General features: G+C 52.8%; 1 protein-coding gene and 1 long non-coding RNA gene across 2 annotated transcripts; one reads left to right on the top strand and one right to left on the bottom strand.

The window, feature by feature from the left end:
- The first annotated feature begins 54,241 nt into the window (after positions 1-54,241).
- On the top strand, positions 54,242-138,136 carry BACE2 (beta-secretase 2). Its single transcript, XM_079155847.1, has 9 exons — positions 54,242-54,951; positions 91,958-92,046; positions 100,371-100,587; positions 103,957-104,085; positions 105,358-105,492; positions 107,103-107,204; positions 110,591-110,740; positions 113,775-113,943; positions 134,748-138,136. Exons 1-9 carry the CDS (start codon positions 54,652-54,654, stop codon positions 134,999-135,001), a joined length of 1,545 nt encoding a protein of 514 aa, XP_079011973.1. The 5' UTR covers positions 54,242-54,651; the 3' UTR covers positions 135,002-138,136.
- A 978-nt stretch (positions 138,137-139,114) lies between these two features.
- Positions 139,115-140,260, bottom strand: LOC306670348. The gene is made up of 2 exons (XR_013766387.1): positions 139,621-140,260; positions 139,115-139,589 (listed from the first exon to the last, which is right to left on the bottom strand). It is a non-coding gene; the product is annotated as an uncharacterized lncRNA (long non-coding RNA).
- Positions 140,261-142,065: the final 1,805 nt, after the last annotated feature.

Here is a 142,065-nt window from a genome sequence, read left to right as displayed (position 1 = left end):
GTCAGATGATGTGAGTTCGAGTCTTGCTTCATTCACTAACATTTCGGAATACTTTTGATTTCTCTTTTATTATTACTATTTTAAATCAACAAAAACGGTGTAGATTTCTGGGGTGGAGGGCCATGTTTTGAGCTGCGGTACCTTGTAGCACGACGCATTCAGGCAGTCAGCACCGCCATCTTTTAATCAGCTGTGCACATTTGGCCGTTGCATTTCTTCTGCTTCTAGAGGAGCGGCTGGGGGGAAGCACACGCTGTGCACCAAGGGTGGCCACAGAAGGGGACACGGAGATGCTGCATGGTCTGGATGTCTGTGTCTCCCCAAAATCCTAAGGTGGAAATCCCAGCTCCCCAGGTGGAGGCTGAGGAGGGAGGCCTGAGGGAGGCACAGGCTAGGAACCAGGAAGGGGTCCTCAGCAGACTAGGGACCTGCTTGCTCGTTGACCCCGGACTTCCAGACACCGGAACGGTGAGGAATAGATTTCTGTTGTTTACCAGCCACCCAGCGACTCACCTTGCTGAAGACAGACGCCTGTCACCCCCGCCATCTCACGGGGCACTTGGTGCCTAGCAGGTCACGTGCTTCTCTGCAGATTCCATGCCAGCAGGAGCATAGTGAGACCAGGCACGTCCAGCACACTCCGCCTGAGGAAATACAGCCTGGCTCCAGAGACCTTCAAACCCACCAGCCCGCTTACTGCCCATCGGGACTCCTGTGAAGGGCGTGGGCCACAGGTGGCTACACGAGATGCAGCGGTCACCATAATGCCAGACACCTGGTGTCTGTCCTAGGGAGGCTTAGCAGGCCTTTAGACTCCTCACTTCTGGGTCAGGATCAGGCAGATGAGATAACCAACTCATGGGCAAGGTACGGGAATGCCAGGTGTGGTGCAAGCGTAGCTAGGAGCTATTTAAACACGCAAGGCGATAGTCATCTCTTCCTCCCTGTATGTCACAGAAGGTGGAAGGGAGCTGTGGCCTGGCCAGGAAAGCCCAGCTGTGCTGGGAGGGAGCCGCCCGCCGGCCTCCTGTGCGTGGGTGCAGGGCAGGGAGGAGAGGCTCAACGCGAGCATATGGCGGAAGATTAAACGGCATCCCCTCATCCCAGGTGGGATGGCTGTCCCTGCTCTAATTACATGCCATCAGATTTGAAGGCCACCAGATGTTCAAGGCCTAAGCCAGGAATTACCCACTTGGTCACTATTTTTGTGAATGAGCGCTTCGATTGGAGGGCAGAACTGCATGGAAATGGAAGGAGAGCATTTTGAGCCATGTTCGCAGTGAGCGAGAGAGCAGGGGTCAGCCAGAGCAGTAACCATCTTCTCCCTGGCAGGACCAGAGCGTCGAGGCTGGCACGCGTGACTTTAATTACAGCGAAGACATCTGCTGGAACATTTCCCCGGCAGGTGCTCCGTGGTCTTCTGAGCTCAGAGAATTCCCACTTCAGCTGCTATCTTGGGAGACAGAGTCTGTCTCATAGGCTGTTTTTCTTCTTGATGCGTCAGTAAAGAAGACTCTTCTTCCATTTAAAAGAAAAAAACAAAAAAGCCAATGCCACTCCTCTCTTCCTTTAAATAGAAGAACGGAGCGGAAGGCATCAGGGAGAGGTTTGTGCTGCGCTGGTTTTGTGGTTGTTTCCAGGAGGCCAGCTAATCCTGTTGCGTGGGAGGGGACACCAGGCGTCACCTCGGACACCAGGCGTCAGCTGCGGTGGCCCTTTCTGGGGTCCTCGTGATTTTTAAGGTTTATTGATTATGAAGCTAAGTTGTATACACATTGTTAAAGGTCTGATTCCGATTCATTTGGTGCGAAATTCCAGTGTCTGAATGGCCCATCCAGCTGGGACAGGCTCTGTCCTCAACAGTGGCTGCTCCTGGCTCAAGCTTTTCTCTGAAAACACCGAAAAAAAAAAAAAAAAAAAATACCAGTGAGAGGGGGCGGACAACCAGCCTGCGAAGTACTGAACGCATGATCAGAACTGTTGGGCACTGCCAGCATTTATTCTGGCGGTATTAGCTAATTAGCACAAACTGGGTGGCTTAAAATAGCGTAGTGTGAGGCCCCACCAGCTCTCAGGGCTGCCCTGCAGAACCCAGGTGTGGCAGGCCTGCTCCTGCTGCAGCCTGTAGGGGGCGCCCCCCGGCCCCACCCAACCTCTGTGGTTGTCGCAGTCCTGGCTGAGGGTGGTGGCTCTCCTAAGTCCACCTCATCTCCAGGTCCCCTTCTTCCTGTGCCTATCTGGGTCTCCTGTCTCTGATAAAGACACCTGTCATTGGGGCTTACGGCTTACCCTGATTGAAATGATCTCATCTGTAGATTCTTCTTAACCGTATCTGCAAAGAACTTTATTCCAAATAAAGCCATGTTCTGAGGTTCTGAAAGGGCAAAACTTTGGGGAGCTACTACTTAACCCTCTGCACTGGAAAAGAAAGGTATAAATGAAACAGCATAAAGAATCTATAAATAAAAACAATTTCCTATTGAAATTTAGTTCATAATTAAAGTGGCATTTCAAACTCATGGGAGAAAAAGAAATTATTAACGAAGGCTAATGGAAAAAGTTGGCCGTTTGGCAAAAATAACTCCGGGTTTGTACCTCATTTATTATCCCCAAACTAAATGGTAGCTGGCAAAAAGGTTTAAACAGGAAAAAATAAATCCTAAAAGTTCTAGTAGAAAGGATGGACAAATTAATTGGCAGTGTAGGCAGAATCCAAATTCCAGAAGTCATGAAACAAAGATGAACATACAAAAATGCACAGTTCTATGTGGGAAAGTGTCAAAAAAATGCTGAAAGGTAAATGTTTCAAAAGAGACTGATCTCCTTTATTTACAGAGCTTCTAAAAAGGTATAAGAAAAATCTAACAAATTTGAAAAATAATCAAATAATGGGAATAAGAATTTACAAAGAAAATAGATACAAATGCCCTATGTACTCATAAAATAAGGAAATGAAATAATGAATCGTCATTATTCTCCCATTAGGTAGGAATAATAAAGGACACTCAGTTCTTGCAAGAATTTGGGGAAGTTGGTATGGAACATTCTACCAGTGAGACCAGAAACTGGTGCAAATGTTGATGGTAACTTGAAATTCTTCTTAAAATGTGCAAATAACTTGAAATTCATACCAGTGTCTTAATGTGTTGCTCAAACTCTTATTTGCAAGAGTATTTATTGCAACAGGGCTTATGATAACTATGAAAATAAAAACAATCAACAAACAACATGTTCTGCAATGAGGGATTGATTGAATAAAGTATTTCACCTCCATGGAATGGAATATGCAAGATTAGACTGTGTCCCCAAAGAGCGTGTGTTGGAAACCTCACCCTCACGCAGCCGTGGTGGGAGGGGGCCTAATGGAGGCGCCTGAGGCCCTGGACTCCCTCCGCCCCAGGAATGGCTGCCATCATTTTCTCAGGAGTAGGCTGCTGTCACAGGAGGGGTTTGCTGTACGGAGTCCCGCAGCCCTCACTCTTGCTCTCCTCCTCTCTTGCTCTTTGCCTTCCACCACGTGAAGACCCAACACGAAGTCCTGTGACAGAAGTTGGCACGATGCTCTCAGACCTCCCAACCTCCAGAACCAAAAAATCTCTGTTCTTTGTCAGTCACCCAGTTGCGGTATTGTGACGTAGCCCAAAAATGGAATGGAATGGAATATAAAGAAGATATTTCAAAAGAATAAAGTAAACCTGTATTTGTGGCAATGGAAGAATCTACAAAATACTTTACTAAGTGACAGTTTAGGCATCAAATCCTGGCTCTGCACTGCCAGGATCCCCTTCTCTCCAGGCCCCGTTCAGATCTGCTGGTGTCCACTGGGCTCTGGAAACAACCAACCCTTCTCCCCTGGCGGGACGCTTGCTGCCCCATCCCAAACCAACACTGTTCTACTGATTAACCAAAAGGAAGGGGAAGATATTCAGTCCCCTCTGCCCTCGAATTTTAATCCAAAAAAAAAAAAAAAAAAACCACTCCAGGAACAACTGCAGTGGTCTTGGCTTCCGTAAAGAGCTCCTGCCTAGCAGGCATTGGGTGCTGGAGAAGCATGAGCTGGCCTTGGCGCTGTGAGCGACAGCTATCCATCGGAGCCCGCTGGAGTAGCAGAGGGGGCGGCTGCTGCACCGCCACGACAGCGTTCGGCCTGCCCTTGAACTCCCACCTCCCGACCCCCAGCCCTGTACCCCGGGCTGCCTTAGGGGGACCTGCACTTGACTTCAGGTGCCAGTCAGCGCCATGGGCCACACGACTCTCACAAGGGTAACATTCTAGAAAGAACGGCGCTCACGCTGCCTTCTGAGGAAGCTCCATTGAGGGGAGACAGACCTTCAGGTTGCCCCCAAATCCAGAGATTATTGAAGTTCACAGCCAAGACCCAGGGTCGGGTATTCTCCCCCAGCAGGGAGGGAAGCCATCACTTCTGGGCTGCTGGGTCCCTTGGTGTTCCGGGCACACTGTCTGCCCCCATGATCGGAGAGCCCCTTGGATGGTGCCATTCAGCACAAGCAGCCTGACGCGTGTCCCACTATCCTGCCCCGTAAGCATGTGTCTGATGACCTCAGTGTGGAGTTCCTAGGACCCACCCTTCCCTGTGGAGCTTGTCCCCAGAAGGGGCACGGCGCTCCACACTCCAAAGCCAGGACGGCAGGGAAGGGAACTTCTATTTCAGGGGACCACCTACTCCTTACCAGGAGACAGGTTCCATGCATTCAGTATTCCATGTATTTCTCCAGGCATATTGGGTTATGCTGAATCTAACCTTTGGGCTCAGCCCGGGCCGTCAGCTGCCACAGACCTTGGCAGCACAGCATCCACTTTCCAGGTCAGAGCAGACTTCCTACTAATCGAGGCTCTGGGGGCTGTTCATCCATCCATTTCTGAGACACCTGGTGGAGTGCGGTTGGGCTCTGAGAGTGTGCGGACACCCACAGAGACGTCACCACCGCCGGGTGGAGAAAGTCGAGCAGCAGAGAGCAGAGGCGCTGTGATAGGGACCAACAGAGAAACGGCGGGGGACAGTGAGGGAGACCTGACCCGCAGGGGCTAGAGAGGTGGCCCAGGTGACCAAGAACGATCCCCCAGAACCTCCACGTGAGCTGAAATCCAGGTCGGCAGCAGCCGCCCAGGGTCCTAGGTGGGGAGGGTGCTCCTAGGAGGAGGGGCACAGTCCACGGGAGACAGAAGGAAGGAGGGTGCTCCTGTCTGAGGAGCAGCGGCTGCCCCAGGATCCTGCAGCACACAGCATGCCCATGTCCCTGCAGGAGCCCAGTCAGCTCAGCCGGGCCTCCGCAGGCCAGTGTGCCCCCAGGCAAGGGCTCATCAGGGGAAGAGGTCTGTGCCACTCAAGAGCTCCCAGCCATCACCTCAGCCGTGGCCTTCCGCCGCCAGCCTCGGCCCCAGAAGGAGCCTGACATTTCTGGTCCATCCTCCACCCAGCTCTGCAAGTGGAACTTTCCCACAGCTGTGCCCTGGATGGCCCCAGGTGCTCAGGAAGCACATGGCCGTGTGAGTGGCACTTACCAACTCTTCTGTCACAACAGGGGAGCGCCCTGGGAAGGTGTTGGAAACCCTCTTAGAGCTGACTGAGAGCCAGATCGGCGCCCTGTGTCATTCTCCGGGGTCTCCTGGTTACTTTGCTTCGTGTGTAACTTTCAGAAGTTCTGTGTGATAATATACCCAGTTTTAGTCAGGTGTTTTTTACTGCTATGACTAAATGATCTGACCAGCACGATTACAGAGGAGGACAGGCTTATTTGAGGGCACATGGTTTTAGAGGTCTTAGTCCACAGAAGAGCGGGAGAGCGTGGCAGAGGGAAGCAACTCACATCACCATGATCAGGAAGTGGAGAGAGACGCCACTCTTCAGATTCAAAATATATTCCCCAAAGCCACCCCCAATTCCCACCTCCTCCAGCCACACCTACCACTTCACTTTATCCCATCAGGGATTAATTCACTGATTGGGTTAAGACTCTTACAACCCATTCATTTCTCCTCTGAACCTTCCTGCATGGTCTTACATGTGAGCTTCTGGGGGACACCTCACTTCCAATCATAACATACCCTTAAAGACGCAAATATTCAAGGGACTATTTAGTGAGCGTCTTTATCTTAAGCATTCCTTGGTGTTCATCCAAGAGAACAAAAGCAGCATACTCCAGTGGCAGAGGCACACCACTGTTCACAGCAGCACAACCCACAAGAGCCGAGTCACAGAGCCAGCCCAGCTGTCTCTGAAGGAAGAAGATGAATGGAGAAGATGTGGTGTCTACACAGGGGAGTTTTACCGAGCCGTAGTGTAAGGACATCATGGCATTTGCTAGTAAATGGACGGAACTGGAGAACATCAGGCTGAAAAAATAAGTCAGACTCAGAAGTCAAGAGTCAAAGTCCTCTCCATATGTGGAAGCTAGTGCAAAATTAAAAAGAGGGTCCCCTGAAAAAGGGAGACCAGCGGAGCGGGGAAGTGGGGCTTGAGGGGAAGGGAGGAAGGACAGAGAAAGAGAGGAGGGATGCAAGGGAATCGACCAGGTGAAGCCCCGCGCGTGTGTGACTACACGAGAGTGGATCTCCCCCTTGGGTGTATATAAAGCACTATGTTAAAAATGAAGAAATAGAAGGGAGATCAACAGAGTAGCAGGGACGGGGCGGAGGAGAGGGCAGGGGAAGCGCCCGGCCGACGAGGAGCTACCCGCACTCCGCGCCCGTGAGCATGGCGGGTGAGCCCCGCCGCATCGCTAACCATCGGCGCTAATGAAAACAGCACGTTTTAAAAACTCGAATACATGCTCTTCCACACAGCGGGCTGTCGGCCTCAGCCAGACCTGTCCCTGGACACTGGCTGAACTAGTGTCACCACTGAGCTGTGAAGCTCCTGTGGCGACCCTAGCAAGCGTCCCCAACGGGCCACGTTTTGCCAGACGGTATAAAAGCCAACGGACAGCCTGATCTCATGATTTAAAAACTAAACAAGCCTGGTGGAAGCCAGGTGGCGGTTAAACACAGGCCCACCTGAGGCCGGGGAACCGAGTGGAAAAACCACAGGGCACGTCTGGCTTTTCTGCTGCTCACCGGGAAGAACCGGCAACCAGCCTCGGCTGGTCTCTGTTCCCAGGGCTGCGCTGCGCGGTCACAGTCCTCAGCGTCTCCCCAGGTCCTTCTGCTCGGAAGCCACACTGCTCCTGGCACTCAGGGGGAAGGGCAGGGCCCTCTCATGGAAGGGCCTGAGGGAGCTGAGGGAGAGTGCTCGCAGACCTGAGCGCGCCCCTCTGCACAGGGACGGCAGCACTGCCAGCATCCAGGTGCCCAGTCTGGCTGGCCTGCTGGGGAGCAGTGGCACGTAGTCAGTCCTGCCCTCCTGCAGGTAGAAGAGATGGTTCCAGGCCAGGAGGAAAGAGTAGCTTTGAACGCTCATGGTGGCCACTACACGGTTACACAAACTGGCCTTGACTTACAGGACTGGACCCTGTGTCCCGTGAAGTCACGTGTTTACAGCAAGGCCTCCCATGCAGGTTGGCAACCAGTGGGAGGGCCTCAGCTCTGTGCCCGAGGCTGCGGTAGTGTGCTGTGCACCGAAACGGCATCCGCGCAGCCTGTACAGCCCACGGCCCACAGGGTCTCACGGGCCTCTGGTATCACACTGCCACCCTTCCCAAAAGGGACGCCTGTCAGTGGGGAGCAGATGCACCCCAACAGTCCCGAGCTTCCTCAGAGCAGGGAAATGCGCAAACTCAAAACTCTGAGACCAACATAAAAGACGATAGTTTTCAGGAAATAAGTGAAAATAGAATGGTCAGACATTTCTTTCAAAAAAAGGGGGGGGGCAGTTTTTTGAATAAAATGTTTTCCCACAAGCATTGAAAGAGTTATTTGTTGTCTATCAACTCAGGCTTGGTGGATAGAACAGTGGCTATATTGTTACTAAAGTTCTCTGTATAAAGTCATTCTAGCAGGTTTTGACAATGAACTTCAGTTAAGGAAGGAGCAGCAGCCGATTCCTCAACTCAGCCAGCCCGTACTTTTAGAATATTCAAGGTGCTCTTCCCTTCGCACGAATGTCCCCTCCCTCCCCCTCTCTCTCCTCCCTCATTCCCCCCTCTCCTCCCTCCTTCCTTCCCTCTCCTTCTCTCTTTCTTCATACATACATACACATGGACACAGTGTACAGTGCCCCCTTATCCATGATTTCACTTTCTACAATTTCAGCTATCCACAGTCCACCATGGTTCAAAAACAATCATTCACAAGTTTTAAATTGTGCAGTTTTGATTACCATGCTAAAATCTTTCACTGACCTGCTCTACCTTGTCCAGGTTGTGAACCATCCTTTTGTCCACCATGTCCATGCTGTATATGCTACCCTCCCATTAGTCACTTAGTAGTCATCTTGGTTATGAGAGAGAGCTCACATTTATGTAACTTTTATTACAGTACATTGTTGTAGTTGTTCTGTTTTATTATTAGTTAATGCTGTTAATCTCTTACTGTGCCTCATAAGTAAATTTAACTTTATCCCAGGTGTGTATGTATAGGAAAATCATATTATGCAGAAGATTCAGTATTCTTTGTGGTTTCATGTATATACTGAGTGTCTTGAAATATACATGGCAGCCCAGGAAGAGAGTAACATCAGTAAAATAAATTGAAAAGACTTTTTATTATATTTACAAATTCTTAGAAATAAGCTCCACAGAAGGGCATACGTGTAACAGAGCAGAGGGGACAGAGACCTTCCTCACTGCAAAGTCTTCCATATTCCCCCCATGGCATCAGCCCTCCAGCTGTGGTCCCCAATTTGTAATCCTTGACTCTTCCCTTCATCACCGATACACTCCATCTCTTAGAGAGTTACTCCACCCCAGCCTGCTACAAAGAAGCAAGATTTTAGCACATGGTTTGGGTCAGATTATGACATTGTATGGCTTTAGGTATAGAAAATATGATAACTGTTAAAAAGATCTATTGTGGGCAAAGCAGCTTGATATACCTGTCATGTTTTCAAGTACAGCTAAGTTATATACATAAGTAACTACAATTAACTACAAAGTGGCCCATCTTACAAGACAATGGCTGAAAAAACTTTACCTACCCGGGAATTTGAGAAGGAAAGATGAAGACGTTTGGGGCAGTGACTCTCAGTTGTGGAGAGAAACCCCACTGTGGCAGAGAGGGGCTAAAGAATTCCCCCACAGCGTGCCTCCATACCCCTAAATGCCTAGGCATCTCTGCTCCCCAGCCTTTGCTGGAGGAGGTGTGCCGCATGGCTCAGGCACATCAAAGTTGAGGCATATGGAGAACCATTGAGATGGGCATCAGGAAGCTTCATGGAGACATTTGCACTCAGGCTGATTTCTAAAGAATAGGTAGTATATAAATATGGAAAACAGGAATCATGAAAGCTCTTGGCAGAGAAACCTCGTGGATAAAGACACAGAGTTAAAGAGGACTGGGGCAAGGCCAATAGCCCCCTTTGATTGGCACAGTGGTTCTCAAACTTCATTGCTATGGAACACTGCAGACCTTGGAATAGACTAAACAGAAATCTTTAAATTAAAAAGTGATGACCCTTCACCTAATTAAAAAAAAAAAAAAAACTATGCAGTGTGTTGGCTTTCAACCACCGTGACAAAACACCTGGAATGACCCACTTAGAGGAGGAAGGTTCATTCTGGCTCTTGGTGTCAGAGGTTTCAGTCCATTATTGGCTGACTCCATTTTTTCTGGCACTATGGCCAGGCAGAACATCATGGCAGAAGCATGTGACAGAGAAATGCCACTCCCCTCATGGCATCCTGGAAGAAGAGAGAGAGAGAGCATAGTGCCAGGCATCGGGACAAGATACCCTTCAAAGACAGGATCCCAGCTGGATCCAAGATGACGGACTAGAGGGAGGCTGCATTCCTTGTTGCTCAAACAGAGGAAATGCTGTTTCCCACGAGGCAGTTGTCGCTGCCCACTGATCCCTGCTGTTTACCCCATTCGTCCATCGTGATCACCCTCCATCTGCCAGCATATCACCTGCTAAGTGCAGATCACTCACTGACTGCCAACTATCATCCACCATTTGCCTGTTTGCCTGCCTCTTGCCTGCCTGTCACCTGCCTTTCACCTACCCATTACCCACTGCCAAATGTCCTCCCACTGATCATCCGCTGTTAGCCTACAGGCCACCCACAGATCACCAGTAGATCGCCTGCTGCCCGCTGTTGCCTGGAAGTCTATTGTCACAGGACCCTCAGGTTTGGTTACACATGGCTGCTGCCATTTTGGAACAACAGCCAAGGCATGCAGGTTTGCCACCTCAGTCACCACCATCTTGGGACATGGCTGCCTCGGTCTGGGGACTCGGGCCAAGTCCTGGAGATATACTGGAGTACTTGCAGGTCTAGATGACCTGAGGTCTCTTTGCTTGGTGTGGTAGTGGCTGCCATCTGGCTGCCTCTTTGCAGGGTCGCTTCTCCGTATGAGCATATCCATGGTAGTCTCTCTGCAAGTTGAAAGGGCATTGAGATCTTAGGGCTGCAGCAAGACAGGGTCTGGGGAAGCCGGAGCCCAGGCCCATCATATTGCAGCTGGGTTTGTGTGGGCCATACTACTGAAAGTGTTACACAGAATCAATGCAATTCCTACTACAATCCCAGTGACATTCTTCATACAAATAGAAAAAGCAATCATGAACTTCAGTTGGAAAAATAAGAGACCCCAAAATAGCCAAGGTAATTCTTAGGAAGAAGAGTGAAGAAGAAGGCATCACAATAACAGACCTTAAACTATACTACAGAGCTATAGTAACAAAAACAGCATGATATTGGCACCAAAATGGACATGTAGACCAATGATACAGAATAGAAGACACAGAGACAAACCCACATAAATAAGGTTATCTCATGCCAGACAAAGACAAAAATACACAGTGGAGAAAAGAGCCTATTCAATAAATGGTGCTGGGATAGCTGGAAATTCATATGTAGCAAAATGAAATTAAACCTGTATCTCTCACCCTGTACAACAATCAATTCAAAGTGGATCAAAGACTTAAACAGAGACCCTGTGCCCAAATCTTCATTGTGTTGGCTTAGGACCAGACTTCCTTAACAAGAATCCTGAAGCGCAAAAGTAATTAAGAATCAATAAATGGGATGGATTCAAACTAAAAAGCTTCTTCTCAGCAAACAATCAATAATTTGAAGAGAGAGCCTATAGAATGGGAAAATATCTTTACCACCTCAGAGCACTAATCTCTAGGATATATACAGAACTCAAAACACTTAACACCAAAAAAACAGATAACCCAATCAATAAATGGGCTAAGGAACTGAACAGACCCTTCACAGAAGAAGAAATTCAATCGATCAACAAATATACCAAAAAAATGTTCGACACTGTAGAATTAGAGAATGCAAAGCAAAACTCCTCTAAGATTTCATCTCTCTCCAATCAGAATGGCAATTATCAAGAATACAAGCAACAATAAGTGTTGGCAAGGATGTGGGGAAAAACGTACCTCATACATTGCTGGTGAGACTGCAGATTGGTGCAGTCACTTTGGAAAGCAGTATGAAGATTCCTTAGAAAACTTGGAATGGAACCACCATTTGAACCAGCTGTCCCATTCCTTGGTTTATACCCAAAAGGACTTAAAATCTGCATACTACAGCGATAGCCACATCAACGTTTATAGCAGCTCAATTCACAATAGCAAAACTATAAACCAACCTAGGTCTGCTTCAACAGATGAATGGATAAAGAAAATGTGGTACAGATACACCTGGAATAAAATTATGAAAGAAGAATGAAATTATGGCATCTGCAGGTAAATGGATGGAACTAGAGAATATCTTGCTAAGTGAAATATACCAATCCCAAAAAACCAACGGCCAAATGTTTTCTCTGATAAGCAGATGTTGATCCTCAGTGGGGGTGGGGAGGGAAGACTGAAGGAGCTTTGGATTATGCAGAAGGGAGTGCGGGGAGGGGTGGGGTGGTAGGGATGAAGGACAGTAGAATGAGACAGACATTATTACCCTGTATACATGTATGAGAAAAGTATTTTTAAAAAATATTTATCACTGTGAAAAAAAGGTAACAAAAAAATAAATAAACAAATACAATAAAAAAACAAAGACAGGCTCCAGTGACCTGCTCTTCCAACCTCCTAAAGGTCCCACCACAGGACGGGGCCACCCGCCGAGGACCACGCCTTCAACACGTGAACCTGTGGGGACACTCCACGTCTAGCCTGCAGGAGCTAGTCAATAATTCTTAAAGTTTTGCTCCCAGTTTTTTCTTTCGTGCCTTCTTTCATGTACTGATGAGAAGCCTTCTAGCGAACACTTGCTTTGTGCTGGGCTCTGCAGGTCCTGCTGTGACACTTGCTGATGTGATCCTTGCCCTTAAGGTGCACAAAGTCTGGTGGAGGGGACAGAAGATGGCACGTGGGTCCTCCTGAAGCCTGTCCTTGACTATAGACAGCATCTTCTCCGAGTCCTCAGGGGTTTTTGTTGTGTGTGTGTGCATCCCCCGTGTTGCTCAGTGTGTCCAAATCAACCCTTCTCACAAGGACACAGATTGGACTGGCCTCACCCATCCGCCTGAAATGCCTCCTTAACGCCCGTCTCCACCTTCAGTCCCGTTCGCGGCTGCTACAGGTCTGGGCCTCAGTACATGAATTGGTAGGACAGAGGCCAGGGGATGCTGCAGCCCGGCACAGCTGCCTTTGGGGACCTGGGTGCTCCTGGGCAGAAGATTGTCAGAAGAAGACCAGGCAACAGGCCCAGGTTTTGTCATCTTCCTGAAAGCCGCAGATCAGTGGAGCTGACTCTGATCCCTAGAAACGTTCTGGGAGTGTCACTAGACATGGGCCTCCAGAGGACGGAGGAAAAGCAGTCCACATCGCCGGGGCCGCGCTGTCCGCAGGCAGGTGCCGGACCCCAGCTCCTCCCTGTCCAGCTAATTTCTCAAGGGATGTGGGTTGCAAAGCGAGGCCAGGCCAAGCCTGTGCGCAGGTGCAGACCTGGCTTCTCGTTCCGTCAGGGAGTCAGGCAGCTGAGAACTGAGGTAGCCTGTGACGTGAGAAGGACTGAGCTGCCACAGAGACTAGAGCATGAAGGACTGGTTTATCGCAGAGCTGGGCAAAGGGACTGGCCAAAGGGAGAGCTTATGAAGATGTTTGGGCTGGAATTTGAAATTTATTCAGCAGAGAAAAGGGCCTGGAGCCCCCCAGCAGAGGGTGGGGCTGCATGGGCAGGAAGGGCTTGCAGGTGTTCGGAAGGCCAGCGCACGCCGTGTCCTCTTCCTGGAATGTAAAACACAGAGGACGAGGGGGAAGGTGACCAGGCCTGAGCACCAGTCAGAACAGGAAAGGGCACTGTTATGGTTTGGATGTGAGCTGTCCCCCAGAAGCACGTGTTACCACCTCTGTAAGACAGCGCAGGTCGGTAATGCAGGAAACCCGTGTGGCTGGCTGGAAACCTCCAAAGTCTGAAAACAGGGCAACGGCTTCAGTCTAGGAAGCCCACCGAGCCGACCACCAATGCACACTGAAGAAAGTAAAAGGAAAGAATCCATGAAGCTAATTCTTTGCAAACCAGTAAAACAGATAAATGTCTAGCAAGTCTGACTGACTTACACACATCAGACTGTAACGATAAAGGGGAGATGATTTCTGGCACTGGGGAGGATAGTTCTACTGTCTGCCCTAAAACCCACAGAGAATCACTGGATAAAATATAACTAAAGGGTATTTTTGTTTTAAATTATCTCAAAACAAAAAAGAAGAAATCAGCAGGTGAAAGAAATAAAGAGGGAATCCTGAACCAGACACAGAACATGAATGGCCCCACAGTGGCGACGAGCTTCCCGGACACAGGTTCGGACCTGGGCTTGGGAGCCTGGAGACTAACCAGAGACGGGGGTGAGAGATGTCGCCTTAGGACCACCTGGGTCCAGGACTGGCAGTGAGGGCCCTGCACAAGGCTGCAACCTCGAGGGCCACTCTGCCTGCTCCGTTAAACACCGCCGGTGCCCCAGAGGAGAAGCAAGGTGACCCTAGTCCAGTGCTCACGGTGGTCCTCAGCACAGAGCTCAGCCTGTGCTCCAGGCAATGGTGGACCCCATGCATGCATCTTCCCTGCACAGAAACACACAGAAAAAAGTAGTCAAACAAGAGGGACAGTCAGCTCCATGAATCTTAACTTTACTTAAAATTAAGTAGCACTGGCCACATCTCAAGGGCTCAGTGGCCACCCATAGTCACTGTCTGCCAAGGTGGGCAACGCAGATACCAAACAGTTCCTTGATGGCAGAAATGTCTTGTGGACAACACTGCTCTTGAGTCTTGATCAATGCCCTTGGACAGGGAGATCAGTAGAAGAGGTAAAACTTGAAGCAAAGGGAATAAAATACAATTGTTTCCACATAATACCAACCTAGTAAATCCACTTAATGACTGTGAGAAGCCAATAGCATAGTTGATCAAGGGGATATGTTGCCAAAAGATAAATAAAAATATAGACATATTCAAGGAATAACCACTTGCAAAATGTAGCTGAAGGAAGAGCCTGTTGCTCTAGCAACCAAGTGTATAGACCACCTAAAGGACAAGAGGGCGTGCTCCACTCTTCTTGTGCTGCAGCACAGTGGCCCAGCCCTGTCCACATAGCGGGGGACTCACAGGTGTGGGGTGCAGGCCGAGTCTGCTGGGGACGCTCGGGAGCCCTGAGTCGGGGGAGATGCCTGCGCCTCCCCCAGGCTTCGCTGCGTAACAAGCAGAGCCCCCTCCATCGAGAGCTGCCGTGAGCTCCAAATAACTTCTTGTCCTTGTTCTTGTCAGGTCTTTTGGTGACAGCAGTGAGAAAGCTGACGAAACAGCACCCAAGGTCTCCCAACTGCTGGATGTCCCCAGGAGAACCCTGCAGCATGAAGAGACCGCGTTGAGGGACTCCCAGGAAGAGTCGGAGCTGGACTCTGAACGGAGAAAGAGGGGATGCCCCACGATGGCCTTGGGACAGCCGGCTCCCACACAGCTCAGGGGCCCTGAGACCTCTACCTCACATCATGGACGGTGCTCAAGCTGGACTGAAGGTCTTCGGGTTGTCCCAAAGCATTGCCCAATTATCGAGTGCTGCAAAGGCCGTCTTGGCGCTGTCTTCTGGCCGCTGCTCAGACGTGAAGAACAGGCCTCGGCTTGGTGCATGTCTTTGTGGGGAGGTCAGACGCCTCCCTGTCTGCACTGGCTCTTCACCTTGGGTGAGAACATCTTCCTTGCTTTGACCTGGGGGGCTCCTTCGCTGAACTTCAGCATGTGTGTCACCCCACACCTGTGAGTCCCCCGCTATGTGGACAGGGTTGGGCCACTGTGCTGTAGCACAAGAAGAGTCCATGCAGCTCACTGCCTGGGGACCGCTTGCCAGGACGCTGCTATTCCCCCTGTGGCTGCACTTGCCCTGTCCCTGCTCTGTGTGAGTGACACCTTGATCCAGGGATTGATCCCATCCTCCTCCTCGGCCACTTGGATCCCAAGGCGTGATGAGCAGAGATGCTCAGACTTCTCTCTCGATAGCAGGCAGTGGGTGCCACTCATCAGCAATGAAATACTGGCAAAATGAGGATGATCCTGATTTACAAATCAGACTTGGCGTGTAGAAAACTGTCCGGAAACCAGTAAGGAAAGGGCAAGACTGAGCACTTAAAAATGCTAATTCCTCCGGGCCAAAGAGCCCACAAAATTGAAGAGCGTGTTAATCGGGCAGGCAGCGGTAGCTCATGTGTACTGGGGGTCCGGGGCCTGTCCCAGGATTTCGTGGCTGGAGAGAAGCTGGAGGGCAGCTGGAGAGCCTGAGGTCACCTGCACCAGGGAAGCAGCGAGGCACTGTAGCACCCTGATGGGACCACGATCAGGACCTTGGCTGGGCTGCGTCCTCCAAGCTGACAGAGGAGGGGACAAGGACAAGGAGCAGAGGAGAGTAAGGACCACTGCAGCCCTAGACACTCTGCTCCCTCTGCCAGGCCTAACAGAATCTGCCCTCGGGGACCGCAGTGACGCCTCCCCAGGTCTCCTCCCGAGCCTCAGGCCGTGGCTCCTTCTAACTGTTGTCACATCAGGTGGACCTGGGAAACGCAGGTCCAGCATGACCAAGCTGACAGACCCAACTGGAGGGAAGCAGAGATGCACATCTTTACGTGGAAAGCAAAGAAGCGCGTGATGAAAACAGTAATCAAGATGTGACTTTTGCCTGTGAGACTGACACCAAATGGACAGACAGCTTGGGACACTTGTGTGGCTGACACTGTGGGCACCTTGGCGCTCACGCACTCTTGGTGGAAGGGTGAGCGGGAGCGTGTCTGGTGGAGGGGACATGTTCCACAAAGCTGAGCACACACTCTTCAGAGCAGTGTCCTTTATACCTGAGAAGGAGCCATGGAAGTGAGCCCAGGGGACCCTCGGGGCTCCCTGGCACCGTCTTACACACAGTAACCAGGAAGGACCTGCCCTGCCACCTGCACTAAGATGCGGTCGTTTTCAACACAGTGTACACCCAGGAATGCAGAAAGACATTCACCATCAGGGACGGACGACAAAAGGAAGCTGTCAAGCTAGAGGAGCCGGGGCCCTTGGTGGGGGAGACAGTCAGAAGCCAGAAGGGCCACGGAGAGAGAGGTGGAGCCCAAGAGAAGCTGGAGACCAGAGCTTAGGCCGGGGACCCTCACATCTTACTGAAACACAAATTGGTTGGAATTCATTATAAATTATGTATTTAATGTGTGTATCTGAATGTAATTTTTAAAAAATTATGCATCTAATTTTAAAAGTAATCGAAAATATGTGTGTTATTATAGCAAAAGAAAGAAGGGCCTTGAAAGCAAAGAAGGAATGGGGATGGCAAGGAGTTCCCTCCAAGGTGGGGAAGGTGGGGTGCCTGTCTTAAACAGTCCACCTCCTGGGCAACCTGCCTAGAACACTAAGATGGCTCAACCCACCCAGGAAGCAGACCCTGCCGCCAACGCCCCAGGCTGCCCTGCCCAGGCACAGCGCTGCTCTTCCCAAGCAGCCGAGTCCTGACTCCTGGGCTCCATGCCTCTCCTTGGGGTCTTCCCCGCTTACTGCTGGACTCAGGCTGTGGATACGCTCGCACACAGCCTGGGACAGCGGGTCTGCAGTTCACCCTCCTCTGCAGCCAAACCCCAAGCTCAGACGCCCTCCACATTGAAGAGGCGCAAGATGGACGCTGTCCTGTGTCTCTGGGCTCCATGTGACCTGGCCCCACTGGCAGGGGCAGTGGGGATCGGAGCACAGCATCGCGGGTCGGCCCGCGTCAGGGAAGAGCGCGGACCCCAGCCTCCATCAGCCAGGGTAGGCACCTTTCACTCTTCCGAGCACCTCTGAGAGGAGCATCCCCACCTGGTGGGTGAGGAAGCCAAGGGAGGGAAAGCAGGTGAGCTGGGTCTGCATCCAGAGAAGGAGGCCTGCCATCCCACCACACAGAAACTGGCCATCTAAGCAGCGTCCTAAAGACGCCCAAGTGTGCCTTTAGCTCCCCATTCCATGGGCCACCCCTCCGCTGCCTCCCTCAGACCACAGTGTCATCTGAAGGTGACAAGGCCAGCCCTTCCCTGGGCCCAGGACGCGTGGACCCTGAGGATCAGAGCCCCGGCACATGCCAGGGAGACACCGCATCTCCCTGAGCATGGCTGGTGCAGGCTTTGATGTAACAGAGGGTCGAGTTTCCCACGAGGGACAGAACCCGCCTTAGTCCACAGTGAACCATTTCTTCAGGGCAGCTGAGCTGCGGACAGCCTGCCAACTGCACACAGCAGTGGCTCTGGCGGGCACTAGGGAGCCGTCCAGCTAGCGACCTTCACATACAGGAGGCAGTAGCCTGGGAGGAGCTGACCCCACGCGGTCAGGCTGACATCACCCCGTCAGTAGCCATCGCCCTCTACCTGTCGTTAAATGAGCATTGACCATTCAACCCAGGCTGCAAGCGCCCAGCAGACTGCTCACCAACCCCGAAGGGGGACCGCAGAGGACCCTGGTGCAGCTGTGGACGTTACATTCCTCACGGGCTCCTCGGTGGTGGCGTGGGTCAGGAAGAACGCAGCCCCCAGGCCTACGCACGGGGAGCCGGTGGCTCGCCCCTGTGCAGGGGGACGTCCGGGGGCTCCTCAGCAACCTAGGTCGCCCTGAAGGCCTTCCCGCCCCTCCAAGTCACATCCTCCGGTGCCCTCCTCCTCTCCCCAGGGAGATGGTGACAAGACGTGGCAGGGTCAGCAAAGGAAGGGAGTAGAGGGACAGCCAGGCCGCCCAGGAGGGGAGACTCTGAGGACGAGGGCTGTGAGACACTTGGCCTCGGAGTGGAAGAGGGTCTGGAGTCAGGGGAGGTTGTGGAGAGAGCTTCACCTGGGTAGCTGCTCCCAGGACCGTGGCTCCTGACAGTGCAGCGGACAGAAGCCCGGGACAGGGGCCCTTCGCATCCCCCAGATGAGGGCCCAGGATGGGGTGAGGACGCGGGTTCCATACGTCCACAGAGACATCTCCAGAGCTGGAGAAGGATGGGTTTCTCAGTCATCCAAGCGAGGGCCGGAAGCACAGAGCTGCCGTGAGGAGCTGGGGTTGCTCATAAAATCCCGTGAGAACCTCGCGTCCTGCTCGCTGTGGTTTCCTGTGGCTGCCACAAGAGAGCCCACATCCGGGGGTCGAAACCACAGGAAGGTCTCCTCCCGCGGCGCTGGAGGTGCGGCCGGGCGGGCTCCTCCTGAGCTTGGCCAGGCCTTCCTCACCCGGCTCCATCTCCTGTGACTGCAGCGCTCCCCAGAGTGACCCTCAGGCCCAGATAGAATCCAAATTCTCTAAGAAAGGAGCTGGTCGCTGTGTGGGCACTGCGGCAGCTGAGAGGGTGTCAATCAGAAAGCTGAGTGACAGGAGCGGCCGGGGAGGGGCCGTCACCAGGAAAGAGCCGCCCTGGCACCCAGTCGCGGGGTGGCTCTGGTCTTTCTCTGGGACAGGAAGTGCACACTTCTCTGCCAGTGGCCTGACGGCTTCCGCAGGTGCCCTCTCCAGAGCTGTCCTTTCTGGATTCCATTTCCTGGTCCATGAAATGGGAAAGTAGAGTCTCACGTTGGCCTCGCTGCCCAGGACCTTCCTGCCTCCATCACCCAGTCGAGTCTCTACCGGGATCCTTCGGAGCAAGGGATTGGTGTCCAGGCTCACCCGAGGGATAGCAGCCGAGCTGGTGTTCAGGAAGGAGCCCCGTTCTCCGCATTCTGAGCAGACATGCATTCAGCAAGCGACTCTCCAGAAGCAGCTGCCAGATCTGCAGGTGAGGCTGGCTTCAGAGAGAACGGGGTAGGCTCCGGGCAGGCACGCCTTGCCAACACCAGCGTCCCCGCTGTCAACGAGGCAGCCTCGTGTTACCAGCCATGGCTGAGCAGTCCCAGGCTCTCCCTCCAGTGCCCTAAATAGCTCCACAGTTTCCGCCTCCACCTGCAAGTCACCCGTGCCGGAGGCCTGAGTGTCCCCCCAAGGAAACTTCAGACCAGGTCCCTCCTCCATCCGGAACATCGAGCCTCCTCACCTGGCCTTCGCTCACCGCCCCACGGCCCAGGGACAAACCACGGCTTCAATTTTATCTTTCACGACGTGAGCGTGGCATCCTCTGCTGCCACGGGCTACCTCCTCAGGGCAGCCCCTGGGTCCTGCAGGTTGTGCAGCTCCACAGGGGCGCCCTGTGCTGGGCGAAGCTGACAAGCCCTCCCGTTCACCAGCCTCCACCAGCAGCACAACCTTCTGCCTTTCTTGTTCCTTGCTTTGATCTTTATTGAAGTTTTTATTGTTTTGTGGTTTTGTGGATATTTTAAATTTACAGAAAGACTGTGTAATAGAGCAAACACCTCCCAATCCGATGCCCAGCTGCCTACCACTAAACCATACGTGTCATGCTCAATAGCTCTCGTGCTTCCTTTGGGTGTGGTCAGATGAGCAGCGTGCTGCAGGTGGAGCAGAAGTCCATTTCCTGCCCATCTTCAGGCCCATTCCCTCCTCCCACCCCCAAAGCAACCACCGTTATAAACGGGGCCTGCGTTATTTTCAGCTGCCATTTTAACCCCTTCAAATACTTGTACCCACATTAGATCATCAGCTGCAGAAGCCCAGTGGCTATTTTAAGCAGGAAGTGCATGCTGAGGGGCCTCGCTGGCGAGGGAAGCAGGACTGGAGGGTCCAGGTCCAGATCACGCCGGGGCTGCTCTGGTAAGAGACGCCGCCCCTCTGCTGCTGGAACCTGCCCCTAAAGCCGGCCCTGCCACCTGCTAGACATTCCGAGAGCGCTGTCCCAGAACCCGGCCTACAGGCCACCGCCCACACCACCAAGGATGCCACAATGCCGGACATTGTCCCTCGTCACCAGCATCTGCAGCGGGTGGGCTGGCCACATGCCTGAGGGGGACGTGTTGGAAGGAGGAACAGTGGTCTGAGGGTCCGGAACCCCAGGAAAGCAGGCAGGAAGGTTGGGCAGCAAGGCAGTTGCTCCAAGCACAGCTGGTGTGGAATCGCGGCCAGTGGGCACTGAAGGGGCACACAGAGCACCCGATCTTCTAAGGCATGTGCTCCTGGGCTGGGGGGCCTCTGACAACTACTCCTAACTGCTGGCAGAGCTGTTGGTAAGTAGAGTTTGGTTCCCGCTGGAGAGCGAGGCCCTGGCAGGGGATAGCCCTCCTTTATTGGCATGTGGGAGGCTGCAGGAACCCAGTGGGCTTGGGCTAATGCTTATTGCAATGTGCTCGGCCCGCACAACAGCCTTCAGGTGCTCAGATAATGAAGGAAGTCCCCAGGCGCGCTTCTTAAAGGCGGCAAGTGTGCCCGTCACGAGGCACGAGGCCGCCCCTGCGTTCCCCTGCCTGCCATGCAAACACCCAGTCTCTCAGCTCTGCAAAGACCTCCCGGGGACCTTGCAGAGGAGGCCTCTTCCCAGCAGAGGAGGTGCCCTGTGCTCACAGCACAGGAAGGCATGAAACAGTGCTGGCCACATCGCCAACAATGGTGCTTGTCTTAGTTGTTTTTGCTGCCAAAACAGAATACCCCAGACTGGGTGACTTATAGCTAACTAAAGTTCACTCGGCTTGTGGCATGCGGCTGAAGCCCACGGGGGAGAGGCAGGATCTGGTGAGGGCCTCTGTGCCGCATCAGACGCTGCAGAAGGGCAGAGAGAGGGGAGCGAGATCAGAGGCTGGACCGGCAGCCTCGCCGCTTCCTCCACTCCTGCGGAGCAGCACTGAGGGCCCAGCAGCCACCACGCTGCTGTGCCGGGGGATCAAGGTGGACCACAGCAGAACCTGTCCATGCGCGTGGGGACGGGCTGCCCGAGCTGGCCAGGGCCACCAAAGGGTCAGCGAGGGGAGTGGCTGTGGGTGTGTCGCCTCTTCTCCTTGCCCAGTGAAGCCTGCAGAGAGGCCCTGCCACCTCAGGACGTGGCCTTCCCCGCCATGATAAAACGCACCAAGTGTAAAGCTCAGCACTGTGACCACCGCCAAGCCCTCCAGACAACCGGGCCCAAAACACCCCCAGAACTCAGTCTTCCCCGCTGAGGCTGTCGCTGGCCGCCCACCCCCGCCCCCAGCCCTGGCACCCGCCTCCTACTGCCTGTCCCGTGAACGTGCGGGGACCTCACACGGGGGTGGGTACCGCCCGCGGGACTGGCTTCTCTCCTCGCAGGGCGTCCTCCCGGCTCATCCACGTTCCCGTGGTCCCAGAGCGCCTCCCTCGTGGCTAAACAGCACCTGTGTCTGCCTGCCCTGCTTTTGGTGCCACAGGTACGTCCACGAGGGACAGTGCAGGAGTACAACGTGGGATCGGGTCTCACACACACGCACCCCGCTGGCTTCAGACTGACCTCGGGCTCTCAGAGAAGCCAGGGCCTCCCCACTCACCCCTGCCGCTCCCGTGGCTGGGTTGGAGCCCAGGGAATCTCCGTGGGGAGCTGCCCGTTGCTCCCTGACACAGCGGGTGGACCCACATGCTGGGGCGCACCTGCTTCCAATCGGGACACTGACCAGGCCACTGGCTCCACCTTCCTCCGTCATTTATTAGTAAGAGATTGGCCGGGAGAGTGGGAAGGAAGAGGGAGAGCTTTGAAACCAGGGGCTTTCTCAGGAGGAAAGCGCTTTTCCTTGCCGTGCTGGGAGGGGGCCCAGGGCCTGGCTAGGCGAGCGCTGACCGCCAGGCTGCGTCCCCACACCTTTATGATCATTAGTGCTTTATTTTGGGACAGGGTGTCATCAAGTTGCAGAGACTGGCCTCAGACTTACAACCCGAGTGGCCGAGGCCAAGGGCACGGGCCACCAGGCCTGGAAGGCAGCAGGACACTGGTCACCTTCAAGATGAGGGTCCCCGCAGGAAGGCAGAAGATGAAGGTGAGAAAGGAAAAAGGAACACCGGTCTGTCTCAGGCGGGCCTGGGGAGGTGAGCGCACCGGAAGGGCACCCTTCCCTCACCGCAGAGCTCTCCTTGGGGAGGTGAGCAGCCCCGCAGCTGAGGAGCTCATGAATCTCATCCGGAAAAACCTAGGAATCCCCAGGAAAATTCAGAAACACCATTTATGTGTTTTTTGAAATATGTGTGTCATAAGGAAATATAAATATATAAATACATATAAATAGGAAGAATAAAGGATTCATTGTCCACCCACCACACGTTTCCTTACCTGTGAATGAGAAGGATAGAGGTCGGAAGTGCTTGGAGTTTTCCGGAAGCTCTTGGGATCTCAGGACGAGCTCCTGCCCTGGGTGTCTTTCCTTTGCGTCTTCCAGACATTCGGCCTCAGGCTCAAAGCCACCGGCCAGCCAACCCAGGGCGCTGCAGTCTCCTCCGCTGCCCTGTCCCTTAGCACCCCGTGAGAGTCCTCTGGTGCGCCTTGTACATGCCTCTATCCATCTAGTTTCTCCCTCCAGGACAGGAGCTTCGTGAACTCAAGACCAATGTCCAGCTTTGTCACTGTGTACCCTCGGCACCTGGAATGCTGAACACAAGAGGTGCTCAGTACATGCAGGACAGTCTAGCAGTTCCCGGAAGGGCTGAGTGCCGGATGCAGACGGATGGTTCCTGAGGACCTGCCTGGCAACGCCTGCTGTATGCAGGTGGAGAGCCGTGGCCCCGGGCCTCCCCACAGACCCGGTGACCACTCAGGGTGAGCGCTCCACTGGAGCACCCTGTGATCCCTGAGCAGTGGCTTAACTCCTCTGTCAAAGGAGGCTGGGTGTGAGACTTCCTCAGCAGAGGGCGCTGGAGGGACACGCAGAAGGACAGGCTCCTGCGGCCAGCATGAGTGGTCCTCTTAGGTGGGAGAGCGTCCTGGGGAGCTGCCCACACCAGACCCCGCCATCCTGCAGCCTCAGCCTGGAAGCAACCTTCCTCACTGCTCCGCCCCAAAGGCCCAGCCTGGCCTGGCTGCTCCGGGCCCCAGACGGGCCACACCAGCACACCCTCTGAGCCCTGGCCGACCATCCTCCTCCATGTGTGCAGAAGCCCTCGCCGTGCCTGCGTCCTGCCCTGGCCCCTCCCTGAGCCCTGGCCACTCTGTCGAGCTTCCTCGGGACTCAGAGTCCCCCTTCCCTGGTGGTTAAAGGGACTGTGAGTCACCCTCCGTCCCTCCCACCCCACCCTCGTTGACTCCCATGCCCTCACTGGACTCAGGTCAACACAGCTGACCACACTCTCTGACACAATGCCCCAGGGCCTGCTTGGGAACCAATGTTCCTTACTCACTGCCTGAGGAAGCCACAGACTGGTCCCCCTGGAGCTGAGCAATCCACCAGAGAGCAGGGCAGCAGCTGAACCCCGGAGTCAACAAGGGGCCTGGCGTCCAGGAGGAGTCTGCGGAGTGTCCAGCGCCTCCCTGGACCCAGCGCGTGGGATGCTATGTCTGTAAGGACTGTAGCTGGCCCCTGGGAGGGCGGCCTTGCTGTGAGGCCTGCCGTAAGCACCTGTGTCACCTAACTTACTCGTCCAGCAGTCCAGTGGACAGGCTACCTGTTTCCGTTCCACTTTACAGATGATGAAACAGACACAGACAAGGAGCAAGGCCAAAGCCACACTGCTCCTACGTGGCCAAGCCTGGACCCCGGGACCCCGAGGCTGGGGCAGCTAGGCACATGCTTCCTCACGTACACAACTCAAATACGTGCACACACAACAGAACACGCCGGTCACTTTGTTGACTACCTTGAAATGAAAAGGTACCCATTAAACATATCTCCCTGGTAGCCCACGTGGAGGGGGAGGCCGGGCTCCGTGACGAGGACAAAAGAAAGAACAAACACAAGACAAGTGGAAGTAAGAGCGGGTCTTGCAGCCGCAGGCACAGTGTGATGTAAGCCACGATCCTGTGCTGAGCCAGCCACACAGGTGTGTGTGTGTGTGTGTGTGTGTGTGTGTGTGTACTGTGGTGTGTGTGTGGTGTGTGGTATGTGTATGGTGTGTGTGGCATGGTGTGGTATGTGTGTGGTGTGGTGTGGTATGTGTGTGGTGTGGTGTGTGTGTGCTGTGGTGTGTGTGTGTGTGATGTGGTATGTGTGGTGTGTGTGTACCGTGGTGTGTGTGTGGTGTGCATGGTGTGGTATGTGTATGGTGTGTGTGGTATGAGGTGGTATGTGTGTGGTGTGGTGTGTGTGTGGTGTGTGTGTGTGGTGTGGTGTGTGTGTGGTGTGTGTGTGTGCTGTGGTGTGTGGTATGTATGTGATGTGTGTGGTTTGGTGTGTATGTGTGGTGTGTTGTGGGTGCACAGCTCACCAGGGAGTCCAGGACGGTCGAGACACCACACAGTGCTCTGTTCCTGGAGGGCCGTGGAAGCAGAGCAGGGTCTGACATCCTGGCGGGGGGCTCTGACCCTGAGGGGTGGCTGAGCTGCCTGAGACTGAGACCACCCCCACTGGATGCCCAGATCCGTAGAGCGAGCTGCGAGGACTGCGACCCGTAGAGCAGCAACTTTGTCCAGGGTCTGGAGCAGGGCCTGCTCGACCCCATTATTGGATGCTTGGATGACGGGACGAGCGGGTAAGCCACAGGGTGCTGTCTCCTGGGGTCACAGGCTAGGGGACCATCCACCGGAGCGAGGGGCGGGGTGAGGGCTGCCCTCCAAATGGACAGAGGCGAAGCGCAGCCATCCAGGCGAGTCTTTTGCTTTCTCTGAAGTCAGGACATACATCTTTCAAAGAGCACCCATATTTTGCCACTGATATTTTGACATTAGATTCAGGGGTGAGTCCAACTGTCCAGATAAGCTCTTTCTGGCTAGTTTTCCTGTCTCCTGGAGGGAAGAGGGGCCAAAAGTTTAATCCTCGATCAAAATAAGGATTGATTTTAAATGATGGTGTGAAATTAGCATACAGAGCTGGGATGACCCCCTTAGAAATACCTGTCTGCTCGTCACTCTAGCCAGAGATTGCCCTTGACCCTGACCGGCACCTGGCCCCGGAACACGTGCTCCGCAGGCTCCTTAGGAACCTCTGCAGAGGCATCTGAATCGGGAACATGAGAATCGCCATCCACACTGGCAGCACAGTCGAGTCCCAGGCCAGGCCAGGTCCACACTGACCCTGTGCTCTTCTTTCCTACTCTTTTTTCCTCCCTGTCTTCTTCCCTGCCCTCGGGCATCCAGAAAGGATCCACCTCCCGTGGCTCTGTGGGTCTTTCCGAGCCTAGGCAGCCCTTTGAGTCTTTGGTATAAAAGTCCACTCCTGCTGGGCACCTGCTCTGGGGGAATCTCTCCAGGATGAGGAGGCACGACCACCTTGGCCAAGGTGCCAGCCTCGGGAATCAGGACCTGGTGTTTGTCACTTCTGGAAGCTTGTGCAGAACTGCGGGCCTCAGAACTGGGATGGAATAGCAGCCAGCTGAGTCTCCAGTGGCTCCGGCTGGAGAGGGCCACTCCTGAGCAGGAGGCAGGGGCAGGTGAGCTGGGGCCGAGGGATCCCAGCCCAGGGACCGAGATGGAAGGAGGCCTGTTGAAGGGGCATTGCAGTGTGGCCTGGGCTGTCCACACCACCAGCCGCCACGGAGCTGTGGCTGGAGAAAGGGGCCTTGCAGGGCGTGGCTGGCAGCAGCAAGGCCACCTCCGTTCCTGGCACACGGGAGGAGGCGGGGCCTCCCGGCGTTCCCCTGCCGCCTTGAGCGCTGCCGCTCCTGACCAAGAGCAGGGAGCCTAGGAGGAGCTCCAGACGCAGTGGAGGTCCCTGTGGGGAGTAAAATTGGTTTTTTCAAATTAACAGAGTTGGGGTTCGTTTCCAAGGTGTGAGAACTAAAAAGCTACATAGGCGAGAAGTTTATTCGTCAAGAGGAGGGATGTTAGGACCTACCTGTTCATTCTCCAGCCACCCGGGCAAGCAGGCAAGGCCAGGCCAGCCTGGGCCCCTCGGCTGTGTGCCACGGGGGCTCCTTTCTCTGCTGAGCAGACCTGCACTGTGGTCCAGGCCTTGTGCTCAGGACGGACAAACCCAGGAACAAATCCTGCCTCAGCGTGAGCTTATTCGAGTCACCTCAGTATAAAATACAACGTAAGGAGAAGTTTCCATTACAATTAACACTGCGGACTTCACTACGGCTTCTGCATTAAATGTCTCTGGCCTTCTGAGTCCAAGAAACAGCTAAGACTCCCAAGACACATGTTGGAAGAGGAGAATTGTTTCAGTGGAACAAGGAAGGGCCTTGATTCCGATCCACACGATGAGCTCACAACCATCCCGTCCCCTTCACCACATGTCCCCAGATGAGCCGGCTCCTCACACCCCGCTCACACACTCGACCCCCTCCTGCCTGTCTGGGTTCCTCATCTTTTGAAGTGTTCCCATTCCATCCTGTTGAAGCATTGTTAAAAAAAGAAATAAGGAAGGAAGGAAGGAAGGAAGGAAGGAAGGAAGGAAGGAAGGAAGGAAGGAAGGAAGGAAGGAAGGAAGGAAGGAAGGAGAGGGAAAAGATGGAAGGAACGGCTAATTATTGCAAAGGCACTAATACTGAGCACCTCAACGTGTGCATCTGTGCCTACAGACATTTACATATCTACATACACATGCACATATGTGTTTCAGAAAGGCTAAGAAAGGGTTCAGGCAGCCACAGGGCTCAGGAGGCTGAAGCAAGAGCAAAGCAGAGAGCAGGAAAGATTGTGAACCGGCCTGTTTAGGCCCCCCACATGCTTTGGTTAACATCCAGAGGAGCCACTGGGTGTAACTGTTACCAGACTAGCTCTTCCACCATAAATCAAAACCTAGAGAAGCTGGGTGTGGTGGCACATGCCTGTAATCCCAGCGGCTAGGGAGGCTGAGGCAGGAGGATGGCAAGTTCAAAGCCAGCCTCAGGAACTTAGTGAGGCCCCAAGCAACTCAGCAAGACCCTGTCTCTAAATTAAAAATATAAAAAAGAGCTGGGGATGTGACTCAGTGGTTAAGCACCCCTGGGTTCAATCCCTGGTACCAAAAAAAAAAAAAAAAAGAGAGAGAGAGAGAACTGGACAAAGCACATGGACCTTCGTTAGCAGGGGCTGGGCATCAGACAGAGCAAGGAGAAGTGAGGTGACCCTTGCAGGTTCCCCAGTCTTCTGACGTAACGCACTTTCTTGATTGTGGCATGGGGAAGACAAGCCCAGGAAGAGCGCGGTGTCCTGTGGGGAAGAGGAAACAAAGCTTGGAACATGCTAAGGCCACCCAAGTGAGGATCCAGTTCCGGATGGGAGGGCGCCACCCAGGGAAGGAGCTCCAGATGTCCACCCAGGGTCCCCCGCATCCCTTGTGGATGGGGATCCACAAGCCAGGAGAAGTTGACCTCCAGCAGCTGTAGGCTACATAGCAATTCCAGAACTTGCAAAGAGACACGCGTATGTTTCAGAAAGGTGAGGAAAGGGCTAAGACACAGATGGTCCAACTTGCCAAAATCACAGGATTTTGGAGTACACAACAGGAATTTAGTTGATGGCTTAGGAACGCCACGTTGAGGTGACAGCGGTCCTGTAGCCCTGAAGAAAAGCTGCTCTATGTCCACCCCAATGAGCTTAAAAACACCTGAAAGGACCATAAGTCAGCCAGCTACTTGCTCGAGCAAAAGAGCACTTAACCAACTGGCTTCAGCAATCTCCAGCCGAAAATGAGAAATCGCTAGACACGCAGACAGGCCAATGTGACTTGTTACCTGGAGAAAACGAAGTCGTTAGAGAAACACCAGGCATGGCAAGCATTAGGGAATTAGCAGGCAAGGTCCCCAAGGCAGCCATTTTACATCTGATCACGGGCCTAAAGAAAAACAGAGCATGAGGACACATGTCCAGAAAGGAAGTCAGTCCAGACCTAGAAAAAAGGCCGAAGGAGAGCGAGCAGGGCCTGAGGAGCTGTGGACAAGATGAAGCGTCTAACAGGCACAGAGCTGGAGCCCCGAGGGGCAGGAAGCAGGGGCCAGCATAGAAAGCATATTCGAAGAAGCGATGGCTGAAACATGCTCAGGTTTGATGGAAAGCAGAAAGGCAGCCTTCGCGCTCAGGCCGTCAACAGAATGCCGTACACCGAGCGGCTGATGGAGAACAGAAACGCACCCTGCACGGTTCTGGAGGCTGCAGGCCAGGCTCAAGGTGCTGACGGATCGGGCTCTGCGAGGACTAGCAGTTCCCACCCCCGAGAACCCGCCCCTGAGACCCACTGTCCTCCAAAGCCCGGCCTAACACCACCACACAGGTGCTTAGGTCTGCCACCTGTGGACTCTGGGAGGACACACCCACTTCAGACCTCAGCCCCCACGAAACCTGGGACAGAATGACAAAAGAAAACCACACCAGGAAATACCACGATGGAACTGCTGAGAACTAGTGGCAAAAAGATGATCTCAAGAGCAGTCAGAGAAAAGAGACAGAATACAGGAGGAAAATAATAATATCTGTTCCTCCTTTATCAGAAAAAATTAATAAGATGTTTAAAAAATAAGATTAGGAGGTCACAGAGACATCTTTAAAGAACAGAAAGAAAAAATATGCTACTGATCTAGTATTTTACATGCATTAAAAACAGCATTTAAAAATAAAGGTGAAGGGCATTTTCAGAACGTCCACCCTCAAAAAATATTGTTTTTCAAACTGAGAGACTTCTTCACCAGGACACTCAAATAACCTGAAATACTAGCAGCAGTTTAAGTACAGAATGACAGGATATTAGAGGAGACTCGATGTGGGGAGTGGGGAATCCAGAAATGGCAAAACCAAGGTCAGAATGAGGAGAACTTCTCTTTTTAAATCATGGCTTTAAGAGATGATGCACCAGGAAGAGCAAAAGTAAGACTGTTGGGTTTATAACACTTGCAGGATTAGAATGTGGAATGAGTGACAGAAGGCACCGTGGAAGGGCGGAGTCACACCCCGGGGCTGTTTGGTCACATGAAGTGCTACCCTATCATCTGAATGGTCAGAGCAGTGATAAACTCAGAGCGGTCACCAGGAAGAAACCTCAGGCCACCTGGAGGGAAGTGCCAAAGAGGGATCTGCCGACAGCACCTTCTTGCACCAGGCGCGTGCTGAGCACAGAGGCGCGGGGACAAGGCAGCCACTTCCCGGGGGGCACGGGGAGGGAAGGCAGGGCACTGTTGGGAGGTGAGAGAGGACCACCTGACCCAGCTTGAGCCTCCCCAGGAGGAGCCTCCCGAGGAGAAGTGTCCAGGACTCCAGGAGGAAGTGACCTCCCAGCAGAGACCTGACGAAAATGTGGCTGGAGTCCGGAGGAAGTCGGGAATTCCGGGTTGTCAGTTTGGGCAACTGGGGTGGAAACAGGAATCTCGTGACTGGGGGCAGAAGAACTTGTCGAATTCATGGTGTGTGACAACTTCCCAAACCCTAAAGAAAATGCCCCCACGCTATCACGGCGCAGAAGCAACGGAGCTGTGCGCGGGCCCGGCTCCTCCGTGAGGGTTCCTCCGCAGCATCCGGCCCTCGCACCTTTCCCAGGGGTCACTCAGGCAGAATGAGGCCGGGGAGGAGGACCGTTCCCAGGGGCTCCTGTGCCACCCACAGAGGGTCTCGAGCTGACAGTTGGAAGCAGACCCCTGGACCTCAGAATCAAGTGCCTCGTGTCCAGGGCTGGGAATCTGCATTTCCTGCAGGCACTGACTTGATTTCTAAACATGCTCCAACGTCAGAAAGCACACCAGCCGAGAGGCCTAACTCCAGACCTTGGGTACCACACTGCTAGGAAATCAACAGGCATCAGCAGGGAGCCTTCTCTGTCCAGCCTCTGGCAGGCCAGCAGGTGGCGAGTGGCCAGTGACTGGGGCGCTGGCTCCCCTGAAGCACCTCCGTGTGCCCACCCAGCTCCCACAACCTCCCCTGCCTCTTCAGGCAGCAGGACTGCTCAGCTGCGTGGCCAGGGGGCGCAGTGGCTCACAAAGGCGTCAGACTGCACAGAGACCGTGTGAGCTCCTCGCACACCTCAGGGCCCCCAGGCTCCCCACCTGTGCAGTCACCTGCCTGTCTGCACCCTTGTCAGGTCCCAGGTCCCAAGCATAGTGGGTCTCCGCTGGAGTCTCTCCACCGCTGTGCTGGGAAGCCATCTGCCCACCCCGGTACCGACCCCCACTAGTGTGTGAGATCGCTGAGGCGTGAAGCACTGCGTGCCTCAGGAGCACTTCTAAGGACACACCCACATGCCCATGCCACACATACATGAGCATACAGCACACGTGATACACGCATGTGGAACGTAGGCCTGCACACGGCACAGAGAACACACACACAGTACAACACACATGCAAAACAGTGAGCACACAGCACACACATGCACATACAGACACACATGCAAAACATACACAGAGATTTCCTGCTCATGCTGTGACCAGAGATCTTTCAAGCGTGTGCGGAGTCCCTGACTCTTCCCTGCACCGCCCGCCTTCCGTTGCTCCCTCCCTGCTCTGGGGAAGGAGGCAGCGTGGTGTGCAGGGCTGTGTCTCGCAGTCCTCCCTTAGCTCCCTAACCGTCTGGGCCTCAGCCTATCCTCCCTCAGTCGCTCATCTCTGGACTGGCCACAGCCACACGACTTCACAGGTCTGCCATCGGAATTCACACGCTCTCACGAGACACCCCTCAGTGACGGCTGCCGCTGTAACACCCCAGACAGATCCCAGTGACCGCAGTGGATGCAGCCTGGGCCACGTAGAACCAGAGCTTCCCAAGGTCAGCCGTCCTGGGCATCACTGAGGACGTCCTGCAGCAGTGTGAGGACCCGGAACCAGGCAGGGAAGGAGTCGGTGCGCTCCACCCCAGAAGCCTGATGACCCTCTCAGGAGCAGCCCTTGGAAGGCTCACCTGTCCCCCATCAGATAGCCGCACTGCCTGGGAATGGCTCCCAGGGGCTGCAGGTGGTGTCCGCAGGAAAGCCTCGGCTAGGAGGTAGTAGTGAGTGGAAGCCAGGACGAAGGTGGGGTCACAGGGCCCAGAGTTCCCGTGTTGGAAACGCCCCCAGTGCAACAGTGCTGAGAGGCAGGGCCCCAAGAGCCCTGCGGCCAGCCCTCGTGGGTGGGTTAAGGCCTGTGAGCAGGTTCTGATAAGGGACGGCGTCAGCTCTTCTACTTTCCCCCACCTTCTGCCATGGGATGATGCAGCACAAGGCCCTCGCCTGATGCAGACTTTGTCCTGGGGCTTCCCAGCCTGCGGAGCCACAAGAAACGAACTCTGTGTTCATAAGTCAGGTCTCAGGTGTCGTGATGCGGAGCTTGACTGACGCCCTCTCCTGCCTGGCCCGCCAGTCTGAATCTGTGCTAGGTGCTTCTTCTCCGGCCTCTCTCATCCTCACGCCAGCTCAATAAGAAAGGCACCTGCTCCAATGTGTGGAAACAGGCTCACTCAGGGGACTGGACTTGAGCTCAGGTGTGTCTCCTCCCACAGGAAGGCAGCCCTGAAGGCTTTTCTCGCATCAGGGCCAGAAGTGTGGGGCCAGAGGAGGGACCCTGCAAAGAGACTGGAAGCCAGTGGGGATGCAGTGGGCCTGGGGGCCCCAAAGGACGCTTGATCACGTCTGGCACATTCACAGGCTGGCCCTGGTGCAGTCCCTCCTCTGTCCCCTGCCCCTGCCCAAGCAGCTCAGGCCACGAGGGCCTCCTTTGTTCCCATTTCAGTTATTGCCGCTTCCTCGGAGCCTGGACCAGTGTCTGGCTAGTGGGCACTCAATAAGCATTTGAGTGAGTCCATCAACCGATGGATCATCAGTTGGAAGGTAGGCCTCTGCGGGCTAAGAAAGGAATAAACCAACACTCCTGACTTCGCCTATCGATATCGCAGAATTAATCCAAAACTGGCTTTTACTGCTGTTTTATCGTCTTGGACATCCTTACCCTACCTAATATGTCTCTGTTCTCTCCCACCTGAATCACAGACAGAGAAAAGTACAGAAAATGGGCTGAGAAGTTCCCAGTACTCCTTCCCATTCTGGTGTCACCATCTCCAAACACCTCTTTAGGGGAAAATAAAACTTAAAACCACGTCTGCACAGGAAATCTCTCAAAACCAAAAAGGGGAAACAAGACTTCGCCCCTCTTACGAGCCTTTCGAATTGGCTGCGAAAGGAGCTTGGGCAAGCTCCGTCCATCTGCTACTGGCCTTCCCTCAGCAGAACCCTGCTCAGCCAGGGTGGGTGCATCCAAGAAATAGTGGGTGAACACAGGACCTCGTCCGGCCCATGTGGCTGGTCATTTTCCAGAACAGCTCTCTTGCCAAATGGGCTGTGCCTTCATCCAGCTGAACAGCTCACACTCACTGTCGAGAAGGGGTGACCTAGCAGGAAAAGGAATCCAGGGGAGTCTGACCCGATGCCCCATCCCGACAGAGAAGCAGCAGGCGAAGCTTCCTCGCACCCTCCTCGTGGGGCCCTGCTCCCCCTCCGGTCCTCTGGCCACACGGCGATCCGGGCAGCTGCCTCCACCATGCTGCCTACGGCCGGCTGCTTGCTTGACATGTCACTTCACACACACGGTTAGGACACACTGCCAGGAGCTTGTGCGAGCTCTGAGCACACGAGTTCTCCAGAGCTGCAACGCTGGGACCACTGTGTTCACTGACAGATGAGGAGACTGAGGCACTCAGGAGACTGCTCAAGGTCACACAGCCCAGGCACGCTCCCCCCAGGCCTTCTGCTTTAGGGGTGTCCCACCAGCACATAGAGCTCTTGACCAGGCGAACTGGCCTCTCCACCAGAGCCAAAGTGGCCTTGAGCAGAGCTGAGCAACCCTCCCACCAGTAGGAATGACTTAGTGGATCGTTTCTAGAAGGTTCTGCACTTGGGCTTTCCAGAACCCATTCTCTTCCACTTGTCCTTGGAAGAGGGGGTACCAGGAGGGAGACTTTTCTAGCTACTGGGGACTCCCTCACACATGGCAAAGGACCACACTGAGTGTTCGCGGAGGTTTAGAGTCTGCCCTGCTTCAGGCTGAGCGCTGTTGGACAGACAGGCGGTGGGGACTCCCTCTGTGGGCAGGATTTTCTGTGCACTGGTGTGAAACTGGAGGTTGGCCTGGACGTGGTTCAGAACATGCAAGGGGCATCCGTGGCCTCCCACTGCCGGCCACCAGCACTGGCTGTGCAGAGGGTCTCCATGTTTATCTGACCGTGAACGTCCACCTGTTTCCCACATAATTAGCTGACAGTCAAGGGCACCATGACCCTGTGAACACTGGCACTTGACAAAGAAAACATCCTCGGGAGGTGGAGGGGACGTCTTCTGTGCAGAAAGGACAAAGGCGTCAGCGAAGCGTGTCCACCCAGAAACTTTCTGGAAGGAAGGCAGGTGGGGCATGAGGAGCTCTACGCTTGGAATGAGCCGGCATGCCACCTGAGCAGGCCCGCTCGCCGGGGAGGAAGGCCCAGCCTCGGGTCAACCGGCAACTTGATCCCTCCCCCACAGAGTTTTGCACACCAAGAAATCTTACTCAGAGGGCCACCTCTGAGGAAGGCTGCCCTGTGGCCCAGAAGTCTCAGGACCAACCAGGTTTTCTGTGACACATTTATGTTCAGACACCCATGAGGCATCCGGCCTCTGCCCTACTGGGTCCCTGCTGTCCAACAGCCCAAGAGCTCACCCCACAGTGTGGGAAGTGATGAAAAGGACACTCCGTGGTGGGAAGAGGAGCTGGCCACTGAAGCATCCCAACGTAGACAACCCGTGTCCCCAGGCCTACAGAACACCAGGACTTCCCAGATCTCTCTAGTCTGCTCTTTGGGGAAGAATCACCATGACTCCATCCCACAAAGTCCAGCCACCTGCTGCTGGAAGCAGGGAGGGCTGCACCGGCTATCTTCAGGGGAGGAAGGACCTGATTCTCTAGGGTTCCTCCGTCTATCCCACGCTGACCCAGAGGCCACTGCATGGCCTGTCCATCAGCCACCTCATCCTGTCCACCACCTGCCTCCATCCTATGGCTTCGTCCTCCTCCACCCTCGCCCCAGCTGCAGACTCCACAGACGGCAGCATGCTCTGGGCCCAGCCAGGTCTACCCGAGTCTGGCTGCAAACACAGCCATCCCCTGGGGCAGGGAATGGCGGCTCCAGCTGGAAAGCGGCCACCCTGGAAGGAGCGAGCCGTCCTGGCCACCTCACCAGTGTGACCAGCCAGGCTGCGCGCACTCCCGGCAAGTTGCTGGCATGGAACTGCGATGCCTCTGTGAAGCAGGCTGGTAGGTGGTACAGAGCAGGGACACGCTCTGGGCAAGTCAGGAAAGCTCTGTGCGAAATGGCTGCCAGGGCCACGGGCCCTCAGGTACCCTGAATCATTCAACAGAGAGGGACACTGGGAAGTACACCTGGTGTACTGTGACCTTCAGAAGGGACAGGAGAATGTCTCCTATGTCCGCATGAGTAGGCAGGAGAGAGAGTTGACAGAGGGCCTTCAGTTTGTTGATTCTGACGTCAGGGCCGAGCCTCCCAGACCCCCGTCTCCACTTCCCCTCTCAGCCCTGAAGACCTGAACGCCGGCCATCTCCCAGATGGGTCACCAGGCACTTGGGAGAGAATTCAACTTGATGTTCTAGTAAAACATAAATACCAGCAGGGTCCAGTGGAGCACACCTGCAATCCCAGCTGCTTGGGAGACTGAAGCAGGAGGATTCCAAGTTCAAACCAGTCTCAGAACTTAGGGAGGCCCCAAGCAACTCAGTGAGACCCTGCCTCAAAATTTAAAAAAAATTTTTAAAAAATGGCTGGGGATGTGGCACAGTGGTTAAGTGCCCCTGGATTCAATCTCTGGTACCAAAAAAAATAATAATAAAAAATAAAAAAAATTAAAAAAAAAAAACCCAAATTAAAACCTTTCCTTTTCCCTCCCATGTGACCTTGCTCAGCCTCTGACTGCCATGGGGTTTCCAAAGTCCGAAATCAGTTTTTTCAATTCTCCCTTTCATACGCAGTGAAACACAGAGAGAACCTGGGCTCTGTTTTTGGGATGTTGGCAAGGATGCTCTTAACTGTACTGCAGGGTTAGGTGCAAGTGTTGCCAATATCTTTAGTCATTGGGTTAATGTGGTGGGAAGAGGGGTGCCGGGGAGGTGGGCCTGCATTCATGGTGCCCCAAGGGCCAGGCCTGGGGCTCTACACTTGCTCCTGGTAGCACCTTTCTTCGTGCTATTCCACGTGCCTGATTCACAGAGGAGGAAAGTGAGGTCCAGAGAGGTTGAGAAAGGACCCAAAGTCCCACATACTGACGGGGATGGCACCGGGATCCCTCTAAAGCATATTCGACTCCCTGTCCCTGCTCTTCCTGCCACCAACCTGCCATTTGGAAGACAATGCAGAATGCACCTCTGGACCTCCATCAACATGAAAGCAGGAAGCCGGAGAGGCCCATGGGAACCGGTGGGCCAGCGGCCACAGGTGCTGCTGCTCCCGGGCCCCACCTGGGTTCCAGGGCTCTCTGGGCTCCATGTCTGCTCAGGCTCTTGAGGACAAGGCCATCAGAGGACACTGTCACCCCTGCAGGAGCCACTGCAGTTGGGGCCAAATGACCTCTGGGTGGGCCAGTGTCAGGGCCATGGTCCAGCGCTGTGGCTCACAGAGAGAGGCGGAAGACAGGCATAAGCTGCAGGAACACAAAGCTAAGGGCACAATTCCCAGCCTGGGCCTGTGAGCCGCCCCCACCCACCCCAGTGCTTTCCTGTAAAAAGCACTTTACCTGAGGCCAGTCCGGCCTGCTCTGGCTGAAGTCAGTAGGATACTTCCGTCCTTGGTGGACGACCTGTTATCCTGAGGGCTGTTCTCTCCACCTGGGAATTTAGGACTCCTCCCTGCTGATAGCACAAATTACCCTGAACTTTATACAGACCAAAGATTCCAAGACTCAGAAAGACAGGATAATTAAAAGCAAATCCCACCAACCATAAAATCTGTTAAAAAAAAAAAAAAAAATAGGCAAGTTTCAATTAGAACCAGTGGGTGCAGGCCAGGGTTACTGGGAGTTGCCCTAGATCTTAGCAAATCATCCTGATCTTATTACAATAGTAAAATCCTCCCCATGGGTTTTGTTTGGGAGACTATGGGAAAAATCAAGTGCTATAGGGACTTTAAAGATCTGATGCGATCTTACTGTCAGTCAAAATCTGAGAGGTGGTAGCTGGATGAGACTCTCTAGAAACTTCCCTAAGCTACCCCAGTAAAGCAGGGAACATGGGGGTGTATTTCTTTCTCAGGCAACTGGCTCCCTCTCTCCCTCTGGTGATTTGTTCCCCAATGAACTTGACTACACTTTCAATACCTTTCGTGTCTTGCCTGACATTTTCTCTGGCAAGAACACAAGAGCCGAGAAGCCCAATGCGACACGGGGCCACTGCAGGTGACACTAGTTTTAAGCTCATGGCCCACAAATGACAGAGCCAGGAGACAGAAAACAGAACTCAGATCAGCAAACTTCCCTTTATTCTGCAGCCAGGTGCATGGATCAGGCACAGGAGGGCCCATTTTCCGGGTATGGAGCTGGCCTCGGGTTATAGAAGGAGTCTGGGTTTTATAGTCTCATTGGAGACTGAGGATGTGCAGTTTGGACGTCAGTGGTTGTTGTCCAGCCCCTTAGGGAAAGTAGTTGTAAAAAGATTGAAACTCATTATTATCTGGGGAGATAGGAGCCCAGATCCCAAGGGATAAGTACTCAGTCTTGACCATTACTTTTCTTTCTCTGGGATCCATTGTGTTCCAGAGTTTCAATATTTGCTGTGCTAATTTGCGATGGGGAAAGGTCAAAGTTTAGGGCCCAGCATTCAGTATTTGCTCCTTTCCTTTAGGGCCCATTGTTATTGGGAAAGGGTGCACTGGGAGAGGTTCAATGTTCTGGCAAGTTCCCCTCCCTCCTCCCGAGCCACACTGTCCCTGTTTTCTTGGGGAGCTGTCTGGTAGGAATATTATTTCCCATAACCCTTCAATAGAGCCAGCGCGCTCCACACCAGTTTCCAGGGGGCCGGGCAGGGGGCTTCCCTCTGCTGCCCCATCGACCTGAGATCACGGGGTTGTGCTACTGCTGGCACTTACTATGCAGGGAAACTACCCCAGACCTCCTCTTCCTGCCCATGAAGCAGGTCCCCATCCTGTCCTCCCTCCTGGGGAACCGACTCCACTATGTCCCCAGGACCATGTGCAATGCAGCTAAGAAGTGTGTGTTGAGGTGGGAGGAGGGCGGAGATCCTGGGAAGGGCAGGGGGCAGTGAAGGCCAAAACTAGTGGCAGGATAGGAAGCAGCAGCTGGCCATCCTTGAGTCCCCAGAGGCACACAGCCCTGAGGGCCGAGGAAGGGTGTGGTGGGACTGATGGGGTGCTGACCCACGTGCTCAGTCATCTTCTCTAGTCCATGTCCAGAAGTCATATTTTACAAATAAAATCAAGTCCTATTGTAGAAAAAACTAGAAAATAAAATCACACTGTGGGTCTTCAATGCACTGGTTACTGATATTCCAAACACGTCATCTAGCCTACGTGAGCAACTAGACACTAGTTCTTGCTTCTCTCTACTTGGACAAACTGCAAAAATGATCTAACTCCATTGGGAACTGGCTGTAGGGTTCTTTAAAACATAAAAGGCACTATGGAAATGCAGGGTATTTATTCTTGCCCTGTGATAGATGGGAAGTCAGAGCGAGTGGCTTCATTACATTCACACTCTTTCCCTAGGCTCGGGAAGCTCTGCTGCACGGTGATCAAGAAACCATTTTTAAAAATATGTGACGCTGAGAAAGAACAATGTTTATTAAAGCCAAATAAATTCATCTTTAGAGAAATAACGGCTTCTGCCACTATCCTCAGGAGGTGTCTATGAATATAAGGACGTGGTGAGCCAGAAGCCTCCCTGGTCTCTAAGAAGCACTGTGTGTTAGTTGGTGCCATTAGGGTGGTGTGCGCCGGGAGGCAGCAGCTGGCCACCAGGAGTCCTCGGGGCAGGGGGACAACCCTCTGGGGGCTGAGGGAAGAGCGGCAGGGTGCTAACCCACAAGAAGGAGAAGGTGACAGAACATATGGGGACCCACGCTGGACCGTGGGGACAGGGCACAGAGGTGTCCCTGAACGGAGGGGCAGAGGTGCTCAGAGGAGCCCCACTAGCCCTGATGGGTATTGGTACCCACCTCAAAAGACTCAGCTCCCAGGGCACGAAAGCATGGGGTCTCCCTGGGCAGGGGAAGAGAGGAAGCTGGGGTGCCTGCCCAGCAAAGCTCCGGGAACAGTGTTGGAGATCAGCACCTGCCCTACCCCAGGCTGCCTGCCAAGGCCTGGGGCCCCACCTCCTGAGACAGGTCTGTACAACCTGACCTCCGGATCCTTGAGACGGCAGCAGCCAAAGGTTTGTCACTGAGCCACTGCTTGAATGGACCAGCTCTATTAAATAATATGGCGAGGGCGTCGCCTGTGTATCCTGGAACCCATCCACGCTCCGGAGGCCAGAACGCCCTGCCAGGGAGGATAACGAAGCAGGCGACACCCGAGAAGGCTGCAGAGGAGCTGACAGCCCTGGCTTCCGGCAGAGCTGAGGACTTCCGGACACTGTCCTCCAGACTGGGGCTCGACAGCTGCTGGGGCTCCTGAGGGGCTTCCCTCCTGAAAGCTGCCTTGTTCTCCTCCTGCTGAGCAAGGAGGTCGAGTCTCTTCCTCCCAAGGTCATGGACCACCAGTCTAATTAGCATCATTAGCATAATATGGGATGTTCAAAGGGTGCAAGGAAACAGGCCACAGCAGAGAACGCAGGTGCGGTTTCTCCGCTTCCTCTGGGACTCACAGTCCTCTGCCACTTGCTTGGGGGATTTATCTAGTTGTCTGGCTGCACCCTCTCTGGTGGCAGAGGCTTTCGATACCTGGTACACAGGGGCACAACTGGGGAGCCAGAAGCCAGGGTGGGCAGGCGCCACTAACCCCTCTCTGAAACCACGCAGCACCAACCGACCAAAGTGAGCATTTCGTGTTTTGTTTTGTTTGTTTTGTTTTTTGTCAGGGGCTTCCTGAGACGGCCTGGTCCTGCGCTGGCCCAAGGCTCTCTGCAGTTTCACTGTTTCCATACTTCTATGAGGGGATTGAGACCAGCCCCTGTTAGTCCCTTCAGCCCTGGAAGCCAAAGCCACAGGCCCCCAAATGTCTGGAGCTCAGGGGAGCCGCCTGCCATGCCGACCCTCCGACTCTTGGTCTGAAGACACGGGGGCAGAAATCCTCGCCAGTGCGATCCCGGCCCCGGCTGCGACTTCGCATCTAGGGAAGACTCCTCCTGCGTGCTCACTGTCTCTTCTCCTACCACAGGGTGCCATGCGAGGGGGCGAGGCCACGGAGACACAGAAGGGGTCTGTGGGGGTGAGACCAAGGGGCCAAGGTCAGTGGGGGGTGGGACCCGCTTCCACAGTGCTGCTCCTTGGGAGGCTTGCCATCCCCAGGAAGGCCGCAGCTGCCCCTCAACACGACCACCACTCGCAGAAGTGCCTGGCTCTGTATTCCAGACTTACAGGTCCCTGCCCAGCACGGAGCCAGGCTCTGCCGCTCGCCAGCCAGGCCTGGTTTCTTCACCTGTGAGTGTGGACGGCGAGGCCTGCCTCCTTCCAGGAGCTGGTACGCGTCGATGGCGTAGAAGAGCCAGCTCTGCGCGGTGCACACGTGCGTCAGCCTCCGCGACCACGGGCAGGGACTGCCGCGCCCCAGAACTACAGGCATAACTCAAGAGTCTCCTCTGCCTCCGCTGCTTTCCTCCCCGGCATTACGTGGAGAGAACCCCTGGGACCTGAGGCAGAGGCTTCAGAGGCCCCGCCTCCCCAGAGCTCGAAAAGTCACTGTCCTCGTAGCCAGACAGCGGGTGGCAGACACAGGGTCGCCATGGCTGCCAGGATTTTTGCTTTCTCCAGGCAGGGACAGAGAACGGAGGGGTGCAAGTAGGGGCCGGGGGCGGGGAACAGTGGGAGAAACCTGCCAGGAGGCAGTCCCCCCAGTCTGAAAGCAACGCCATGCCCACAGATCCTTTTACGATGGCATCAGGGGACCACCATACACATGGGCTGCACAGTCTGTGTCCAGGAAAATGCCCGGCCCCACCAACCACCCCACTGCACAGCCCCATCCAGCGCCGGCACTCACCAGCCCCCCAGTGGGGAGTGGGTGGGCTTGGCGAGGGGAGAGGCCATGAGAGTGCAGGACTGTCCTTGTGCTGGGGCGGCTGCAAGACCCAGGCGCAGGGGACAGGGTCAAGTGAAAGCCCAGGCGACCATAGCAGGCCTTCATCCCTGCAGATGCCCATGGCCTCCGGCTAGCAGCTGATGGGCTGAGACCCACCAGTGAGTGGGTTGGTGTGTGCTGTCCTGTGTGGGGTGTGTCTTGGTGCGATGTGTGTGTGCTGAGGGTGTGGGGCTGTGGGTGGGGTGTGGAGGGTGCGTTTCTGTGCGTGTGATGAGGGTTGTGGGCCCTGAGGGTGTGTGTGCATGTGTGGGGAGTGGGAGGGGGTGTGTGTGTGCGAGGTTGTGTGTGTGTGTGAGCATCCGTGAAGGAGGAGGCGAGGTCTCTGGCCAGGGCGGCCAGGGGAGCCTTCCCGCGGCAGACAGACCCTAACTGCACAGCTGGGGAAGACCCCTTCCCCAAGGTCACCTTCAGTCACACGTCGCAGAGCAACAGTGAGGAAGCCCTAGCTAAGCCATGGAGCCCCAGAGCCTGGGCTTCCTTCAGGGGTGGCCAGGGGCTTGGGAGGTGGGCGTTGGGACGTGCCTGCCACCCAGCAGTCGCCTCGCCTCAGTATGGTTTTCGTGTCTGAAACACGGATACGGTGGATACGGTGGATACGGCGAGGCACCTCACTCAGGCCTTGAAACAACCTGGTCTTCCAATCCCCGCATCGGAAGCAGCAGGGAGGCGCTGAGGTCTTACTGCGGTTTGGGCGGGGGTTTGCATTTCCCAAGACATTCTCAAATACAGACTCCTCGGACCCCTGAGGCCCCAGGCTGGGGACCACCCTCTAGTACCCTAGTTTCCTCTTCTGTTAAAATGGGGTTCCTGGGAGAGCTGACCGACTTAATAAAGGTGAAGCTTGTCCCATGCTGTGCTCAGCGAGCGACCCCTGCACCAGGCCCCTCTCCCTGGCAGGCCTTGGGATGCAGGCCCTGGAATGCTTGGCCCTGAGGTTCCCAAGCCAGCCAGCCTCAGAGATAAAAGAGGCCACAAAAGATGTCATGACATTGTCCCTGAGGGAACCTGAAGAGCTAGAAAACGGAGAGGGGAGGGAGGGAGAGAGGGAGGGAAGGAGGGAAAGGGGGAGAGGGAGAGCCGGGGCCTGGCGGAGCACCGTGAGCATTGCCAGGAGCAGCAGAGAGCAGACCTGGGACTGGAGATGTGGGAGGCAGGGAGGAGGGTCCCATGGCCTCAGGACCTTTCCTCTTCCTTGGGGACCTCCAGAGGACGTGGCCCCGTGGAAAGCATCGCAAGGTTTTGTGCAGAAGAGTGACACCGTGTGACCTATTTTAACAGAATCGCGTGGCAGCGTGGCAGAGACCAGACCATGAGGACAAGAGCCAGGCCTGAGAGCACCAGGAAGTTAGGGCCTGGGGGAGATGGCTGCTCAGGCCAGGGGCAGGGAAGGGTGAGCTGTTCCGCTTCTGGTAAATTCTGAAGACAAATCCATCACGACTCCTGACAACGGGGTGTGGGGTGTGTCAGGAAGAAAAGTCAAGACCTGTCCGGGGTGTAGTGTCTGGACACCTAGAAGGATGGCCGGGGTCCTTGATGGAGGTGGGGAAGACTGCAGGCAGGGACCTTTGAGGGGAGAGAGGGAATAGTGAATCCAAGTTCCATGTTGATCTCGTCGACCTGGAGAAGCGCATTAGAAAGCTCGGTGGTCAGTCAGCGTAAGAGGGCTGGGTTCCCAGAAGTCTGAGCTGGTGCCAGAAACTAAGGTGCTCCTTCACCCGCCACCCTGGGGGAGGCCATTTAGGTGAGGGCCCAGAGGGCTGCCGAGGATGGGCATGTGCTTGGATCTTAAAAGGACCAGGCACTGGGACCTTGGTCCCCAGGTGGGAGGTGGTGGAACCTTGTGGAAGTGGGGTCTAGTGGGAAGCCCTTAGGTCTCTGGGGACATGCCCTGGAGGAGGACATCTCTCTGAATCTCTCTCTCTCTCTCTGCTTCCCAGACATCATGAGGAACAGCATCCTCTGCCACGTAAGCCCACCATAACGTGGTATTCCTTCTCTTCCTCTTCTCTAAGTCCCATCTGTGAGATGAGAGAACATTCCACCACGTTCTCCACCATGGTGTGCCACCTCTCCGTGGACCCCAAAACAGCAGGGCCAACCAGTCATGGACTACCTCAGGCATTTGCTATGGTGACAGAAAGCTGATAAAGACAGGGACTTGGAAGAGGGTTCAGAATGGGACCCTAGTGTCTCCAATACTAAGAGGTGGAGAACACCAGGACCAACAAAAGGACCAAGAAGAGGAGACCTCAGGAAAGTGGATAAAGGCAGTGGCCAGCCCAGCCTCAAACACTGCTGAGAAAGGCCAGATCTGTTCCGGGATGTTGAACAAAGATCGTTCTCTTACCTGTGATTGTCCTTCCTCGGGTTCCGGACGCTTGTCCCCAGGGTTCACACTTGGTCTCCATCAAGTTCAAGGCTAATGTGGTGACAACAGACACTCAAGGATGAGAGCTTACCATTCACCTTTGACTTTCAAGAACAAAACACCCCATCTATCCAAGATCTAATACAAGGAGTTTGAAAAGTGAAAGTCCAGCAGAAGAAAAGGCTAGTTCTTGGACACATGGCCCCGCTGGTGAGCGGAGAGCAGCCAGCCTTCCAGAGACCAGGCCAGCCTTCCACGCAGAGAGTTCTGGTCCACATCCTTATAAAGCATGTGTATTTTAGTATTTCAGAGGGTTTTCTTTCAAGATCAAATTAGAAAAGCTTCTTAAATGAAAATTATCTACAAATAATGATAAAGCAAAAACCTGAAGAAACATGTCACCCTCAAATTCTTCCTGAAGTCATACTGTGGGTTCATTTCTCTGAGATCCAAGGTCTCCATGTCTTTCTACTGTATTTGTTTTTAATTGAAATATATATATTATATAATATGTAAAACACATTTCATATATACGCACACACACACACATATATGCACACACACACACACATATACGCACACACACACATATATACGCACACACACACACATATACACACACACACATATATGCACACACACACATATATATGCACACACACACACATATACGCACACACACACACATATATACGCACACACACACATATACGCACACACACACACATATATACGCACATACACACACACATATATATGCACACACACACCTATTTTGACAGTGCTGGGGACTGGACCCAGGACCTCCTGCATACTAGGCAAGTGCTCCACCACTGAACTACATCCCCAGCTCAAGGCCTCCACCCCTGAGGGTCACGTGCCTTAATCTCCCTGGGCCTCCATGGCCTCATGTGTAAACTGCAGATAATAACCGCGGCCCACAGTTGCCTAAGAATTGAATGAGACATATCCTAGAAGAGCCTGGCTTATGGTGGCTGATAAATAAATAAGTGATTATTTGACTTTGAATCCCAGAAGATCAAATTCCCTCCCCCAGCAGGAAGCTCCAGAGGTTGGATGATGGATTTGCCTGGTCCCATGTGCAGATCCCCACGGAGCCGGGTCAGCCTTCTCCTGAGATTCTAGAGGTGGCCCTCAGACAGGAGCAACTGCCCCAGGTGGGTGGGAGAAGCACCTTATGTGTTTTCCGCTCTCCACGCCGGGAGCACGGCTCTCTGCAGGATTTGGATAGCCAGCCGAGCAGTGGGAACAGCGCAGGTTGCCCTTCCAGGCCTGTGTTTGTGGTCTCAAAGCTACAGCTGCCATCACGCTGTGTACACAGGCGTGCATCCTGCTGCGCGTCCCAGGAAGCATGTTAACGAGGTGACTTCCTTTGTTAGGCCTTCTTGTGGCTCTGGAAGGGACCTCCACCCACCTGATAGGGAGGAGCCCAGTGTTCCAGGAAAAAAGCAAACAAACCCCACGCTCCAAGCCCAGCCCATCTGGGTCAGCCAGGGACAGATCCTGGACTGTACATGTGACTCACTGTGGTCCAGCCCACACCAGCTCCTCAGGTCTTCCCTCCACAAGGTCCCAGGCTAGCCCCTGAAGCGGGAATGTCAACATTGCAAACCCAGAATGCAAACCAGAAGGGATTCTGGTACATTTCCTGAAAAGAGTTTAAAAATATATTTATCCTGTCTCTATCAACAATTATTAATGGAAACAATACCTTGTGACCAGCACTTGAAACACATCAGCTTGGTGGCCATGTGGGAATGGGTTTTGTCTCCCATGGACAGGGGAGGAAGCCCAGGTGAGAGGGTAAGTGGTGTACAGGAAGCACAGAGCTGGCAAACCCTGCCCCGCTCCATCCTCACTGAGCCCTCCCCATGCTCCCCACCCAGGCCACCCTAAGGGGCTCTGTCCCTTCTGAGAGCTCTCCCTTGCCCCCACCCTCCCAACAGAAATGGTTGAAATAACTTGGAACCCTGTGGCTTGTTTTCTCACACCACACTCCTTGGTGCCAAGAGTCCTTACTCACTGCATTAACCTGAGGTCTTGTCAATCACTGCTCAGATTCACTTCCCTGGCTTGCAGGCCACTGTATCTTGCAGGCTTCTTCCTCCTCTAGACTCCCTCCCAGTGCATGCCCTTGATTTGGCCAGAAGGTTTCATGAGTTAGACACTCCGTGGTTCCCTATCTTCCCACCCATGGAAGGACAGCCTGGCTGGGGACGGATTCTGGGATGAATCCTCTCCACCCTGGTTCTGGTGTCCTGCTGTCCACTGCCATTCTGTCTTCTGGAGAGGCTCCCAGGCCAGCCAGACATGAAAGTTCAAACAATTTCTCTTTGTCTTTGGAATTCCTAAATGTCTTTAAAAATCTCTTCCCCAGCAGTTCCAGAGCATTCTCCATCTGTCTTCAGCTCCATGGACTTCTGGTCTCTGTGGTTCTCAGCTCCCTGGCCCATTGCTGCTCTCTCCCTGGCCTCCCATCACCACGTGAGAGAGCAGGTCTTCTGGACACCTGTCCTAGGCCAGCTTTCCATCTTTCCGTCACGGTTCCTGTCTGCACCCGGGGCCGAGCCGCCCTGAATGGGCTTGCACTGAGCCACCAGCCATCACGCTGAGCTCTGCTCTTCTCCCTTACTGCCTCTCCTGAGTTTTATTTTTAAACTCAAAAATAATGTTTTTATCTCAATGATTCTTTTGGGCTCCCATTGTTCACTTTAACAGTAAAAGCTCTTCTTTCCTTGATACAATGGCTTCTGAAGTTTCTCTGGGGGTAAATGTTGGAATTGTTTGTGAGGCTCAGCTGTGGGGGCTTTTCAGGGACTGTACATCTGGGTGAGTGGAAACTCCGAGTGATCGACGTGGCAGGCAGTGTGGCCTCTCTGCCGCACAGGCAGAGGAGTCCTTGGGAGAGTGGAAGATGGAATTTCCTTGGGCGCAGTGCAGAGGTGGGACGGAGGACGGGGCGTGGTAAAGGCTGTCAGACCAATGGGTGGCTCTGCAGAGGCTGGATGGACCCTCCTTGGGGGGCTATGGTGGAGTTCCTGGGACTCCACAGTGCTGCAGGGCCACCCACTGCCTTTCCAGTCCCTCGCTGCTGATGAGACCTGAGTGGCATCTCTGAAAGGTTGAGGGCAGGGACAGAGTGGGGCCAGCATGCTTGGACACATCCCTGCTCCTGGACGTCCCTCCTAAAGCGGACTGCAGCACCCAGGTGCCTTCTGGGTCCCTGCTGCTTGAGAAGGGCCTGGCCCGGCCCTGTGCTCCATCACCTAGCAGACGCCCGTGGGGCCATCTGAGGTCACATGCTCGGTGCACAGGCAGGCCCCAGCTGCCCGGCTACGGAGGTCCTTTGCCACCTCCTCCCTCAGCTCCCACCTCAAGACCTCGAGGGTGCTGTTCTCTGAACTTGGTGAGAGGCACAGTTCTGTGCCTCGAGCTTGGCGGGGGGCCTTTTCTAGGGCCCACGGTGCTTCTCTCTCCAGTGGGACATGAAACCCATCTTGTTGGCATAGGGCCTCAGGAGCTCCACCGAGCACCAGGTCCCCCTGGGCAGGCAGGCATGAGGCTGGGTTCCAGGTGACTACATTTTCTCCTGCCTTTCTTCCTCATCTCCTCTTCCTCACACCATCCCCTCTCCAATAGTCATAAATCCACACAGAGGGACAGTCCCATTCTCCAGCTGGCCCCTGTCAAAACAGACTTTCCCAGGCACAGGTACGAATTCGTCTTTCTCCAGAGTTTTGCCAGCAGTGGGAAGAGGCAGAGCAGCCCAGCGAGACATTCCGCGGTGGACCCCACCGCCCCCATCCCGCCACCCAGGCCTCTCTCCCTCTGCTCGCCTTCTCGTTCGCATTAACTAGTCCTCATGATTTAAAAGGCGCTCAGCTAGAGAGCGGCCAGTTCCAGGAGGACGCTGACTGATCCAAAGAGGAGTCCACTCTCATCTGCGAGGTCCTGGGCAAGTGGCTCTCAGCTGCACGAGGGCTGGAAATGTTCTGGGTGCAGTGAGAGGGCAGGCCTTGCCCGGCAGGGGACCTTGTTGATGGACCTTAAGACCAATGGCCCTGTTTATTTCAACCCATGTCTCAAAAGTGAGTGTGGCTTTTTGTAAATGGGAATGCACATTTTAAATGCACACAGGAAGGTTGTTATTTAGAAAAAGTCAGAGGTGAATGCTTACTTCCCTTTGTCCCAAAATGTGCTCAATTAGTCACTTTAAGAAGGCCACATGGATTAGAAAAAGAACACAGGCTTCAGAAGCCAGCTGACCCGGTGCAGATCTGGGCAGTCGTTGACTTCCTGTGACCTTAGACAAGCTGTCAACTCCTCGTGCCTGGGTGTCCATCATGCTCTTATGGTGTGGATCTGGAACAACCCCAGAGGCTCCTGTGCTGGAGGCGTGGTCCCCACTGCAGCAGGGCGCAGAGGTGTGGCTTCGGGCCGTGACTGGATCAAGGGCTCCGACTTTAGCAGTGGGTGAATCCACTGAGGGACTCCTCATAGCTGAATGGACTCCTGGGGTGAGGGGCACTGCAGGAGGAGGGACCTAGTCAGAGGGTGTGGGTCCTTGGGGCATGCCCTGGAGGACTGTATCTTGCCTCCAGTCCCTTCCCCTCCCTCCCTGTGCCCCTCCTGGATGCCACAATCTGAGGAGCTCTTCTCCACCATGTCCTTCTGTCATGATGTTGGGGCCCTGGAGCCGGCTGACCACGGACCAAAACCTCAGAAACCAGGAGCCAAAATAAATCTGTCTTACTCCACGCTGATTGTCTCAGGTATTTTGTCACCATGATGGAAAGCCGATTGACTCAGAGTGTTAGAGAACCAGTGAAAAAGGACATGATGCAACTGGAGTCCTGGGGTGTGGCAGGAGCTCAGTGCACACGTGCCTCAGTTTCTGTTTATAAATGGCGACACCAGTGTCACCTCCCGCTGCTGGAGGACAGGACGAGGCAGGGTGGTGAATCACATCCAGATATCTCAAGGCAGGGCATTCGTTACCCAGAGCTCGGTCCTTGTCCCCAATGCCAATTCGAGGACATGGTTTGAGAAAAAGGAAAAAGAAGGTTTATTGCTTTGCTAGCAAAGGAGAAACACAGGGGACTCCTGTCCCAGAGGCTGTGATTCTGCCCCTCAGCAGGAGCAGGGGCTTTTAAAGAGGTGACTCGGGGGCTACATTCTACGTGTTCTCTGCTAGAGTTGACATTCCCTTGTGAATTTGGGAGACAGTCATTCCTGAGACCTTCTGTGCCATCCCCAAAGTCAGGATTACTCTCCCTGTGACAGGTGTGTGCTCAGCACAGATAGCTCTGCCCAGGATGGGGAGGAAAGGTGATCCTGTTTCCCCTGAGATTAGGGAGGAGAGAAACCAGGAGGAGCAGGGAGAGAGGAAGAAAAAGAAAGGTGTCCATCTTAAACATAAGTCTCAGAGGCAGAGCAGCAGGGCTGATTCAAAGCATCAAGTGGACACTGTTACACTCCCCAAAGCAGGACAGTCCCTTGCTGCTTCTTGCCTGTGTCAGGAGGACCTCGCCTTCTAAACACTTGATGCTAGGTCCCCCATCTGTGGCCGTTGCCACCAGCCTCTCAGATCCTCGCACTCACTTTCTAATGGGCCTTCTCTGGCTACACCACCCCAATCTCTTTCATGTGGAAGCCAGAGTGGCCTTTTTAATCAGAAAATGCCCCTTTCGTTTGCCTCCTGCAAGACTGCGATCTCTGATGAAGGACTTTCTGGGTGTTGTTCACCCATGCGGGCCTAATTCTGGCATGTGGGGACGCCACCAGTCCACCGAACTAGTGCCAGGGGATGCTGTCCACAGGACTGCTGCTGAAAGCTCTGTCCTTGTCCCCAGTGCCAATCCAGTAATGAGGACACGGTTTTGAGAAAAAGGACAAGGTTTATTGCTTTGCTAACAAAGGAGAAACACAGTGGACTCCTGTCCCAGAGGCTGTGATTCTGCCCCTCAGCAGGAACAGGGTTTTTTTTAAAAGAGGTGACTCAGAGACAATGAGATTAGGGAGGAGGGATCAGGAAGGAGATCAGGGAAAAGAAGATCATGAGGACAAAGGTTAGAGAAAGGAAGATGAGGGAAGAGAAGTTTAGGGAAAAGAAGATCAGGGAGAAGGTTGGGAAAAGAAAAAACATTTACGTTTCAAAGCAACAAGGTATACAGTCAAAGCATCCAGTGAACCCATGTTACAAGATCACCTGGTCCTCCCTCCCTCTGTGTCTTCCATCTGTGAGGGGCGCTCTGGGTCCTCTCCAGCTGGACTGTTCTGGGACATCCAGGAAGGTTACATCAAAGCAGCGGCCCTAGCCCTCTGACAAGAACAGAGGAACTGACGTCAGACCCAAAATTTTGAATACCGTTCCCTCAACTCACCAATATCGACTCTGTGCCTTGGTTTATCTTCAAAAATGTGAGTAATGATGGGGTGACAGTGTCATCAGGGTTAAATGGTTCATAGGGTTCACAGCCAGGAAACAATGGGCAACTTGAAACCATCCTTCATCCCAATACGGCACCCCATGTCTCCGCTGCCTCAGATCTCTCTCTCTCTCTCTCTCTCTCTCTCTCTCTCTCCCTCTCTCTCTCTCTCTCTCTCTCTCTCTCTCTCCTCTCTCTCTCTCCCACACACAACCATTATAACATGCTTTAAAATGCTAACAATAATATCATAACATCACCCAACCAGTGTTTAAATCTCTAATTGTCTCATAAATAACTCTGTCATTTTTTGTTCCAGTGAGCATCCACATAAGGCCCACAAGTTTCAAGTGACTGAGAGAGGTATTGGGACCCTTTTGATCCATACCAGGGGTCGGCAAACTTCCACTGAGAAGACATTAAGCATTTTAGGCTTCGGGGGACATACAGTCTCTACTGCAACCACTTAAGCAAATGAGTGGGTTGTGTGTCCATAAAACTTCAGTTACACAACAGGCCCGGAGACATACTGCCATCCCATGATGTTCGGGCTTGGCCAGACTCAGGTTTATTCTTTTGGCAAGAACAGAGCCCAGGAAGCACTGGGCATTTCCAGCTTGGGTAGGCCCTCCTCCCCCAGCCTCTCCCTGATGCTCCCTACCTAGACCTGTCAACTCAGGGGGCCTGCAACAGTAGCATTCGGATTCGATCATTCCTTCTTCACTGATTACCTGCAAACCCTCCATAAAAAGAACTTTGCTGTTGTCAGTTTTTTGGTTATGTGGAGGTGTAGTTTGTACAGCAAAGTTGAGATAAAAATTCTCCATTCTTTCTCTTTCTTTGCCAGCTTTTAAAAATAATGAGTTGGGTTCCCAAGCACTCTTCAAAGATAATCAATGTACTTTTAAAAAGAACATTATGAACAAATATGTTTCAACATAACGGACGTGTTTTGAGTCATTGCAGTTATTGCTTTGGTGGTGTGTAAATTGTCCTGGTTTTGCCTCAGATTCTGACAGCAGTGTCTGGTAACATCCTTGCTGTCTGCTGTGGAGAGACGTTCTAGGGTCTGTTCTCTCCGCTTATGAACTCAGCCTCGTCTAAGGGACCTTGCTTCCCTCTGGAGAGAAGTGAAGTTTAAAAACCCTCATGTCAGTACTAGAGATGTTCACAGTTTCTGGAACTTCTCAGGAGACGTGGTGAAGACTGGCTTTCTTATGATATGAAAGACCTCAGGGACACTGGAACTTCCAAATCAGTTCAGGACCACAAGTCTCTTCAATCTGACAGGGATAGCTCATTTCTCTCAGGCTCAGATTCCCATTTCACCTGGGGCACTTCAACATCTGGCAATTCTGGCATCCTGCCCCAAACCAAGAGAATGGGAACTGAGAGAACTTCTAGGGAAGAAAGAGTTGCCGGCAAGACCCTCTAAGTGATGTTTAACAGACATGAAGCTGCAAAAGTAGCACAGAATCACCTGTTCCAATTCTGTCGCAAAATGAGTGATATCACCATGTACCGTGGACTCACTCTTGATAAATTCCGTGTACTTTTTTACAAGACTTACATTCTTCTGAGGTGGCAGGTGAACTGGTTGAGTAAGAATAGATTGAGAAATGTCTACACCCCCTGTGGACTTGTGGGTGGAGCCTTGTTGGGGGAGGAGGAAGTTGATAAGGAACGTAGAGGACACTTGCAGGAACAGTGACTATAAAGGGAGGGAGATGTGGACGTGATCTGCAGAGGAGTAAGATCAAGAAAGGTTTCAACAAAATAAGAAGTGGGAACCTTACATGTTCAGGGTTGCTGAGAAGGATCTAGGAGGCAGGCAGAAAATGGAGTTTCAGAAGGCAGAGAGCAACAGATGAGACTTTATTGGCCTGCCGGGCGGCTGGAGTCCTTTTGGAAAGGAGGGAGCCGCTGAGCTAGACCAAGAACGATGACTTGAGTTAGTCTGCAAATTTAAGAGCAAGGACCAGATCCTGTTTAGCCTCTTCCTACCAGTCACAGACACAGTGCCTGATACAAAAGATTGGTCCATCAAATGTCACCAATGACATAAGACACAAAAAGAAAGACAGTATAAAGCAGTGGTTCTCAAAGAGGTGGAGTCTGGTCCTTCCAAGGAGTCCCTTATCTCAAAACTTTTTTCATGATTACACTGAAATATGGGCCCTTTTACTCTCATTCCCTCCTGGGAGTTGGACAGAATTTCTCCCGGGCTTCAGGAGATGTGAGGGCCTCCAAGCCTAGATGCAGAAGCAGCCAGACATGAGGAGAGATTTGCAAAATGTAAAATAATGCCACTCCTTTCAGTTATTCTTTAGAAAAATACTAAGCGTCCATTAAAATGTTAGTTATGTTGCTATGTAATAGGTTTGTTATTGTTATTTTAAATGAATTATGACACTTTGTTAAAATTTGTTTGAATTCCTAGTTTGGTGACTAGTTTGAATTTCTAGTTTGGATCATGTAAACCAAAGTTCTTTGGGGCCTTGGATAATTTTTAAGAGTGTCAAGGAGAGGTGACACCAAGTTTACAAAGAGCTGGCATGGAAGAAACTTGGAGCAAGTGGTAAGAGCCAATGAGCACCCGCAGAACACCCCAGGGCCACCGGATGCCAGCTCCTCTGGAAGACAGCTAAGTATTCCTCCCAGGAGTCGCTGGTTTGCCCCTCCGGTTGGAGGGAGGCACTCCCTACCCACCCCTGTTCACAGCTGTACAGGCTACATGTTCTCTTTTCAAGGAGGGAGGGCTTCTAACTGTAGACTTGTTTTCCTGAATGGACCAGGGAGGTCCTGCTGCTGAAAATGCAGGTGCTCCCAGAGGCTGAGGGGAGGAGGCAAGGAGGAGGAAGAGGAGTCTGGGACGCTGCCAGGAGGGGCGGGGCAACTGCTCTGTCCTGCACTGTCCATCAATCCTACCAGAAGAGAATTCTTTCTTGGGAAAGGAAAAGGTTGATGAAGGAAAACCAGTGCTACCCCACAAAAGGACTGCCAAATAAATACCCCTTCAATTCTAACACCTGGAAGGTAAAACTATTGTTTCTCAAATCCAGCCAGCACCACAGCCCCAACAGAGACCAAGAATTCTGGGACATTCATAAAAACAGTCAATCAAGGAGACAGTCACCAAATACTGTCTCTTCGGCTTGCATTCTTTTCTGACAAGGCAGCTCTGCTCATCCAAACTGCATGTGCTACTTCTTCCCTGCATCTTCAAGGACCTGTCTACCTGTAAGCCTAAGTTGTCCTCTGCAGTCAAAGGCTCAGGAACGTTCACACTGTGTGGACTCTGGAGTTTCAAGTACAAACTCTAATTAGACTTGATTTTTCACAAATTTCCCTTGTGGTTTTTAACTATTAGAGAGCAAATGTCTTTAATATTGGACTTATACATCACGTAGCCCTTATATCAATGTCCTTAATAAATTCCACGTGGTTTTCACAAGGCTTATAGTCTTCTGAGACCTCTCTGGATGTCTTTCTGAACCCTCAAGACTGGACACCAGGGAGCATAAATAATCATTTCTTTAAAATTGTACTTCCTTTACAACCTTGAATTTGAAATGTGAATATATGAATATAATAGGTCTGGAATAACTATGCAGATTTATGGGGAATATCAATTTAGGTTATATCACGGGTTCCAACTTGGCTTTTCTTTGCATAGCTGGAAATTTGTTACGGTCGGGCTGTAGTTTGGGGAAAATGTGATTTATAGTTACAGTCATCGAAAAATCAATACAGCTGAAGGTTTCTGACATAGGGGTCCTTTGTAGAGCAAGATGTGATTCTAACATTGGGAGGACAGGAACAAATACGGAAGCCAGAGCGAGTGGCTGGAAGTGGCCCTGAGGGGGCTAGCTTGGCTCCCACCTCCTCGCTCTTTGAAGATGGGCTTGTGTGTTTTCTAAAACAGCCAGCACAATTTAGCTGGAGGAGGCAGAAAAGATTTTTCTATTCCTTGTTTCGGTAGAAAGCAATGACTTAGTGTAACTGTCCCCCCTGCATTCGGTTCCTAAAATAAAATAAGCCTCATAGCTTGCATGAGAGCATTTTTGCAGCTTTGGTGTAGAGGGCGAAGCAAGTATTAATTAGGTAATCGCCAGGGCAGGCGGCGGTGGGATGGGGGTTCGATGGCAGGGGAGTAGACGCGGCAGCCCTGCTTTTGGATCCCGATAGCAACTTACTAACTAGGTGAATTGTAGGAGCTCCTGGGGAGAGTGGGAGAGCGGCCCTTAGTAGGCTCTCCTCTGCATTTCAGTGCAGACTCAAAGGCAGTGGCGGGTAGAGCAGGGCGCTCGGGGAGAGGCGAGGTCCGGCAGGCAGCAAACGGCAGCCCAGCCCCACACCCCGAAGGAGGTCCGAGCCCTGGCGTCCTCGCCTGGTCCCGGGCGCTCGCTCGCCCCGGCTCCCCTCGCGCTCGGCCCGCTCGCCGCGCGGCAGGGAAGGAGGGCAGGAGTGGGGGCGGGGAGGCAGCGCTCGGGAAATGCCCGAGACGCAGGAGCCCCAGGAGAGGCGCTGGAGGGCAGCGAGGCTCGACCCGCTGGCAGCCTCGCGGCCCCTTCCCGGCTCCCTGCTCTCCTCCCTGACCCAGGTCGCCCGGCAGCCCCCGCCGCGGCAGGACCAGGGGAGGGGCGGCTCCCTCGGGCGCGGGGCGGGGGGCGGGGATTTCGGGCCCTCGCTGCCCCTTTAAGGGTTCCTGAAACTTTCCCTCTGAAATCAGACGAGCCTCGTCACATCCGTGGGCCGTGGCCTCCGGAGCGCGTTCCGAGGAAATTCAGGACTCGAGTTTCCCGGGGAAGAGGCGCGGCCCGAGACTAGCGAGTGGGCAGGGCCGGCGCCGGGACCCCGCGCCCAGCAGTGACCTTGGCCGCGGGGGAGGGGCCCTGCGGGGCGGCGGGCGCCCGCCAGAGGGGGCAGCGGCGACCAACTTGCTCAAGTTGGAGGCGCGGGCTGGGGCGGCTCCGGCGCCGCCGCCGCCGCCGCCGCCGCCTCCCCCGAGCCTCCTCCCCGGCTCCTCCGCCCCTCCTGCGCCTCTGCCGCCGGCCGGGTGCGCGGCCAGCCCTGCCCCGCAGCCCCGCGTGCCCGCCAAGTCGCTGAGCAGCCCGCGCCGGACGGGCAGGGCTCTCCTCCCGGCTCCGCCGCGGCTATGGGCGCGCTGGCCAGGGCGCTGCTGCTGCCGCTGCTGGCCCAGTGGCTCCTTCGCGCGACCCCGGCGCTGGCCCCAGCGCCCTTCACGCTGCCCCTCCAGGTGGCCTTGGCCACCCGCCACCCGGCTTCGCCCGCCACCGGGCCCGGGATCCCCGCGCTGCCGGGCGCTGATGGCCTGGCCCTCGCCATGGAGCCCGCTGGGGCCAATGCCAACTTCTTAGCCATGGTGGACAACCTGCAAGGGGACTCTGGCCGCGGCTACTACCTGGAGATGCTGATTGGGACTCCCCCGCAGAAGGTAGGTCGGTGGGCGCTCGCTGGCCCCACGGACCCCGCGCCCGCAGTCCCCGTAGTCCTCCTGGCTGCAGCCGCGGGCGTTTCAGGGGCTCGTGGCAGAGTGGGGAGGTGCCCAGAGATGTCTTAGCGCGCCTTAACGTCACCCCCAAAGCGGCAGCCGGAGGGGAGAGAAGAATGGGGAGCGCCAAGAAGCTTGCGGGTAGGGGAGCGGGGGCGCGCGCGCTTTCGGGGTGCAGGGATGGCAAGTCCTGCTCCTGGGCGCGGCCGAGGGTTGTGCCAGGTGCTTCAGAACTTGTTAGCCCCGCGCCCCTGGTGTGGCGGGCCCGCGAGAGACCTGTCATGCGCCTCCGGCGCGATTTCCTCCTTGCGAATGACACCTCGTTCCCGCGGGAGAGGGACCAGGGGCCTTGGGCGAGATGCTGCGAGGCTGGGAGAAATCACCTCGTGCTCCAGTCCCCTGCCCCCCATGCTGTCTCACGGCTAAAGAGGCTGGTGGCCGGCATCCAAGCTGCAGAACCCTTTAAAGGGATTTGCACATGAGCTCAGCTAAAAGCAGCCAGGTTCCGAGGTGGCTCGCTCGTCGCCTGTGGAGCGAGCAGCGTTTGCTCTGGCCCGCTTTCCGCTCCGAGTTGGTCTGTTGGCTTCTTCGCTGCCCCTCCGCACGGAGCCCGGCATCTCCCCGCGTGTGGCCGGGAAGTAGGAAGCGCAGGCGAGCAACTGGGGGAAAAGACGGCCGAGCGAGGCGACGGGAGACCAGGTCAAGTCAAACCGCCTTCCTTTTCTCTTCCTCCGATGTTCATTCATTAACATTTTTGGTAGTAAGGAATGACTGCGCTAATTCTTCATCTAAGAAAAAGAAAAAGGAAAAAGCCTAACAGGAGTTGTGACCCCTTCCTCCCTTCAGACCACCTAATGCACGTGCGAAGTCGTTTTCTGTTCAATTGCATAGGCTGTAAAGAGACTTTATTTTTATTTTTAACATTGTCATTTGGGTTTTAATTCTGCTATGATTGCCCATAAATAGAACATATGCAAGACTTTTGTATAATTCTAATTAAATTATTCAAGACTTAAAGAGGAAAGATATGCCATGCTAATTCTTTTTTTAAAAAGGAAACTCGACTGAACAACTTCTGTAGTTGTTTAATTAGTTTAACAAAGAAAAATAACCTTCAAAAGTGTGTTATTGTGCTCAACAATGATTCTAGCTGTTTGGTGGGAGTGGGGTGAGCCTTTCCTGCTATCTCCAAGCGGGGGAGGTTACTGGAGGCGGGGGTGGGGCCACAGTCAGCTGAGGAAGCTTAGTGGGGCCTCATGAGGACCCCACGTGGTGCTGGGAACCTTGTGAACTGCTTCTCACAAGATCCCACGGGACTTGGGGTGGACTCTTGTGTCCTGTGAGACCTCTTGGAACAGGCCCTGTATGACTCCCTGTTTGGGAAACCTGAACCTTTTTGGAACAAAAATGCTCATATTGGCTTTAGTATAGAAGGGACTTCTCTACCCTGAGACGCAGTGGATTCTGGTAGTTCCAGGGCTGGGATAAAGGAAACCAGAAGCCCTCCCTGCAGAGCAAAGTGCAAGAGAAAAAGTCTTGAGAAGGAATAAAAGATACTTCTCCTGTTCTCTCTCTCTCTCTCAAAAAAAAAAAAAAAAAAAGGATTTCATAAGTAATAGCTTGCTTTTGTTAATTAATTCGATGACCTTTCCTTTAAAATGATGAAGTTTAATTAATTTAATTAACAGAATGGAACACATTGAGTGCCTATGTTCATATCTTTATCATAGCCAAGGAGGCAATTGGATCAAGGTTATTTCTCAAACAGCAGCATGTTTTCAGGGCAGGCTGTTTTATAAAGATGGATGTAACTTTTAGATTTGATGGGGAGTGAAATATACAGGACCTCCTTCCTGGCTTGATTTAGAGCTAAGCTGCTTTATAGCAAAGATCCCTGTATGTGATTTTCTGCAGGCCTACTGTGAACCCTTAGGTGTTGGTGGCAGTACATCCTGTTCACTCCTGTCCTGCCCTGACATGTCCTGACCACCAGCAGGGCATTTGCAGCTGGCCGGAGAGGGCAGCAGTGAGGTGGCTTCTGAACCCTGAGTGAATTTTCCTGCTTTGTTAGTGACCAAGAGTCATGCATTTATTCTCTGCTGCTTCTCTGAAGCCTAAAATAAAAATTGCTTAGTTGGAAAGAGAAGTAGAATCGTAAATTCAAGTACTAAATAACCAGAACTTTTCGGGAGTTCACAGACATGCGTAGTGTCTGAAGGCCCTGTGCCTAAGGGACACTGCTGTCTCTCGCAGGTGCGTTTTTCCTGGGAGTCCCAACCACCTCCTACCCCTGAGGTTCTTACATGCTTTGGGGAGATGAGAAAACTGGAACTTGGAGCAGCTGAGTGACTTGTGAGAGCAACAGAGGAAGGAAGGGAACCCAGGGAGCTGGCCTCCAGCACCCCCTCCCAGCCCCCAGCCACACCCTGCTCCCTCCCCCTCTCTCGCCTCCCAACTTCTTGGGTTGTGGCTTCGAACTGATTTCCAACCAGAGATCCCTCAGACTTGCCCCTCACAGTGTCAGGGACCTAATGTGAAACCTCAGCTGGACTCCCCATCCCCAGCTGCCCCATCTCCTTCCTTTAGGGCAAAGCTTGAAGAACGCAGCAAATGGTTGGATCCAGGAATGCATGCAAAAGAAACTGAGGGAGGAGTTTGACAGGGCCCGAGCTGGCAGATCCCTGTGCCCTGCGGGAAAGCCAGCCCTTGGAAGTGTGCTGGTTCCCTGGATGCTCTCTAATCAACAACTGGGGGCCCATTGTTCTGCCCGACTCTGTGAGAAGTCACAGACATCTGCCCAGAAGCCCAAGTGAGAGCCGCACAGCCGTGCGCTGGCGGGCAGGCCCACGTTGGCATGGAGATGAGGGCCGGGTTGCACACTGATACCATTATGTGACTTCTCTCCAACAGGAGAACCAGCATCTGCTGGAACCATGCAATTTGGTCTTAATAATAATAATGGTGTTCTAAAGTGATTATAATTATAGCAATTTCCATTATTAAAAAAAAACTTTGATGCTAACACAGTAAATCCAGATGAAGATAGGAAAGGTCTGTAGCCACACACTTTATAGAGGCTTCATGAAAGCGTTTGGGGTTTCTGTTGAAAGATTTTCTGTTATCTCCACTAATATGGATGAACAGCCAGAAAATCTGTTTTCATATTTAAGCTCGAATGTGAACAGCTAAGGAATTATTTTGGTGCCTGTGTTTGGATATCAGCCTCTTAGTTAATAACTGGGAGAATTTGGATTGAAAGCTTGTTCCAAGCCTACAGAATTGAAGTTTGGATTTTTCAAAGTAACCCATCCATGGTTCGCAAGTCACGTTAAGCTGACTGAGGCGAGCCTGGAGAAAGAGAGGCAGTGACCAGCAAGGGGACTTTCCGCGGAGCACGAATCCGAGGTGGTAAACTATTAAGGTCAACAGAGCAAGATAAGATTTCAGAGGTCCAGACGGCAAGAAAGTCACATCTTGTCTGCCACTAGCTCCTTCAGATGAAGAGCAGCAACTTCCAGGCTTTGGTGGAAGAATGTACCAAAGGCTCAGTTACAGAGGATGGGCAGGGCAGGCGGGGATCAGCTCAGAGCAGTGGAGGGGCACAGCTGGGGGAACTGTCCACTGCAGCATCTAGAGCTGCCTCGCTCCTTGCCTGTTGTGTGTGCAGCACCATGATGGGCTTTTTGTTGTTGTTTGTTTGGGTTTTGGTGCTGCTGGGGATGGAGCTCCAGACACGTGCCGGGCCAGGACTCTGGGCTCTGCTGCCCAACTGTACGCAGCCCCTCAGGTTAAAATGTTTTGCCCAGCTCACTTCAGTGAACCTTCATGACGTCCTGCAAGTCCATGCCATTATTTGACTTGCATTCCGATGGGGAATCTGAGACTCAGGGACAGTTCTGTGTCCACCGCCACACTGGGGAGGAAGAGAGTGGGGCTGCCCACCCAGGCCCGCCCACCTGTGCCAGTCTGTGGCCTGTGCTTCTGCCCTGTAGGTGCCGTGACTTCAGTTACAGTAACCTTTTAAAGGAGCCATCTTCACCTTTCTGGGAATGACTGGGTGCGACTGAAAGCTCCTGCTGCTGTAGCGTCACACCTGTGCCTGTGGGCAAGTGGCCAACCTCCCTGACAAACCCCACAGCAAGAGGCAGTTGAAGTTTATTCTCTCAGTCAAGGCGTCAGCGGGAACACTCCTCTGGCGGCTCCAGGGGACGTTCCTTCCTTTGTTCTCTGTGTCTGATGGTTGTCAGGCGTCCCTGACTTATGGCTGTACTGCTTCAACCTCTGCCTGCATGTTCCTGTGGCATTCTCCCTCTGGTGTCTCTGGGTTCAAATGCCTCTCATTTGTTAAGGACCCAGTCATCAGGCTACCTGACCTTATCTTAGGCATCTGCACAGACCCACTTTCCAGAAAAGCTTCCAGGGACAATTCTTTGGCAGACAGTCACCGCACGGGCAATGACAGGGTGCACACACTATGGTGGCCCTGTAACCTGCGCGGTGTAGAGATGCTGCAGCTGTCTTCATTGGCGTAAGCAACTCCATGACACTTGCACAATGAAAAAGTTGTCTAATGACGCGTGTCTCAGAAGTAGCCTCCTGTTAAGTGGTGTGGGATCTGTACCATGTTGGAGGACACAGTTCAGTCCACAAGTTCATTATAAGTTTATCTTTCTGTAGTATCTTTTATTCTATCACACTTTTTAATTGCCGATAACTTCAATTAGTCTTTCAAGTGTAATGTTCATTAGCAGCAACGAGCAATGGTGGTTTTGGTGTGGGATTGATGTGGAGCCTGTGGCAAGATCGTGCACTGGGGGATGGGAAAAGGAGGAGAGAGGGTTTCTGCGGCTTTTCTTTGTTTCTGTGTTGGTTTCCCCATTAGAGAGTAATTGCTGAAAATTTTAATACGTCTGTTATCATGTTGCACTCATTCTAGAACTGCTGAAATTAGTGTGTAATGGCAGAAATACATCCAACACGCAATCTCAGGTCAGCAATATTTAAACACCTCCGACTAATAAAACACTTCTTGGGAACAACGCAGGGTTCAAAGCTTGTGTATTTCATGTTTTAAAGACTTTGTGAGGCACCTGCTGAATCAGAATATATTTAGTATGACATCAACGCCCTCTCCCTTCCTGGACTCCTTCCTGCTGGCCTTCTTCGCCAGCAGCCTTCCTGCATTCCAGGTGCAGGTGTGTGCCCGCTGCTCTGCTCCTTCTGCCCACTTCTTCCTGCCTTGATTGCTGACCCCTGCTTCCTGAAAAGGGGAAGGATAGGCTTAGCTATTCCTCTCTGAGTCTGTTTTCTGTTGCTTTTAACCACAATATCACAGATTGGGTAAATTATAAAGAAAAGAGAGCTGCTTTGGCTCACATCTTTAGCTCTGGATCAAGGGGCCACATCTTAGTGATGGCTTTCTTGCTGGCAGAGTCCCAAGGCAGCACAAGCATCACAGGGCAGAGACCTAACCAAATTGGCTGTTCTCGCAGACCGCTCAGGATAACTCGTTAGGGCTAGAGGTGGAACGTATGCCCAGCACGTGGGAGGCCTTGGGTTCGATCCCCAACACTGCAAAACCAAAGAACAACCAAGAGAACACCATAACCTAGCTCTGTTAATCCCAGGAGTGGATTAACTCATTTATGACCACAGGGCCCTGATCACCTCTTCCTACTCCTGGGGGGATTAAATTCTAACATGAGAAGAACCAAAGGCGGAATGTTTTCTCTGATAAGCGGATGCTGATCCATAGTGGGGGTCGGGGCAGGGAAGAATGAAGGGACTTTGGATTATACAGCGGGGAGTGAGGGGAGGGGTGGGGCAGTGGGGGTGGAAAGGACCGTAGAATGAGACATATTACCCTATGTACATGTGTGAAAAAAAATTTTTAAAAAGGTAAACTTAAAAAACAATTCCAATGTGAGTTTTGGGGGGTGCACCATATATACTGTAAAGTCATGACTAGCGAGTGGTTCTCCCTTGTACTGGAAGTACACAGCTGTATCACCTGCGGGAAGTTCAAGGGTGCCCCTTTTCTCTGCCCCAAGCCATCTGACAGCGTGCCCTGGGATTTATTCAGTATCTCAGAGCGGGTCAAGCCTCGTCCCCTGGAAGGTTCCTCCAGGCTGGGGCCGTGGGATGGCCTGGTGGCTGCTGGCTGCTGCCCCACCTTCACGCAGAGCACTGTAGGAACTGGATGGCCCTGCCTGCAGGGAGCAGAGGACCACTGCATCCCATCCCAGAGTCTCCATTTATGACTAATGGTGGCCTTCCGCCCTCTGTATGTCCTGGCTCCCGCCTTCTGGTCACCCTGCTCTGCTGCCCAGCCGTGACAGACACTGGGGCCCCTTGTTCTTTCATAATAAAGGATACCACCTGGACAACAGAACCTACCCGTGAGGCAGGTGCATAGCCCATGGTGGCTTCTGTCACTCACCTGACTGTGAATGCACACATACAGGTGAGGTGTGAGGAAGAGGGCGTGTCACATATTCTGTAAGACTGTGTGTGTGCGCACACATGATGTTGGATAGGCTGTCACATAGCTCCTCTTGGTGCCTTCCTGGCCCAAATGGACTATTTTTTATTTTGCCTGTTGGTACTTAATAAAAAATGGTCACTTTTTTGTTCTTAGAATTTTCAAAAGAAGAAAAAACGCTCTTGGAGTGCAGACATAACCACATTAGGGAGACAAAAGGAGTGGACTTGCCTCTGAGTTAGCGCTTGCTGTCCAACACGGGTTTCGGGGTGGACGTTTCCAGATTTTTACTATACGGTGCATCATATACCTGTACCCAGAAATACACGATCTCAGCGCTGCCATTTTGGGAAGACAAAGAGGACTGTCTGCCAGGGCAGGTGGGGATGCCTGGGCCAGCTTCATCATTCCAGGGCGCCATAAAAGGCCGGGGAAAGCGCACGCCGCCACCTCACACCTCGAGTGGCAGGGGAGGAGGATTTATCCCGGCTGCTAAGGACAGCCTCGTGCTCCAATGGCAGGTCACTCTAAAACAAGTGCTCCAGAAATGGCCTTGGCAGTGGGCCAGAGACCCATGGAGACCCTCTGCCAGAAGCCGAAGAGAACCTCTAAGGCAGCCCCCTGGGAAGGTCGCTCCCTGGAGCAAAAGGTGAAAGAATTGAATCAAAGTTTTCCAGCTAGTGGCCGTCGGAGCTCAGGAGCTCTGACTTGGAGGGAGGATTTGTTGTTGGAAGGAAAGCTGCTTCTGGGTGAAGGCAGGTGTAGCCTCCAGAGGCCTCCATGGAGCCTCCAGAGCCCTCTCCACTGCATGCTGCGCCTCCTAAGGAAACTCGTAAGTGGTTTTCCATCAGGAAGCATGCAGTGGCGTGCAGTGGTTGGGAGTCTGGCGCTTTGGGTGCAGATCCCAGATCTGCTGCTTGCTGGACGTTGGGTTTTAGAGGCTGAGCCTCATGATCCTCACCTGTAGACCAAACGACCCGCGATCCCTTCTAGAAGCTCTAAGAGCCCATAACCGTGCTCTGTTCTATTGGCGAGCATTTTCGAGCCCCGGTTTTTCATCCCCAGCCCAGTGCTGCTTTGGATTTCTGCAGGAGGGAACCCAGGATCTGCCGAAATGCTGAATCATCTCAGTCGGTGTCCTGGCAGGGGGAGGGGGCTGCTGCTGGCTCACGGAGCACCCTTAGGGACACTGCCGCCCCCGTCAGCTGACCACGGGGAGGACTGGGAACACCTTGCAGAGCTGGTTGAAAACGGAGGACCCCGCCCACACTACGAGGGTGAGGCTCCGCACCTGAGCTGAGAAGCTGCGTTTTTCACAACCCTCAGCCCCCTGAAGCAGCCCCCAGGCCTGTGCTTGGAATCTATCTGGGGGCCACGATGGAGGTCAGAGCCCCTGCCGGTGGTGGCTGTGCCCAGAGTTCTGTTCTATGGCCTTCCTAGACGTGTCATCTGGCTAAGGGTTCCCTCTGCCCTTTGGGAATCTCTTGGGTGGACCGCTCCAGAGGCGTCCTTGTACTGGGCAGGTCGGAAACGAGGAATGCTTTCTCCAGGTGTCAAGGCTGAAAGCCAGCGTGGCTCAGGCTCTCTCAGTCCTGGGGCTGAAGGCGACCTTTTCAAATGACCAGCCTGCCTCGGAGCGACAGTCGTGAATCCAGAAGAATGAGTTGTCAGGAAGCACAGGGAACGTGAAGGAGAGGTGGCAGGTACGAGCGACGTTCTTTTCGCCATGAGACTCAACAGACAGCCCTCCCCAGACCAGACTGGACCTCGGCCCTGGGGCAGCTAGCTGTCTCTGGCAGGCTAGACATTGTTACAAATGGCTCCAGAAACATTGTTGTACTGCCTCCTCCCTTTAAATTAGAGGTGATCTTTTTTTTTTTTTTTTTCCCCTAGAGCAAAAATGGAAATGTGGCAAATGTGGGGTGCTTGTGCTCGCTGGAGCGTCCTTCCCTGCACCCATTTAAACGAGGTGTCCCAGGCCAGTTGAGTGCTCAGCGCTGTGATTCGTGGGTCTGACAGCCACTTGAGTGGGATCCCAAGCAGAGGCTGAGAATCAGCAGGTGGAGGTCTGACTCTCACCTGGCAAAACAGATGTTGCAGACACCTGTGTTCTAACGTGCTGTCCCTCAGCCCCCACCTGTTCATTCCAGCAGGGTCACCGTGAGAGCAGATCAACCACAGCAATGAGAAGAGGGTTCCAAGCGGTCCCCGGTGTGTGCACTGAGGCCTTCTCTTTCCTTAGTGCTTTCCCAAGGAGGCAGATATTGTACACGTGAAACAGTCCGCACTTCATTGTCACTGAGATGTGAACCAGGTTGTTACGTTCGGGGGTAGTGCCACATGGTAAGGGCTTCATGAGTCCTAGCTCAGCAAGTTCCAGGAAATAAAGCAGGGAAGTCAAACAGAACAACCCAACAGGGAAACAGCAGGGCACTAGCAGCCCAGGTCCGCAGGAACCTCAGCCCGTTTTGCTCATCCCACAGCTGGGGCTCCTGCCACCTGCCTGACCTCCTCGCCCTCTTAGAGGGGTGGGAATAGAGCTCTACCTCCTGTAAACTAGCCTAGCTTGGTGGTTCTCGGCCTGAGGCCATCATGGCTGCCCAGGGGACCCCAGCCTTGCCTGGAGACATCTGAGTGTTCACTTGGGTGATGCCACCTGTACAGGTGGAGGCCGGGGTGCCACTCAGCATTCTGCAGTGCACACGACGCCCCAGCCAGACAAGGATCTGGTCAAAGTGAACACAGTGCCAGGAGCAAGAAGCCCCGACAAGTGCCTGGCACACGTGCTAACCTGGCAGCTGCCAGGCAGCGAGGGCGGAATGTCCAGTGGGAGCCACTCGCAGGCACGAGGAGGGGCAGCAGGGGACACCTGCTGACCACCACGGTTTTGCCGTCCTTCCTTGTTTGTGACAGTGAGTTACTGAAAGGCTTGACTGTGCCTGCCAACTGGAGTGACGGGCACCAGAGAGGAGAGAGAACTTGGAACTAGACCCAGAGACTGGGCTCCCTTGCACATCTTTATTCAGAATGTCTATTAAGTACCTACTGTATACCAAGCCTGTTCTGAGCCCAGCAGTCAACTAGACAAAGATGGTCCTTATTTTTATGCAGTCTCTGCCCGTGGGGGGGACAGACTGGGAAGGAAGCACACAGCTCTTTTGGTTCAGTGCCCAGATACGTCACGGCCTGGACATGGTGTTGGAGGTAAAGCATTAGAAAGGTGCTGGGGAGATGTCACTGAGAGGTGCTGTCAGAGTCAGACTGGCCCCAAGAAGTTGGGGGCCATTGGCTCCGGGTGAGCCTGGGACAGGCAGACCATCCCCAGGAGGTGCTCAGGGCGAGGCCTGTGTGGGGCACAGCGGAGACACTGCCTTAGCAGAAGCTCCTCCATCTGTTTCGAAGGTGTGCTCTGAGGTGGGTTATCCGAGAAGAGTAGCAGACCTTATCGCCCCTGCCGACGGCTCGAGGGCATGACCACGAGTGGCTTATTTAGGAGACCTAAGGAGTCAAGGGTAGGGGCTGTGTGCAGTGGAGACAGGAATAGGTGGGGCAGCAGGGGCTCATCCCTAGGGGTCTCTGTGAGGTCAAGTCAACTAGGCTCGGCTGAGGGGAAACTCCTGCTGCCGCCTGGGGAGGCTCCTGCAGGGAGGAGGTCTAACCCTTTGGCATGGTGCTTCCGCACAGGAGTGGTGGGCTCCGCGTGCCTGCATGGCCGGTGCAGGCGAGGCCCGCATTTGAGGAATGAGGCCAGTTGCTATCCCTGCCTAGTGTCCCAGGAGCATGGCTGCAGGCCCGTTATCATGGAATGGTTTTTAAACTGTCCTCAGCCTCACGAGCTGCTGTGTGATTCAGAATCTCACCCCGAGAGCCTCTTGGGCAGCACACCTCGCATGGCTGGGTCATGCTTTGAATTTCTTCCAGAAAAGGAAGGTGTGATGTGTAAAGTATCAAGCAAGGCAGAATGGCTGGGGGAAAGGGAGACTGTGTGAGGTTAAAACTAAACCACAGAACCGCCTTTGAAAATCAAGTGTTGGGAACATAAAGACCTTCCAAACCTCCAACCGCAGCATGTTCACCTAACAGGTGGCAGGTTTCAGATGGGGAGCTTCCTGTGATCCATACACACATTTACCAAAGGAGAGCCCCAGAGTGTTTCGCAGGTGAGAATTCACTATGCCAGGGTTTCATTGTGCTCTTTGTAATGTCGGTTCTTAAGTACAGTGTTGCTCCGCAGAATGACAGTGGTCAGTGGCTGACTGCTTACAATGCTGGTCCTGTATAGTGATAATGGGCTGAAGGATTCCTGTCGCCTGGTGACATTGCTGCCACCCTGTGTGGCCCAGGAACACATTACTCAGCATTCACAGTGGCGCTGGTGGAAACAAACCTATTGCACTGCCAGTCATATAAAAGTGTAGCACAACCCACACAGAACAGTCATCTGGTCCTTGAAAAGGTGCCAAAAGATACAGTGGCAAAAAGCCTGTTCAGCAAATGGTGCTGGGAAAACTGGTTACTCACATACAGAAGAATGAAACTCAACATTGTTTCTAACCCTGCGCAAAAGTCAACACAAAACCTGGAGTCAGACCACAGCCAGGCAACTCCTAGAACACGGGGGATCATCGCTCCAGCGAATAGACGCAGGCATGACTTTCTCAACAGGACCAAAGGCTCAGGAAATAATACCAAGAGCTAATAAATGGGATGGCTTCAAGTTGAAAGCTTCTGCACAGCCAAGGAAACAATTAGGAGTGTGGAGAGAGAACCTACAGAATGGGAGGAAGTCTTTGCAAGAGGAAAGGGAGGGGAGGAAGGAGGCGAGGAAGAGAGTGAATACCAGGGAGTGCAATGGCCACTTCAGATTGTTGTGTTGTGTGCTGGTAGGAATGTGTAACCACAAATCCCACCATTGCGTACAAATACGAAGTGCTGGTAAAAATATGGATAAAAATAAAATCCTTATAATCCCAACCAATAAAAACACACTAATACACTTAGCAATGAGACTTATAAGGCTTCCTAAGGGAATTGTTTTTCTTGATCTATAAATTGTTAAAACTTAAAAAAAAAATACAGCCCATACGATCACGTACAGTGCGTGACTCCCGGTGGTGGCAAGGAAGCTGTGGCGCTGGCAGAGGTGTTTGCTGAACTGCCTGTTGTCCCAGGGATGCTCATTCTGCCTGTGGAGCAGTAGGCCAGTTGCACACAGCCTCAGGCGGGTCCTCAGGAGGGGCTCCGGAGGGAGGTGCTGCTGTCCTGGGAGGGGCCCCTCCAGGCGTCCCCTTCAAGTGGGACAAGATGCCAGGAGAAGACAGTGGCCCCGGGGGTCCTGACCCTGTGAAGGCCTCAGCGAATGTGTGTGTCTGAAAAGTCCTTGAAAACTAAAACAGAGAAAAGCTGACAAAATAAGGACATAAAAAGGGAATTCTTTTGTAGAGTTGTGCGGTGTGTACTTCAAGCTAAACGTTATTACAAAAAGTTAAAAATTAAAGTTTAAAAAAGTTACGACACACTTAAGTCAATTTACGATGAGTGGCGCTGGGTACCGCCAGGTCCCGGCACCCCTCACGCTCACGCGGGACCTGGCCATTGCCGGCAGCAGCCCCGCGGCTGCGGTCACGGGCGGTGCCCCGCGTCGGCGCACCACGTCTCTGTCCTCACGCTGTGTGTTTGCTGTTCCTTCCTGCGTCTGTTTAGGGCACACACACTCTCTGCAGTGGCCGTGTGTTCAGGAGAGGAGCCGAGGTGCCAGTTGGCCCAGGTAAGCCGTGGGCTGCCAGCTGGGTTGTCGCAGGGGCTCGAGGGCCCCACAGCGGCTGCTCAGTGTACTCCCGCCCTTGAGCGACTCGGCGGCAGCACAGATGTAAGCGCGTGCGTTGTATCGGTCACTATCCTCTGATCAGCAGCTGCCCAGCAGTGTGCACACGGGTCCTCTGTTGTCCACCTTTGCTCCTCCACCCCGCCGGGAGGGACTCAGGTACTGGGGGTCAGCCTGTGGGCCGGGCGTGTTTGCAGAGGGTGAGGCCCCTCCTCTCCTGAGCAGGTGCTCCTCTGGGGCTGCTCATCTCTGTCTCTCAGACACGCTCACTGTCCTGGGGTTGTGAGCGGAAGCGAAGGATCCCAGCATCGCTGCAGGGCCGGCAGGACTCCAGGTCAGGTCTCACGTCCAACCCGGCCGCGCTGGGGCTCCTCATGGGTGCAGGGGCTTGGCACAGCCAGGGACGCGTGGCTTTGCTGTTTCCCACATCTGTCATCCCTCACATCTGTCACCAGCTCAGGTCCCCACCCCATGGGGGTCTCTGGGCCCTGGGAGCCCTCGCAGTCCTGGCTCCTCTGACCAGAGCGTCTCCTCAGAGTTTGGAAGCTCTTCTGACCTCATCTCCACTGGTACTCTGGACCAGCTCTGTGAGTCCTGATTCTTTGTCCGTGAACTGTTCCCTGTCCTTCTGGAAACGTCCCAGATGCTCTTCGACCTGGCATTTGGAACTTTCTCCACCATCAGAACCTGGGTTTTTGTTCTGGCTGGTGTTCTGTGTGGGCGCTCGGTGAGCCTCTGCAGTCTGGAGATGCCCGAGGCTCAGCTCAGAGCCCAGTGCTCCCTGTCCTCTCCTGTTGACCTCCTGGGTGTGCACACTGGGCCTTCCAGCCGGGTCTCTCCCGTTTCTCATCTCCGTCTCTTCAGTTCCACTCTCTGCACTCATTTCTGCCACCATGATTTGAGTTTTCAAGCACTTTCTTCCTCTCTGAGAGCTCCTTTCTGTTGCGTCTCACGCTTCAGAGTTGCTCACCTTCTCTTTCTCTGAGGAAATGAGTTATGATCCGGGTGACACTTCTTCCCTGATGCCTGTGCCTTATCTGCCTCTTCCAAGTACCTGCCATGGTCTCTGACTCACAGAGACTTTCCTCATTATGTCCTGGTTACTGGCTGAGCCTTCATGTTGGAAAGAGAGGTGCTGAAAGGCAGGAATCCAGCGCTGTGTGTGGACAGTGCCTGGACCAGGCAGGTCTGGGGTCGAGGGGACTCCTCCATTCTGTACTCAGCAAGCTGGGCTGCTGTCCCCCACGTGTCTCTGGCTTAGCCTGTCCCTGGCTTCTGTTCCAGCCCTCGGCATGTCATCGATCTGGTTTGTTTTTTAAAAATAAGATCTCTGAAGATGAGTTACATGCTTTTATTTCCCAGAAAGTCAGTTCCAGATTTGCTGAGTGTTGTTGTCGTGGCGAATGGCCAGCAGCACTGCTCCCTGGTAAGCGCTGGAAAGAGAAGCAGCGCGTGAGAGACACAGTATCGAGCACAGTGAGGCTGCCCTCCACGTGCTGGGCTGCTCTGTGAGTCCCGAGCCAGTCTGTGAACATCACTGTGACTCAGTTTGTACCAACAGGGGTGTCAGTTTGCTGCGTAAAACACACCTTTAAACCCTTAACCTGGAAACGTAATTTCTAACTACATAAAAATCTTCCCAGTAATTTCAGGGTTTTTTCTTTTTCTTTTTAACCAATAAATTGGAGAAAAGGATTACCATTCTGATGAGTTTGCCTGAGCGATGGATGGGCTTTAGGGGTGACGAGAGTTTGCAAGTCTTCATCTCCATCTGGCAGGTGGGGAAACTGAGGCACCCACAGGTTACATTGCTGAGATGGCACAGTCCATGGGAGCAGAGCCAGGATTTGGAAAGTTTGGCTGGCCCCAGCCTGTGACCTCTGGGTAGCACGCTAAGCTGCCGGGTTTCACAGCATGCCCTGCCCAGAGTATGCAGGCAGAGGGTGTGTGACGGCAGAATCACAGGCAGGGTGGTTGAATACGTGGAGGTATTTTCTTGATGCAGCGGTTTATCCCCAGATTGTCAAAGTCACTTGTCTGTGAGGTCCTGGAGTCCTGCAGGGAGATGACGCGCCTCCTCTGATTCCGGAGAAACTGACCATTGCTGATCCGAGTCCTGGTGCCCCAGTCGGTTCTTGGAATGTCTCAGATGTCTGTAGATGCCCAGTTCATTTCCTGTGTCATCACGCCTGGCCATCGTGAATCACATCCTCTACCTGGGCACACCCAGAATAGAACCTCGCGCTCTGTTAAAACCTCGTTAAATCTCAGACGTGGACTCCCGGCGAGGACCCGTGCAGAGCCATGGGTGTGCGTGGCTCTCCTCTTTGCACGTGGCTGGGACGCACGCGCTGTCTTTGAGGCGCTCTGGGAGTCTCACCCTTGCTCCTGCCTGTGTGGGTGAGGCAGGTGGCCCCTCTCACTTCCCTTCTGCCTGCGCCACACCTGCCCTCCTTCCCCACTTTCCCCGGGGGAGAGAAGAGGCAGGAGGAAGCACCGAGTCTGCCTGTCCAGAGAGGTGCTGGGGATGCTTCAGCGGGCAGCAGTGCACATTGCATCACCTGCGGCAGCCCAGGGAGTAGGAATTTCCCGAGACAGGACCCTCTGTCCTGGGCCAGGGAAGCCGACTGCCAGGGTCCCTCTTCTGGCCTTGGATTGAATACACTGGGGCCAGAGGAAAGGCGATGTGGATCCCACTCCCCTTCCCACCCCACTTTGGCAGCCGTACTTCCGTCTTCGACCCTAGTCTCTGACAGAAGTTCCTCCTCGAGCTCCTGCTGGTTCTCACCTGGCCCAGCGAGGCCAAGTCTGCCCTGCCCCTCTGGAGGTGATGGGAATGGTCCCCACCACTGCCCCAGCCCACCTGCTTGAATGGCCCCTGCCAGAAAGCCCCCTGAGCAACTTCCCCAGGGAGCTCCCATCCCTGCATCCCTGTGGGGCCTGTCCCACAGCTGGTGAGCCCGTCCAGACCTTTGGACCCTTAACCCAGACCTCAGTTTGCCTCTGTTGGTTTGTAGACACTTCCAGCAGCGAGGAGCCAAGGAGACTGGACTCACACTCTTCATCGACTCTCTTCTCTTTGGGTTGGACGTCAGAGTGTGTGTCCCTCAGGGTCTTGGAATGAGTGAAACCAGTGGGCTGTGGGTCCGGGGCCTAATCCCTGCTCCAGGTCAGCCCCCACCCTTCACCCCATCATGCCTGAATTATGTCTCCTAAATTCCCAAGTTGAAGTCCTAACCCCCAGTGCCTCAGGAGTGACCATTTGGGGATAGGGTCTTTACAGATGTGACTAAGGCAAATGAGGTTATGGGGGGGGGGCCCTGATCCAGTCCGCCTGGTTCCTTATAAGAAGAAACTCGGATGCCCTGAGAAACACCTGGGCTCATGCTTTCAGAAGATGGCCATGTCGACAGGCAGCAAGAGGCACCCTCTATGAGCCAAGGGGAGAGGTCACCTGCCACACCTTGACATTGAACTTAGCACCAGATCCGGAGAGGACAGAACTGTCATTTAAGCCATCTGGCCGTGCAGCCCAAGCTGACTCCTACGCACTGTCCCCAGCTGCTGGCCAGGCCCTTGCCTATGGCATTTCCCCCTGCCGCGCACTGTTCATATGTCCACGTTGTGACAGTGAGGGTGACCAGCTCCCTCAGTCTTCCTGTTCCAGCATTGCTCGCCAGACCAATTTGTGTTGGCAGGGGTGAGGAGCTGGGTGGCTGCGTTCTGGGACTTCAGCACACACGGTCCCTGTGCTGATGTCCCACCTGACTTTATTTTCTAGATCATAAGAACATATGTCCTGTGAATCTTGTTCTCCAATAAACGCGTGTTAACATCACAGAAACTCACTGAGCCATCCAGCTCTTGCCACCCAGAGGCAATTTTAAGGGGAACAATAGGGTTAAGTCGATTTTGTTTTTCACAAATCAAGACACATCCACTTCAGGCAAAATCATGACATTCAGGTGAATCAGAAAATTATGACTTCACTTAAAGCCAGCTATCCCAGGGCTGCCCACGCTGCTGAACACTTGAAACAAAAAGAATCGGAGTGTTTGGTACAAAACCCAGCACTTAAAAGTCTGGGGCTTTCAGCTGTGACTCTTACCTGCACCTCTGACTTGGCAGTTCATTGATCTGCAGACCTGGCAGCCTCCCTGGGGGAGAGAAGATTTAAGACAGAGCGGCCAGCTCATGTCTCCAGCTGGCCCGGGAGCTGAGGTGGGATAGAGAGAAGGAGGCTCACGTGAGCTGCCTGCCCTCTGTAGGGCTCAGGACGCTGCCTGTATAAATCAGAGTTCAGGAAACGGTGTGGTGAGATGTTATTTCAAACTCTGCACTTAATGCTCTTTTCCAAAGATCTATTCTGCAGTGAAGGAGATGAAATTTGAGTTAATTTTGGCCATTTTAAACAGTAATCAATATTTTTCAAACTCGCAAACCCAACATTTTTCAGGATCATTGACAATGACTAAAATTCAGTCTTTGTGAGGCCTCAGTTGAATGCTGACCATTGGCTGTGCTGGGTTGGTCAGGACGGGGGCAGGGGCACTGAGAAATCTTTACAGGCAAATCCCCTCTGCCTGAGGTCAGCCTCTGTGTGATTTTTAATGTTCTAGGACATTGTAAAACGTGTAGTACACATTTCACTTTGAATCATTTCAAAGGTCTCTGTGCTAAGTGACCCTCCACGACCGTGATGGATGTCTGTTGAGTGTGTCATGCTGCAGACAACACTGAGGGGACATGCCCAGAAGCCAGGCACGCGGGTGGCACTCGGGTATGGGATGAGTTCTGAGGGATGCTCAGCCCCGTGACTTCCTCACTGGGGAACGTCCTGGAGTCCACTCACGCCAGCTCAGGTGGCGTGGGTCAGTCGCTCCCCGTGGCCCCTGGCACGGTCCAGGAGAGTGGTGAGCGCGGCAGGGGAGGCAGCCGCCTGCACACTGTTGCACAGTGAGCTTCCGCTACTGTGGAAGAGCGCGTGCTGACCAAGACAGTGGAGTATAGCAGTAAGTGAACTGCTAACAGCCAGTACGTAGATCCCCAGTCGCCACGTACGGTACCTAGTCGTGTGCACGGGTTGTCGACGCCAGCTCCGCACAAGCATGCAGGCTTTGCACACGGCTCGATGTCTTGGTGATAGGATTTCTCAGCTCCACCAATGATCTTATGGGACCCGGTCACATACGCGGTCTCATTGCCTGAGGCATGCAGCACGTGGCTGTAGTTAGATGCTTGGTCGGTGGGTTGTCGAAGGACGGTGACTTCAAAGGGGACCTTCAAAGGCAGTACCAGGGTGGTGGCAGGGCGGGTGTCTCATCCACAGGTGACATAGAGCTGCTCCAGGGTGTGCACAGCCTGCCAGTCCACCAGAGGGGGTGCTGCGGGCTCTGGGTCAGATGCTGTCCAACAAGCCACCAGGCGGAAGAGGGGACCACCAGGCAGTCAGGCAGTGAAGTGCTAGCCAGCTGGAAGTTCTGTGAGGACAGGCCCCAAGTCCCACTCGTGAGGCATCTGTCCCCAGGAGGGAGCTTGACTCCTGCCACCGCTAGGTCTCATTAAGCACTTACTGAATTACACTGAACAGGGACGGCATTGGGAAACAGAGGCACTGAGACTGTAACCAGCCGGGGCGTAAGTGACGCGCCCCTGTGACCCAGGACTGAGGAGAAATGTGGTCACAGCAGAGTGGCACTCCTGGGCCCGTCAGCGATGTCCACACCTGCTGTCATCACTCATCTGGGAACCTCATTGAGGTACAGATTCCGGATTCTAGACCGCATTTCCTGGGTCAGAGACTCCACGCTTCTCCATGCTTTCTCAAGTTCCCGGGGTGATTCCAGTTATCAGCCAGGACAAAATGATGACCCCTCAGGCTCCTTTCAAGCCTTTAAATTTCATGTTCATGAAAAATCCCTGTCTAGTTGTCTCACAAGGCAGTGACTCTGCTGTGTGTGTCTATGGCGTGGACAGCTCGATGTGCCCTTGGCATTCTCCTGGCCTGCTCTGGACAGGAGCACATGGCACTGGGCAGCGACCACAAGTCCTACCCACATGGCGCTTGCGTGTTGGAAGGGCATGTTGTAAACATGCAGTTTGGGTGGAATAGGGGCTGTAAGAAGCCTTTAGGCACAGGCAGAGGAGGACAGGAGCCAGGAAGGGCCACTAATTTGTGCAGATGGCCAGGGAGGGCATCTGGAGTCAGGAGCACCAGGGCAGGAGAGAAGGGAGGGAGAAGAGTGGGGAAGGGTGTTCCAAGCAGAAGGAACAGCCGAAGAGAAGGCCCTGAGGCAGACATGCACTTACCTCCTGAGGACCCCAGGAGACTCAGGTGACTGAGCACCCTGGGTGAACTGTGGGAGATACGGTCCTACAAAGCAGGGTGGGATTGCTGTTGGGAAGGGTCACGTACTCAAGCGGGTCGGATGTGGTTTTGGAAATGCCTTCTCTAGCACTCAGTCCCAGCTGTCCGGTAGCAGCTGAGTATGCATCTAGGTTCAAAAGAGAGGCCCCAGACAGGCACCAAGTTTGAGAGCCCACGTGCAGGGGTGGCTGCCGTTAGAGCCAGGTGAGCAGGTGCATGCCCGTGCACAAGCCTGGGTGGAGTGGGGCCTGGGCTGGCAGCTGGGAGAAGACATTGAGCAGCGGCCCGGAAGCCACCACCGGAGGCTGGAGGACAGCCAGGCTGTGCGGGGTCCTGGAAGCCAGAGGGGAGCAGAGGGAAGCAGGGGTCCTGATGGCCAGGGGAGAGAAGGCCTGGTGGTAAGCGCGGCCTCATGAGGGAGAGAGGAGCCATCTCCGCGGGTCGCAGGCCCCAGTGCAGTGGGCAGCCATCGGCGTCTGGGAGCCCCACGGCAGAATTCCTCCAGGGGTTTCTACAACGGCAGACAAGGAAGGCTGCCGCGGTGGAGTTGCTGTCTCCTTCCACGCCTGCAAGCCGGTGGGGTGATCCTAGCCGAGGAGGGATCGCCGTGCGGGGGGGCGACCGGGTCTGCTGTGCAGGCGGCGAGGGCACCCACACCCGGGAGGAGGCGCGGCCTGTGGTGCCCACTCCTCAGTCTGGCGCCTCACGGCACTCAGGGTTCCACGTGCGTGTCAGGGGTCTGCCGAGGCTCACGCGTTGCCATTTCCCCAAGTCTCCTTGCTTTCTCCCATTTCTAGAATGTTCTGGAAGACCTCCCTGTGACCATTCTATATCACGGCTAGGAAAACTCTGCTGCTCTGGCTTAGACACAGAAGAGGGCTACTCCTGTCATTTCTCTTCAAGGTCAGCATCCTTTCAAAGTATAGGACACCGTAAAAATGCAAAAATGCGTGGAGACTTGATGTTTTTCCTGAAAAGAATTTACTGGAGCAGGCTTTAAAAAATCTTTTTAGCAGAGAGTGATATCTTTGATTGCCATATGCCCATTAAAATGCTTTTTTTTTTTTTTCCTTGTGACTTTAACAAGAAAAAACATCAAAGCGTCTTATGAACCACATAGAAATAGCCTATTTCTTAAGTGACTGGTCTGGAATTAGGGAAGGGGGGAGACAGCAGCCTTTCTGTGTGACACTTTCCAGATGGGGCTGAGCAGAGGGCGAGGAGTGAACCAGAGATGGGAGATGAGTTTCAGATCTTCAGGTGTCAGTGAAAGGCAGACCACAGCGTTCTGCATGGGGTTAGATGCCCTAGCAGTCATTGCCATTAGCACACTCCTGTGTTGTCGTCCATGCTGCTAAGAGGTGCCCCTGCCCTGGGGCCCTGAGAGCTTACATTCATCTCCGGTTTCCAGGGCACTTAATCATAGTCCGCTGTTGAGGAAGTATTTTCATAGATAAAATTAACTCCCAGGGGCTTGCCTTACAAGGCCATTCAGCAGGCTGTTTTTAAATACAGTGAGGTCATTATTCACTCATCTTTGTGCAAAATTCAAAATAATGGGTGTCGCGATTGGCAGGCCACCTCTCCATTTACCTCCTACTACTTCTGTGTTTTACATAGTGTTAAAATCAGTCGTTGCCTTGAGAAGTACCCTCGTAAACAGAGAGGCAGGAACTTTCCATGAGTGTTGAGTGGCCAAGGAGAAAGCTTGGAAGTTAACTCCCAGTGTGTGAACTGTCCCACATCCGGGTCCACAGGGACGGATACCTGTCAGGAAAGGGGAGGCTTGGATGCTAGGAAGAACGCTGGAGCCCTTCTCTCCGCGGCCTGGCACCTGGCAGCTGCTAAGTGTTTATTGAGAAATGAATTTCCCCTGCAGAATGGGAAGGAGAGTCTAGGCTTGGAGAGATAATTGCGCACCCACGTTCACAACAGCGTCCTTCACAATAGCAAGAAGGTGGCACAGCCCCTGCGTCCACTCACGGACCACTGAGTGACGGGCCGCGGTATGCGCACATGTCTTAGTTCAGCTGCTGTAGCAGCTGCTGGACAATGTGGCTTCTGCACAGTGTGAATGCATTCCTCTCTGTTCTGGAGGCTAGAAGGGCGAGATGCCAGCATGGCAGGTCCCAGTGAGGACTTTCCCTGCATGCAGACTGCAGACTTCTCATCACACCTCATGAGAGCTCTCAGGGGTCTTTTTAAGACCACTGACCCCATTATCTGTGGCCCCACCTGTTCATACCATCACTTTGGGGCAGGGATTCCAACCTCTCTGGGGACAGACACCCAGACCAGAGTGACGCACTGTGGAATGGAATTGGACCCTAAGGAGGGAAGACCAACACGGTCTACAACATGGGTGAGCCCTGAGCACACAGGCCAGTGACAGGAACCAGCCACAGAGGCAGCTCCTGTACGGTGCTGCTTACAGCGGGTCCCTGGAGGGGTCAAGCTGAGGGGCAGTGGCTGGTGAGGGTGGGGCGGTTGGGCGGGTCTTCAGTTCCACCAGGTCAGGAGCGCTCTGCAGGTGGAGGTGGCAGCTGCAGAGTAAATGACCGAATGACCCTGAAGTGCATTTAAGTGGTTAAGATGGTGAGTTTTGTTGTGTGTATTTTATGGCAATTAAGAAAAAATAAAGGACACCTAATACTTAGAATAGGGGCAAGGGGCTGGCCCGTGTACAGCAGGGACGTGTCCCCCCATCCACTAAAAATGTTGACGATGTTTGAATATTGGGAACAGGGTGAGGGAAACCATGTCCTGTTACTGAAAGTTCAGGTCTGAAGTGGCTTCTCCATGGAGCAGCAGAGGCCTTTGGGGCGGGAAGACTTCCCCGAGGAGACTCCCGGAGCCGTGGCAAGGCGTGTGGGCGCAGCAGTGTTGGAGGTGCATGCTGGGTCTCCGGAATCCCTGGGAACGGGACAGGCTCTTGGGACACTGGGGGCTTCAGCTGTCTGCGCAGGAGAAGGCTGACTAACCTTCTGGGAGAAAGGCTTCCTCTTGTCCCTGCTGTCACTGTCCCACCAAGGGACCAGTGAGCTTCTTAATGGCTCACTTTCTTTGACGTGGTCTAGCGGGGTCTTTCCTTTCCTTGGGAAAAGGGGCCTTTTTTTTTGACATTAATGAATGAAGTCTAGCCCGTGACACTTGCACATGACTGTTTAATCAGAGAGCTCACTTCCTGCCACGAGACAGACTGTGGAAGCTCAGAGGCTTCCGGAAAGGCCACCGCCCCTGCGGGTCTGCAGGAGCCTGGCGTCCTGCATGGACAGAATGCAACTTGTTCTCTTCCTGTCCACCTCGGCTACCCTGGTCTCTCCCCTGAGAGTGCTGTCAAGCAGGGGGCGTCTCCAGCCTGTGTCATGGAGTGGATCTGTTGCAAAAGATCATGCTCCTCCTGGCCCCTGGCTCTCACCTGTGGGGTCTCCGTCAACAGGACACTGCTTTCAGGCTCCTTCCCACTTTCAGGCTTTCTGTGTCCAAGAGGCAGAGGGAACCAGGTCCTGGAGGCTCATGGAGGATGATGCAGCACATGTAGGCAGCGTCCCCAGGTGGGATGCCCACTCAGGTGGGACAGCTCACAGGTGGACAGACCCCCAGGGGGAACAGCTCCCCAGGTGGGACAGCTCCTCAGGTGGGACACCTCCCCAGGTGGAATACCTCCCTAGGTGAGACAGCTCCCCAGGTGGGACAGCTCCCCAGGTAGGACACCTCCTTAGGTGGGACAACTCCCCAGGTGGGTCAGCTCCTCAGTTGTGTAACTGGCTCTGTGGGCTCTGGGTCCAGTGGTCAGAGGGCCCCTGTGTCTGGTTCTGCCCCTGGCTTGCTGGTCACTAGCCTGGCAGCCTGGTACCAGTCTTGGCTCTAGGGCACTGGGGGCTTGTCTGGAGCTGAGGAGGACTTGCGTGTGACTGGCATCCTCGTTCTCTGCAGCCTGTGTGGATGCTTGGGGTATCAGTGAAGCAAACCCAGGCACAGCACACAGAAGGAACAGACCCAGACCTGGGAAGCCACAAGTTTTTTTTTTTTTTTTTTTTTTTTTTTTTTCCGGTGGGGGATTCAACCCAGAGGGGCTTAACCACTTTGCCACACCCGTAGCCCTTTTTTATATTTTATTTAGTGACAGAGTCTTGCAAAGTTGCTTAGGGCCTCTCTAAGTTGCTGAGGCTAGCTTTGAACTTGCGATCCTCTATCTCAGCCTCCCTAGCTGCTGGGATGATAGGTGTGTGCCACAGAAGCCATAGCTCTTCAGGGGTGTGGCTTGGGGCTTGCCTTCTCTTTCCCCTGCCCCTCAGTGTGCCTGCCCACTCTTGGGGAAGTGGTGGCACTCACAGGTCCATCTCTCGCCAGTTCCTCAAGGTGGAGAGGTATTGAAAGCCCGGGTGACTCTGAGGCTCCTGCCTTCTGGGGTGGGTGGGAGATGAATGTCGCTCCCAGGAGGGAGGGCGTCGCAGGCTGCCTGGTGCCCCTTTTGTTCAGCAGAGGCAACAAGGAGGCTTTCGTTTTATGTGTGTGTGATTTAATTTTTTTGTTTTAAATATTTTAGGTTGTAGACGGACACAATACTTTTACTTACTTATTTGTTTATTTTTATGCGGTGCTAAGAGTCAAACCCACTGCCTCACACATGCTAGGCAAGCGCTCCACCACTGAGCTATGATCCCAGCCCTAATTTTTGCTTTTAAAATTTATTTTTAAAGCTTGGGATAAAAATCACATATCACATGGAATCCGCCCACTGCAGAGCCCAGCCTGGTGGCTTTCAGTGTGGACAAACAGTTGTGTGGCTGTCACCAGTCTGCGTTGGGTGTCTTCCTCACCCAGAGAAGAGACTCCACAAGCATTAGGAATCACTCCCCACTCCCAGAGGAGCCGTGGGGCTGGGCACCCCTGTGGCCAGAGTGCAGAAGGGGGCAGCCTGGTGGGTGGTGGCAAGGCCACAGTGGGGGTCACACACTAAGGTGGCACCCAGAGGGAAGAAAGAGCTGCCACAGGTGCCCATACAAGGCAAGGTGGGGGCAAGTACCCCAATCAGAAGAACCTGTTGTTGTGAGACCCCAGAACTCACCAAAACCCAGGGAGGGCACCCTGCCCTCAGAAAGCCCAGGCCAGAGTTCATACTAACTGGATTTGAGGGTCTTGGGCAAAATAGGTTCAGTGATGTTGATATCCTCCTAATCATCCATCCATCTATCCATCCATGCACCTATCTACCCATCCACCCATCCACCCATCCACCCATCCATCCACCCATCCACCCATCCACCCATCCATCCACCCATCCACCCATCCACCCATCCATCCACCCACCCACTCACCCACCCATCCATCCACCCACCCACTCACCCACCCATCCATCCATCCATCCATCCACCCACTCACCCACCCATCCACCCACTCATCCACCCATCCACCCATCCACCCATCCACCCATCCATCCACCCATCCACCCATCCACCCATCCATCCATCCATCCACCCATCCATCCACCCACTCATCCACCCATCCACCCATCCACCCATCCACCCATCCACCCACCCATCCACCCATCCACCCATCCATCCACCCACCCACCCATCCATCCATCCACCCACCCATCCATCCATCCATCCACCCACTGACCCACCCATCCACCCACTCATCCACCCATCCACCCATCCACCCATCCACCCATCCATCCACCCATCCACCCATCCACCCATCCATCCACCCACCCATCCATCCATCCATCCACCCATCCACCCATCCATCCACCCACTCATCCACCCATCCACCCATCCACCCATCCACCCATCCACCCATCCACCCATCCATCCATCCATCCATCCATCCACCCATCCACCCATCCATCCACCCACTCATCCACCCATCCACCCATCCACCCATCCACCCATCCATCCACCCATCCACCCATCCACCCACCCACCCATCCACCCATCCATCCATCCACCCACCCATCCATCCACCCATCCACCCATCCATCTACCCATCCATCCACCCATCCACCCATCCACCCACCCACCCATCCACCCATCCATCCATCCACCCACCCATCCATCCACCCATCCACCCATCCACCCATCCATCCACCCACCCACCCATCCACCCATCCACCCACCCATCCACCCATCCACCCACCCACCCATCCACCCACCCATCCACCCATCCACCCACCCATCCACCCATCCACCCACCCATCCACCCATCCACCCACCCACCCATCCACCCATCCACCCACCCATCCACCCACCCACCCATCCACCCATCCACCCACCCATCCACCCATCCACCCACCCACCCATCCACCCATCCATCCACCCATCCACCCATCCACCCACCCACCCATCCACCCATCCACCCATCCATCCATCCACCCACCCATCCATCCACCCATCCACCCATCCATCCATCCACCCACCCATCCATCCACCCATCCACCCATCCATCCACCCATCCACCCATCCACCCATCCATCCACCCATCCATGCATTCATCTCCCAAGACTCTGTGGAGCACTCTGTGTCAGGCACTGTGCTGGGGTGGGGGTGGTTTATAGTAGGAAGCTGCCAGGGTCACCCAGGAAGTGGTGGGTAGGGCTGGCTTCCACAGACACTGTAAGCAGGGTAGTCAGGACACACAGACTCTCAGAAATAGGGCCGAGGGAAAGGAAAAGGGACCAGAGGAGCCTGGGCAGCAGGCTAAGACGGCTGAAAACACAGACATCAAGATGGCAGTCTGCGGGGCCTATGGCTTGGACCTTCCTGGATGGACCTCTGCTGTGGTTACCCCTAGCTGTTCCTCCAAGTCATGAGTCCATCCCAGCATCACCTGTATGGGGACCAGCCCAAGTGCATGGTAGAAGGACCTCTGACTGTCCTGTGTCCAGTCAGCAACACGGAGCACACCCCTTCCCACCTGAGTCCAGATTAGTGGCAGGGGGAGGAAGAACAAAGGGCTGATGATCCTCCGCTCCAGGTCAGGTTCAGCAGTGGGGCGTTTGGGAGACTGACCTTAGAAGATAGCCTCACCCTGCCCTCTTTGAGTGATTGTAACCCTTAGGTGCCAGGTCCTTTCCAGGGGCATGACATATGTGGCCTCAGGTGTTGCTCAGAGCAACAATCATTACCCCAGCTGACAGGAGAGCACTGAGATTCAGAGAAGGCGTGTAGACCTCGGAGACTGCACAGCCGGCTGCAGGTTGAGCCCAGGTTTGAATCCAGGTCTCATGGCCCTAGAGCCAGTGTTTTTGCATACAACTCTGCTTTCTTTTAGGGAGTATTAGCAAGCTGTATCCCAAGACCAGGGCTAGAAAACAAACTTGAATCTGTTGTCATCCCGTGAATCCCATGAACGGACATGTCACCAATGTATTCAAGGGCATCGGCTTCAGGTTTGGGGAAATCTACCCCACGCTCTGCAGGGATTTGTCCTTTACACCCTTATTGACAGGATGAATTGTTTGAAGGGTCTGCAACGCGGAGGGTCTGCTTCCCCTGCTCCGGAGCGCTCCCTCACCTGGAGAGGGAGGGCTGCAACTGCAGGCGCAGCAGGGCTCCCAGAGGATTCTGACCTGGGTCTGGTTCCGAGAGACGGTGGAGGTTCTTGGAGGAGGCAACTCCCACACCCGAAATGCCACTGCTCCCAACTTTGGCCTCTGCAGCCAGTCTTCACCTGCCCGTGCCAGGCACTGGTGGCAGGCTGCGACTCGCTCCAGAGCTGGCAGCTGAGCCCGTGTCCCTGTCTGTGTCCCCTGGGGCCTGGTTTTCCCCAGAGCGGCTGGGACCCCACGTCTCTGGCATGTGTCTCTCTGGCGGGAGCCGTGCCGCAGCGTGAGGCCACACACACGCCTGCACGTGCACGCACGGCCGGATTCAAGTGTGTCATCGGCCTCCTCGCAGCCAAGTTCTGTGACAGCTGTTCATGTTAAGTGGGGCTCTTGAAAATGATCTTTTCCCTCCTCGATAAAAAACAACCTTAATTTTAGATCGGGGAGAAATGGCGCATGGCAATTAGCTTTTGCTTTCTTCAACAAGATGTGCTGAAGTCGATGAGACTCGCTTCTGGAACCGGAGCGTTGGAAGACCGCGATGAAGGAAGTCGGCGCCGACAGTCCCAGGGAAGGACTGTGGCCAAACAGCCTGCGTGGGGCGGAGGGTGCTGGCTGCGGCTGGGCCTGCAGGCTGCCTCCAGCACGTGGGCCACTAATGCAGTTGGGAACTGTCGCATTAAGGGAGCCATTATTCAGATTATCTGCCCCTTCTCCTGTCCATGAACCTGCTGAGAAAGAAAGGTGTCTGAGGAACCCCAGGCGGCTCACCAACTGGGCGGGCCACCCAGGTTTCCCTGATGCCACACTCACCTTATTGCGCTGAGGAACAAATGGCTTTTAGGGTTGGTTATTGCCCGATGCGTCAGCTGACGATTATGAGGGACGTGGGATGAAGGTGCAGTCCCTCCACAGGTTTCTGCAGCGCAGCCAAGTTCTGGGCCTGGGAAGCTCCTGGCTCTCCAGACCACTCTCTGCCTGTTTCCATCATGGTCTCCGAGTCAGGTGACCCTTGGTCTTCAGGAGGCATCTTAGCTCACCGGGAGATGCTGCACTAATTACCCAGAGGGCCACAGCCAGTCTTCCGGTGAAGGCCGCTTTGGGCTTCACAGAACGGTGCCCTGTCTTCTTGCTGTGTCCTCAGGTGACCAGAGTGACAAAACTCTCTGGGCAACTTGGTCGGCTATGGCCCTGGTGACCTAATCACCTCCCAGAGGCGCCACTGCTAACACCAGCCAGCTGGGGCAAGGTGGGCACACACCTCCAGACTGGCTGAACAGAAGGCTGTCCTTTCTCTCCACCCAGGGCTGGGGAGTGAGGCAGGGAGGAGTGAGTTGCGCAGTGGGCCACTGGAACCCAGCCCCACTGGGGACTTCAGGGAGACACAGGGCACCCTGAGGGCTTCCCCTGACTGAGGAAGGCCCTCCTCTAGCAGAGGTTTGCTTTGGGCTACAGGGTGCTCCTGGGAGTGTTCGCTCCCTGCCACTTCTGGCCTGCCCCCGATGCCAGACAGGCTCACTCCTGAAGTAGGAGAAGACGCCAGGGAAGGTGCGGGCACCAGCCACCCTGCCATCTTCTTGCTTCTGACTTGGGTTATGCTCGGACATTTAGGAAGTACATCTGCAGTTATTTATGTAGCAACTGGGAGGCTAACTAAGGTTAGCCAACTGTCAAGAATCTAAACACCTCTTTGCACACGTATCAGGAGGTGGCGAGCTGGCTTTCTTTATCTGTGTCCCTTCTGCTCCCAACGCAGTGTAGATCCCCCTGTGTTTGCCATCTTTCATTGCCGTGACCAAAATACCTGGCAAGCACAACTGAGAAGAGAAAAAGTTTGTTTGGGGGTCGCGATTGCAGAGGCCGCAGTCCACGGAGCTCCACTGCTCTGGTCCAGCGTGAGGCAGCGCATCATGGGGCAAGGGCCAAAGGAGGGAAGCTGCTCCCCTCGCAGGGTCAGGAAGCAGAGAAGGAGGGAGGGGGGCGGCCACGGGAAGACGCCCCCTTCCAGGGCAGCCTCCAGTGACCACCTCCTCCAGCCATGGCCACCTGCTCCGGTCACCACAGGGTTGACCCATTCAAACGAGGTCACGGCTCTCACAATGCAGTCAGTTCGCCTCTGAACTTTCCTGCTTGACAGAGGAGCTTCCGGGGACACCTCACATCCAACCACCACACTCTGCATCCGAACGAACAAGGGATTAATGCATTCCTATTCATTGACGGCACTTGGGGACCATCCAAGATGGACTAAGAAAAAAGCTTTGCCCTCAAAGCTCACTGAGGGAAGAGATGGCCACTTGGAGAAATTAAAGGACAATAGAAAAAGTTGTGAGTGCTAAACATCAGGGCATGCGCTATGGGGGAAGGTGTGGCTCCTCTTTCCTCCTGGAGGCTGTCTGCAGGAACAGGACCCTGCCTGGCCACAGAGACAGGCACTGTGTGCACCTTGTCAGGAACCCTCATCCTGGTGGAAGGATGGGAGGTGTGCCGGTCCCTCTCGAGCTCCTGTTGGCACCTTCTGGCCCTCACAATGGTGTCGGGAGGCAGGTCTTCCAGACTTGCGAGGCGGCTGGGGCTCTGCTCAGGATGGACTTAGGCCACTGGTTGGGGTGGGTTCTCCTGTGCAGCCCCACTGTGCTGCTACCTGGCAGGATGGCCCTCACCAGATGCAGCCCTTCCATCTGGACTTCAGTCTCCAGAGCCATGTGCACCAAATAACCCCATTGCTTGTGATTTTCCCAGTCTGTAGCAGGAGAAACACAGACTTGGACAAGGTATTCTTAATTATATCCAAAGTTTAAAAAAAAGAGGACAAAAGTCCCCTAGGACATGCCTTTATAAAATTGAGTAAGCTCTGTCCAGCAGGGCCAGGCGTGGGGAGAGAATCCTGGCTGTGCCCAAGCACATTCCTAAAGGAACCTTCCTGAAGAATCTCTCAGATTCCAGTTGCTCTGGGATAAGCCAGTTTCCTGGGCTGGAGATGGACGTCCCTTGGGATGTCGTGAGTTGTGCCAGTGGGCACCACAGCTGAACTTTGCTGACTGTTTTTCTACCTGGGTCCAAACTGCACATGTGGTCATCACCCTCTTCCTAGGTCAGGGGGACCCTGCCTTGAAAAGGTCTGCGGTCACGGTTTGCCCCCAAGCCATGCCTGCGGTCAGTCATCTTGCTCAAGAAGCAGGTGGAATTCATGAGGCACAAAGGTGGCCTGGACTGTCTTCTTGTTGTGGGAAACAGACTGTCAAGAAGCAGCAAGCAGCACTTGGAGAGCAGAACTCCAGACTTTACGCCGCAGGCCCAGAGGAAAACAGCACTCTACATCCGGAACCTGGTCCACACTTTCTCTCAACATTCAGAGGTTATTTGGGGTCATCTTAGACGCTTCCTATCACTGGGGCTTTTTCCTCTCTTACAAAAAAATAAAATCCCTCCTCTACTCAGCGGAAGGCCTCGTGCAGGGTCTCTAACGTGAAGCAAGCTCCAGGGACAGAGAGGAAGGGGGGCTCTCTCCACAGGACGGGTGACGTTCCAGAGGAGTGTCAGGCTCCTAGGGCAGCTCCTTACCACCCACAGGTAGGGCCCGTGGGGAGGGGAGCTAGCTTCCTGGAGAGGCAGAGGTGAGCGAGCGACCCCTTCCCCAGGCTGGTCTCACCACAACGGCCTGTAATTGCCTCTCACGGCCAGGTCTGGTCTGCCTCGCGTTCTAAGGGCTCCTGACGGAGGAGGACTGCCGCGCACGCTCGCGACGCATCCGGGGCCCACCCTCATCTCACGGGCATGATGGTGGTCTCCGCCTCCCGATTACCTGCATCTCCTTCGTGGGGAGCTTATTAGAGAAGTCCGTGCCACAGTGAAAGGTTGTCATTGTGGGGCAGCAGGATCTTCACTTCTTCCTTCCTATCTTCTAAACCATGCCATCTACGGTCTTCTGCCCTCTCAGGCGTTGCTCGTAACTGGAAGGTGCTCTGTACGGACTTGCTGGCGAGGGAGCCTGCAGCCTTCCTGGGCCTGGCACACGGCCTCCCACTCATCTCCCCTCCACGGAAGGCTCTTAGCCCTGGCTTTCGTCGAGTTGCTCAACGACTCTTCAGTGGGTGCTCACTAGGCCTGGCTCTGTCTGGGACACTGGGGATGGAGAGATGAGCCACGTGTGCGTCCTGCTGTCACAGAGGGCTCCCCTGCAGGGGATGTCGTGGGAGAGGTTGGGCTCCAGTGTGGTAATGGTGTGCCAGGCCCCGGGGTGTGGAATCCTTTGGAACCCTCTCTACTTAAGGCAGAGGAAGAGGTACCTGTGTCAGAGAAGGGGGGAAAACCAGGATGGCAGTACTTCTGAAGCGTCACACGGGACCGGGCAGGGGACCGGGCTGCCATCAGGCCAGACAAGCATGGGCTAGGAGGCACCCAGGAGTTCCAAGCACCAAGGTTGCTGGTGAGCTTGGCCGGCCATGGTGGGTACAGTGAAAGTTCCATCTCGGCAGGGTGCTCACCAAAAAGGAAGGGAGAAATTGAGACATGGTGGCCTGCGGTGGGTGCCTGGCTGTGGCGGGGAAGAGGGCAATGGCTGGAGGGAGCAGGCTTTGGATTTTGCTGCTTCTAAGAAGTTGACCAACAATCAGTTTGCTCACTTCCTGCAACTCTACCTTGCTACTCTATTTGGATCCCAGCTTCAGAGGGCAGATGCTGGGGGTGTGTTGCCTTCCTCTGGATCCTGGACTCTGCAGGGGCCAGGATCCCCGCCACACACACACACACACACACACACACACACACACACCCACCATTACTACTCCAGCTCCTGTCCAGGCCCTGCACAGGGAGGATCCACGCCTGCCTGGAGGGCCCTCGGAGCCCATTGGGATTGGAGAGTTAAAAGTGGATGAAGGTGGGCACAGCAGACCCACCTCCCGTGGGGGCGGGCTTCCTACAGGCTCTGTGCCAGAGGAGGCAGAGTCGGGGTTCTGCAGGAGGCTGTGCAGTGTGGGAGGCTGGGGGCAGGAGGTGGGACCTCGGGCCTTGTTGGACCTCCCCACCTCTCCAGGCCTTGCTACTTTTCTTGCTTAGAAAGTACCTACACCGTGATGTCCTGTGTGCTTCTGAGTCAGGTCAGGTCATGTTTTGAATGTGTGAAAGCATTCCCTGAGTTTGAGACCACATGCAACTTCGGGGTCCCTTTAGGAGTCTGTGCGACGTGGCCTGGGGCTAGGCTGGTATGCACTCAAGTGTGCATGTGTATGCAGGAATGCGTGCGCATGAAGTGAACCCAAAGATTCAGGTCGCGATTTTGGAAATCCCTGGGCGAAGACAGCGGCAGATCGCATTGCTGGGCTGCACGGGGTGAGGTGTCTGGAGGAAGTCCACACACTGAGTGCTGGAGTCCCGGGTGTCTCGGTGCATCCTGGGAAACGTGTAGGCTGGTGACGGTCTTTCTTCCTTGGTGGCTGAGACTCCTTGCACAGGTGGGGCTGCAGTCTCGGAGCACCCAGTGTGGGAAGTGGGCAGAAAATGGCGTTGACATGTCCGCCTCTGACGCTGAAGCTCAGCCTGGGGGTTCCTGCCCCTGGATTTCCGTCCACTCCTGATTCCAGCCTGCTTTGTTTATTCGGGGCCATTTCTGACCGCTGAGAACTGGGAATGACCCTCACTGACTGAACTGAATTTTCTTTTGAAAGCTGACTTCTACTGAAATCTCGGGAAGGGGTGACTGTCCTGACCTCCTGGGCATTAGAGCCCGTCGGGGTAAATAACGCAGCCCACGCTTGGGTCTGACTGTCTCGGTGCTTCTGTTCCTGCCTCTGCAAAGGAGCGACAAAGCCCAGGACGGATGTCAACAAGCCCTGTTCGTGAGGGTGGGAGGCGGGGGTAGAATTCCAGACCCGGGAGAGCAGGGCGGAACGTGTGTCCTGAAAGCTCCCGGGCACTGGGGCTATTGTGTGGAGGACAATGGTCTCGCAGCCGCCTTCGCCAGGCCTGGACGTGGAATGGCAGTCTGCCTCCGAGCCCCTGGAGCTGGGCGGCCAGGCCGTGCTGCCATCTCACGTGCCTCTTGCAGCTGGTGGGTGCAAGGTTGCCAGAGAGACCCGGGAAACGCGGGTGACGTGGTGTGCTTCTGAGACCCACAGTGGGCCTGGGGCACCGCTGCTCCCAGGACTCCACAGCTTCTCTCACCCGTGACTTTCAGTGACCAAGAAAAATATTTCCGGCCGTTGTGCAGGAGTTACTGTTGTGGGAGGCGATGCCGCACGTGGCCTCTTGAAAGCCGGAACTCCCTGATTTGCCCCAGGAAGAAATCCTGCGCGGCTCGGGCTCTGCTTTCCTCTCAGCCTCTTCCCTCCCTCACCCCTTCACCGGAGCACCTCAGAGCTCGTCTTGCCTCCGGGACACTTTTACACCGATGTGGACAGAGTGAGGAGGCACAGGCCATGGGATGTGTGTGTGTCAGTCCACAGCAGCTCCAGCTGGTGCCCGCTGGGCAGCTGCAGCCTTGGCCCTGGACAGGGTGTGCTCTGGAACCCGTTCTAATGGCCAAGACCCCAGGCCTCACACTTCCACCCAGACCCCACACGTGGCCTCAGCTCCCGAGTCACCCCGAAGCTGGCTACAAAGGTGTTGTGGAAGCCAACTCTGCAGGCCGTGAGGAGGCTCAGAGAAAGGCACCCCTTGAAGATGGCAGTGTGGCCAGCTGACAGGTGCTCACGTCAGGTCACGGCACCTGTCGCACAGAGTGAGCGGAAAACCAAGGCCTGCTGGTCTCGGCTGGAAGCCGGAAGAGGCAGGAAGGACGCTGCCTTAGCGTCTTTCTGGGGCTCTCTGCCCTGCCGACGTCTCACCTCCAGAACCTTGAGAGCTTAAGCACGTACTGTCTTGTGACACCCAGGCCAGGGTGATTTGCAGCCCCAGAAAAGCAGCGCGGAAGTTGGTCCCCACTGTCCAGGAAAGTTGAACCAGCCAACCAGCATGAAGACGATGCACAAAACTGCAACTTAGAAGCCAAGGAAACAATCTCCAGGCATCCAGGGAGGAAAAAGCCACTCGTAATGAGGAGGAATAAGGCAGGCCTCGGATTTCCCACAAGCACCTGATGTTGAGAGACTCATAAATAAAGTGTTCAGGGGAACACCTGACTCGGGCTCGTAGAGCCCAGGCAAACCCTGGTGCAGCATCCAGAACAGGAAGGGACTGGAGATGGCCATCTTGACAGGGGACTTGGGACACCCAGCAGAAGCTCCCTCTAGGGACCTGGGGGAGCCAGCATGGGCCTGCGACAGCAGGTGACCCCTGAGCAGCTGGGGGGGAAGGCTGGTTATCACAAGCAGACCTTGAGTGTGCAAAAGCAGCATAAGCCCTGTAGAGGCTCCTGGGCAGAGACCCACAGTGATCCAGGACAGCCAAGGAGACGACACAGACAGACGGACCGGCGAGAGGTGAAAACACAGGCAGGTAGGTAAGAGCAGAATGTTCCAATGCACGATGTAAAATTATGAAGAGACCTACACAGAATTCAAAGCAACACGTAATCCCCACTTCTCCGTCCCTCCCTGTCTTATGATACCCCCCCACACCATCACCAAGCTTGAGAAGGGTGCACATTTTGTCAGATTTCAGAGTGGGGAGCCCACAGATACATTCTAAGTCGTGAAATCCAGAGAAGAGGTTAGAGGCGGCAGGTAAAGGTTTAAGACAACGAACACAAGTTAAAATGGATATAAAGCTTGCAAACTACAAGAATCTTTAAAAGCCAGGGAATTCCAAAGTAAAGATTTAAAAACATAAAGTAAGAAACATCAAAACAGAAATGAAACACAGGAAATGATAGGGTTAAGAAAAGTGTGTGTGGTCACATGGACATGGGTCAGACCATCTCTTAGAAGACAAAGGGATTAACCAACAAATGCACAGCGCGTCTGGTGTGCCTGGAGGTGAGCCTTGGACAATTTAGTGTCTAGGAGCAGGAAGAAAAGGGCAGCTGGCCCGGTAGGAGGGATTGGTTCAGTGAGACTGGTGCACAGGTGGGTCTCCTTCACGCATTCTTGTTTTTTCCTTGTTTGGTGCTGGGGATAGAAGCCAGGGTGTTTAAACCACCGAGCCACATGCCTGACCTTTTTCATTTTTTATTTTGAGACAGGGTCTTACTAAGTTGCCTAGGGCCTTGTTAAGCTGCTCAGTCTGGCCTTGAACTTGTGATCTTCCTGCCTCAACCACCTGAGCCATTGGGATTATAGGCATGCGCCATGAGGCCCGGCTTACCCACTTGTTTTAACCTGTTATTAATGATTTAATATATACGATAATTTCTCAGCATTCCCCAGTTCCTCTCCAGTAGACTCCAAGTTCAGTTCAGCTCTTTGCATCTCTAGGTTCTGCATCCAAGGATTCAAACCACCATGGATGGAAATGATTACAAAATTGTACCAAATCTGTGCACTTTTTTTTTTTTTTTTTTGGTGCTGGGGATTGAACCCGAGGCCTTGTGCATGTGAGGCAGGCTCTCTGTCAACTGAACTACATCCCCAGCCCTCTGTGCATGTGTCATTGTTCCCTAAACAGTACAGTTTAATGACTCTTTGCATGACATTCACATCATGTTGGGTATTATAAGTAGTCTAATAAGTCATTTATTCTGCATTTAGAATAGGAGGTTTGTGGGTTATATGTAGATACTCTGCCACTTAGTATATGGGACTTGAGCTTCCTTGGAGTTTGGTACCTGCAAGGGTCCTGGAAGCAATCCCCCAGATACCATGGGACATCCGTGAATGCAGCTCTCTGGTGCTCCTGTAGACCTCTTTCCCTCTGAAGCCTGCCCTGCCTCCTCAGCTGGTGGTGGCTGTGGGACCTTGTGCTCTGACCCCTGCCTCGGTGGTCACGGGCTGTGCAGCTCTGACCCCTGCCTCGGTGGTCACGGGCATCTCCTGCTTGTTTCTGTCTTCCCTGGACTTTCTCTTCCCTGTAGTCACTGTGTGGGCCACCCTACAGATGTCATCTTAACTCGACCAGCTCCATGGAGACCCTGTTTCCCGACAGCATCCACTCACAGTGTGAGGTTAGGGTTTCAACACCAGAAGGCTGTGAAACACCAATGCAGTTGTTGGGCAGGTGGAGCCTGGAGTCCAGGGTCAGGAATGGAGTGGACGTGAGCTTGGGGGTCACAGGCGAGGGAAGGCATTGGCAGACGTGAGGGCGTGAGCCTAGAGGGCAGAAGCCACATCGGGCTGAGCCCTGGGCAGCAGGGCCAGTGGGGAGCCAGAGAAGCAGGAGGAATATTCAGAAGGTTGGTGTCCTAAGGGAAGGAGGATTTCCAGGAGGAGGGGTTGAAACTGAGCCAAATTCTGCTGGTAGGTGGAGTAAGAGGGGGATAGAAAGTACTGGACTTGGCAAAACTGAGGGCATGGGCCAAGGCAGCAGCTGTCAATGAGATAATGCTAGATCAAAGCTTGCCTGTTCTCATTTCCTCATCTCTAGCTTTTACGCTTGATGTTCAGCCTTTGGGATTCTATCTACCTATTCTGTATTTCTGGAGACTGTGCTCATTCTCTGAACAGCCGGCCATGTGCCTGGACTTGGCATAGTGCTGGGCATACAAAGACGGGCAGCACACACCCCTCCCCTCCATGCCATGGTTGACTCGGGAGCATGGGTCAAACTGTGGACAGGCAGCAGCTCGATGGCATTGGTCACTGGGGAGGTGCAGGGCACCTCAGCAAGATGCCACCTTCCCCATTGGAAAATGAAAGGCCACCACCAACATGTTTGGGGGAGGATACTGAGCGAATGAGCCAAGTGGAGCCTGGCATGGCGCCAGGGGAGTGTGTCTCAGTACCTCTGTGTTGGAGGGCTGCTCCGCAGTTTATTTAGAAAACACTAGAAAGGCATCTTGACCCTGTGACCCAGTAGGTTTCAGTCCTGGACATTTACTCAAGACAAATGGAAGCATCCATCCACAAAAGACTCACAGGGACGTCCACGGCTGCCTCATTTATAACAACCCCAAATGGGAAACAGCCAGACCTCCATCTAGAGAAGCAGACGCTGCCATGCGTGTGGAGGGATGCCCCTCAGCCCTAAAAGGGAAGAGGATGGATTCATATCCCCTGTGAGACTCCGGGAGAGAAGAGCTAGGCTCGGGGGCAGACCTGGCACCAGGACGTGGCCTCACAGCACGTTCAAGAGCCCCGAAGCCATTCCACGGTAATAGAAGTCAGAGCCTGGCGGCTTCTGGGGAAGGGGTGCCCAGGGACCTTTCGGGGACAATGGAAGTTGCTGCGTCTTGGTTTGGGTCGTACAATGCGAGCCCTCACCAAGCATTTCAGATCTTGAGTTTTTATTGTACAAAGTTTTTTCCATAGTCAAGCTGCAGAAGGACTGTGGCAGGTGTCCCCAGGTACTCTGCAGGGGGTGAGGGGCCCCAGCTGCCAGCAAGAGGCTCCTGAGGAGGCAAGGCCACTTCAGCTCTGCTTTCCCAGAGAGATTTGGGAAGGGAACCAGGGCAGAGCTGGGGCCGGGGGCTGCTGGGGGCTCGCCTTGTTAGCAAGTAGCAGCGGCTGAGGAGGGAGAGCCAGCTGTTGAGAGCGCTGTTGCTAAGGCTGTGTGCCCCAGGCAGGGCCACCGCGCCCGCTCCGCAGCAAGCTTCTCAGGACTGTTCCGATTTCAGTTTTACCACAGCTTCCCCCGATCAGTACGAGCTTTTTGCCTTATGATACTTTCCATTTTGTCTCCTTAAAAAAATAAAAGCTACAGATCCTCGTCGACACTGGAAGCAGTAACTTCGCCGTGGCAGGTGCCCCACATTCCTACATAGACACCTACTTTGACGCGGAAAGGTAAGCGATGGGTCCAGAGCGGGGCTGGCTGGGTGGGGCAGCACATGAATTGGCATTTATAATATACTGGAACAAACCAGCCAGAGGGCTGAGTCACCTTCAGAGGGGGTATGTGTGTATGTATATATGTATGTGCACACACGCATACGTGTCTTTGTGCTCGTGTCTGTTTCTGTGCCTGAGCATACGTGTGCATGTACACATAGATACACATACGTGTGAGTATTTTGCAGAGATCCCCTTAAACGGCCTCTGTGCAGTCACAGGAGAGTCGCCTTATACATGTTCACGTGAAAAGGCTTCGTAGTCACATATGAGTTGCGGGAGCTGGTGGGGCCTCCGTGTGTGTCGGGGAGGCGTGGGCCGGGAGCACCGTGTGAGCGTGAGGTGGCATTCCTGGCAGGGCAGAGGTACACCAGAGCCACCTCTATGTTGCCCCCTTGTTCAGGAGGGTTAGGGTACGGCTCACAGGTTCACAGGACTATTGCTGTGCCGGAGGCATGTGGGAAAAGAAGTCAGTGGCTCATTTGAGAAAGAGCCAGGGTACTGAGCACAAAGCACATGGCCTAAGCACTAAGCACTAAGCACCAAGGGGCCCCACACAAGCAGCTATGGGTGAGAAGAGCTGGAGAGAAGAGCGGAGGTCTCTAGAAGAGGAAGCTGTGCCCAGTGCAGGGCCCAGGACTCCCCAGCAGAGCTCTGGCTGGGTGCAGGGCTTCTGAAGACTCGACAGTTTAATAAAGCAAGACTTGGGTGTGGGAAGAAATGGTAGAGGACATGCACCCAGGATGGTGCTGCGTAGGCTGCCCTGTGGCTCCACTTGGTGCAGGAATGACGTGGCGTCCTTCGTGTCCAGCTGCAGCTGCTTTGCTGGACAGGGGAGCAGTGGCCAGGGCACATGGAGCCTCACAGAGCCACAGAACCAGGCAGCGGCCCCTCCCGCAAGGACCTGAGAGCGTAGTATGTGACACCCTGTGTTGTACGATGCCATCGTTGGTATTCCAGGGTAGCGCTGGCCCGTGACGGCTTTGAGACCAAGATCAGTATGTGCCAGAAGCTGCTGCTGCCCCCGCACACAGTGCAGAAGTGGGTGGCATTGCCCAGTGTGCAGAAGGGGTCATACCGCCCTTTCCCATTCAGGCTGCAGGTTCATCCATGTCCTCTGCCCCCAAAGAGCTCACTCTGGGTGGCCTGGTGGTGGGACAGGACAGCAGCTTGGTCCAAACCTCCTGTGTATCCACATGGCCCGGGAATTCAAGGAGGCAGGAGCCTGCCCACCTGCCGGCTTCTGGACCAGCCTTCGGCCCCACGGCCTCCTCATGACAGTGCCCTCCCGGAATGAAGCAACCGCGAGCTGCAGGCTGACCCACAGGTGATTCTGATGGCCCGTGGGCACCACCGGTGGAGCACCCCTGGTCCAGAAATCTGGACTGCTCCAAAATCCACGACTTCCTGAGCACTGACTCCATGCAAGCGGTGGACACGCTACACCTGGCCTCAGGCGACAGGTGGTGGTCAAGTCAGGGGCACCAGAAATACTGCGAAGTGACGCTCAGGCTGTGTGCACAAGGTGCGGAGGAAACAAATGAGCTTTGCTTTTATCTTGAGCTCCATTCCTGAGGGTGTTGCATTGTGAATATGTGGATATTCCAAAGTCAGAAAAACCCAAATCTGAAACTCTTTTTAAATAAAGGGTACTCAGCCCGTATGGGTGGAAGGAAAGGAAAGGGATGTGTAGTAAGGTAATCATACCTTGCTGTGACCTCTGCTCCACCACACTAGGAGGCCCTGGCGGAGGGCTGGAGGCTGTGTGCGTCTCACTGTGGCTGTTTAGCTTCCAACATAGACTGACCAGGGAGGACTGAGTAGGACTCAGACACACAGCACGACTTAGGTTGCTGACATTGTTTCTTAAATGGTGAAGAATCCTGGTAAAGTTCAAAGAAAAAAGTATCGCCTGTCACCTTATTTACACAGCAATTAATATCCAACTTCTGTTAAACCCACATAGAAAATATGCAGTGTTTATGTGATGGGAGACACATCCTGGGCTCAGGTGAGTTCCCATCCATGGGCAGGCCCAGAGGGGCTCAGAACATGGAGTGGGAGGGGACAAGGGCTTCTAGGATAGCCAGTGCACCTGGTGCTGGCCCACCAGTGGCCAAAAGTGCCCCCAGAGATTCCACCACTCTCCCCAGGGGATGGTGCCTTCCCCACGGAGAACCGCCCTCTGGGTGACAGAGCCGTCCACTCCTGTGTGGTTCCGCAGCAGGTTCTGGTCTGTTCTGCACATTGACTCAGGCTCCCCTGGGGGTGGGGTGCTCAGGACACAGAGGCGGGAGGTTCACATGCCAAGTGATTTCATTGCTTATCACACATCTGTTACCTAAGTCACAGCAGAGAGAGGAGAGCCAGGTCAAGGTGGTGTGCACAGTACTTCCGGGTTTCAACCTGCAGATTTGCACCGTGGCAGTTACCGCTAGCCCACAGGTACGTGGGGTCCTCTGGCAGCTGCCGGTTGCCGGTTTCACAGACGTCAGATGGGCCTCTCCACCCAGGCCCCGTGCCGTTGCCATGGTCGAAACACCCAGGGGTAAATGACAGTCACCACTGCCAAACCGCACACCGTCCCTTGATGTGCGCCATGATTAATCAATCAACGGCACAACCTCGCGTCCTGCCCGTGGGCCCTGCTGTGCTCGCTCCTGGGAGGAGCTGCAGTTCTCCGCAGGCCCAGGAGACCACGTCTTTCTAACCTCCCTGTTGGCTGGCCCAAGTGGACTTTGTGCACACAGCCAGCTTTGTGTTCAGGTGGCAGGTGGTCCCTTTGCCAAGCTCAAAGAACGGGCTTCTCTGGCCCATCTGCCTCTGCAAGCTCAGTGCACAGTTCCCTGAACGGCCAGGCCTGCTCACCCCATGGGAGACTAAGGCCTCACTACCAACTCTCAACCACCCCACTTTCTGATCTGCTTCTCCTTCTGTGAGTAAATAAAGAGAAATAAGAAGACACCATGTCCAGGGAGAGCCCCAGGCTGCCCTCAGTGGTCAGTTTCATCCCACCACTGCCTGCTGGGCAGGTCCTACTGAGTTTGCTGCATGTAAAGCAGCACCGTGTCCGGCCTGTCCCCCTGGTCCTGCCTCTTTTCAGGAGACCACTGCTCAGCAGGGCTCTGGCCGAGTCAGACAGGAAGCACCGCGCTTGTGATCTTTGATGGGTTCTGTGCCCTGGGCCACATGCCTGACCCATGCCAGCCTTGCAGGTCGGTCCCTTCTGGGATTCGAGTTAACCTTACTTTCTCTTTTTCTAGGCCTTTTCCAAGCTTCTGGACATGTGGCCTGTGGCCAACACAGATGCATTATTTTAAGATCCCCGTATTTTCTCTTGATGGACTTCGTATCATGCTAGTTTGTCTGGTGCGTTGCCCTGACTTTGGCCTGGGCCTAAGGCACACTTTCAACCCTTCCTCAGTGGGAGCAAAGCGAGTATTCTCTTCCCTTCTCTGTGTCTGACACAGGACCTTTTCTGAAATGTGGCTTCCTGTGCCGTGATGTTTCGGTGTGTGCTTGGGCCTCTGATCTTGACTGTAAGCGGGTTTCTGGTTGGGTTAGAGCCTCTGATTCAAGTCCGCGGTCCCTGGGCATTCAGGTTGAATGTTTCCTGAAGCCCTGTACCGTAATAGGAGGTTTGGCTTGGCGCTTTTGGCAGGAGGGCTTTGATTTATGGAATGAGGTGCTGGGCTGCTATGAGTCATTGGCACAGCGAGTCTCTGTGAGAAGTTCTCTTTTATGGTCATGAATACTCCGGTGAATTACCATACAGTCAGGAGAAAGATCATGTGTTTCTTTTTTTTTTTTTTTTTATGTATTTTTTAGCCAGTAAAATAGCCCCCGACCCACTGGTTTGAGGGGAAGGTAGTATGTGCACCCCTGGATCCCTGCTGATCTAGTCAGGAAATGAAGTGTATAGTCCCATTAAAATCTCCTGATTCCTGTACTGCATCTGGGCAAAGCCCATAGAGAAGGTACAGCAAGGAGCCAACTGTTTTCTGTACCTAATGCCTGTAAGTGGGATTAGGGAATAAAAGACTCTCCTGGTGACGTCTCTGCCGAGGGCATACTGGACACAGATCAAATGCCTTTCCTTGTAACAGTAACAGATCTGTTTGCCTGATTATTTAGGTATTTTCTTATGCCTGCTGTTGTCCTTCCCAGGAGGGGACCAGCTCTGTTAGAGGCCCCATGAGTATTTGTCACTGTTGAGGCTGTTAAAGAATCACTAGGCCGGGCAGGCTCACTGAGCTGTCCTGGGCCTCCGGGGCTTCATCTGTTAGTTCTGTTAACTTCCAGACTTACAGAAGCGTGGGCGGGACATCGGTCACCTGGGCCAGGTCACCCAGGCCACAGGTGGATTCCAACCCTGCAAAGTACAGGAGAACCCCAGGGGAGGCTGGGCATTTCCTGGCTCAGGAGACCCAGAGCCCGCCCAAGGTCTCAGCTCTCTTGAATCTGCCCTTGCGGCTTCTATGTTTTCTGGAAACATTGGTGGGCTTCATTTAAAATAATGAAGCTACAGCTCCTGTCCTCTTTGATTTGCGTTTTAACCCTGCATCCCCTGAGCTCTCTTATTAGAGGCAGAATGTCTTCTAAGTTGGGTTCAAAGTGCTTCTGTGGCCATGACTGGACTTTTTGCTGTCACCCACATCCCCGGCAGATGGTCGTTTCTGAGCACCCGGAATGGACATTACGAATGAGAAGCCCCCCCGGGGTTTTCTCCGAGTGTATTTAATTAATGTACAGAGCAGTTGGCTATTCAGTGCTAAAAGGTATGTTAGAAAATAAAGGTGGAAGAATTTTTTGTTTAATTTAAAGTCTGGAAACCCTATGCTAATAATCCATAGAGCTGCTTATGATTCCTCTTCAGGGCCCCGCTCTTTGTGGTTTAGTAAAAGAAACCCAGAGAGAAGGTCTTAGAATCAATTTTCTTTCTCACAGCGCCTTGCGTTGTGTTTCTGCAAGGGCAGCCAGTGGCCACATGTAACCATTTACGCTTAAATTCATTAATGTTCAGTGAAACAAAGGCTCAGTTCCTCAGTCACATTTCAAGATTCAGTGGCCACGTGTGGCTGCCTTGTTGGGCAGCAGCAGTGCCGAACGTCACTGTCACCACCGCTGGTTCTGTTGGACAGCACTGGTGCACAGCACAGAGGGCTCCCCATGAGAAGCCTGTCACTCGGGGTTGCACGCTCCTCCACTGCCCCGCCCTCCTTACGTCAAGGGCTGCCCCTTTCCGTGGGGCGGTGGAGCTTGGAATGAGATGGCTTGGGTCCTCAGTATTAGTAGCTCTGTAGGAACATATTGTAGAAAAAAAAGTCTTGAATTTTCTAATAGTATCTCATAGATTGGAGAAGGTAGCAAGTGATTAGATAATTAAAATAATAGCAGCTATTTCTGTTACGTACCTGTCATGTTCTGGGGTTTTGTTGTAAATGCTTCATGGTCTTAACTCTTGTAATCCACATAATTAACCCCACGAGGTCTTATATGGGCATAATGAACACCAGGAGGTCTGATACTAGGTCCCCATGGATCGGTTGAAGAAGATGAAGCACAGAGAGGTTGAATGAGTTGGCCCAGGTCATGCAGCTTACACGTGGTTGAACTTGTACCTGAACCCAGGCACTGTAACCGACTGTCACCCCCTCTCTGCAAATGACACTGAAATATCCAGAACATTGTAAGGGGTCAGCAATCTGGACAGGAAACTATAAAAGACATGCCTATAACTAATGTCCAGACTGGCTCAGGTTCCTATTCCAAGGAGTTGGTCACAGACTAGAGGCAGTAAAAACAGAACACCTTTTCTCAAAAGGGAGCCACAGCCCTTGAGCCTGTTTGGGGAAGATAACTAAGGTGCTAGCCCGGGGGTTGACACACTGTAACTACTGGCCCAATCTGGCCAGCTGATGTGTTTATAAATATAAATAAAGTTTTATTGGCACACAGCCACACACCCGTTTCCTCGGATTGTGTGACTGCTTCCACATTACAGGTGCAGAGCTGAGTAGTCGTGACAGAGATCATGTGATGTGCAGGGCCCGTAACACCCATTTCTTGGCTCTTCGTGGAGAAGTGTGCTGATGCCTTTCTAAACCACATGCTCCAAGCATTTCAAAATGTTAGCAGTGGTTTTTCTGAACTTGAGGAATGACCTCAAAGTGTCAAAAGGGACTGAATAATTCAGTGTTTTTCTTGGCATTGAACATAAATGTGTGCATGCCCTCCTGTGTGCCAGGTCCATCTGAATTTGCACTGACCCTGAAATTTGGCATTCCTCCCATCCTCAGATACTCTCACCCAAAGGTCCCACTGCACTGTACTTGGCGACTTCTGGTGGGACAGCGGGGGCTCCGGGTGCTGGGCTCTGCTGCTCGCACTCTTTTGTCTCTGTGCCTGCCCCTTCTCAGGAGGCGTGTGTACAAAACGTTCACTCAGTATTTCTCTTACTTTAGGACCACGGTGGAGGAAATGCAAATGGTAAACTGATATTAAAATTCAACACCCTTCTTAGTTTATTCTCTGTAATAAAAGTGAGAATAAATTAAACTTCACTGAAATTTGTTTGCCAGACATTTTTTTTTAAATAGCATTTTTTCCTGATTATAAAATTCACATATACAGAAGTTACAGCACGATTAAACCACCAGGATGGGTTAATCTCTCTATTAAACCCTACTACCCAGGGGCAGCCACTGCTAATATTTGACTGTGATAAGTAGTTTTGAATATTTTACCACAGGAACAAAGTTTTCTTTTAACTTAATTTTTCCAATACTTAAAATTTCTTAGGAAATACCATGTTTATGTTCCTGCATAATAATCTATCTTACAGACGTACCATAATTTATTGAACTGTTTCCTTTTTACCAGGCACTTGGTTTGTTTCCACCTGTTTTGCTCTTATAAATAAAACATAATGACCGTATCTATTCCTGAGTATTTCCTCAGAGTCAGATTCTCAGAAGTGCCATTAACAAATTGAAATGGCTGATATTTGTATAGTTTATGAAATATACCAAAAATAAATAAATATACATAAATACAGAATCATGTCATCTCTGACTTAGCTTCTTCCCTGACTCCAAACAAGACTGTGTTTGTTCCGACGACAGAGACGTTTAGCTTGTGTTGCTGCTGTGCGGACTTCCTGTGGGAGCAGGGTGGACTGGAACTGCAGGCACAAGAACCCTCCAAAGTTGTTGACTTGGTGATCTGACACTTTCTTAGGAACCTGGTCATTTTCTGGTTTGAATGCCCAGATGTCTGCCTACAGAGGTTCCTTAGGTCCCTTCCTGTAGCCTAAGCGTGTTCAGAATCACATGGACACAAGAAGGACTATAGGGATGGACACCCAGGACTCTGACACCTGCTGTTTTCTCCTAGCCTCCTCAGAGAGCTACAGGACTCCTTGTCCTGGTATCAAGAGAGGCCTCTCTCACCAGAAGTCACTTGCTTTCCCGCCATCTTGCTTCTTCCCCACAGTAGCTCCAGTTGACTCTCATTCTACCTGAAATGCTGTGTACTCACATGCCTAGGTCTCCCCTCATTGGATGATTCTGAAGAGGATGGGATTGCCATCTGTCTGGCCCATCGCCTGCCCTTGTTCATGTTATTCTGTGTCAGTAACTGTGGTCCTTGGGATCAGATGTGCCCCAGGTTCTGGGTCATGCCAGCATTAAGATATGAGTGTAATCAGCTTTGAGGCATCGGGAGAGCTTTAAGAAGGACCTGTGACTGTGGGGCCAGTGCTGGTTCTGAGGAGGAAGGACCTGGGCTTCTGGGGGGGGCTTGGACTTTGTCACATGGGTCATATTATGAATCTGAGCTCAATACCTACTGGCAGAGCTGGTAAAGCCTTCTTCCGGGCTTCCAACACCCTTGTGTCACAGAGCAGCAGCGAGTGCCTGCAAAGCCAGAGAGCCAGGCAGATGTTCAGATGTGGTTGTGTTCTTTGGAGGCTGAAGTGGTGGAGTGAGGCCCTATCCATGGGTTGGTGGGAGGACAGGGAGAAGTATACTTGAGAGTTTCAGGATAACCCCAGACCCACCCTTCCTGACAGCACAACAACCCTGTCAGCATGCGAGTGATCATATCTGGGGAAAAGGGTCACCTTGTCAGCGCTGGCACTGTTGGTCGTGAGGAACTGCTCACAGCAGGCTGTGATGGGGACAGCTGTCCTGTCCACGGTGACCACCCTTCTGCCTCTCTGGGTCAGGGAACCTGGCTCTGTGCACAGAATTCAACGGACTTTTCTTTTCCTTCTGCAGGTCCAGCACCTATCGATTCAAGGGTTTCGACGTCACTGTGAAGTACACACAGGGGAGCTGGACTGGCTTCGTGGGGGAGGACGTGGTCACCATCCCAAAGGGCTTCAACAGTTCATTCCTCGTCAACATTGCCACTATCTTCAAGTCGGAGAATTTCTTTCTGCCTGGGATCAAATGGAATGGAATACTTGGACTTGCTTATGCCACCCTGGCCAAGGTGAGGCAAATCCAGGGATTCCAGTCATTTACTTAAGTTAATAAGTGAGGGATGAGGCTCTGAAAGCCAGCCATTCAGGGCTAAGAGGTGAGGCTGCCCCTGAAGACACCCCGTGAGGATCCACGGTTGAAGCAGACCAGTGCTCACACACAGTTCTGAGCACTTGTACAATTAAAGGCAGTGGGGACATTTCTCGGCAGGACCTTCCTGCAGGATTTAAAGATAGCATCAGCTCTTCTGTTTTTGTTTTGATTCTTTTAGTTCTGTTGCTAAAACACATTAGCAGAATCTGAATTGTGTTGATTATGGAGGTTTTTTCCAGGAGTTTCTACTAGAACAGGATTAAAAGAAAACCCACGTGTATTTAGTTCACACATGCACGTGAAGATGGGGCTTGGGGTGGTCTTGGGACACCAGCAGGTGGAGGTGTCCTTCCTGAGCTGAGAGCATCATGTTCCTGTCCTGTCATGAACCTCCAAGGACACAGCTGGAACAGGAACAGGCAGAGGTGCCCTGGGGATGGCCAGCCCCTCAACGTGAGCCAGGGAGGCCGTGGGCCTCCCTCTGAGTAGCATCGTGGTCTTCTCAGCATGGTGCAGGACAGCATTGGATGTTCTGCAAATATTCAAACTTGGGGCCAACCCCAAAGAAATAATGGTGTGCAGAAGAGGGAGATAGGAAGGTGCATTTCCAGGAGGAAGCATTGCCAGAACAATCTGGATTCAATTCCAGGGGTGTGCCCTGGGCTCTCAGAGTCTTGCAGGCAGGTTTGCCTGTACTTGAGAAAAGCAGACGGGTCCCTCTTGTAGTGCTGGCCTTGGGCCCTACACCTGGCTTCTTGGTGCAGCCTTGGACTTTGAGGCAGAGTTCAGCGTTGGAGAAGGGGGTGTAGTGGCTCTGGCAACAGACCCTCTGGGCCCATGATGGTCCAGAAAGGAAGGCCACTTTGCCCATCGTGTGGGAACATTTACTCCAGTTCAAGTTTATTAGAAAGTGGTGTATGGTGGGAGCAGATAGGTGGAGGGCCAACCCTTGGCTTCCGATGGAGAGAGGCTAACTTTCCGGGTGCCTGTCAGGCACAGGGCTGAGACCATCACAAGCTGTCAATTCACTGAAGGCTCATGGCCTGTGACACATACCTAGTAAGGCCGTGGTCTCTTCATGTGGGTACAGGGTCAGAGAGGCTGGCCCTCCACTCAGCACACAGCTCACCCTCTCTACAAGCAGCCCACAGCCCTTTGTCCTCAGCAGCCTGGGTGAACTTATAGATTTGCAGAGTGGTAGAAACTTAGTAAATCCAATTTTGGGACTGGGGTTGTGGCTCAGTGGTGGAGAGCTTGCCTAGCATGTGTGAGGCACTGGGTTTGATCCTCAGAACTGCATAAAAATAAAAGAATAAAATAAATGTCTATCAGCATCTAAAAAAGTAATTAAAAAAAATAAAAACCCTCCGAAAATCCAATTTCACTGACAGTGTGACCTTGGGCAGAACATCTCATCTTTATGTGGCTGTTTGGAAATGAAAGGTGTGAGCATGATTGATTTTATGCTAATTATTTTAAAGATGATAGAGTAAATTTCAATTATCTGTAATTAAGAGAGCATGAAACTTCTGTGATAACAAACTACTTTGGGGTCTTAGGGGGCTATTCAGACTCCCCACATGACCTTTTATCTCTTCATCTATGAAATTCTAAGATGATAACAATTGGCTTCATGTTCCCCAAGTCAGAGGAGCCAGTAATAGGATCTGTAGGGACTGAACCAAGTGGGAGGACCAGCACCGAGCTCCCAGCCAGGCGTCCAGTGTTTCCGGAACAGGGTGTCAGGCACTCAGGGGAGGTCACGTGTGGTGTCCCTGGCCAGCCCCAGGTGTCCTCACCAACGCTGTGCGTCATGACCACCACAGGGCTGCTTACACTGCAGATGCTGGGGTCCTGCTGCGCACCGGCTGGATGAGGCTCCTTTGGGGTTGATCCTGAGCAGCTGCCTGGTTTTGAATCCTGAGGTCCGGTCGGAGTGGAGAGTGGCTCAGCAGAATGATAGCAGAGCCTTGACTGTGTGCACTGTCCCACTTAGGTCCCAAACAGGTCTGGCAGGTGATGGCTATCGGACAGGAAACAAAGGCAACCCTGGTTGGCAGGGCGGAGCCAGGCCTCAGTCCAGGTGGTGTCGTGTGCCCTGCTGCCTCTCGGGAAGGCAGCCAGACGGGCCCACCAGACCCCACCCTCCCGCAGGGGCCTCATGTCCCCCGGTGACCTAAAAAGTGTGTTTGGACATGTAACTCTACTGCAGGTAGCAAGCTGGTGGCCAGATGCGGGTGAGTGAGCCAGCAGAGGCGCAGCTTGCTGGTACTGAGCTCGCTTCTCCAGCGTGGTGATCTCAGTCCTCACTCACTAAGTCACCCTTCCTCAGGAGTGACCGCAGTGTCAGAGGACGCCACCAGCCTCTGCCTCTGCAGTTCATTGCTGTGTTGGCATTAAAGCTGACCCCCACCATCCCCGAATGGCTTTCCTAGATGCTCCCTGTTATCTGAACTCAAGCCTCTCGTCAGTGCCTTCCTCCGTGGCTGCCTGCGCCCCAACTCGCCCCACTTGGAGCTGTTTGCAGAGAACCCCTCCCTCTTTCCGTTGAGGCCTTCTGCAGGAATGGGTGTCTTCTGCACCTGCAGCCACGAGCAGGGGCAGCACAGAGCAGGCAGGCCTGCTGCAGTTTGTCAGGGTCTCACCAGGCTCTGGTTTCGGGCCCTTTCTCCTTGCTGCCCGTCCTTCCCCAGAAGCGGGTTTCACGGGCACCTACTCGGGCGTGCGCATAGTTGGCCAGTTTCATTCCCCTTCCCCTGGGTCACTGGCCTTTTCAACTCAGGGTCTCTCTGATCCTTTACTGACACTTTCCTGATGACAGCAGAGTCCTGCTGATAGGGCCCAGGTGCCCTGCAGGCCCTGGGGCCAGGGCCTCGCTGTCCCGGTGGGCCGGTCACCAGCCACTTGATGTGGGGCTACAGCTGGGCGGTGATCAAGCTCTAGAGCAGCGGTAGCTCCTGGGGACACATCCCTGGCACCCTGCAGGGTGTGAGGTCAGGCACCCACTCTCCCCTGACCCCCTTCCTCGCAGTCCCTTGCCCCCTCGAGCCCGCCGTGAGCAGCCCGGAGTGTCTGTCCTGCTCCTGGAAGCACCGCCTCCTTTCACGGCGGCGCCCTTCCAAAGGGGAGCTCAGGTTCCGCACCTCACCAAAGCCGGTTCGGGGCTCAGCTGGAAGACTCTAAGTTGAAAGACCCAGAAAACCGGGATGGTGCGTGGTGCCTCCGCAGGTCACCTTGTCTCTGCCGTGACTCAGGAAGCTCTGGTCCTTCTTTTCGCTCTCCTCAGCCGTCAAGCTCTCTGAAGACCTTCTTCGACTCCCTGGTGACACAAGCAAAGATCCCCAACATCTTCTCCATGCAGATGTGTGGGGCGGGACTGCCAGTAGCCGGATCTGGTACCAACGGAGGTAGTCTTGTGGGTATCTTTTAGTCTTAAAGGGATGAAAAAATCACAAATGGATGGGGTTGTTTCAGCTTTATTGAAATCCGGAGGAGAAATGTTGCACACACAGGCACCATAACACTTCGATAATTCTAGTTACAGAACCTTTAAAAATGGAGAAGCCCGGGTATTACTCTTAACCCCCGATCATGCCACCATCTGAAACATCTTCTCCAGATCCCATTCACTCTGTCTTTATTGCCCTTTGAAAGCATACAACTTTCAGGGAGTGGGGAAGGGCAAGGAGGAGGAGAGGGGCTGTGGCAGTGGGGCACGGCTGTGGGTGGGGTCTGTGCACTCCCCAGGAGAAGGGACATCTGCACTCGGCACATGCAGCTGGCACTTAGTGTGGAAACGCAATCCAGGCCAACGGCCGCAGACACCTTGTGGCCGGAGCTTCCCTTGGGGGACCCTGCCCCAGACCTCTAAGGCAGAGGGACAAGATGCACGAGGAGGACCCTGTCAGGGAGAGCTGGCCAGTCCCTCTGCCCGACCCCAAGAGGCATGCCCAGCACGCAGTCCCAGCCACTGTCGCCTGCTGATGGTCCACCTGCTCTGCTCCCAATACTCCCAGGTTGTCTTTTCTCTCCTCACCCTCCCCTCCTCTCCTCTCTTTTTCTTTTCTTTCTTGGTACTGAGGGTTAAACGCAGGGTTGCTCTACCACTGAGCTGCACCCCAGCTCCCCTCCTTTTTATTTTTTATTTTGAGACAAGGTCTCACTAAGTTGCCAAGGTTGGTCTTGAACTTGTGATTCCCCTGTCTCAGCCTCCCAAGTGGCTGGGATTACGGATGTGTACCACTGTACCCAGCTTCCCAGTGCTCTGTTCCCCACTCCCAGGGGACAGGGTGGTCTAACCCTTGCAGGATGACGCTGTGACGGGGAAGCTCTGTGCTCTGCTTCCCTCGTCCCTGCCTTCCAGGGTACTCAAAGCCCTCTGTCAGGGCCGCTAGGCATTTTATTGCATCTGTTTGGGATGGAGGTCTCAACAGAAGCTGGAGTCCTGTATGCTTCCCTTAGATAAGGACACCATGCGGGGTCTTGATCACACCAGGGCATGGCACTGGCTGACCCTGGAGTCGTGGCCCCAAACATTCCCTGTTTAACTCTCGAGCATTCGCCTTTGCTTCACAACTTGACAATAAAGAGCAAGTGCTGATTCCAGGGAAGCTTTGCCCACGAGCGAGTGCTTCTTGGTGGAAGCTGTTATCTGTGTTTCCTCTTACACCATAACTTTTCTCCCCAGGTCCTGGGTGGAATCGAACCCAGTTTGTATAAAGGAGACATCTGGTATACCCCCATAAAGGAGGAGTGGTATTATCAGATAGAAATTCTGAAATTGGAAATTGGAGGCCAGAGCCTTAACCTGGACTGCACAGAGGTGAGCACCCACCACTGCTGTGCCTATCTGGGCCCATGCGTGGCAAGCTAGAGCCAGCACAGGACATCAGAAGGCTCATGTGTCACAGGATAGTCAGGGGACCCTTGTGTGCAAAGACGCTGGGCCTTTGTGGATAAGAAGTTTAATCTATGAATTCTACCCCCGAGACCCCCTGGCTTAATGGGGCAAAGTTAGCATAAGGCAGGCAGTAAGTGACCTGGCCTGAGGGTCCCTGGCCTCGACTGCAGAGGATGAAATAAGAAGATTTGTATCAATATGGGGGATGGAGGGGACAAGAATTTAGCAAACGTGAACAACAACAGCCATCAGCTGGATCCACCCTGTGCAGACGCAGGAGGCAGGCGTGGCTGGCCCAGGGTCCTGCAGTGTGAGGCCGTGTCTCCTGCTCACCGCCTCACCCCCTCACTGCCCCCAGGCAACGCTTGGGGCATGTGGGACGTCACGAGCGCTGTGGCTGAGGAGCCTTGGCCTTCTCCGCCTTTTCAGAATGGCCTGTGGTGACCCCGTGGGCCCCTGTGCTCCTGCCCTCCAGGCGCCCTGCCCTTCACCACCCTCCACCATGAGTGCTCACAAGCAGACACCCGGAAACCAAGGCTGACGCCCCTGGGTCTCTGGCTATGAAGTGTTTCAGCCCCAAATCTGTGTTGACGGCACTGGCACTACCACATTTAACAATCCGCTGATGGAATCAAATGCGGGGCCTCGAGATGCAGCGCCAGCTCCCCGAGCGTGTGGTGTGTGTCTGTGTGTGTGTGTGTGTGTGTGTGTGTGCGCGCGCACGCACATGCACAGCACGTGTCTCCAGGTGGGATTCCTAGGCCCTGTGTTCTTTCCTGCCTGCCCTACATGCCACCTCTCCCTCAAAAGAGCTCCGGCTTCCTAGGGGGCTGTCATGTATTTACTCTTCATACAAGAACACAAATACATAGTTTTATGAGCAGGTTGAGTTGAATTTCACATTAGTTTTTTAAACTGAAAATAGGCATGTTTGAAAATAATATTAACAAGTTGGTATGTTTCATTTTCTTAAAATTCTTACCTCCTCCTGTTCATTTCCTTTTGACTTCATTGGTATATTTGGCCATGGGAATCACGAGCTTGCCTTAAAAGTAGGGGGTTCAAATTGGCCATGACTGCTCCTCTTCCCAGGCAGCTTCCCTTAAACTGTTGTGTCCAAGTGGATGTAGTGGCTGGTCTGTGGTTGGCCCACTGACCCCCTTTCTCATTGAGAATGTGACAGGTAGGGACAGGGCTGGCAATGCCGTGTGTGTGTGTGTGTGTGTGTGTGTGTGTGTGTGTGTGTGTGTGTATGTGTGTGTGTGCGCATGCACGCTGCCCAGTTTCCTCTCAGACACACACAGGCAGCCGTTGGGAAACTGTCCTCCACTAGTTGGGTGGTGGGAGGTCGACATGGTACAGTGTGTAGAGGTGGCTTTAATAAGCCATGTCAGCCTCTTGCATGAGACGGTCTTCCCTCTGTCCTGGGGTGGGGGTCCTTGGTGAGGGCTCGGGGCAGCTCTGGGTGGCAGGTGCGCCATGCTGGCGTGAGTGTGCACTGACACGAAGCCCTCTCCCCCCACCCCGTCTAGTATAACGCAGACAAGGCCATCGTGGACAGTGGCACCACGCTGCTGCGCCTGCCCCAGAAGGTATTCGACGCGGTGGTGGAGGCCGTGGCCCGCACGTCCCTGGTGAGTCTCAATATGCTCGTGAATCTTTCGGAGCCCTGGGTGGCGGTCACACACCCGGAGCAGCACTGTGGTAGAGTCTCCGGGCTCTTGCTCTGTGTGCTCTGAGAGTATTCAAGGGTAGACTTTTAAGACTATTATTACAGAGCTCACAGTCTTGCTTTCTGATGCTACCCAGCGGATAATGTCTCCCTCTTAACCTCAGCAGTCGGCTCTGAATGCGCAGTTCTGCTCGGTATTCTGATCTCAGCGCAGGTGGTGTGATACCTTTTAAACCTGAGATGGGAAGGATTGGCGATGTGACTGCAATCCCGTCACTTGAGGATGGAGCAGTCGGAGATGCCTGGCTGGGCCATGCCACAGCTGTGCCGACGTGGTGGCACGTGCTTAGAGGAGCCTGGCGGCACGGGGCTCACGCCCTGCTGTTGGCCAGCCTCGGTTCTACAGCAAGCTTGCCGTTTACGACCTGGGGAAGGGGTGAGCTCCAAAGCAGCCCTAAAAAGCACAGGGCACCAGCAGGTGAACCGGACCTGGTGGTTTCCTCTCGTTATTATCACGTGTGCGTGACCTTGTACGCCCAGGCTTCCACAGGACTGGGTTGTGCCCAGCATCGGCACAAACGCCACACTGTCACTTGGAGGCAGGCACCATGCAGCTCTGTGGCAGGTGGCCCGGAACCTCCGCTGTAGACACAGCTGTGGTCGGCTGGAGCGCTTCACTCTGTGCGCGACTGCGAGTTCAAGTGATGCGTGTGGAGGACGAACGCACGGCCTTTAAATCAGAACATGTCTGGCTGCAACACCTCGTCTCTGGCCTTCGTCCGAGTTGTGCGACTTCTCTCCTGCGTCTGTGGAAGGAATGATTTTGTTGCACAGACGAGAAAGGTCTGTTGGCCAAACTGATCATTATTTCGTGGCCATGCTCAGAAGGGCAGTTAAAATCATGGCTGTTGGGACCTGGCTGCTGAACTTTCAGTGTCCCCCCGACTTTCTGGTCAGTCAGGACAACACCGCATGTCCAAAAGCCCTGGGCAGAACGTAGCTTTGGGGTCAGACGGAACCCAGTGGTGTCCACTTGGTGGCTGGGTGCCTGGAGAGAGCTGCCCTCTGGGAGCCCCCATGTCCCCCTCTCTGAGGTCATTGAGGGGACCCGGGGGAAATGCCCCAGTCTGGTGTGTGGTCGGCATTTGGTAAGGAGAGCTCTGGTGACACTCAGCGATGGCTGCAATTTGTCGGGACCCCTCTTATTACTTGGTAAGTGTTTACCTGGCATCTGTGCACTTGAGGTCATCTCTGCAAGATCACCAAAAATAAGCCTTTCCGACGCAAAGCCAGGGGGCCAGTGTGGGTCTGGTGTCCTGCCAGTCCACTGGGATGGACTGACAAGAAGATGCTTGACTGTCACTTTGTTGCAGCTTGTAGCAGACACGTGGGGCAAGAGGGACTCCAGTTGTCCTGAGCCAAAGCTTTGTGGGAAGAGCAGAAGCAGGTCCACGGCCACGGAGGGAAATGGCAAGGGAGGGCGCAGGGCCTCGGGTGGACTCACGGGGGAGGGCCTCCGGGCAGCTGCAGCGGATACCAGGGCCATCCCCAGCTCGCTCAGCATCGACTGAATCCAAAACGCCAAGCCAGGATTTCAGTGCCGTGAAGTCGGGGTGCCTGTGAAACACCAGACCGACCTTGAGATGAGGAGCGGTGGACCCGTTTCTTAGACAGCAAAAGCACACTCTGCGGGCTTATCGTGGGCTCTTCAGGCTTGGTCTTCTGAATGGTCCAGGTTTGCTCGTGTCCCAGGGGTGAGTTGGAAGGGTCGGCGTGTGGCGCGGTGGCATCCAGCTGTCTGGCTCTGCGGGTAGAAGGCAGGAGCCCCCTGAGCGCACACAGGTGTCCAGCAGTCCCTGACCTGAGGAGGAGGAGTGAGTGATGACATCTGCTTGCTTTGTCTAAAATTATCCTCTGACTTCATTCTGCACCAATCAGGAAGGAGAAGCGTGGGCAGCTTGTTTGCCTTGGGCAAGAAAACTCCACCAGAGTGCGTTGTCTGTCTTGGCATGAGCAGTCCATCGAGCCTGTTCCTCCGCCAGCGAGGTCCTTGTTTCTGGCTTTCCTGCCTTGGTTTCCTCCCTAGGCGAGGAGAAGACTGGGTTCAGAGAGCTAAAGGGGCGAAAACACTGGACTCTGTCCCTGGGCTTGGATACTTCTGGTGGGACATTGAGTTAGTGTTTGCAGGGTCTGTATCCAGAAGGGACCCCACCGGCCGTATGGGGTGCCCCACATGAGCTCACCTTGGTCCTACCTCCCTAAACTCTCCATCCCTGAGCTGGGAGGGCTCCAGCTGTGGCCCCCGCCCGGGGCCCTCCTGGGCTGTGTCCACCACCCAAAGCTCATGCTCAGCTCCCTGGACAGACATCCCTTCTCCCTCCTTCTTGTTCCCTCCTCAGTCTGCCCCAGGGAGACACTGTGTGGGTGACGTGCAGGACACACACCAGGTGTGCTTTGCCTTGCCTCAGGGGTGGGCGGTGGAGGAGGGTGGCTGGGGAGGCTGCTCAGCAATGTTGCTGGGAGACACACAGGTGTAAGGAGCCTGCAGGGTCCACAGCAGGTGGGTGTGGCTCTGCCCGCTCACAGTGGGAGGCACAAGTGGGCCAGGAGCTGGTGGCCGTGTTTATGTCCCTGGGTTCCATTCATCCCCCGCCCCAGCCACGTTTCCTGAGTCTCATCCGTGTGCAGGTGTCCAGACAACATGGGGACAAACAGACCTCTGTCCTGGGAGAACTTAGGCTCTGGTGCTGGAAACAGAAGTGACCATACCAGGAAGCGCGGGGCGCTAAGGCCCTGGAGGAGGGCCTGCAGGAGAGGTGGGCCGTGCTTGCCGCAGGCGCCCCGTGGGGAATCAGGAGGCCTTGCCCACAGGTGGCCCCTGAGCCAGGATGTGGAGGAGGACTGAGAGGCTCCAGAAGAGCAGAGTCCTCACTGGGTCATGGAATCCAGAGGGCAGTGATGCCCAAAAGGGCCTCGAGGGCAATAGGATCTCTCTTCCAGAGGGCCGCTGCCCTCCTCCGTGGGGCCTGGGGTGGGATGTGGCTCCTCTCTGCTCTCCCTGCCTGTCTGCGAGGTGAAGGGGTCGAATGCCTCCTGGCTGGGGTGGAAGGCGGGCGTCGTCATCACCACGCGGCGTGAGCTCGGTGCTCCGTGTGTCTGAGCGGTGTTCATGATCATTGTCTCCTTGGTACCAACACCCTTCCAGGAGGCGGAAGCCCCCGCCACCGTGTCCACACAAAACTGTTTATGTCCGTGGGTGTCTGGCGAGGGGACCAGGCAAGCCAGGCGCTCTTTCCTGTTGATGCGCCAGACTGGTCCCTGCTTCTCACGGGATCTTGTTTTGTCTAGATTCCAGAATTCTCTGCCGGGTTCTGGACCGGGGCCCAGCTGGCATGCTGGGTGAATTCTGAAACACCTTGGTCCTACTTCCCTAAAATCTCCATCTACCTGAGGGCCGAGAACTCCAGCAGAGCGTTCCGCATCACCGTCCTGCCTCAGGTACCCGCTGAGCCTCTGTGTCCCCGCTTCTCTTACCAAGGTGCGCTTTCAAGGAGGCCCGTGCGCTGCAGGTGTCACACCCCACTGGACAGCCGTTACCGCCAAGGCGCACGCTGGCCGCTGCTCTGAGCCAGCAGGTCTGCGGATCTCCACCAAGCTGGCTCCCAGTCTCTGGTCAGCAGGGGGCGCTGGGCTCCTTGGCCCCCACCCAGGGTGCTGGAGGATGGCCTCATGCACAGTCCGGGGCCAGTTGGGCAGCATGCTGGGCAGCATGCCTGACTTTGATATTGAAATGGGGTTCTCAGAGAGGAGCCCCACCGTGGCCCCTGACCTCTGGCCTCAGAACTGGTAGCTGTCTCTTCCACAGTGCCTTCCAAAGGAGCCCAGGGTCACCAGATTCCAGGGCTGGGGACAGAGAAGCCCCTCACAGTGGAAGGAGCCTCAGAGCCATGGTGTGGAGGGTTAGGTGACGTGGTACCACAACTCCACTTTACTCCAGATGGAGACGTCATTATTTTTTGCTCTGATTCCGGTGGCCGCAGAGTCCTCCTGTGTCCTAAGTGCCTGAGTAGACCCTGATCATCTTCCTCGGCCGTACCCTCACTCCTCCCAGACCCCCAGCCCTGCTCGTCCCTCACCTCCAGCAGGCTGGCTCCCCCTTTGCAGCCAATCCACCCACCCCACCCCACCCCTGCCCATGGCCGTGTCTGACCAGCGGTGCCTCTTGCCCGTTCTGGCTCCTGGCCTGAGTCCCTCCAGCCCCTGCCTGGAATCCCTCTTGCTCCTCCTGCTCCGTGCGTGCAGAGTCCTCCCGCCTCCTGAGACCCGACTCAGACAAGCCAGCTTTTGTTGAGATTCGGAGCAGATCACCGTTTGTGAACTTGCCCTTCAAGCACGTGCTACGTGTTTTCCAGGCCTTCCGTCTGGGTGGAGCCACATATTTAGGATGTATTCTATGTGGTTTCCTTTTTCCATTCGACTTCTGCTTTCTTTTTAAAGATCATCTTTCATTTCCTCCTCTATGGGTTATTAATTCCTGGAGGATGCAGATGGGCACCTTGAGATTTAGAGACCACCTTCCTCCCCCAGGGGTAGGCAGTAGGGGGCAGGTGCTTGCTGGCTGTGTGTCCCCGTTGGGATCTAAGAACTGGGGCTGAGGGATCTGGAGGGGGACTGACTTCAGAAGGAGGAAGCCGTACCGCTTTGTTCCCTGAGTCCTGGGGGGAAGACTGACAGCTCAGAAGTGCAGCTCAGCAGAGGACACGCAGGCCAGGCATGAGGGGCTGCCCCTCAGCACCGCCCTTGACTCCCATGCACCTTGGAGCAGGTGGCTTGGCCCTTCCTGCGTCTGTCTCTTCCACTGTGGAGGAGAAGCAGTGACGCTTACCAAAGACGTTTCCAGATGACCTTGGAGAGGGGAGTGCCCCACACAGACGGTGTTAGGACCGTTTATTCTCAGCATCTTTAGAATAATGTGTTGTTTATAACAACTGGCCGGTCAAACAGCAACACCTGGTCGCTGTTTCATCAATGTGGCTTGTAGCCAGTGTCCAAAGCCAGCCTGAGGACAGAGGTGAGCTTGAAATGGTGAACAAATGGCAGGAGGGCTGATTGACAGGCCCAGAAGCCAGGGAAGCAGCGTGGGGCCTGCAGTCAGGTTGTGGCCACCAGAGCCACAGAGCCGAAGCTGGCAGGGAGCTGCTGTGAGGACCAAGCGTCGGGCCACACGGGACCATCCTGGCGACTGCGGCTGTCCCCTCTCGAGACTCACCGTGACTCCCACCTGGGACGTGGTGGCCTCGGGGGTTGACTGACCAGCTCGCGCTTTCCTCTGTTCGGCTCTTTGCCCTGCTGTAGTGCTGGTTTCTGACCCACGTCCCTATTCCTTTTGCACTCCACCCCTTGCCGGGGGAGTTCAGAGACGATCAGTTGGGAAATGAGGTTCTGTGGGCTCCCCTTGCTGCTGTGCCCCTCAGGGAGGGTTTGGGGAGTCCCCCCTGAGCAGCTGGGCCTGACCGCCAGCCCCCTTGCAAAACCCAGGGCAGCCATCCAGGCTTGTCAGACGGGCAGGTGGCCACTGGTGCAGCATCAGGTTACATGTACGATGTGTGTACAAATAGGGCATAATAAATCCTGCCGTCGTGTATAATTACAATGCACCAATAAAAATCTTTTTTAAAAATCAAGTAAAATAATAGCATACCCGAGCCTCAGCCAACAGGGCAATTCTGATTTTTTTTAACATACTCTTAATATCGTACTTTTTTCAGCCTAAGCACTACTAGTTTTTCTCTTTATGCTACTTTGGTTTAGGGCAGACAGTGTGTTCTGAAATCCAGCAAGACTAAAGCTTCCCAACGTATTACAAAATGTATGGTTTGGAAAGATCCACTGGGCGCACACAGAAGGGACCAAATGAAAGTCACACATTCCGTTTGCACGGTGCTGGATGTGCGTCCATGATCAGTGTCCTTTGACACCCACCAGGCTCTGCGCCATTGTTCATCAACATTGTCACGAGGCCACCCTCTGCCGAGGTGCTGAGCAGAGAGGGAGGAGGTGCAGGGTCCTGTGGCCTCGAGGCCGGGTCTGCAGATGGTCCAATGAGACAGGACTGTACCGCAGGGACGGTGCCCCAGAACAGCAGCCACCTGATGTCCGGCCTCGGGCGATGTGGGACAGTGGCCTCCTGCCTCCAGGCCTCCCCTCGCCTTTCCTGCACAGGGAAGTGCAGCGAGGTCCCTCTCCCAGTGTCAGTCGGATCAGACAGACAGACAGACGCCTTCTGTTAGCATGTGCCCGCACCAGTTCCAGGTGGTGTGTCTGTCTCCTCATGCTTCTGTCCCTGTCCATGAGCACACATGTCCCTGTGCTTTGATCTTCTCGTCTCCTGGGTGGCAGAGACCTTGCTGCCATCTGTCTCTCTGTGGCTCCCCTGCACCATGGGGGCCCCGAGCCTGCAGTGACGGCCACTGTTCTGTGACGTTGCCTGATGGGTGCCGTTTCTTTGCTTCTCTCTCCTCCTCACCAACAGCTTTATATCCAACCCATGATGGGGACTGGCCTGAACTACCAGTGCTACCGATTCGGCATCTCCCCCTCCACCAATGCGCTGGTGATCGGTGCCACCGTCATGGAAGGCTTCTACGTGGTCTTCGACAGAGCCCAGAAGAGGGTGGGCTTTGCTGCCAGCCCGTGTGCAGGTGAGCGCTGCTCGTGCTGAGTGGGCACTAACTGGGAAGCACGGCTGCAGGCCTGTGGCCCCTCGTCAGGTCTCACCGGTAGAGCAGGACGGGCGGCGGGGTTTTCGGAAAGCTGCAGTAAGAGGATCCACGTCACATGTCTGCCCAGCGCTCAGCACCTGGCAAATGCTTAGCAACCGCGGGTCGCTCTATTAATCTCTCAGGTCAAGCAAGAATGGCCTCCCACCCCAGGGACGCAGATGCTCCCTTGGGTCACGGTGTTGAGTACGGGGTTTTTGCGTTTTGTTTTCGGGGTGCTGTGGGTGGAACCCAGGCTAAGCATGTGCTCTGCCACCGGGCCATGCGCACCCAGCCCCTGAATTACAGTTTTTTTAACAGTTAAAGGAAAATAAAGAGCATTCACATATAAGCTATGTATATTTTTTCCCTCAACAAAGTCCTCATTATGAAATAAGAAAAAAATACCTATCATTGCTTTTCCTCAAAATCCTAAGACAGTAAGACCAGGGAGCCCATTTTTCTTGTGAAACGTGTCTGAAGGGGTGGTGTGGGGGTGACCCAGCAGAGTTATTCTGCAGAGTCTGGCTTGAGGATTGGCGCCTCTTCATGTGACAGCGGAGAGGCTGCTCAGCTCTGCAGGGTCTTCAGAGTCAGTAGGTGCTCTGACGGGAGTCCAGGCAGCACCCAGCTTAAGGGCGGGATTGGGCACGAGCGAGTGGGAGACCAGGCTGACCAGCAGGAGGCAAGTCAGAGGAGCCAGCATGCGTTGAGCTGCTGGAGATTCATGGAGGGAGAGTGCACAGGGAGGTGGCCAGGGTAGCTGCAGCGACTCAGACCCGGAGTTCAAAGGGCTGAGAAAGTCAGGGCTGCCTTGGCCTTGGAGTCCGAGGCAGAACGCAGTGCTGGTTAGATGCTGAGGGAGAGGGCAGTTAAAGATGGGTGGGGTCAAACAACTGACGACAGAGGTGGAGGAGAAAACGCGGGTCAGAGTGAAATGCAAGCTCTCTGTGTCATGCAAGGAGAGGAAATTTGAACTCGATGAACTTAATCAAGAGCTGAGGGGCAGGGAGGGACGCTGGACCGGCCCCCGGGAGCCTCACTGCCCCCTTCACTATGTTGCAGCCCAGCTGAAGAATGTGGGGAGCCAGGAAGATAAAGGCACATGATCTCAGCTGAATTGCTAGGGAGGACGTTTGGGGTGTATCACTTAAACTGCAGTCTGAACCTGGTCGGTGAGAACCCTGGTAGATAAAGCAGGAGAGGGGTGCCTGACATTCCAGGGTCAGCACACAGGGCTTCTGAAAGTGCCCCAATGATTTGGGGAAAGGAAGAAAGCAATGTGAAAAGGGAAAACTGCACCAGGACTTCCCAGCCAGTTCGTATTCTATTCCCGGGGGCATGGCTGCCTGGCGGGGCGCCTGGCCGAGTATCAGTGCACACTTGACGGACTTGGTGCAGGTGAGCAGACCTGAAGTCCTTGAGATGGCCGTGTTTGCCGTCCTCAGGAGCAGATGTCCCTCTTCCATGTGCGTAAACTTCAGCCTGCTAAGTGGTCACCGAGTGAGACCACTCTCTGTGGGGCTGAGTGGGACCAGGCTGCCTGAAATGTCACCCTATCTTCCAACTGTGAATGATTTACTTCTTTTTAACTGAGGGAATCTTAAGAACTAAGGCAGTTTTGCCCACCATTTCTGTTCCCTTGTCAAATACCTACCACTGAAGTAGGGGCTGCTATGGCAACTGTGTCCTCAGGTCCACTTTGCTTATTACCGCGGAGTGGAGCGCCAGCGAGTTTCCCCAGCGGATTGCTGTTGGAATGGCTTAATGTGGAGTGTCTCTGGGCAGGTCCCGTTGTTTCCTGCATTTTGTCCTGAATTTTTTGTCAGGTGCTCTTACATAAGATTTTTGGTGCTGTTGCTTTTTTAAAGTGTCTTGAAGGCTTTGGCACCTAAACATCTGATGTTGCTGGCTGTGGGAATGTACCCTGATATATGTCCCCTGCTCAGTGCAAATGAGTTAGCCACTAAAGTAATTACATCCCTCAGGGCTGCGTTAAAGGGGCTGCTGGTGCTCTGTAGAACTCTGAGAAATGGAACGTCTATCCTGCCTTTCCTTTTTAAAATTCTTAATTTTTAATTTTAAAATGTCTTAAGTAATAGATAAATGTTCTAAATGACAGAAAATGATGCAGTCATCTCTCAGTGTCTGGGGGATCAGCCCTGGGACCCCTGGGGGACACCAGAACTGGTGTCCTCAGGTGCTCCATTCCCCGTGTCTTGGTGATCACTGCATGGAAGCCGTGCGCACCCTCGCCTGTACCCCAAACCATCTCCAGACAGAACACCCGATACAATGTCAGTGCCACATTGTGGCTGTCGCACCGCACTACTTAGGAAATAATGATCAGAAAAAGTCTGTGTGTGTTCAGTCCAGGCTCACTTTTTCAAGTATTTTTAATCTGCGGTTGGTTGAATTCACAGAGGTAGAACCCACGTATGCGGAGGGCTGACCATACACAACACGTACCACTTACAGAGCATCCAGATTTAACATCTGTTGACATGGTGCCCTATGTCTTTCAAAAACGTGAAGAAATGAAAAATCATAGCTAACACCTCATTCCAGCACCTTCCCCAGAGCTACCCTTTATTCTGACATTAACAAGTATTGTTCTCATGATTGCTACTCATTTTTACGATTTTGCTAGATAGAGATGAGCACTTTACATTAGTTATCTATCGCTGCATAACAATTTTCCCCCAAGCTTATCAGCTCTTTAGTACCGTTTCTCGTGAAGTTTGAGGGTCAGGAATGGAAGCGTGGTGGGCTGGATGGTTCCGGCTCAGCGTTTCCGCTCTGAGCTGCAGTTATCTGCTGTTGGCAGATGCTGCTCCCAAGCTCACTCTCATGGAGACTGGCGGGAGCCCCCATTCCGCACCATGTGGGCATCTGCCACAACTGCCTGAATGTTCTCAAGACAGGACTCTCCTGGACCTGTGATCCAAGAGAGAGTGCGCCTGGACACCACCATGGAAACATGGTCTTTTTATGACCTAATCTCAGCAGTGGCCGCCATCACTTCTGCCCTGTCCTGTTGGTCAGCAGCCCTACTGCAGTGTGGGAGAGGCCTGCAAGGTTAGACACAGGAATCAAGGCACTGTTGGGAGCCATAAAAGCGGCCTAACACACACTTGTAACAAGCTTAGGTCTGTTGGTTGGTTTGTGGTCGTTTTTGTTTTCTTTCTGTTTTTAAGTGTATGTGAATGCTGTGGTAATGTGCATATACTTTACTTGATTGCACTGTGCAGTGTTGCATTTTCTAGCTGGGCGAGGTGGTGCACACCTGTAATCCCAGTGGCTCGGGAGGCTGAGGCAGGAGAATTGCAAGTTCAAAGCTAGCCTCAGCAACTTAGTGAGACCCTGTTTCAAAATAAAACATAGAAAGGACTGGGGATATGACTCAGAGGTTGAGTGCCCCTGAGTTCAATCCTCAGTACCAAAAAGAAAAAAAAATTACATTTTTGAGATTTTCCATGTTGATATGAGGACCAGGACATTCATTTTAGCTGCTGTATCACATCTCCATGCATGAATAATCTCAGATTATTTGCCCAAACCCATGTAGATTAGCATTTGGGTTGTTTCTGATATTTGCAATTATGAACAGTGCTGCATGAAATCCTCGTGCACACGAATGAGCTGTTCTCCTTGTTCTTATTTAAAATTGTCCTGGCTAGGTTTGCCCTGTGTTCATCTTGTGAAGATGATGGAAGTGCTAATGGGATTTTGGTTAGAACAGCCTTCACTGTATAGATTAACATAGGAAGAATACACATTTTTACTACATCAAATTTTCCCCCAAGAATGTGCTAAATTTCTTCATTTAGTTCTTCTTTTATGTTATACCGCAATGTGTTGTGATTTTTTCCCCCATAAAAACTGTATGTACTAAATACATCTTAGTTCTTGCTGTTACTATAGATGGGATTATTTAAAATAGCATTTTCTAGTGGGTTGTTATATAAGTATGTACTTTTTTTGTACATTAATCTTCTATCCAGTCATATCACTGAGGTCTTTTTTTTTTTTTTTTGTGAGTCACTGAATTTTCTATTAAAACACTCAAATAATCTGAAAATATTACATTTTAGTCATTTATAGTCCTTACATATCCTATTTATATTTATTATGGTGATACCTCCTGAGATAATATTGAATAGAAATGATAATAATGGTCAATTTTCTCTTTATTCTAAGGGAAATACTTCTCATGTGTCACCATTGAGCATAATGCACGGAGAAGGCTTGCAGAATTTTCTTTTCGATCCTAAATTTAGGGATTCATAGTTCCTGGAAGTGTTCAGTGTGCGTGGAAGGACCGTTCCACAGTTTCTACTAAAATTAGGCACATGCCTATTTCGTGACCCAGCAATTCTAACCCTAGGTGTATGCGAAGGAGAAATGTGTACATCTTCCCAAAGTCTTGACCGGAAGGGTCGCAGCAGCTTTGTTCATAAACGGGGAAAGCAGTACACCATTTAGGAATCACAGAACTGCATTACCGTGCCATTCACGAAACAGTGAAAGCCAACAAGCCATCAAAGGAGAGCGGATTAAACAAATTGTTGACTGTTCCTTCAGTGAAACACCACACAGCAATTTTCTTTCTCCTGAAGAAAATTCTCTTAAAGAAAATCTTATGAAAGATTTTCCTTATAAAAGTCTGTGAAGGGAAATTAAGAAAACCTATAATTCATATCTCAATAGTGAATTTTAAAAATTTTCCATATGATACATTTTGATATGAAAAATGTTCACTTTGTGTATTTACATTTTTTTTTTTTTTTTTTTTTTTTTGCGGTGCTGGGGATTGAACACAGGGCCTCTACTTACAAGGCAAGCACTCTACCAACTGAGCTACATCCCCAGCCCTACTGCCTACTGTCACTTTTTAAATAACTTTTCTCACTAAAAGTTTTTAAAATTTATTCAATGACTTTTATGTTTAATTTACCTTGTACAGAATAGATGTAGGATATATGGGTTAAACTGCCTCACTCTGGATGCCTGTCTTTTGTTCTTGTAACATTTTTTTTTATTTATTTTTATTGTAAACAAATGGGATATGTGTTGTTTCTGTTCGTACATGGAGTAACAGCATACATTTGCATAATCACACATTTACATAGGGTAATGATGTTTGATTCATTCTGTTAATTTTTTCCTTCCCCCCACCCCTCCCACCCCTCTTTTCCCTCTATACAGTCCCTCCTTCCTCCATTCTTTGCCCCCCTCCCACCCCCCATTATGTGTCGTCATCCGCTTATCAGTGAGATCATTTGCCCTTTGGATTTTTGAGATTGGCTTATCTCACTTAGCATGATATTCTCCAATTTCATCCATTTGCTTGCAAATGCCATAATTTTATTACTTTTTATAGCTGAGTAATATTCCATTGTATATATATACCACAGCTTCTTTATCCATTCATCAATTGAAGGACATCCAGGTTGGTTCCACAGTCTGGCTATTGTGAATTGAGCCGCTATGAACATTGATGTGGCTGTATCTCTGTAGTTTGCTGATTTTAAGTCCTTTGGGTATAGGCCGAGGAGTGGGATAGCTGGGTCAAATGGTGGGTCCATTCCAAGTTTTCTAAGGAATCTCCACAGTGCTTTCCAGAGTGGCTGCACTAATTTGCAGTCCCACAAGCAATGTATGAGTGTACCTTTCTCCCCACATCCTCGCCAACACCTCTTGGTGCTTGTATTCTTGATAATCGCCATTCTAATTGGGCGAGATGGAATCTTAGTGTAGTTTTGATTTGCATTTCTCTTATTACTAAAGATGGTGAACATTTTTTCATATGTTTGTTGATTGCTTGTAGATCTTCTGTGAAGCATCTGTTCATATCCTTAGCCCATTTGTTGATTGGGTTATTTGTATTCTTGGTGTAGAGTTTTTTTGAGTTCTTTATACATTCTGGAAATTTGTTCTTGTAACATTTATCAAGTAGTCTATCTTTTCTTTACTAATTTGAAATCCCACAACTATTACACATAGTTCCAGTAAATTTTGGAAGGTGGGTGTTTTTTTTCTGGATTTTCTATTCAGCTCATTGATGAGTGTTGGTTCCTTTCTTTATTCTTTTTTGTAAAGCTTCCCTTTTCTTTTATGAACCTTTGAATCAACTTATTTGAGTGGGAACTCTTGCTGGCGCTTTGCTGAGTCGGAGACCGTCTCAGATGCAGTGCTTGCCGCTCCTGCGTGCAGTTTTCTGCGTGCAGTTTTCTGCCTTTCTCTCTCACTGGTGAGAAGCTCATCTTACTTTCCTGGCCACAGACTTTCCTCTCGTGGTGGACGATTTTGTTCCGGTGCTTTGCCATTTTTTGTGGTGAGCTCATTTTGGCAGGAGTGCTGCTTTCCCCCTGGGCGTGTTCAGTGTGCCTTGGGTTGGGAGAGTCTAGCCAGGAAGACGCTTAGTGGCCGCTCGCTCCGTGTCCTCAGACCGTGAGCACTTCTGGGCTTCTACACCATGTCCTGTGAACGCAGACTCCAGCCGTGCTTGAAGTGGAGGTTTGAGGGTTCAGACTCTCCTGGGAGATTCGTGCCCTTCTCTCCAGGCCTTCCCGTGACCTCACGCAGCACCCGGCTTCCTGGTGGAGACTTCCTGCCCGCTTTTGCAGGCCTCTCTGCCCAGTGCCAGCCTCCTTAGTGTCCAGGGTCAAGTCTTCCTCCTGACCTGGGCAGAGACCCTGGCCATGACCCCTACTTCTGGTGGAGCAAGGGCTTTTACTTCTGGGCTTGGCTACCTATTTGGAAATTGGGGAGATCTGGGTGTCGTGGAGGTCCCTACATGCCCAGCAGCCCAGGAGGCCGAGGCAGGAGCTCTGGACAGCCTAAGCAACACAGCCTGACCCTGGCTCTTGACATAATTGCTGGGGGCATCGCTCAGTGGTGAGCGCAGCTTGGCCTGCATGAAACCCTGGGTTCGACCCTCAGCACCCAAAAACAAAGTAGATACAACCCAGGGGTGACCTTTATCCTCGTGACCGTGGGTTGTAAGAGGAGGAGGTTCCAGCATCGCTCTAACCGGTTGATGGAACCCCAGTCGTTGGGGGCTTCCCTTCTCTCCCAGTGTCTTTTATTTTTGTTTTATAACAATAGTTGCTGACTCTCAGTTTCTAGGGTCTGGCTTCCCTATAAGGGTCGGGGTTGGGGGAGCAGGGGGAGCTCCTTGGTTAGAAATCCCTGGAAGCTCTCCCGCCGGACACAGTTGACCTCCTCAGCCCCGTTTCCAGCCAGGGCGCATTGGGGGTGGTGCAGGAACCCTGGGTGTTGGAAAGTCCTTAGACGCGTCCCTCCTGCCGCCCGCCCTCCACATGTCCCCGACCCCTGCAGAGACCGCTATTCCAGGCTCCCTCTGAGCCGGGCAGGGCCTGTGGGCAGTGTGGGGAGCCAGCCTGCACAGCCTGGGCTACAGCCTGTAGCTGGGCAAGTAACAGTGCTCAGTCTGTGCCTCTGTTATCTCAGTGCCTCCGAAGCTTCTGAAATACCATCCACCTCTTTTTATAGATCGAGATATTTCACACCCGAGAACTGTGTAGCTTTCAGCTTGTCCAACTTGAAACACACCATGGATGGTGACAGTCATTTCACGGTGAGGTTTTCTTGCTGCAGGTTGAGAGCAGATCATCTGGTGCAGTCTCGTGATTAAAAATAGGGAAGTTACTGCTGAGAACAGAGTTTCAGAGATATGCCTCTGCTTATCCACTTAGAATGTGACCAGAAGATACCAAACCCAGGAGACCCCAGGGACAGAGATGAGGTAGCTCTGGTCCCTCATTTTACAGAAGAGGACACCGAGGGCCCTAGACTTTAAGTGACTTTCACACAGCTGCAGAGGAAACTGGCCCTGGGTCCAGAACCCCTGTAACTCCAGATGATTCTTCCAAGTAAACCAGGTCCATGCACATGTCTCTCAGCCCCCAGTTAAAAGTTTGGAGGGGCAGTTCACTTTATTCTGCCTGTTACAAGGGAAAGATCTGACCATCGAAATATCTATGCTGTGACTTTCCTGGGTACTTCTTGTCAACCAAGTCCTGACCTGTGGGGATGACAGAGAAAAGGCCAGAATTAATATTTCAACCCAAGACATTAAAAATAACACTGTAGGAACAGCAGGCAGCTGCCTAGCCCTACCCTGCCCCTCACCTTGTGCTAAACACCGAGCCTCAGTTGATAATGGTCGTCCTTCCAACAAGACTGACTTGCAGGGGCTGTAATTGTCCCTGTTTTACAGTTGAGGAAACTGAGGGTAAAGGAGGCAGTTGAGATCACACGGACCACAGTTAAGCCAGAACTTTTGGCTCTAGTGGGAGCTAGGGGCTACAACTCGGAAGCCCGGCCCCAGAGCCCCACGCACCTACCGTCCACTGTACCTTGGACTCTGGTATATAAACCAACATACGGGATTAAAATCTGCCTCATGGCTGTAGAATTAGTAGTATATAGGAAACATGCAGACCAGCAGTGATGGCGTTTCCAGAAATTGCCCCTAGAAGTGACTTTAAGTCCACTTCTGCCCTGCTGTGCTAGTTGGCAGGAGGGAGAAGACCCTTGTCTCCAGCTGAGGCTTGATATTGGACAACCTTTAATAGCAGCTGTGTCCAAAAATGTTTTAAAGAAAAATACACACCTTTTCTGATTGTAAAGGTAACAATGTGTGTGTTGATGGAAAGTTTATTTTGTTGGGATGGTTTGTGTTTTTCTTACACACACATATCATAAACAGAAAAGTGTAACCCGGGCATTCAGCTTGAAGAGCCACACTAAAGTCAGTCTCCCTGACTGCCTGGCTGAGGTTGGCTTTTTTTTAACCCAAACGAAATCATGTCCCGTGTGTTGTGTTTTGATATTTTTTTAAGTTTATACATATTAATGGGGTTCTGTGCGACATATCCATCATGCACACAGCAGGCACTGATCACACAGTCCCCCTTCCCACCCTCCCAGCCTGCCCCCATCCCAGTCCCTGGTGACCACTACTGTACTTTTGGGTGGACATGTTTTAGCTTCCACACAGAAGAGAGAACGTGCGGAACATGTCCCTCTGTGTCTGTCTTGTCTCGCTTGATGTGACGTCCTCCATTTCATCTTCTGCTGTGCACGGCAGGGTGCCCTTGCCCTTTGGGGCTGAGTAATGCCCCGTCTGTGCCCCACGTGTCCTTGACGTGCTCGTGGATGGGCACGGGCTCAGCCACATCCCAGCTCTGTGAACAGTGCAGCCACCAGCCTGAGCCAGCAGAGTCTCCCTGACAGGCGCTCTCCGCTTCCCTGGGATGCATCCCAGAAGCGCGATGGCTGCATCACATGGGAGATCTATTTTTCCATCGCCTCTCTCTCTTGATTTCTCAGCCATCTTATTGAGATATGATTGGTATAAAATAAACAGGTCCTGTTGACAGGGGCCGCCCCATGAGCCCTGCGTGCGCGCGTGCCTGACACCCGTGCAGGGAGGCGGCCAGGTGCCTGGTTGTGCTGCCTGCCTCCGGGCCCGGCTGCCGCCCCCTCCCTGGCAGCCACCCTCTGCCTTCTGTCTCTGGAGCTGACTCTGCACTTGCTGGGATCTGATGTAAATGGAATCGCCGTGCGCCCTGCACTCTGCAGTCATCCTGAGCCTTGCCTTGTTCAGTGCGTCGGCCGCCTGCAGGTTCTCTCCTCTGAGCAGGGCTTGGTCGTGTAGCTGTACTACGGTTTGTTTACCTCCTTTCACCCGGTGGGGAACTTCTGAGTTGATACCAGGCGAAGTGTTTTCACCGTTAGGAACAAAGCTGCTCTGAACGCCGCATGTGCCCTTTACCAACAACGGGGTCACATCCCCGGAAACCATAATAAGTTGAACATGGTGTCCATAAAAAGCGCATTGAGCCCTCCAGGCCCACCGCCCCTCGCACCTCAGCTGCGTGGTACACCAGAGAGCCAGCCGATCCCCCTCCTGGTCCAGAGTGGACTGGGAGCCTCGTGACCCCTGCTCAATCCAGGAAGAGACCCTACCTCCCACCAGGAGCCAGACACCCTTGGCCTAACTGTGGTCTGTGTGATTGTAACTACCCTCTTTACCCTCAGTTTCCTCATCTGTAAAATGGGGATGATTTCAGCCTCTACAAGTTGCCATCTTGTAGGAAGGACCATCAATGGTATGCAAACCCCTGGAGGTGTATCTTTGTTTCTCCTGGACAGACACCAAGGAGGGGAGTGACTGTCCACAGGACAGGCACGTCCCACTCTGAGGAAGCTGCCCAGCTGTTTTCCAAAGTCTGGCTGCATCGTTTTGCTTTTCCCCACGGGCTCCCAGTTGCTCCACATCCTCACCCACATCTCAGGGTGAGGTCCTTTTATTTTTAAATTTTAATTGATATTTAGCAGAATCTTATTGTGGTATTAATTTGCATTTCCCTAATGACTAGTATTCTCGAACATCTTTTCATGTGCTGTTTACCACTCACACAGCTTCTTTGATAAAGATGTTTCTTTTAATCCTCTTATCCAATTTTTTGTATTTTTCTTCATTATTGAATTTTCAGAGATCTTTATATTTTGAGGATGAGTCCTTTATCAGAAATGTGACTAGCAGATATTTTCTTTTTAGTATCTTAGTATTGTCTTTGGAAGAGAAGTTCTATTATGGACTGTGTTTTTGGTGTAGTAAGAAATTTTTTGCTTAACCCAAGGACACAAAGAATTGCTCTTGCATTTCCTTCCGGAGTTTTTATAGTTCGAGGAATGTGTCATTTTGTTTCTAAATATTTAGAAATTTCCCAGAGAGCTTTCTGTCATTGATTTCTAATTTGATTTTACTGGGGCCAGAGAATATAGTTCACATGAATTGATCCTTGTATTGAAGCTTGTCTTATGGCCAGGGATATAGTCCATGACAGTCAATGCTCATGTGCTGTTGAAAACATGGACATTCTGCTGCTGCGACGGGGCCCTTACAGCCCAGCCTGGTCCCCGGGGTTGGTGATGGACATCTGTCATCTCCCTTTCCTTGCTCTGCTATGAAGGAAGTAGTATTGCCATTTCTTACTGCTTTTGTGGACTTGTCTGTTTCTTCTTGGCTCCATTGTTCTCGTTTCCTATGTCTTGAAGTTCTGTTAGCAGGTGCAAAATCGTTTAGGGAGATTTTCTTCCATTCGTGGATGGCCCTTCCCCTGATTCACGGAGCCAGTGTGTCCTCCCCCGCCCCCTGCGGTCCTCCTTGCTCCGGCCACCTGGGCTGGAAGGGCCATTCTGGCTTTCCTTTGTTGAGCGCCCACATGAGACATCCTTTTCCATCCTTCCATTTCCAACACGTTTGGGTTTCTAGATTGACAGTGGTGTCTTGTGGGCAGCATATGGTTGGGTCTTGCTTTTTACCTACTTTGACACCCTGCATTTTTTTTAAAGTATTGAACATTTTATTAAGTTTTAAAAACTTTACATTTGTGACACACTAAGAAAGGGCAGTGCTGTCTCAAAGACACTGTCCTGCAGTGTGCGGTGATGGCTAGGAGATGTGGAGTCCTGCTATTTTTGTGTTAAATTCTTCATGCTTTCACAGTCTTGGTTCAGGACCAGGAAAATTATGTCCTCCTCTTCCTCACTTTGGTGCCAAGACAACCTTCATTTTTTAATTGGGGTGTTCAGACAAGAGATTGGCAGATGACACCTGCAAGCCAGATCAGAGCTTGTTGTGTGAGAATGGTTTATACATTTTTTAGGAGTTGAAGAAAATAATTTAATAAATGTAGCCCCCAAAAATCTAATATATTTTCTGTCTGCCCATAACAGAAAAGGTTTGCCAGCCCTTCGTTTAGACTCTTTGTCTGTAATGTGATGATTGAGAGGGTGTGTTTCAGTCTACCTTCATGCTTCAGGCTGAGTATTCCATATCCAAAAATGCAAAAATTCATGAGACCAGGAGTCAGATTTTCGGGTTTTTCATATTCTGGAACATCTGCAGACACAGGAGATATCCTGAGGATGGGACCCGAGTCTAAAGATGACCTCCGTCTACATTTCCTCTGCACCTGTTTGCACATCTCAAAGGTCATTTTATGCAGTATATTTGGTCCACCTGCTTTTGCATTGCACCTCTCCAGTGAGAGCAGTTGTACAAGTTCCCACTGTGGCTTTACGCTAGGACTCGAGAGTTTCGGATTTTGGAGTGGTACAGATTTTGAGTCTTCAGGTGGGGAATGCTCAACCTGTGTTTGCTTTTTCTGTCATTGGTTCTTTGTTGCCCTCATGACTTCTCTGCAGCCTCTGGATCGAATACATTTGCTTCTTTGTGTCTCCCTGGCTCCTGCGTGGGCTGGACCTCTTTGAGGAGTTGCTCTGAGGTTCGTAGTAGGCGTCTCTGGCTTCTCACAGTCTACCTTCCTGTCCTGCCGCTCTTGTCATCGGGCGTTTTGCTTATTGTATGTTGTCTACTGCTCAGGACATTGTTATTGTTTTTGCTTTAATTGGTCAGTGATCTTCAGAGATTCAATATTTAAAATGAGCCAGGTGTGGTGGCGCATGACTCCAGAGGTCAAGGCAGGAGAGTGGCAAGTTTGAGGTCAGGTTGGACAACTTGGTGGGAGTCTGTCTCACAATAAGAAATGGGCTGGGGGATGTAGCTCATTGGTAGAGGACTTGCCTGACATGTTCCATCCCCACTATGACAAAAAATAATTAATTAATTACAAAAATCAAGTAAGAAATGAAGATTTTGTAACACGCTACAGAGTGACCACTTGGTGCTCTTCATTCCTTCACGCCGAGCCGGGTTCCCATCCAGAGCCTCCTCTTCTGCTTGAAGGACGTGGTGTAGATCTGCTTATGATGAACTCTTTCAGCTCCTGCGACTCTTAACGACATTCTTATTTCATGTTCATTTCTGAAGGATGTTTTGCTGGGTATAGAATTCCAGGTTGAAGGAATTGGTTTTCACCCAGGAGTTCAAAGATGTGGCTCAGTGTTGTTTCTGACCTGAAATCTTCTATCATTCTTATTCTTGTTTCTTTGCGTGTAATATTTGTTTTCTTTCCATTTTTTTAAGATTTTCTGCTTATCTCTTGTTTTTGGCAATTCACTAGGTCTCTTTCATCATTCTTATGCTTGGGGCTTGTTGAACCTCTTGTATCTATCTATGGTTTATGGGTTTCCACCAAATTTGGAAAAATTTTGATTATTATTTCTTCAAATATTTTTTTGTCTCCTTCCTTTCCTTTGAATTCTCTGCTTACATAATTTAGTGACTTGAAATTATCCCGATGAACTGTTCTCTTTAGCTTTCCATATCCTGTATTTCATTTTGCCTGGTTTCCATGGTGATGCGTCTAAGTGGATGTGTCCTCTTCTCTGCACTCACTATGAATGCCTCTAGCACCTGACCTTGTGGCTCAGGCCTCTCTGGCATGTCACTGCCTCTCCTGGCCTCCAGAGCAGGTACAGTGACAGTAACTGCTGTGATGTCCTCTGATGCCCTTGTCTATGTCATTTCTTCCTAAATTTCAGCTGATTTGTTTTTTTATTCATTTTTTCTTGTTATGAATTTTTCCCTTGCTTCTTTCTTGTGAAGTATGAATTGTGTTTCCTGCTTCTTTGCATACTTGGTTGCATAGATGGCATATAACCTTCCAAAGTTCATATCCTGAAACCTCATTCCCAGAATGAGACCCCTGGAAAGGGGACTAGTGTCCTTGTTAAAGTGACCCCACAGAGGCCCCTCACCCCTCCAGCATGTAAGGACATAGTCAGAAGACAAAACCATGTGTAAGCCAGGACACATAATCTGCTGGGGCCTTGACCTTGGACTCCTCACTCTAGAATGGCAAGAAATGAATGTCTGTTTTGGGAAAGCACTCCCCATGCCTCCAGTCTCTGATACCCTGTTTTAGCAGCCCAAATGGACCCAGACACTCGACACTACTTGTTTGATGCCAGACATGGTGACTTTTACCTTGCTGGGTGCTGAGTGCTCTTGAGACTTGTCCTGGGGTGTGGTTAAGTTATTTAGAACAATCTGTGCTTTCTTTTTTTCCCCCATAGCTTTATTGAGGAAAAAAATTGAAGTACAATAAAATGGACACATTTGAAGTATGCAATTTTGATCAGTTTTGACATGTTTTGACATGTATGTACCTAATGCAACCAATATAAAAAGCATTTCCATTACATTACTTTTTAAAAATACAATATCAGGCAGACAGTATTTCCTGCATGGTTTATTACATTAGAAATCAACCACCTTAAGATATGTAGAACCCCACCCCCCACAGGTCAACTACTTCAAAATTAAATGGCACGTTTGTAAATACCTCACAGGTCAAGGAAGAAAGAACAAGAAAAGTAAGTAAAAAGTGCTTTGAACTAAGTGATAATAAAAACGTGAAATATCTATCTCTGGGGTGAAACAGTACTCAGGTGAACACCCATAACTTCATGTAGGTGTATCGGAAAGAAGCTAGATCAGCAATCAAATCATCTTCAATTTATGTAGAAGGGAGGAAACGCAGAAATGTGTGAAAAGAGAAGAAATCACACAGCTAAAGGCCGGTGAAGATGAAGCAAGTCTGATCAAGAGAAAAGGAAGATCACAAGAATCAGCATCAATGGAAAGGGAGCTAAACCTACAGATGTAAAAATATATCAAGGTGATATTACGATTGCGTGCCAGCACGTGTGACCGCTTACGTAACATGGTCTATGTTAGAGAAGGGTTTGTTTGGCATACATAGATGCTCCATTATTTGGGGCATGAATATTTACGACTGTTGTGTCTTGTTGATGTGTGGTTCCCTTAAGCAGTATGAAATGTCCTGTCCCTTCTGATTAACTTTGGCTTGTAGTCCACTTTATCTGATATGAGGACAGAAACCCCTGCTTGTTTGTGAATTATATTTTTTTTTTCTCATTCTTTCACCTTCAGTCTGTGGATGTCTTTGTCTATGAGGTGGGTCTTTTGGAGACAGCATATTGTTGGGTCTTGTTTTTTAATCCAATCTGCAAGTCTATGTCTTTTGATTGACATAGGCTATTGGGTTTAGGCTATTTACATTCAATGTTATTCTTGAGAAATGATTTTTTTTATTCCCTTCCATTTTGATTTATTTCTGGTTTTTACTTTGAATTAGTTTCTCCTTTGGTTGTCTATTCTTCCGGTGTAGTTCCTCCCTTTGCTGGTTTTCACTTTTAATTTTCATTTCTTCTTCATGAAATATTTTGTTACATATGTTCTATAGTACAGGCTTTCTAGTTGTGAACTCTTTTAACTTTTATCATGGACGATTTTTATTTCATCATCAATTCTGAAACTTGATTTTGCTGGGTACAGTATTCTTGCCTGGCATCCATTTTTGTTTTTCAGAGCTTGGTCTGTATTATTCTGAGACCTCCTAGCTCTGAGGGTCTGGACTGAGAAATCAGCTGAGATCCCGATTGGTTTCCCTCTAAATGTTACCTACCATTTTTCTCTAGCAACCTTTAAAATTCTTTCCTTATGCTGTATGTTAGGCATTTTCATAATAATGTGCCTTGGTGTAGGTCTGTTGTAATTTTATATATTTGGGGGTCCTGTATACCTCCCGTGTTCGATTTTCCATTTCATTCTTTGGGAAATTTTATGATATTATTTCATTGAAAAGATTGTGCATTCCTTTGGTTTGTATCTCTGTGTCCTCATTTATCCCAATAAATCTTAAATTTGGTCTTCTCAGGTTATCCCATATTTCTCAGAAGTTCTATTCATGGTCTCTTAATATCTTTTCTCCATGGTCAACTTTGTTTTCAAGATTATATTTCATTGCCTGAAGCTCTGTCTTCCAAGTGGTCTAGTCTGTTGGTGATGCTTTCCATTGAATTATTAATTTGGTTTATTGATTCCTTTATTTTGAATATGTCTGCCTGATATTTTTTTCTTGGAATCTCTTTCTCTTTATTTAAATGATCTTTTACTTTATGTATTTTCTTCCTGATTTCACTCCTTACATCATCCTTTGCTTTACAGACCACTTTGACTATTTACTTTCTAAATTCCTTCTGTGACATTTCTTCACCATGGTGTCATTAGATTCTGTTATTGAAGTATCTTGGTTTGTTTGGGGTGATTTGCTTCCTTGCTTTTTCATGTGGTTTGTGTGTCTACCCATCTAGCAGTGTGAATCTAAGGTAGTAGAGTTTCTACCCTGTGGACTTGTAGTGTCCCTGAAGGTTTCCAGTACTTCACCATTTAGGGGGAGACAAATAATAATGACCAACGCAAACAATATCCAGTGTTATTCCAAATATTTCTTACCATGAAGTCTACAGTGTTAATTATCACAATAAACAGAAATGATGTGATCAGTTATTTTCCACAGTAAGAACAGCAAGTTTGAAAAGGGTTTACAATTTCAAATGGTGGACAGGGAGAGAACAGAAGTGGTGTAGGATGTGATGGTTATGAAGGAGGAGGAGAAGAAAATAGAAGTTAAAAATTAAAGAACAGTGAAAAAAAGAACAGTAGAGATTGACTGTTAGTGGAAGAAAAGAGAGAAAGAAAATCAAGAGAAACAGGTAAGAAAAAAAAATGTATAAAGTGAAAATTTTTTAAAAATTAAAGTAAACATAAAAGAATATAAGACAAAACTAAAATATAATAGTTAAACATCCTAGTCCTCAAAAAATGAAAATAACTGACTTCAAAAATGCCAGAAATGAGAAAAAACAAATAGGAGTATGTATAAATGTCCACGTACCATTCAGGTCACAATTAAACAGAAAAGGGAAGAAAAGAAGAGGAGAAAAACATCTTGATGAGAAGTTAAAGAATTCTTTCTGCTGGGGTTCAGAAGGTTCTCGGCTTCTCTTCTCAGCAGTGTCAGGTGGGTGGTCTGAGCCTGGTGCCCCCTCTGGGCTACTGGAGTGAGCGGTGGTCCCGGCGGAGCTCCTGGAGGCAGGCTGTAGGCCAAGGCGGGCGCCAGGCTCTTGGCTGAGTGCCAGCTTGTCTGAGGGTTTAAATCAGCACAGCTCCAGCGCCCAGTCTTGCTGGTCCACACTGGAGGACTTTACCCAGGGATCTCTCCTGGGTTCCATTTGTGTGGTGGGAGACCCAATTCTTAGCCACCAACATCACCTTTGGACCCCACGTTTCCTGGTCTTGGGTTCGATCTCCAATCACTTCTACCACCCCACTTCCTAGTTCCTGGCCAGATGCATCTCTCCCAGCTGCAAGCAGCCAGTTTAGAGGGGGAATGGGAGAGGTGGGTGGGTTTCCGTGACCAGTTGTGCCCTGTGAGAACCTCTGTCTGTGCTTGATTTTTTCCTGGTCACTTAAGCACACTCTGTGTCATGCAGTGTGTTTACTGGTCCTATATTTTGGGCCAAACTTGGGACTTGCACAGCTGCCAACCCCTGCACCACGGCGGCAAAGTGGTTCCTTCTTTTGTCCTCTGCATGCTGCCTGGAGAGAAGGTGGCTTCTATCCCACACAAGGATGTTGTGTAGCGGGCCTTTCAGTTTAGTTGGACAGTGACCTTGATCTCTAAATGCTCTGTACCCAGATCCGCCTTAGGTCTCCTAAAAATGCTGGTCCTTTAATTCCCTTATCCCACAGCTATGCTCACGGGGGAAGCTGGGGGCTCTGGCTGGAGCTTCTAGCCTGATCACAGTGGCTGTGCTGCTGGGATTTCTTCCTGAGTTTATTGTATTCAGCCTGCTGAGTCCCTGATCTACTTTGAATGTCCAGTTTAAAATTCCAGTAACTTCCCCAAAACCTTTTTTTTTTTTTTTTTTTCTTTTTTTTTTGGTGGTTCATCCACCCGGTGGAGAAGCTGTCTGCTTTTCTGGTTTCCCTCCACGGAACAGCCAGGGAAGCGACCTCGTCTGTCCCACCATCTTGAAACTCCCCAACCTGTGCTTTCTTGTCTTGCTTCCTTCATTTCCTCGGGGAGAGCAGAGTGCTGTTCGTCTTGGTGAAGCTTTCTTCCTGTGGAGGGCTGCCCTTCTGCGTGCTGCAGCAGACACCCTCTGAACTATTTGCTGCTTTCTCCTTTACTCAGGGGAGAGGAGCAAACAGGAAAACGGGAAGCAGAAAACTGTGAAGAAGCACTCTTCTCAGCCCTGTCACCCCAAGTGGACACTGGCCCCAAGTGGACACTGGCCTTTGTCATTCTCTGACCTGTACGGTCCCTCAGTGTGCGGGTCTGGTCTAGGACCCCGTGGGTACCGATTCCAAGGATGCTCCGCTCCCGTGTGTATTTGCATGGAACCGCACAGATCTTCTCAGGTGACCTGTAATACCTGCTGCAGCGTAAATGCTTCGTGAATAGTTGTTATTCCGAATTGTTGGGGAATAACAACAGGAAAAAAGCCCGTATGTGCTTAGTACAGACGCAAGCTTTTCCCCAGTACTTGTGGCCTGCAGCAGGCTGAACCTGTGGACGCAGAACCCACAGGCATGAAGGGCATCTCTGCTCAGCAGAGGCCCAAGGGGGGCCCTGGAGACAGGACATCTCTCAAGGTGACTGCCCTGGGCTCCCTGGGCCTCTGCCGGTTTCCTCAGAGACAATGGCCTCTGCCTGCGTCCCATCCCGAGGCTTCCAGGTGGCCGGTGCAGGCGCAGGGCGCTCTGGCTACCCGTCTCTGCATATATTTTGCCCACTGTTTTGGTGGTCTCAGGTGGGGGAGCAGCCTGCCTGCTTCCTCCACCTCGGGAGGCAGATGGCTCTGAGCCCTTCTTCTGCCTGTGCGTTCCTGGATTCAGAGACCTCTCATCTTTGCCCTGGGCCCCGTTTCCTTCCACCGTCTTACTGGCTAAACTTCTCCATTCATAAACACACACACACACACACACATACACACACACACACGACTACTGAGGAAGACGTGCAAGTGGAGAAGGTGTGTACCATCTGAAGAATCGCCATAAATTCGTGATGATAAAAATGTAAGTGGTCCACGTTTCATCGACAGCACCCCACTCACGAGCAGAGGGTCGAAGGGTCGGGAAGCTGGGTGGGGAGCCATTGAGCTCGTTTCCCAGTGCTGTCAGGGGAGGGGAGTGGGCGCTCCACACCGTGCGGGTGGCCATTCGTGCCGCTGGGCTTCCCGTGGGTGCTCTGCCAGCCGTCGAGAGGCCTGCAAGTACTTGCCCAGCCCCAGTGCTGCCCTAGGTGTGCGTTTTGCAGAAGTCGAGAGTCTGAGCAGACTCAGGTACCAACTTTCTTGCTCCAGTGTCTGTACTGTGCAAATGCTGAAAACCATGGCCAAGGCCACAGCAGGGAGAGTGGGAAACCAAAGTGGTACACCCTTCATTTGGCTTTGTGTGTTGGGGGGCGGCAGAATAGCCTGGCGAAAAAGTAAGTGCTAGGATTTTTAACACATGTAAAGTGAAAATGCAGTTTACAAAACAGCAGGTACCACACAGCCCCGTCCTGTTTTCAAAAAAATCAATGCCTCGGGAAACATGGCGCTCTCCCGTGTCAGTCAGTTATTTCCAGCTGGTGAATTTATAAGTGCGCTTTTATTTCCCTGTTTTCAGATTTTTCTGTCAGAGACACATATTGTCTTCATGGTAAAGAGCAGAGTTGTTTTCAGTTGTTTAAAATATTTAGTAAATTGTTGACTTTCACTGTGCTGCAGGCCGCGGCCCCTCCATGAGGGGCCGGCTGCTGAATTCCTGAGGTGTTGCAGACCTCATGGTCTGTGCGGCCGCTCGGCCACCACAACACAAGAGTGACCAAGGACCTCACAGAAATGAGCAGATGTGACCATGTTCCAGTGAGGCTCAGTGCCCAGAAGGAAGTGTCAGGGGCTGGCCTGAGGCTGTCCTGGCCACTGCTGTGGCACCTGGGACTTGGGTTGCCAGAGGGCTACGCCGCGCAGGCCCTTGCTCATTGCCTTTCTCTGCCTGGACACTTAGAAGGCCCACCAGCCAGAAAACGTATTTTCTTTGATAAAGAGCCAGGGCTCTCTCCCTCGTTTTAAAACCACTCTTTCAGACCATTGTTCCATTTTTATTTTGACTTGTTCTGTCCTCAATTGAAAGGATGATATTCAGCAGGCCCCAGGATCTTGGGACTGTAATCACAGAAACATTAACATTAACATTGGCAGTGTTATTTCTGAGGCCTCTGCAGTCAGCACAGGAGAGGGGACAACAGGCCTGTTTCCCTCTCGATTTCCGAGTGGCGCTCAGGAGCCCTCACTGCCACCGGGGAGGCAGCGGAGTGCAGGAGAGGGATGCGCAATGCTCCGGCCCGCTGCCCCGCACTCCCCAGCTACCCAGGGTCTTTGGCAGCAGGTGCTTGACCGTGGTTCTCCTTGTCACCACTGTGCCATGAACTGGCTGCTGCATCCTTTGGGCCGGGGTCCTCCAGACGCTGAAGATTGACCTGTGGGACAGGAGTCCGGCAGGGAGGCTGACTCCAGGGGCAGCTTTCCAGGTGGACTCCACTAGAATCCCTTCCTCTTCCTCATGAGAACGAACAGCAACCCGGCTTAGCTGCGCTACCGGGCACAGGCCCAGGTGTTGTCTCCTGTGTGGCACTGGAGGCGGTGCCCCTGGGTGCCCTTCTGCAGGGTCCCTGGCATCGTGTAGCCCCGGCCTCTGCAGACCTTGGAACGTGCTGCCCTTACTGTGGCTGGAGCCCTGAAGGCACGCTGCCTGGAGGCCTCCCTCCTGGGGCACTGGGACGCCAGCCTTGGGGACCTCAGCTGTCACCAGGGGTGCTCTGTGTGCTTTCTGGGAGGGGCCCGCTGAGCTCATGGCTGTGGATCTCTCCCTTCTGTCTCCTCAGAGATGGCAGGCGCTCCAGTGTCTGAAATCTCGGGGCCCTTCTCCACCGACGACATAGCCAGCAACTGTGTCCCCACCCAGGCTCTGAACGACCCCATCCTGTGGATCGTCTCCTACGCCCTCATGAGCGTGTGTGGACTCATCCTCCTCATCCTGATCCTCCTGCTGCTGATCCCCCTCCAGTGCCGGCACGCGACCCGAGACCCTGAGGTCGTCAACGATGAGTCCTCTCTTGTCAGGCATCGGTGGAAATGAGGGACCACGTCTGATTCTGGTGACCTTGACCGTGGCTCTCCCCAGGACCCCACATCCAGGGCGCAGTGTGGGTTGGGCCAGGCTTCTTCCCCTGTGCATTAGCCAGGATCTTGGTCCTGCTCCCACACGCCTTCCAGATTCACTGTACCTTGATTATTCTTGATCTTAAAGCTTCCGGTTCTTCTTTCCTACTTCCAAGAAAAAAAATGGTAATAAAAAACACCTCGTTCTAAACCAAAACGGAGTGGATCAGGCTTCAGGCTTTATGGAACTACAAACTGTCTAGGTGTGCCATCGAAAGAAAAGCAAGCCATGACTAGTTAGCTTCTTTCTCTAACCTCTTGAAATATGTGTGTGCATATGGTTCATAACCCCCGAGAGCTTACAGGGAGCTTTTGTATTAATAGTATTTAAGGGTATTTTGTGCCAGGCCTTGGAGGGGGTTGTGTGGTACAGGAGGACTTCGCAACTTGATGCAGGAGAAGCCGTCACCCGGCCCTCGCCAGCCCCTCCTGCGAATGGGGTCTCCTTCCCACTGAGGCAGATGGGAAAGGGGCCTGCTCTTTTGTGCCCAGTGAGGCTGTGGTACTGTCAGTGGAAAGTTAAAGCACTACCTCTTTTGACTGTGCCCAGAGTTCCGAGCCCGGGTGGGTGGGGCAGCCTGATGCCAGGTGAGAGGGGCAGGTGCTGAGGTGGGCTCTGCTGCCCCTGGCCGTGACCATGCGCCCCCTCTCAGCACAGGTTATTGAACGGGGCTTCAGGAGAGGAGCGCGTGTTGTGTTGCTGGCTGCTGTTTCTTTTCCCAGGTCTTCCCTGGAAGGGGCTTGGTTAGTCCCCCCTGGGAAACAGCAATGGCTGGAGGCCACACTCTGACTGCCGCAGGGAGGATGGTGAGGGCCTGGAGCAGCCCGACGCTCCCTGTGTGCACCCCGTGCTTCACCTGCAGAACCGCGGGGGCTCAGGCCGACTGCCCGGGTGTGCTCAGACAAAGCTGTTTGGCTGCTGGCCTTGGGTGCGTTCAGGCTTTGGTGACAGGTGTTCAGTGGTGTCCTTATTTGGGGGACAACGCCCACTTGCTGTCACTCATTTGAGGCCTTTGCCATAGAGAAGTGGAGCCTTTAACTCTCTGCAGCCAGCCTTACGTGCCCAGACGCGATCAGGAGCTCCGAGCCAGTCTCCCTTCTCTCTTCTGTGTGTGCCAAGTCCAGAGCTCACTGTGCCCTGCCCTCGGGGCAGGTTGGAGGTACTGTAGAATTCCCACCAGCAGTGCTAAGCAGCCCTCGGGCAGGCATGTCCTTGCTGTTTGTGTGGATGTTCAAGCCACCTGCTCTGCTCATGAGGTCCCTGAGTCACCTCCACACTGAGAAATACATGACCATGCCAAAGAGATGTGGGGGCCACCCAGGCAGGTCATGGTGAGCTCAAAGACACAGGGAGCCCAGAAAACCATCTGTGAGATTCTCGTGAGGGAAGAGCTGAGCCAGCCCTTAGGCGGAAGCTGGGCACACAGACGGGAGCGGAGTGTTCTCACGTGCCCCTGGCACGCTGGCCTCTGCTCTCCGAGAGCCAATCATTGCAAACTGCAGCAGCACTAGACATCTCTGGGAGTGGGTGTCTCGTCTTGTCCCGTTGACTTCTCCGTGGATTCCTGTTTTGTGGGCCCCTTTGTGTCCAAGTGAAGCAGTTACCCCAGACGGCACCTCCCCTTTGCCATGAAAATCTGAACCCCTGAAATAACAAGAGGGGTTACAGGGTGTGGCCGGCAAGCTCGGCCGCCCGTTCTGGGATGGGCGCCCCCTGATTCACTTGGCTCCCCAGGTTTCTGAGTGGGGACGGTTTCTGTTGTGGCAGATCAGCAAGCCCCGCTCTCGGAACACCAGAGCCTAGCAGGTCGGGTTTCCAGGAGGGCCTTGGATGGAGTTTGCCGTAATGCTCTTTACTGCGGATCCATTTCCCTACCTTTGCGTCTCGGATGCCATTGAATGTGACATTTTAATGGGAGTGCTTAAATTACCAAAGGATAATTTAGCAACAAGAGTGGAACCGACAATTGAATTTGGGACATTTTCCTGGCACGCCTGGCAGCTGAAAATTGGACTTTGAGTCTGAACTGGACAGTGACACCCATCTCCTCGAATTATGTAAATGGAGACGGCCTGGCTCACAGCAGAGAGGTTCGCTTTGAACAGGAAGGGAAGCTGCAGCCCTTTGAGGGTGTCATTTTCACCTTCCAATACACCATGGAAATTTCTGGAAAACAGCCCTGGCCTGCGAGGGGCAGCTCAGCCTTCGCGTGTTGCCAGACACCACGCCAGCTTCTGAAGGGGAGCAGGTTCTCTGCGAACCAGCTTATTTTAAGCAGGGGGCTGCTTCCTCGTCTTGATCACTTACTCAGAAGTCTGAAATGAAGCCCTGCCTTCAGTAACGAACTATTTATAAAAAACAGCAAGAAACCAGGTGGGGGTTGATTCTGTTTCCCCCTCGGGAATTTAAAGGAACCACTGGCGCCAGATCTGCCTGCACGTCACACACTCTTGCCTTTCTTCTGAACCCAGAACAAGTGCCTGGCACTGAAGAAGCCGTGCCCTGCCGTGTGACCCCCGGCTGCTCCAGCTGGACACTGCACTTCTGAGCACCCGGCAGGACGCCTCCTGGTTCATCCTGGAGCCCGGAGGTTTCAGCTGCAGGCAGTCTTGGGGTCAGTAGTGATCAGAATTGTGAAGGTGATTCCCAGCAAGACAGCGGTAAGGGCTCGCTGGAGCTCGGAGAAGCGGCCGAGATTGGGGGATTCACTCTCTCCTTTAAGAGGAGGAAGAAGAGGAATTATTTAATTATTTAGATAAAAATTGGGGTCTGTTAAACTCTTCACACCACATTCCACTTGGTGGCTGTGCCTCACGAGATCCCGTCCTGAGTTCTGGCTTCCTGCCGCTTCATGTCCCTGGGAATGTCACTGCCAAACTGTCTGTTTCATAACCAGGAGTAATTGAGTTTCACAGCCTTTATCCTTATTAGTGGAAACCAAATAATTGGGTGGAAACCCAGTATGTTTTCTCTCGCACGGACCATTTAGAGTTGATTATGGAGCCATTCAGGGGAAAACGTGCCCTAAGATTTAAATTTTTTTTTTTTTTTTTGAGAAAAACAGCCCAACACCATAAAAGGTAGCGTTGTGGGGTTTGCCAAGAGAGATACTACATTTTTAGTGCCAAGAAAACTCCATACATCTCTATTGGGCTTAAAATTTTTTAGATTTGAACTTATGGCTGTTTATCAATTAAAAAGTAACCTGGAAAAATGCTTTCTGGGAGTGGGGGAGGGGGGTAATGCAATTTCAAGCTGCTGACAAAGGAAGCCAGTTTAATTCTTTGGGGTAACGTGCTTTGATTCTAGGCCACCTCAGAATTCACTCTTACAGTTGCTGATCTGTGGAGGTGTGATTTATTTTACAGACCCAGGCCCCAGATTTCAAGAAATCTGCAGCTGGAGCCTTGTGTCCACCTCAGCATTAACGGCCCAAGAGAAGGTGGGGAAGGCAGGGTCAAGAGTCTGAGGTCAGGGGGACTTTGCCGGGTGACCTGTGGGGTCCGAGCTCATGTGAAGGGGTTCTAGCAGCCGCTGCCTAGATGTTCTTTTTAAGGCCAGAGTAACTCAGGCCAGCCCAACCACTGGACAGCCCAGCAGGAGTGACCACACTCCTTTTCCTGAAAGAAGAGCTTGAGGGGAACCACAGCGCCCAAGCCCTGCCCCCAGGGTGGCCTTGGCCCCAGCATCCCAGCGCCCAGTCCGTGTTGGTCAGCCTCCGGAAGCCAGGGCAGACAGAGAAGGGCCAGGCCCTTCCCCACGGGTGAGGAGTGTTCAGGATGAGCCGGGCGGGCGGGACTGTCACCGACAGGATGCACAGCACAGCCACACAGAGCGTCGCCAGTATGGACTTGTGACTGCTGTGTCTTCCCAAGGGCTGGGGTGGGACGCAGACCTGGTTTAAGGTGACACAGCTGTGTTTACTGTGGGGCCACTGGATGGAGGCCAGCAACCTGGGCCTCTCCTGCCACCAGCCCCTCTTTGGCACTGATGTTTGTCTGGGGTCTTCAGCGGGCGGGGAGACAAGTCCCGATCCACAGCACACTCACAGACGGGCATGCCGCGAGGAGCCCGGCGTCAACCAAGGGCCAGGCTTCTTTCTTCCGGGTAAATGCCGTCTGCGGACTCCGCGGGCAGTCTCCCGAGGTGAGTGGGTTTCCGCTTGCTGCAGCACGGATGTCCCCTGAAGAGAATTTCCACAAGAGTCACATTTCGGAGGTGAGCATCCCAGAGTGAAGTGTTCCGAGGGCATTCAGAGGTTATCGTCTTTTGAGATTAGGGGGGAGCTAATTAAGGGTCTGTTAATCAATATTAAAAATCACAATAAAATTTATTAACAAATTGTATGCAATTTTTGTTCTTTGCTGCTAAGGGTATAGAACCGGGGATTCTCTCCCCACACACATTTTCCTAACTGCGGATACAGTGTCACACATTCTGATCAGCAAGGGCTGAAGTCCTGTCTGGTGTAGCGATTGCTCAGTGCTCAGAGAATGAATGGGATCTGTCACCTGCTAATAACAGATTCATGGGACCCAAAAAGATGCCTTTCCTACCATTTCTGTTAATTTTTACTGTTGACTGTTCTTAAAGTTTAGCATGCCTGTGTCCGGGCTTCGGAAGGGGCCATTCGTCTCCCCTGAAGGTGACGGACTCACCTGCCACACGGGCAGTCAAGGTTTTGGTTCTGGTGGAAGAGCTTCCAGCCTGTACTGAATTCTAAACAGATGCCAAAAGTAGAACCTTGCAAAATGTATTTTGTGCATATCTCAGATTTATATCCTTTAACACATGATTCTTAAATGTAACTTGTATTTCTGGCAATGCTTAAAATTATTTTATATTTCCCTTTTGGAATTTTCCTCCATTTTCAGCACACTGACTTCAATTATAGTTGTGATTTGAACAAGAAGATGTTCATTCCATCTTAGAAGTGGCTCCGTGGCCGTGGACAAACGTCAAAACAATTACTGTGCAAAAAAATGGAGTTTTCTAAAATGATCTTATTTTTATACTTACATGTTGTACTGATTTAAGATATATACCATTGGAAAGAAACAGAGAATATTGGTTTATTTGAATAAATAATACTCTAACTTGTTGGGTGTGAGTTTGTTTGTTTTTAATGTACTTGTGTTGCTCAGGACACACTTCTGAGATCATTGAGGTGGTGTGTCAGGGCTGTGATGGCCACTGTGCCCACCTGGGCTTCTGCCAAGCAGCAGAGATAGAGCTGAGTGGAGAGGAGGGCACACGCTCAACGCCTAAGATGCAGAACGTGCCCCAAATGGGAAAGAATTAGGAACTTTAGACCCTGAAGGCCACAGAGGGAGTGGAGGGGACGCCCCTGCAGAAAGGAAATGGAGAACACACAGCTAGCTGGTCTTGGGGATTGGGCAGGTTGGGACTGGGCGCGTGTGGGCAGTCCTCATGCCCACAATCCCCTGCCCGCAGGTGGCACTCTCCCAGTCACCAATGGGAAACCAGTCCTCAAGCACCTGTCCAGGAAAACAGCTGGAAAAGTGTGTCCCCCGGAGTGGAACCCCGCTCTGTCCCCCTCTCTGCACCCCACACTCTCCGGCTGCCTGCCTCCTGAACTGCACCCCCAGAACCCGAGGCATCGTTTGTGCTGTGATGATCCCACTTAGTGATTCCGCTTAGTCCCTAGAGAGGGCACCTCTCTAATGCAGCAGGATGCTCCGTGGGCAAGGCCACCTCATGTCAGAGCCGTGACCCAGCTGCAACCCCACCCTTCACAGTAGGGAAATACTCACCTGTTAATGCCCAAGGGCAAAGCAATTTCCAATCCTTCAGACCTGATTGGAAGGCATAGCTAGAGTTACTGGAGAAACTGAATAGGACATGTACTTTCTCATAGCATGAGGATTGCTGGGTTTCCTTTCATCTCTAAGCTGCCCTCTCTGGTGTGGAATTCTTGACAACGCTCAAGGGTGGTCGATCTCACAGGCGTGATTCCAAGCGTGTGCCACCCGGTGGCGCTGTTGGGAAGCATTGTGGTCCAGGGTTCCTGCTCCTAAACTTGTTCATGTTCTGCAGCTTTCACAGGCAGGTTTTATCCAGTGTGTGTGTAAGCTATGTCTCCAAAAGGGCCTGCAGTTGCCAGGTTTTCAGCTTTGCTATCAGAATCCTGAGAGTATGCTGGCCAGCTATGTAGTAAATCTTGAAGGTACACCCCCATTAGTCATCTCCAGCCTCCGCAGATCCCCAGGTTTAGCCCAAGCTCTCCAAAAGCTCTCTGGACATGTCTGCTTGGCTCTCACGTTGGGAGGGAAACTGAGGCTCAGAGAGATGTCAGAACGTCTCCAGGCTCTCCCTGTCAGGGGGACGGCCCAGGCTTTAAAATGCCAGTTTGACTATCAGGCCCATGATCTCAACCACTGTCTTTATAAGGTTACAAGTGAGACATCAAAAGGAAGATTCTTTTTAAAAACCAAAAATTTGAAAACACCAAATGCTACAAGGCCAAAACGTTGGGGGAAACATTTGCAGCAAATGAAAGGACAGAAACAGTTATAGAGCAGCAAATTCTGACCCCGGATCGTGACATTTCACCCTCAGAACAACCCCTATCAGTCATACTGTTACCAAAAGTAGTTTTTTGAAAAGCTAGGGTAGAAGGCAGGGGCACAGAGAGGACAGACCAGGGTAAACAAGAGGGATTAGGGGGAAGACCACTGGCAGGGCGACCCTGCATAGGCCAAGGCCCGAGCATGACACCATGGCACCAAGCAATAGGCCCTGTCCTCGTACACGCACACCTCGTCCACTAAGCAAGTTGCATGAACCCGTCTTATTTTCAGTATTTTGCTTTGACGGCTGGGCTGTGGTGAGCTGGAGTTCAGCTAATGCCTAGCAATGGGTCGCTACTTCCGGAGTCTCCCTTTAAAATACAAGCCTGCCCAGAGCCACACCCAGCCACTGCCTCTGTGGGCTCACACTCAGGCCACGGTCCAGCCCTG

This window comes from Sciurus vulgaris (assembly GCF_902686455.1).
Source record: "Sciurus vulgaris genome assembly, chromosome: 10".
Lineage (NCBI taxonomy): Eukaryota > Metazoa > Chordata > Mammalia > Rodentia > Sciuridae > Sciurus > Sciurus vulgaris.
The sequence above is the reverse complement of the archived record's forward strand: the minus strand, read 5'-3'. Positions and strand labels throughout refer to the sequence as shown.

Bases quoted from the DNA above. Each gene is read 5' to 3' on its own strand.
- BACE2 (XM_079155847.1), top strand. From the start codon at position 54,652: ATGGGCGCGCTGGCCAGGGCGCTGCTGCTGCCGCTGCTGGCCCAGTGG. The intron at 100,588-103,956 runs GTGAGGCAAATC...CGCTCTCCTCAG, and splicing joins CTTATGCCACCCTGGCCAAG to CCGTCAAGCTCTCTGAAGAC. The intron at 107,205-110,590 runs GTGAGTCTCAAT...TGTTTTGTCTAG, and splicing joins CCGTGGCCCGCACGTCCCTG to ATTCCAGAATTCTCTGCCGG.